Source organism: Camelus dromedarius, chromosome 21 (genome assembly GCF_036321535.1).
Source record: "Camelus dromedarius isolate mCamDro1 chromosome 21, mCamDro1.pat, whole genome shotgun sequence".
In the NCBI taxonomy this organism is placed as follows: domain Eukaryota; kingdom Metazoa; phylum Chordata; class Mammalia; order Artiodactyla; family Camelidae; genus Camelus; species Camelus dromedarius.
This window is the reverse complement of record NC_087456.1, coordinates 12672826-12785501: the sequence shown is the minus strand read 5'-3', so window position 1 is coordinate 12785501 and position 112676 is coordinate 12672826. Positions and strand designations below refer to the sequence as shown.

The 112676-nt window shown below is 39.1% G+C and overlaps 4 protein-coding genes across 7 annotated transcripts; 3 read left to right on the top strand and 1 right to left on the bottom strand.

The window, feature by feature from the left end:
• Positions 1 to 6122: 6122 nt before the first annotated feature.
• Positions 6123 to 18787, top strand: SPATA45 (spermatogenesis associated 45). The gene is made up of 3 exons (XM_031438898.2): positions 6123 to 6180; positions 12820 to 13134; positions 18551 to 18787. Exons 2-3 carry the CDS (start codon positions 12858 to 12860, stop codon positions 18568 to 18570), a joined length of 297 nt encoding a protein of 98 aa, XP_031294758.1. The 5' UTR covers positions 6123 to 6180; positions 12820 to 12857; the 3' UTR covers positions 18571 to 18787.
• Positions 18788 to 24734: 5947 nt separating this feature from the next.
• Positions 24735 to 44045, bottom strand: TATDN3 (TatD DNase domain containing 3). Of its 4 annotated transcripts, none has more exons than XM_010992118.3 (10): positions 43836 to 44014; positions 41942 to 41974; positions 40952 to 41025; positions 40665 to 40749; positions 37097 to 37159; positions 36058 to 36167; positions 35837 to 35892; positions 34437 to 34549; positions 28979 to 29077; positions 24735 to 25469 (listed from the first exon to the last, which is right to left on the bottom strand). In XM_010992118.3, the coding sequence occupies exons 1-10, from the start codon at positions 43899 to 43901 to the stop codon at positions 25326 to 25328; spliced, it is 843 nt and encodes a 280-aa protein (XP_010990420.1). In that variant the 5' UTR covers positions 43902 to 44014; the 3' UTR covers positions 24735 to 25325. The 4 variants fall into 4 exon arrangements, with proteins under 4 accessions (XP_010990420.1, XP_010990421.1, XP_010990422.1 ...); XM_010992119.3 differs by having other exon boundaries at positions 28979 to 29059; positions 43836 to 44012; XM_010992120.3 differs by having other exon boundaries at positions 28979 to 29056; positions 43836 to 44011.
• A 12-nt stretch (positions 44046 to 44057) lies between these two features.
• Positions 44058 to 69352, top strand: NSL1 (NSL1 component of MIS12 kinetochore complex). Its single transcript, XM_010992121.3, has 6 exons — positions 44058 to 44291; positions 46919 to 46997; positions 51938 to 52068; positions 53610 to 53664; positions 66074 to 66141; positions 67814 to 69352. The coding sequence occupies exons 1-6, from the start codon at positions 44058 to 44060 to the stop codon at positions 68090 to 68092; spliced, it is 846 nt and encodes a 281-aa protein (XP_010990423.1). The 3' UTR covers positions 68093 to 69352.
• Positions 69353 to 97587: 28235 nt separating this feature from the next.
• On the top strand, positions 97588 to 109201 carry BATF3 (basic leucine zipper ATF-like transcription factor 3). The gene is made up of 3 exons (XM_031438605.2): positions 97588 to 97779; positions 100472 to 100576; positions 108701 to 109201. Exons 1-3 carry the CDS (start codon positions 97702 to 97704, stop codon positions 108884 to 108886), a joined length of 369 nt encoding a protein of 122 aa, XP_031294465.1. The 5' UTR covers positions 97588 to 97701; the 3' UTR covers positions 108887 to 109201.
• The last annotated feature ends 3475 nt before the right edge of the window (positions 109202 to 112676 follow it).

Sequence of the window (112676 nt, the reverse complement as noted above, 5' to 3'; positions counted from 1 at the left end):
AAAGGAAAATATGATATTTCCAATGAAAGGACTTAACGAAAGTCGTATACCTATTTCAACAAAGTTCCATAAAGTAACAAATGGAGTACAGAAAGGCAAAAACTCAACAGTATCTCTTTGTGGTAACCTTGCCTCCTTTCTCTTGAAGCTTCAGTGGTAGATACTTATTAACCAGTTTAGGCACGAGTCATACTTTATATCGTATGTTTGTATGTATAATGTAACATGAACCTTAATCTCTGCCAGAGAGGACAGGGCTGAGAACATCACCTGGCTGGGAGTCAAGCTGAGATTGAGCTACATTGTGGATGTGGAATGTGAAGCCTGAGAGAGACTGGAATAAGTAACAGTTCAGCTATATGAAATCTGAACCACACCCGGAGCCAAGTTCCAACATTCTATTAGGAGTGATGTGGCTGTTCCTGAGCAAAGGTTTCCTGAAGTCTAAGAGGGCACGATACAAACCGGAAAGAGGCCACTAGATGTAAAATCCATGTTTCATGATTGGGGGTGGGGGTAGATATTAGCACCCTTGTTTTCAGTTGGCACTATTATTACCATGTTTGTTCACCTGAGTGGCCAAAGCCATGATTTTCTACACTGTGGAAAGGTTTAAGTTGGGCATAGAGGGGTGGAGGTGGCTGGAAATCAGAATCCTCCCATGTGTACTTTCCCCTCATTGAAGTGATGTCTTTGTATGTATATATTACATTCCTAGAAAATGAATCCTAGGATTTTCCCTTCTGTGTGTTTTTGTTTGCTTCCTCTTGGTCCAGGATGCCAGTTGAGTTCATCAGTACAGTGAAATTTCTTTCCTGCACGAAGCCAAGGACCCACACTTGGTGGAGCACATCCCAGGGACTCAACCGAGACCTGGATCATGGCCCTCCTCTTACTCCACACTCGTTTTTCCTGAATCATTCACACATTTACCCCTGACTGCCCCTTTACCCCCAGTCATGGTCATTTGAGCTTATTTTGTTTGTTTTTTAATGTTGAGGAGGGATTTTGTGCTCAGAAAAATAAAACAAAATAAGGTTACTTGTGTTAAAATCAATATTTAATTTATTAAAGTTGGTAATTTAAAATCTTTTACTTTAACAGTCCTTAAGCTTAATATATCCATTTAGTTATTTTGATATCTATAGATTTTTTTTATTTACAAACATAAATTTTGATGTAAAATTATCTATTACTTCATTAATATTCAATTAATTTACAACTCTCACGTGTCAAATAATTTAACATTTTAATGCTATTTAAATTTAAATACATCTATTCACAGTCTCTTAGCCATTCTGAAATATAATAGCTGATTTTCTCAAGCTCTCCAAACACCTAACAAGGCTGCCTTAAAGCAGTGGTGTGCTGAAACCAGTGTGCACAAGCTTGGGAGAGTTGAGTGTATCTCTTCCTAGCTCAGCTTCATTGACATCACATTGGTAGCTTGAAATTGGCCATAATGGGGGTGTTTATATGATGAAATTGGCAAGTGCTACATCTACCAAGTCACCATTGCTAAAAAGCTAACAAAACAAATCATACAAAGCATGTAAAGCACTACTTACAAATTTAGTAAGTCCAAACTTTTTGACTAAAATGAATTTTCTGAAACAGTGAAATACTGTTTGCAAAGAAACTGTTTTATAGCTGTGAGAAAATAGAAAAAAATATATATATAGGTCTCTGCTCCCCCCCACTTCCCCTATTCCCCCTACTTTCCCACTTCCCCCCAACAGATCTCCTAAATTTCCTGTAATTTCCTAAGTGATAAGAGCACTAGGAGCATCTTTTGTTTTCATGTTTGGTTTTTGATCCTGGTTCCTGACAGACACAGAGTTCATAAATCCCTTGGAGTTTCCTGGGTGATAATAATCTTTTGTTCTAATGAGGTGACTCCTGGTGGGCTCCCGGATGGAGGCTGGTCATCAGAAAGATCAAACCATGATAAGAAGCCTGGAATTTCCAGTGAAATGTGAAATAAAATGAAGTCACTGATGCTGAGGGATTTTTAAAATAGAGTCAGGAGGCCATTAAGGAGGTGGGCCTTACACACATCCTCACTGGATGGAACCATGAACTTCTGAACTGGGCCAGCCACGAATATTCCAAGGACTCTGCAAGAACACCTGAAACCTGTCATCATTTGCCTCCCTTTACTGATGGCCTTAGCACTCAAACCTGTTTAGCCACGACTGGTTTCTGCCTCCAATTACAGCTAAAATTCTTTGTAATACAAACCTCCTTTTTTTGCCTTTAAAAGCTCTGGACTTTTACTCCCCAGCAGGACACTGTTTAGGTTGCTACCCAAATTTGTATGCCCCAAACTACAATTCTTTGATCCCCAAATTGCTTCCCTCCAAGACACAAATTCTAGACTTTATGAAAAGATTTCTTAATTACAAAAGACTCATAACTCTTCTCTATCACCCACTCCAGCTCCTCAAGTCTGTCCTCCACCCCACCCCTCTTTCTTCTCCCCTTCCCTTTGCTGAACTCTCTTTTTATCCCCAAGACCCAGAGGCCCTCCTTGATCCCCCAGCCCCAGCCTCTTTCATTCAGCCAATTCAAACTGATCCATTTAAATATAAACCCAACAATGAGGACACCCTTTTAAATGTAATGTACACATTTTGGACTGAGCAGAATTGCTAGCTATAGCTAAAGAATTTCCCAAGGTTACTGAGGATCCTTCCCATTTTGCAGAGGCATTTAACATTGTCATTCAAATCTATGAGCCTGTCTTTCCTGATCTTTATTAATTAGTCCAGCTGCTCCTAGGAGAAGGTCAGGCCCAACATTGTATGGCTAAAGCTGGCTGGAATCATCCTTTAGAGGATCTCCAATGGATTATGCCAGCTGATAGATGGATCCAAAGCTCAAGAAATGGCAAAAACTTTATATGAAGCCATCCCCCAGGCCTTCCCAAAACCTGTTGATTGGAATAAATCCAAGAATGCACTCAAAGGACTGATGAACCTGTGTATGACTATTACAGCCAACTTGAAATTGTTTTTAAGGAAAACTCTGGACACCCTTTAGAAGCAGAGTCAACAAAGGTGGCCTTCCACTCCATGTTCGTAAGTGGCCCAGACGACAATCTCACAATTCTAGTAAAGCAAGCCTAATTTGACTGGGAAATTATGGCAACTCCTGATTTGGTTAATCTGGCAAACCAATTGGCCCAGACAATTCAAAATTCAAATAAGCAAAAGGCCACTAAAGTGAATTTACAGCTTCAAAAGCTGTCATACTCCTTCCAGAGGCTTCAACAAACTAAATTAAAGCCTCTAAAAATGTCTGCCATTTTTGTAAGAAACCTGGTCATTGGAAAAAAGCATTGCCTTAGTCTAAAACACTTTAAGCAATCCTCCCATGTTAAGCCTTTAGCTCCTCTTATGGACTGAGCCTGTTCTAAGGACGAACAAGGGGTTTTTCCAATCCTTCCCCTTAATCTTCTGGGGACACTTCCCTTATGATTGGAAATGAGGTCATTCCTGTCACAACTGACACTGGAGTTGGAGAGCACACATCTGTGCTCAACTCCACCAACCTCAAACAACCACTTCCTCAGAGCACTGAGGAAATTCAAATGGTGAGAATATCTAATAACCCCTCTAGAGTTTATAAGCCCTTCCTTTCCCTTTCCAATCGGGCTTCCTCCAGGACAACTATTCCTTCCTATTGGTCAGTTCTGCTCCTGTCAACTTCCTAGAATGAGACTTTTAAGAGAAACATCATGCTGTCATCTCTTTTTCTCAAAAAGGGGACATTATCCTTGAGACTGATTCAATCCCCTCAACAACTAATGGCATTCCAAGCTCCTCAACCCTACTAGCGGTTTTTGCCCTTAAGACAAGCTTGGAAGATAATATAAACTTAAAATTCCTCGAAGAAGTCCCTGAAAAATTAAGGGCAAAATTCACAGCCAATATTAAGTGGATTCATTTAGCTCCCCCAATGCAAATTCAAATTGACCCTGATAAGCCTCTTCCAAGCATTAAATAGTATCCTTTAAATTCTGAGGCCTTAGCAGGAATTAAACCAATCATAGAGGAATGTAAGCCACAAGGCCTCATAGTCCCTTGTACCAGTCCCTGTACTACACCCAGTCTCCCTATTAGGAAGCCCTGAGGAAGAGGATGGAAATTTGTCCAAGATTTGAGGGCTATTAGTAACATTATTATCCTGCTTCATCTTGTCATCCCTAACCCTTATACCCTTTTAATGGCAATACCTACAGAGGGTAAAATTTTCACTGTAATAGAGCTCTATAGTGCCTTTTTCAGCATCCCAGAGGATCCTGAAAGTCAAGTTTTATTTGCTTTCACATGGGAAGGACAACAATACACCTGGCTATACTGAAAGTCCTTCCTACTTTTCATAGATCTTAAAAGCAGATTTAGCAGACGTCATTTTTTCCACAAGGGTCTACCCTATTACAGTATGTTGATGAGCTTTTTCTGTGTTCCTCTTCTAAGGAAGCAAGTGGGCAAGATAGCATCTGTCTCCTCAAACTGTTAGCAACTAAAATTCATTAAGTCTCTAAAGAGCAATTGCGACTTGTTCCAAATGCAAGTCAGATATCTAGAACACATGATCTCAGATCAAGGATGCCTTTTAGATCCTGATAGGATAAAATGTATTAAATTTTTGATAGCCACAGACCAAAAGATAACTTCAAGGATTTGGGGGGCTGGCTAGGCACTGTGAGAACTAGATACCGAATTTTTCCTAAACTGCCCACTCTCTTTATACATTGCTCAAAGCTGAACAATCAGATCCCTTAGAGTGGGAAGAAAACACCTTTCAGTCTTTCCAGGACCTGAAAAGCAGACTTCTCAGATCACCTGCTTTAGGATGTCCTCATTACCAGCTTCCATTTTTCCCTGTTTGTTTACAAAAGGGAGGAATAATGCCTTAGGAGTGCTCACTCAAGGCACAGAGATCAACACTGACCCTTTGGCTAATGCTATCAACAATTAGACCCTGTGGCCAGAGGCCTTCCTCCATGCAAGAGAGCTATTTCAGCAGCAGCAGCAGCTCTTACAAAATCAACTGAGGAAATACTTATGAGTTCTCCACTCGTCATCTGTTCCCCATGCAGTAGAAAGCTTGTTCAATTTTCATCACGCTCAACGCCTTTCTGTAAGCTGTCTTAATTCACTTGCAGTATTGTTCCTGTCTTCTCCTCACACAACCCTTTCCTGCTGCAACAGCCTTAACCCTGTAAGCCTTCTCCCTTTACCTACTGATGAAACTCCTCATGACTATCTGACCCTGACTGATCAGTTATTAATCCCTAAAGCTGACTTACAAGAAATCCTTAGTGCTAATGCTGAAATTTCACAGTTTACTGATAGTTCTTATTTGAAAAATGGCAAAGGAAAATATTGTGCCGAGTATGCAATCACTTCCTCCTTTGAAGTTACTGAGATAGCTCGGCTGCCAACTGCTACTTTAGCCCAGCACACAGAAGTCCAGGTTTTCTTTAGAACTTGCATCCGAGCAGAAGGTAAACATGCAAACATCTAAACAGATAGTTACTTTGTGGTAGTCCCTGACTTTTGCACTTTGGAAACAAAGAAGATTCTTGACTTTAGGCAGGAAACCAGATTAAGAACAGAAATTGGGATAATCCAACTTCCATCTGTTGTTGCCATTGTTAAGGTGCCTGAGCATTCAAAATTAAATTCAGATAAAACCAATGGAAATAATTTGGCTGATATGGCTGCAAGAACAGCTGCCTTATGAGCCACCCAACCTGAAATGGTTATATTAAATTTTGACTACATTCTGAAAGAGAATCTAATGAAAATGATCAAAGAAGCCAAGTGTAAGGCACTGCATAAAGGCTTCACTGGGCTGGGGCGCAGGGTATAGCTCAGCGGTAGAGTGCATGCCTAGCATGCATGAGGTCCTGGGTTCAATTCCCATAATAAATAAATAAACCTAAATACCTCCCCCCACCAAAAAAAAAAAAAAAAGAGAGAGAGTCAAGGACACATGGCTGATAACTAAATGATCTCTCTGATCCAAAACTCCTCTTAACCAGGATTCTATGAATAGAACAAAGTTGGAATGGCACAGATCAGAATATTCCATCGCTGGGGTAACGTCTCAGTAGGCTGATCCACACCAGTGGACTTCAAATAGGCTTTGGGTTGCTGTATTCTAAAGGTAATTTATTCTAATATACCTGTAGAAATAGTAATATATATTATTACTGAACTGAATTATTACCAAAATCTATATATATGTATATACACACACACACATTTGAGTCTTGTCATTTCAGTAGTTATGTTATATAAAGTGGCACCGAAAACTGGATTAACAAATACTGAGCTATTGCCCTTAGGGGGAAATACAGGATTAGATTCTTGCGAGCCTCTGGTCACATTTTTGTCATTCAATATATAACCTTGTTTTATCTGTGTTTCTGTTTAAAGACACATATGTAACACACATCATTGATTCAGTAACATCGAGCTCACAGCCGACAGCACTATAACTCAGCCCTGAGCAAGGCTTATCTAACACACGCTTGGCACATCACAGCCTTCTTACTGCCTACGAACACAGCACAGCAATTCAGCACTATGTAGGGGGGCATTCTAACAGCGAAGTCAACAAAAAGCACCAAAATGGAGGAAGGGTATAGCTCAGTGCTAGAGTGTGTGCTTAGCATGCACAAGGTCATGGGTTTGATCCCCCGTACCTCCAGTTGAATTAAAAAATAATAATAAATAAATAAACCTAAATACGTCCCCCCTGAAAAACAAAACAAAACAAGCCCAAAGCCATTAAAAAAAAGCACCAAAATGAAAAAAAAAAAAAAAAAGATGCTAAAAAGACCAGAAAAAGGACACGTTTGTGGTCCAAGAGCTGAAAGCAAAAGGTAGACAGCTGCCTTGTTCTACCTCAGCTGGGGACATGCATCTCAGGGAGACTCAGATTTTCCACTAATCTGTGCATGTTTTAGGAATGACAGTGAAAGTACCACAGTACTGATTATGGGATAACAAGTACATTTTGGTGACTAGGTGAATTTGCCAATACAAAATCCATGACTAATGAGAATCTGTTGTATATATGTGCTTAATATTTTCAAAGCCCTTTAAAAAGCCATAGATTCGGAACATTACTTATCTCCGTTCAAGAGACTGTAAAACTGAATTTTTATGATGAATTAACCACAGGAATCAACCTGTTCCTATGTCACATGTACAGCCAGTTTTACAGGCATGTGACCTTTACAACACACAAGCACCATCCTGCCCCACTTAGTTTAATACTCTGCTGTCACCATTGTGAAATTCTCAATGATTTTTCAGCAAGGGGTCCTGCCATTTCATTTTTCACTGGGCCCCACAAATTATGAAGCTTATCCTGATTACATGCCAAGTAAACAGATTTAATAACTAGGGGGACAAAAATACTATATATTTATGCACTTAAATAAATCTTTTTTTTACAGTGACTAATTAATATTTGTTGAGGTTTGATTGTATTAAGTTCTCGATAACATATTAGCTCACTGAATCCTTATGACTCTCTGTGATTTGGGTATTATTTACCAAGGTCATCCAGTTAGCATAGCTTGAATAGGAATCAAGTCTTTTTGACTCCAAATTCCATGCTTTTACCACTAGATTATTGCTCTGTCTAATTTTAGTTGGCTCCAGTTTTCACATAATCTGTAGTAAGAGTTTGAATTCTGTGATCTTCTTAGTGAATTTTTAACCAAGACATCTACATTTCGCTTGCAGTAAATCTATACAAATGGGCTTTTAACAAAATATAAATTAGCTCAAAAGTACATAAGAGGCAATTATCTTTTCTTTTTTCGTTCCTTTAGTCATGTCCCCATTTGTTTTCCAATTGTACATCCTCTAGAGAAGATAAACAGTAAAAGTATTGAAGGAGACAGAACTTTAAAAACTTTAATTTCTGACAAGTTAGTATCTCTAGCAAAAGCAAATTGAAATTAATGACAAAAATAAGGTATTGGAACTATTTGTAGATTTAGTTCACCCATATTTTCTTGTTTTCACTACACTGGATAATTAATTGGTGATTGGAATAGTTAGCAAGATTAAGGCCAATTTAATTATTTAGTGTTAATTGAGTGTGTAAAATATTTTGCTTTCTTTCAATTTAAACTTGCTAGTCCAATGTTGAAAAGATGTCTTCTCTTTTCTCTTTTCATTTCTGCAATTGACGTCTTGCCTAAAGAACTGTTTACTTAAATCACTTGAAAACCAAGGGATCATTTCCTGGTGAGTTGTACATTATCTTTTATATATGTGAGCAAATATTATTGGATTTATACCTTTAAGGAGGCCAGTTTCTCAACTGCTTTTTATTGGGCGCCTATATTACACAGAACTGAAACTCCAAAAGTTAATGTAAAAGATATGACGTCTAAAGTCAAGGATTTTCCAAGTGAGATAGGAGGGAAGGGGACAGGGCACAGCCATTCAAGGAATGACACAGCAATTAATACTGAAATGACAGAAGATTCAACTCCCATTTGGCCTTGAGGCTCAAGATGGTGGAAGATTTGACTTCTAATAGACCTTGAGCTTCATTATAAGCTCATTGTAATATATTAGCATGATCAATAACATGCCCACAGGCACCATGACAGTTCCAAGGCTAACCATAAAAGGTCAAAGAGTGGGCAATGGCCAAATTCCTGGGAATCCCAGCCCCTTCCCCAGGGTAGTTAGAATGGTCCTCCCACTTATTAGCACTGAAGCCAATGAGGCCATTAAAACCGGCAACACTGCCCCTCACAGCTCTTTTTGCTCCCTTATCTTCAGAAATGGCCCACAATTTGTCTGTGGAGTGTGTATCTACTTTTACTTTAACCTGAGCACCCAACCCCCACACCTCGTGGCCTTTCTCTCTTTTTCTGAAACAGCCTACACTCTATGCAGTATGTATCTCTTTAAATAAATATACTTTTCCTCAAGTGTGGCTTGCTCTTGAATTCTTTCCTGCAGGAAGCCCAGGACCCACACTTGGCATGGCACATCCCAATGACTCAACCGAGATCTGGGACACGGCCCTCCTCTCACCCCACATCCATTTTTACTGTATCACAAGGGAGACAGGAAAGAGAAAGCTAAAACAGAAAGGCTGTATATGCCAGAGATGGAAAAATTAAATTGCAGCTCAGTAAAAAACTTTGTTTTCTTCTCATATCCTTTATCTTAAAGAGTTTATTTTATGCTCTTAAAATTCCCAGGAATAAAATAAGCATAGGAGAATTAGATCCTGTCTGTGATAATGGATTAGAGAAAAATAGGTTTTTTTTGTTTCTCTTAGTCCTAACGTCTTAACATTAGTCCTCAACTCAGCCCTCAGCTAGGAGTCAGTCCCACCCAGATTCTCAAGCCTGAAGCCCATCAATCCACTATTGAGCATGAGAATAAATGTTTATTTTTGCATGCTGCTGAGTTTTACATCATTATTGTGGCAATAAAGGCCTGAGACAGTTCTTAAGAATCATTCAGGAGCTCCTAGTCTTTCTCTTGGCTCTGGGCAGAGGGAGGAGAAAAAAAGTCAGGAATTCCATTCTCCCTTAAAGCATTTCCGTCTGTGCAGGGCAATTATTTTCTTCAAGTAACTTCCTCTTCATAAGATTTGTTGGTTAGCCCAGGAAACTTTGAAAATATACCTCTTCTCCTTTTGTGTATTTAGGAATGGAAAACTGATGACTCTGGTGGGTTTCCTAAAACAACGTGTGTGATTTTTTGTCACTTCAAAGTGTTCAAAGTGTAAACAACCTCAAAGTCTAACAAGAAATTATTGTAAGTCGGTATGATAGACTACTGTCATCAAATATTACATTTTTTATTACTAATGACACATATAATGGCATGAAAAAGTCTCACAATGTTAATATTAAGTGAAAAGAAATTGTCTGATAAGTAAAATACTTTTCATTCATTCAGCAAGTATTTATTAACCACCTGATATGTAGCATGCAATGTGCTAGATGCTAATCCCAATTTTATTTAACAGCTTTACTGAAATATAATTGACACACAGTAAATTGCACATGTTTAAAGTACAGATGGTCCCTGACTTAACAACGGTTTGTTGTATGATTTTTTGACTTTATGATGGTGCAAAAGCAATATGTACTCAGTTGAAACTGTACTTCAAATTTTGAATGTTTGTATGTCTAGCTTTTTAAGAAGCTGCCAAACTGTTTTCCAAAGTGGTTGTACCATTTTACACTCTCCCTAGCAGAGTATGAGAGTTTCAGTTCCTCCACATCTTCACCGACACTTGATTTGGTCAATCTTTTTAATTTTAGCCATTCTAGTGGTTTGTAGTAGTATCTAATTGTAGTATTGATTGATCCCTAATGATTGATAATTAGGGATAACTGCTGAGCATCTTTTTATGTACTAACTTAGCATTCATATAACTTCTTCATATAGTACATTGAAAATACAATTTCTTTGTCTACAGCTTCTGTTGTCACTTGATGAGGAGTCAGCTGTTAGTCCAACTGCCCCTACTTTTATTCTCTGTTGGCTTTAAAGATTTTCTTTTAGTTTTTTATTTTTTTCAAATCTCACTGTAATCTAAGTGTGGGTTGTTTTTTTTTAATTCTGATTTTCCCCCCCCTTTTTTGAGCTTCTTGAGTCTGTGGACTGGTATCATCCATCAGTTCTGGATATTTCTCAACTATGTAAATCTTGTGTCAGTCTCATTCTTGTCCTCTTCACGTCCCATTCCACATAGGTTTGACCTCTCACTGTGTCCTCCACATATTTAACTTTTTCATAGTTTCTTTTTGTCCTGTGCTGCATTTAGGATAATTACTTCCGATCTATCTCTAGTCCTCTAATTCTCTCTTCATCTGAATCCACGTCTGCTGCTAAACCCATACACTGAATTTAAAATTATTTCATAATTTTTTTTCATCTCTATAAATTCTTTTTTGGTTTCTTGCTTCCCAAAGACAGTTGCAAACCTGTTTAATATTTCTTTAAAATATGTGTAATTGTTGTATAATCTGCCTGGTGCTTCTAATGTATGTAGATTTCATGGGCTTGTTTTTGCTGTTCTCACTTCATGATGCCTTATTTACTTGTGTGTTAGACTGATTATTCTTGGCTGTTTGTCACCTTTGAAAAAGTAGTGTTGGGGGTTTCCAGAGGCCTAGGATGAAGTTCTTGCAGAAATTATTTGAGTTTGTTTTTGTCAAGTACTTGGATGTCTTCCCAGCCCAGAACCCCTCCAGCTAAATTCTGAGCTTGTTGTTTCTTATACCAACCACTCTTGTTTCTCAACTTGCCATTTCCTGTAACCACGCTGGTTATGAATTTGGGCTGAAAATGTATACAAGAATGAACTAGTGCTTATAGCTTTTCATGGAGGGATTTCGACCCTCCTCCACCCCAAAGCTGTGGTTAGTAATAAGGCAACACTCTCCCTGTGAGTTGATGACAAGTGTGAATTTATTTCTGGTTCACTCTTACCCTGAGGGGGTAACCCTTTGGTTCCCAACCTAATGTGGACAAGGTCTACTTTAGACTGTCCATTGTGTGTACACTTTGGGCTTTGATTTTTGTGTCCCTTGTTCTAGAGGTTAGCAAAGCTACTTCTCTAACCCTCTGGGATCAGAAAATGTCCTCAGGGCAAGCACAGGTTCTGTCTACCTCACTGGGTCCTTGTTCTTGCTTTCCCTTCATCTGAGGCCTGATCATTTCTTATTCTCTTGTCATTTCGTTATTAACAAATTAAAAAAAAATTTTCCCCCAGCATTTAAAATATTTTCACCAGATGGTTTGTCTGAGTAACCTAGTCCATCACAGTCATGTAAATGGAAGTTCTGTTCATTTGTATAAAATGTTAATGTGAGGTTGTTTTTTAATATCTGAGAGTAGCCTCTGTGTGTTGAAAGGAATGTTTATAGTGACTTAGATTTCAAGTTAATACTGATTTTCTAAAATTAAAACATTAAAAACCTTTCTGCCAACTTTTGATTTCAACATGAGCCTTGAATTCTATTTATAAATCAAATTATTATTATATAAGGAATGATCACCCTTATTTTTTCTGAAATTAATGTTCAGTTCACCTAAGTTGAGACTAAACACCTCTAATCAGCCCATTTAAAAACGTAGTTAATACAAGTCCTTTAAATATTTTACATTCCCTTTGCAGCATATCTGATTTTTAAGTACTTCAAATGCCTAGAAATACAAACTTATATCTCTGACAAGCAAAATTTCCTGAATAGTTAATAACACTCATATATTTTAAAATGTATGTTTTATCATACCCAGTTTGATGTCTTTTTTTTTTTTTTTTTTTGCACTTTTTATAATGAATTACCTTTGGATATTTATTGGGAAAGCATCCAAAATGTTAACTGGGTTGTCTCTGGATCACAAGTGATTTTAGTTTTTTACCTTATACTTTTCTATATTTTCTTAATTTCCTACGATGCATACATATTTTTATAAACAGAAGAAGCAGTAAAAATTCCTAAAAGCAAGAATCAATGCATAGTATTACTTTCAAAACTAGTATGTATTTTCTTATAATATCCCCTCTTTTTGAATTTTTTTTCCCTTGAAGAAATATTAAGACCTTAGAAAGCAATAAAAAAAAGTGGATGAAGATTGGGGTGCTCAGTGGTGGTGATATTTTGCAGAAGGAGAAAATACCTGATTGTGAGGTAGTTACCTGATAAAGGTAACTGGAGGCACTGGTAAATACCTGCTTACAAATACTGGCTTCTAGGTCAAGCAGGCGACTGACAGTATTTTTTTCATTTGTTTGCAGGACAGCGAGAATCACTTGATGATTAGTTTGTCAGCATAATGGCATCTGTAAACAGAACCAGTAAATTAATTGAAAAATTTAAAGCAGACAAACAACATCTGCTGGAGAAGATAAATGAAAAGCGTGAATCTAACTGCTTGGTGGAAAGAAGCAACCAAATCAGCTTACTGCGAGTTCAAAAGAGGCATTTCAGTGGTGCCTACAAGTCCCTTCCCCACGCCCAAATCAAAGAACCTGTTCCTGACAGCGGCAGGAGCTCCTGGGTCAAACTGAGTCTCCTTGTTCACAGGGAGAAAAGGCACTTTCCACTAAAAAGTAAGATGTTACAGTAGGATTCTCACCCAGGTAACAGGAGGGATTTATAAGTTAGGAGTTATTTCTGAGGTTGAAAGAGGTTCATATGTATTGCTGAAAGGCAATCTGTCTGAAGTTTTTTAAATTCATTGGTAAATTAGACTAGTTGGTGAAAAATCTACCATAGACCAGCGATTCTCATTTTCTTGGGCTTACAGGATCCCAGGGTCCACCTCCAGGCTGGGTCATTCAATACGCTCTAGTTTGGGTCCTGGAATCTGCATTCTCAGCAGCATCTGATTCTGATGCTGATAGCCTGAGAACTACATCTTGAAAAAAAGTTGTTATAAATAATTATAATAGAATATAAAAACTTCAGAGCCTCTCTATCTCATCAATTTCTGTTGCCTCTGCGAAATTTCACGTGCAAAATTGAGATACAGTAGATACGACTTTGATAATAAATATCAAAAAGCGCTGAGGAACAATAATAAAATGTGGAGGGAGGTGGGGGTGGGGGTGGGGTGTAGCGGCAGCAGTGGTGGTGGCGGTGGTGGTGGTGGTGGTATTATTTTGCAGGAGGAGGAGGAAGAGAAACTGATAAATACCTTAATTGTGAATACTTCTTTCTTAAGACAAGAAACTGATCGTATTTTTTTCATTTATTTGGGGAAAAAAGGGGAGAATAATTATATTGAATACAACCAACAAATGATTAAGTTAGATCAGAAACAACAGAACTGCCATATAGGAGATTTAACTTCTTCGATGAGGAGGCTGTGACTTTACGCTTGCCCGGTGTTCTTAGTGAGTGGGCTAGAGAGGGCAATGCAGCATAGTGTGGAAAACTGAGATTTCTCCAGTGTGTTTAAAGTTAGTATGTAACAGTCATTTGTTTATTTTACTGAAAAAGTAACTCTTTTACAAGGAGGAATGCCTTTAGTGTTTCTAATTCTAAGCAGATCTGCACAATCTTTTATTCGGCTTGAATTACTTGGAATTAGATGAGTTAAGCCACAGCTTGTAGGTTAGTTCTCACAAGTTTTTAGCGAAAGGTAAAATCTACCTCCTATGACAAACATAGTTTACCACTTTACATAAATACACAGGGTTTTCTACAAAACAGAGTCTAGCAACTATAATTTCCATAGCCAACATTCATGATATCAAGACTATAAACCAACAATTCTGGAACATAAAAATAAACCTTTAAATATTGCAGAAAAGCTCTTTGTTTCTTTTAAGAAAACAGACCAACAGAATCTCAACTTTATGACGACAAAACACAGAATAAGTACCCACCTAATTTAAATTTTATGGTAATTGGTACATAAATATATGCTTCCTTTTTTAGCCTCAATTAGCAATTCTCAGTGGGTGATCCTGGGTCCACTGGATATTGAAGTCTATTTCAGGGGTCCATAAGAACAAAGCTACTTTCATAATGATACTGAGATATTATTTGCCGTTTTATCCTCATGCTTTCATGGGAGTACAATAGAATCTTCCAGGAGCAATGTAATGTGCAGTGACATCATTACTCTGACCATTAATGGAATGTGAACTTGTATTCTTGAGTTTTACATTTTTTTCTCAGTTTAAATTTCTAATGTGGTAACATGAACAAAAGCTTAATAAAGTCCTCAATAATTTTTAAGAGTATAATGGATCCTGAGACCAAGAATTTTGAGAACCACTTATCTAAACAAATGGTAGGTAGTTGTTGATGACCCAGTACTGTGTATTCTCAAAAGTTTATTAAATTTTTTCCCCATGGTTTTGTAATTAATCTCTGCTTGAAACTCTACAGTTTCAACTTTAATTCTAATCAAGGATAAATAAGCTATTAGGGGCTTATTTTCTTTTTATTTCCACAAGTGGAAAGTACCTGGGTATGGAGAAAGATGCTGACATTTTTTTTGGGGGGGGTGCCTGCTTTATTCTGAATACTGTGAAGTTTTGGAAAGGTCAACAATAATACCCTTCTGTTCCTAATCTGAGTTTATATTAATTGAGAGATAGATGGAGGTAAGAATGTTGGCTCTGTTACTGGAAAACAAATCCATATTGGAGGAATCAGCTTAAAAGCAGCCAAAGGTGAACTTACCCCAAAAGAGAACATATCCTACTCCAAACCAAAAGTTTGGGTGTGCCACAGTAGACTGAGAATGGATGAGACGACCGCTAGCCCAGGAGGCCAGCAGATAGATACAGACAGAAAGTCCTCATTTGTAAAATAAGGAGGTGGGACATGAACTCTACACCTTGATGCACTAGTAGAACCTTGACAAGTTCGTGTTGAATCAAATGATAAACATCATTAACTAGAAAATAACATCCTCTTTATATAAGGTGGCCCTCTCCCATCCTCTGAATGTTGAAGAACACCAAAGCTCAATACTGGGCCCTCTTCTCATCATCTACACTTAGTTTTCAGGTGGTCTCAACCTAGACAGATGGGAGGTCTTTAACCTGTTACAAGGCTGTTACATACTATTACACCTCTAGTCTGATGACACTGATATTTCTATTTTTGGCCCCGACCTTTCTCCTGAGTACTGGGCACAGCTATCAGACTGCCACCTCTACTTACTGTTATATCAGATTTACCACTGCCAAAAAAGAATTCCTATCCTTCACCCGCAAACACACATACTCATCCCTGCCCTCCCCTCATCTCAGGAAATGGCCAGTGATCTAAGGGTATCTTTGACTCTCTTCTTTGTTTCAGGTCCCACATTCAATCTGTCAGGAAGTCCTGTCAACTCCTCCTTCACAATCAGTCCTGAATCTGACCACTGCTACAATCATGATCATCTTTCTCCCAAAGTATAGCAGGGGCCTCCCAACTGTCCCCCAGCCTCCACTCTTGCTACCTCCCACATTTACTTCTTCATACAACAGCCAAGTGATCTTTTTAAAACATACATTAGATACATCATTTACTGCTCAAAACTGGCCTATGGTTTCAATCACACTTAGGATAAAATCCACACTCCTTACCCTGTGTTTACAGGCTCTCCATGAACAAGTCCCTGCTCTTCTTTTCAGCCTCATTTCCTCTACTCTCCCTGGCCTCATTTCACTAGCCATCATGGCTTTTCTTTCTGTTCCTAGGACATACCATTCCGGTTCCCACTTCAGGGACTTAGCATATGTTGTTCCCTGTACCTGGAACTAACTCTCTTTCCCTTGCTTTATTCAGATCTTCATTCAAAAGTCAATTAATCAGAAACCACTCTATATAAAAAGAACTTCCCAGCACCCATAACACCATACCCAGGTTTTTTTTCCTCCAGAGTATTTGTCACTCCATATTGCTAACCTTGAAAGCAGAGAGAGTATCTATTTTTTTCACTGTTTTTTCTTCAGTTCCTAGAATAGTGTCTGACACTCAGGAAATTTTTTTTTTTTCTGGCTGAATAAAACTTAGGACATGGAATATATTTTTGCAGAAATAATGGTGGACCTTACCTCATTCCTCTTGGTACCATGTCCTTGGGTGATGGCTCACAAACCTAGTTTCCCATGGCACCTTAGTTGCTGCTGTAGAATAATCTTTAGAAATTGAAGAGGATAAGAAGAAGGTGTACTTTGTTGGCCATAGACAATAAAAATTAGAAGGCACTTTACTCTTTTCCTTTGTACACACCTGTATTAGAGGAAGAAGCATATTTCATTCATTCCTTGTTTAATTATTAATCCATTCAACAAATATTTATGAGTGTCTGCTTTCTGCCAGGAGCTGTTCTCTGTGCTTGGCAATACAACAATGAATACAATCCCTGCCTCATTAATCTCAGGGTATTTTAGTGGGTGGTGGCAAATAGCAGTAGGTAGGTAAATGCCATGGGGAAACACAAAGCAGCACGATGGGGGCCGGTAGGAAGTCCTGGGTGGGGGATGTATGGCAGCCCTTTGAGCTATATGAAGATTACTCTCCAGGGCATGTGACATGACCCAGAACTCCCAGACTCTTTGAGGTAGCCAGTGTCAACAGGGATAAGGGACAGAATGAAATCAGTCCTAATGGTCTCAAGTGGCGGCAAGACCATGAGTGCTAAGGGTGAGGGAGGCTGGGGATTTTACTGAGAAAACTTGGAATTCTGGGGACACCTCTTTCCTTCTATCCATAATGATATGAAGACCTGGGAAGGAGTTTTCTTAGCTAGATATCTCCAAGCTCTCTCTTCAGTCTTCCACTTGGAGGCGTGAGGCCAAAAGAGGGACAGTGTTACTTAAACATACTAGCCTTAAAAGCAGAAGACTCGGTGTCTTAGTCAGCTTAGGCCGCCATAACAAGATATCCATCAATTGTGTGGCTTAAACAACAAACATTTATTTCTCACAGGTCTGGAGGCTGGAAATCTGAGATCAGGGTGCCAGCATGGTTGGGTTCTTGGGGTGCCCTTTTCCTGGTTTTCTTGCTGTGTTCTCACATGGCAGAAATAGCTAGCTGGCTTTCTGGCCTCTTCCTTCCTACAAGGGCATTTATAATCCCATTCATGAGGACTCCACTCTCATGACTTAATTCCCTCCCAGAGGCCCCACCTCCAAATACCATCACATTGGGATTAGGTTTCAGCATAAGAATTTGGAGGGGAACACAAACATTCAATCCACTGAACTCGGGTTCAAGTTCTGCTTCTGCCACTGAGTAGTCTGATGCTTTTAGTCGTTTAGTGTCTCTAAACTTTACTTTTTTAGTTTTTTTAATTGTAGTCAGTTATAATGTGTCAATTTCTGGTATACAGCACAATGTCCCAGTCATGCATATACACACATATATTCATTTCATTAAAGGTTATTACAAGATATTGAACATAGTTCCCTGTGCTATACTAAAGAAACTTTTTTAAAAGTCTATTTTTATATTGTGGCTAACATTTGAAAATCTCAGATTCTCAAATTTATCCCTTCCCACCCCCTTTCTCTGGTAATCATAAGATTGTTTACTATGTTTGCGAGTCTGTTTCTGTTTTGTAGATGAGTTTATAGTGTCCTTTTTTTTTCAGATTCCACATATGAGTGATATCATACAGTATTTTTCTTTATCTTTCTGCCTTACTTCACTTAGAATGATCCATCCATGTTGCTGCAAATGGCATTATTTTATTCTTTTTATGGCTAAGTAGTATTCCATTGTATAAATATACCACAGCTTCTTCATCCAGTCATCTGTCGATGGACATTTAAGTTGCTTCCATGTTTTGGCTATTGTATATAGTGCTGTTATGAACACTGGGGTGCATGTATCTTTTTGAATTAAGAGTTCCCTCCAGATAAATACCCAGGAGTGGGATTGCTGGATCATATGCAAACCTTACTTTCTGTATCTGTGAAACAGTACTTGTCCACTCTACCTTCATGGTTATTTTGGAACTATGAAATGTATTATAAGTTATATAACAAATACTTCTTATTTTTTATTTTTCAGATAATGCCATATTTGGATAAAGTGCATCTCCAGAGACACAGAAAAAACAATCTCTTTGATCCTACTTCAATGTCTGTCTAAATTATTTACAAATATTAATTATAAAAGAAGCCAAGGAAAACTATTCACTAGATCACCAAGAAAATACTGAATCACGTAAAACATATTTCATCTTCATTCCATCATTTAGACTTAGATGTTTTGAGGAGAGAATTTGAGTTATTAAAGATACTTTCAAAAATAGATGACCTAAAAGTTCACTTTACAGCGATCTTCTCTTTACTAATCTAAAACATTTAAATAGTTAACATTGTTTCTATAAATCAGTGGAATAAGTTGATCAACTCCACTAACCAAGTTGAAGATTAAAGTTTCTCAAAATTAACACTTGCTTCTATTGCTTAATTACATTAATGTACTCTGATTAGAGCTATGATTTTGATAATTTAAATAAGTACATACTTGAGAAGGTAACATAAGGTGCCTGTAGAGCACGTTGTATGTCACTGCCCACCCCCAAACTGGGCATTGCTAGACTCAGCTTGTGGCCAAATCCTTTTTGGCTACTATCACCTCTGTGTCACCACTGCTTGGATAGCAGGCTAGTTTTCAAATTTTAACCTGGCTTGTGTTCCTGTTTTGCAGTTCAGGTTACTTGCTATTCCATTCCTATTAACAGCCTATTCCATACGGCAAGCTGAGCACTGCTTGGCATGGAACCCAGCTGTTTATTGACATTTGTTTTTACATCAGTGAAATATTCACCTTTTATTTGGTTCCCCTTTGCCTCCATAGAAAACTGAGATTCATAAGCCAAAGCATTTTAATACTGGAAGGGATATGAATCAGTCACCTGGCCTAAAATCCTACCTCGGCTAGACTGAGCCAGGGCACAGTATCCTTCAAGTTTGAGGGTATGTAAAAAAAGCCGGATGCAAAACTAACTTTTTGCTTCTCAAAAAGGCAATCACCAAAAGACAAAAAAAAAAGGGCAAAACACTTAGTGTCAAGTTCACCTGTTTCACGGGCGTTGATAGAAGACAAGACTGCTGGTTCCAAGGCACAGGACTTATTACTCAGAGCACAGCAAGCAGCACAAACCTTGCATTTTGGTTGGTTCCTCTTGCCCTTCCCCACTTCCCTAAAATCCACGGGACAATATGGAGGTGTGCAGATACATGCCACCCACACAGAGGTTCTGCCTCACAGCTGTACACCATTGAGTTTCAGAAACCTAACCTTTGCCTGGTGGAAGACATTCGCTTTATTATTCTAGACAGTAAATAAACCTCCCCTTTGACCCAGTGGGGACATTATCTCTGTCTTCCAAGGCCCTTGGTGATACAGACACCCTTGAAGAGATAGCCTGGAACAGAAGCTGTCAGCGCCTCTGGTACAAGCCTGCAGAAATGTGAGAGATCTATGGGAATTATCTCCCAACACCTAGCAGTCCAAATATAGGTTACAAATACAGCATCAATCTTTCTTTGGCACAATCTGAGATGAATCACGGGAGATAAACGCATAGTAAATGAGTGGCAGGTTATGAACAATACAATTAACAACCCTTCTAACCTCATTTCTGTATGATCCCCTCCTCCCTCCTCCCTCCACCCCGACCCTTCTGGTTTATGGAACTACTTGTGGTTTTCTGCCTTATTCTGTCACCCTTCCCCTTCTTATTCTGTGTATCTGGGTAACATTAGTTTAAATTAACTTTACAGTAGCTCCCCACTTATCCATGGTTTCACTTTCCACTATTCATTTACTTGCACTCAACCACAGTCTGAAAATGTTAAGTAGAAAATTCCAGAAATAAACAATTCATAAGTTTTAAATTTCATATGGTTTGAGTAGCGCAATGCGACATCATGCTGTCCTGGGATGTGAATCATCCCTTCGTCCAGTCTGTCCCACCAATTAGTCTCTTAGGGGCCGGCTTGCTTTTCAGACCAATTGTCAGAGTATCACACTGCTTGTGTTCAAGTAATCCTTATTTTATTTAATAATGGACCCAAAGCACAAAAAAATGCTTGCTTTAAATGAAAAGGTGAAATTTCTCAATAAGGAAAGGGAAAAAATCATTTGCTGGGATTGTTAACATCTGTGGTAAGAACAAATCGTCTATCTGTGACATTTTGAAGAAGGAAAAATAAATTTGTGTTACTTTTGCTGTGGCACCTCAAACTGCAAGAGTTAAGGCCATGGTATGCAGTAAGTGCTTAGTTAAGTTGAAACAGGCATTAAGTTTGTACAAGAAGATATTTTGAGAGAGAGAGACCATATTCACATAACTTTTATTACAGTATATTGTTTTAATTGTTCTATTTTTTTTCTCTTACCATGCCTAATTTATAAATTAAACTTTATCATGGGTATGTATGTGTCAGAGAGGAAGAAATTTTCTTTTACCCTCCCAGGCTCTTCTGGCTGATCTAAGAATTAAATTGACACGAGACAGAGTAATAGGAGAAAAGAAGTTTAATAATGTGTATACGTGGGAGAGACCCAGGAAAATGAGAAACTTGCCAGAATGGCTGAAGCCCTCACTATAAATTCCATCTTCAGCTAAAGACTAAAGAGGATGTTTGGGGTAGCGGTTTTGAAGGAGTATAAAGCAAATGAACAAACTGACTTCTCTGATGCAAACTGTTTGCTGATTCATTCTTTACTGAGAAATAACTTTAACCCACAGGCTATGCCCCAGGAAGGAGATAACAGGCTGCTAATTTCAGAAGAATGGGCAGACCCTCCAGAGTTCCTCCTGAAGATTCACTGAGGTTAAGAGGAATGTAGCACCCTGTAAAATGCTGATTGTTATCACCTTTCCTGTTCCATCCAGGGAGATTATTTAGTCCCTCTTTGGAATGGGAGGGGGCCTGCCCTAGGCCTGACCAGGAACTTGGTGCTCTCAAGTGCATCTTAATTCCATTGTCTTCTCTGACTTCCAACCCCTGCCCCAGGAAGGGCTCCCTCTGGGAGCTCCAGGGAGAAATCTATAGCTTTTGTCTCTTGCTTTCAGCGTACTTTTCTCATCAGAACTTTTTTCCCCAGATGAAAAATGAATTCTTTTGGCTCATTGATTCTGCATATCATTAAAAAAAAAAAGAAAACTCATTTGCTCTCCTCCTCTACTTATTGTTGGTCATTATTTTTAAGATTAGAATGAACAAAACCCCCAATACATATATCTAATCTCTTGGTTAAGGCAGCAAAGATAGGACCAGTCATGATGCGGAAATATAAACAGAAATCTTGCAGCCTAATTACTTTTCAGATTTCTAGATAACCAAGACTCCTCATTAGGATAAAGTAAATCTCTCCTTTTACCAATTGTTTATATTCTTTAAATACTGTCCTTTTATAAGCTTTAGGAAGAGATCATTCATTACCCATGATATGGGTAACAAAACGCATTGGTTGGTTTTATAAGGTTGCTCATTTGTTTCGGAAGTCATTGAGAACATTATTCTGGGAAGATTTTTTCAGTTAGGGCAGGTATGTCAGAACAGATAGAATATTTTTGATCTTATTTTCCTAGAGGCATTATGGCCTACTCTAAAAGAAATATCGAAGGGTCTTCTCTAAATAGAAGTGAGAATCTATAGGAAAGAGAAAAATCACAATAGGAAAGGCAAATATATAGTAAGCATCGAAGATCACTTAAATAAACCAGTATGCAGATTAAAAAATAATGAAAGATTGCAAGATTATCCATTCTCCATAACACAGAAGTGAAATCATGAGTATTTGTCTTTCTTCCCTGTGATTTGATGACTATCTTTAGTGTTATGTTTGGATTCTTCTTTTTTTTGTGCATGTATCTATTACAGAGTTTTGGGTTTGTGGTTACCATGTTTATATATGGCAATGTTTATGTGTGACTAGTTTAAGTTGCTGATCTCTTAAGTTCAAATGCATTTTAACAACACTGCATTTTCACTCCACTCCCCCATGTTTACTTTTTTTGATACCATGTTTCATATCTTTTTGTTTTGTGTATTTATTGCACATACAGATGGTTTTACTACCTTTTTGACCTTCTTTTATATGTAGTTGATTTACTACCTTTACTGTATATTTGCTTTTACCAACGAGCTTTTTCCTCTCGTAGCTTCCATGTTTCTAGTGGTGGCCTTTTCTTTTTCACTTAAGGAAGTCCCTTTAGCATTTCTTATAAAGCTGGCTTGGTGGTGCTGAACTTTTCTAGCTTTTCCTTGTCTGTAAAACTTTTGATCTCTCCATCAAATCTGAATCAAATCCTTGCCAGCCTCAGTACTCTTGGCTGTAGATTTTTAATATATCATGCCAGTCTCTTCTGGCCTGCACAGTCTGTGCTGAAAGTCAGCTGATAGCCTTAAGGGAGTTTCTGTGTACATAACTTGATTTTTCCATGCTGCTTTTCATATTCTCTTTATCTTTAATTTTTGCCATTTTAATTACAATGTGTCTTGGTGTCCTCTTTGGGTTGATCCTGCTTGGGACTCTGTCTAGACCTACATGTCTGTTTCCATTCTCAGGTTAGGGAAGTTTTCAGCTATTATGTCTTCAGATATGATTTCTCCCTCTCTCTTCTCCTTCTGGGAACACTGGAGTGTGCCTGATGTTGTCCTAGAGGTCTCTTAAACTGTCTTCATTGATTTTTATTCTATTTTCTTTTTTCTGTTCATCTTCAGTGATTCCTACCACTCTGACTTTGGCTGGCTGATTCATTCCTCTGTATCATTTAATCTGCTGATTCTTTCCAGTGTCTTTTTCATTTCATCTGTTTGAGTTCTTCTTTATATTTTCTAACTTTGTTAACAACTTCTAACTTCTCATTCTGTTCATCCAATCTTCTCCTGAGTTCTCTGGATATCTTGATTATTACCTGGAACTCTTTACTAGGTAGATGGCCTATCTTCCCTTCACTTAGTTCTTCTGGGGTTTTATCTTGTTCCCTTTTTTTGGAATATATTCCTCTGTCATCTTATTTTGCCTAATTTTCTGTTTTTATTTCTATGTATTTGGTAGATTGGTTACACTTCCTGACCATGGAGAAGATGTCCTATGTGCCCTGATAGCTCACTCCTCTCTGGTCGTCAGACCTATATCCTCCAGGAGAACCCCCATGTGGGCTGTGTGGGTCCTCCTGTTGTGGCCGGCTGAGTACTGTGGGAGGTCTGGTAGGTGTGGCTGCCTTTGCTCTGGCTGGTTGCCAGGCCCTGCCTTGTGCAGAAGCTGCCAGGTACTAGTTAGCAAGGCCAAATCATGAGGTGCTGGCTGCAGAGTCCCTGGGGTCCCAGGGCTGGTGCTGGCCCACTGGTGGGCAGAGCCAGGCTCTGGGATGGGTGGTTGGGGGGCTGGGGTTACTGAGTCTAGTGTTAGACTGCTGGTAGGTGGAGCTGTGTCTCTTCCCAGCTAGTGTTTTGGCCTGAGGCATCCCAGTACTGGTGGGCAGGGCCAGGTCCCAATGCTAATAAACTTGAGGAAAGATTCCAAAATGGCACTTGCCAGCGCCATTGTCCACATGGTAGAATGAGTTTCCCCAGATTTTCTGCTGCTCGTGTCTATGTCCCCAGGGTGAGTTCCAGTTGCCTCCTGCCTCTCTGGGAGGCTCTCCAAGATCCATTGGTGGGACTGATCCAGGCTTCTTTCAAATGACTGCTTCTGCCCTGGGTCCTAGAGTGTGTGAGATTTTGTGTGTGCTCTTTAAGAGTGGAGTTTCTATTTCCCATAGCCCTCTGGGTCTCCAGAAAGTAAGCCCCCTGGTCTTCAAAGCCAAATGTTCTGGGGGCTCATCTTCTTGGTGTAGGACCCCCAGGCTGGGGAGATCAATGTGGGGCTCAGATCCCTCACTTCTTGAGAAGAACCTCTACAATTGTAATTATCCTCCTGTTTATCAATCACTTGCTTGGGGCGGGTATGGGTCTTGCCTCTACCATGTCTCTGCCCCTCCTACTCACCTCATTTCGTTGTTGTTCCTTCCTCGTAACTTCAGTTGTAGACGACCTTCTCTGTGAGTCTTCCCATCTTTCTCACCAATAATGCTCTGTAAACAGTTGTAATTTTGTGTGCTTGTGCGAGGAGGCAAGCTCAGAGTCCACCTGCTCTGCCATCTTGGCCACTCCTCTGTGACCTTCACCATGCACTTTACATTTTAAATGAAGCTATTTACGTTTTAAACATGTGGAAAAACTCAGACTGGAATGTAAAATCAATTTATTAACTAAACTTGGGGCTTGGTATTTAATGGTGATTGTACAAACCATTGGCTTCACAGATCAAAATATAAGATCAATACAAAAGCCTTGTACATTTTTTCTCTTAAAAATAAATAATTCAAAGTACTAAAAGTTGAATTTTTCAAACCCAGAAAAGAGAAGATTTATGGTAGTATAGGAAACTAGACACTCTCATTTTACTGGATAAATCCTGTGGAAAGTCAAACAGATGGTGAAGGATCAAACTTTAACCTATTCCAGGCCATCACAGTAGCACTTATTTCTTACCTGTGGAAGCCACACTTGCCAGAAGAAATGGTTTCAGTTCACATGATGGTTCTATTTAAAGGGGCAAGGTATGAAGCGGTGGTGTTTCACAATCTCCTGCAAGGGCTTCATTAATTAAGCAGCAGTGCAAGATGGAATCAGAGCCCACAATTTCAGGATCCAAGCCCAGATGTACTTCTAAGAGAAATACTTCTCTAAAATTATACTCTTCTATATCCCTATGCAATAGCTTGAACATTTATTTTTCTCAAATGCTGCCCCCTGCAGTTGATTTTGTTTTCAAGCTATTTCGGGAGCAGGTGCCGAAGCTTGGGAAACAGTTTCAGTGCATTCTGTGTTGTCACTTCTATGACTTCTTCCACTGAGATCCCTTTCACCTGGGCAATATATTCTGCTGAGATGGAAATGTTTTGGGGCTCATTCCGTACCTGAAACAGAACAATGCATATGCTAAATCATACATGACACTCACGGAAAGCAATCCTTGGAGACTGTAGATAAAATAGAAGAAAATGAATTGCTAAAAACAACTGATGAGCTCTTCTTTTTTTCAAATGGGGGGAGGTGAAGCTGAGAAGGCCCTGAACTTCAGCTCGTAAGCTACGGCCACAATGTTGATTGTAAGTCTGTGCTGCTCTTGAAAAGAGCCCTGGGGTATTAATAATTGAGATCCCAGCACCTGGCATATGAAGCAGTCTGCACATAGTGCACACTTGGCAACCTGCCTGACTGATGGATTAACTCTGCTTTGTTGCTCAAATGATTGCTTGTAATGGTCATGCTTTGCTGCTTGGCTATTTCACCTCACAGGCTACATTACAGTCTGATTCAAGTAATGCCATCGTGTGTCTGGAAGACTACACAGAGTACGTACCCCTATTTCACTGAATCAAAGATGCACTTCGCCCCTATCTTAACGTGTCTGAAATTGATATATATTTTATTGACATTCAATGGCATATCAAAGTATAATTGGTAGTGTTTTTTTTCCCTAATGGTCACAAAACAGTGGCACATCTACAATTAGTGGTATTTAGATTTGATGAAATATATTATTATTGTTATTATTAAGTTATCTACTCAGGATGATTATTATGTTCAGAGGAGTAAGATAACTGTTAAGTTTAAAAAAAAATTTTTTTTTTTTGAGTAAATGTAGATTTATTTAGAGAGATATATGCTGCATAGAGTATAGGCTGTTTCAAACGGCAAGAGAAAGGCCACAAGGTGTGGGGGTTGGGTGCTCAGGTTAAAGTAAAAGTAGGTACACACTCCACAGAGTGCAGGCTGTCTCCAAAGAGGAGGGAGCAAGAAAGGCGGCCAGGGGCAGTGTCGCCAGTTTTTATGGGCTCTGTAGCTTCCCACGCCTACAAGTGGCAGGACTATTCCAACTACCCTGGGGAAGGGGCTGGGATTCCCAGGAATTGGGCTACCATCCACTCTTTGACCTTTTGTGGTTAGCCTTGGGACAGTCATGGTGTCTGTGGGCATGTTATTTATCATGCTGATATGCTACAATGAGCATATAATGAAGCTCAAGGTCTACTAGAAGTCAAATCTTCAGCCATCTTAATCCTCAAGGCCTACTGGGAGTTGAATCTTCCACCATTTTGGTGTTAATTGCTGTCATTCCGGGCATGGCTGTGCCCTGCCCCCTTCCCTCCTGTCTCATTTCTCCCGTCAGAAATTTTATTCCCATAATCTTATAGGGGTGCAGAGGGGTGATGATTCATCTTTCGAAACTACTTCCAGGCTGAGTAGGGGTGTTGATCCTGCCTATCAAGGAACAAAAATCTCCGAATGCCTAATCTAGGGGCCCCAGGGGCAGGATAAAAAAATAATCTTGATAGTGTAGCCTAAGAAAACAAAGAAAAATGTGCACCAAGATTTAGGTTCAAGGACATTCAACATATTGTTTATAAAATAGTTGACCCTTGAACAATATGGGTTTGAACTGTGTGGGTCCACTTACATACAGATATTTTTCCAATAAATACTACAGTACCACAAGATTCAAGCTTTGTTGACTCTACCAATGCAGAACCACGAAGACAAGGGCTGAATTCACAGATGCAAAACTGCAGATACAAAGGGTGAATACATGTGGATTTTCCACGGTGTGGGGCGGGATGAGTGTTAGCACCTCTAACCCCTCCATTGTTCAAGGGTCAACTGTAAATAACAATATCAAGTTAACTATATTATGGTATATTAACACACTAAAATTTATGCATTTATTAAACCTGATGAGGAAAAGTATATTTATTGACATTTATATATGTTCATCACATAAAAGCACGTTATGAAATGATGTGTTCAGGCTAATCTTACTTTTATGAAAAATATATACGTGTACATATATGGATATAAAAAAATCTAGGACATAAGAACATGCATTTATTTAGTGCTTGCTGTAGGCAAGGTTTTGTTCTAAGCTTTTCATGGAATCTGTCATTTAATCCTCAAAATAACTCTGATATGGGTACTATTATTATTAGCATTCCTTTTTTATAAATAAGAAGATATCCTAAACAGCTAGTAGGTAGCCCAGTTGAGGTTTAGACTTGAGCAATCTGACATGAGAGTTTACACTTTAACCACTATATTATAGTGGTAACCTTTCAGTGGTAGATGGCTCTATTTTCTTGTTTATGATTTTCTATGTTTTCTAATTTTCTAGAACAATCATATTTTGCTTAAAAAGCATATGCAATTTAAAAATTCAATTATTCAATATATATTTTCAGTACCTGCTTAGTACCTGTTTAAATCTAGATGCCAGAGACTCACTATTTTTATCAAATCATCTAAATACAATTATAAAACTGAGTCACAACAGCATTTGAAATTCATTGCTGTTTAGGGAGAAAAAGCTAGATTCTTCTCCTTCTATTTCACACAGTAGTAAGAAGGTAATTCTGTACCATTCTGTCCTACACTCAAACAAAAAAATAACTGGAGTTATGGTCCTTTATTTTCTCATTCCTCTGTCTTCTATATTCTTTTAAGGGCTGATGTATAAAAATAAGTAACTAATTGGGTGTTAATTAGGAAAAATTCACATTGTAATCACAAATAATCATAATTTACTAAAAATTACATCACTACTGCTCCCAAACCTCTGACTCTTGAGTGCCAGTCCTCCAAATCTGGGAGGCATGGAGACACAGATCTGATGGGCAGTCAGGGAACTTAGTAAGCTATACATTGGGAGGTGATTATAACACACACTGTCTAAAGCAAATGAAGTAGATATTGTGGCTTCCTTTCAGAAAACTGCAATTTATAATAGTTCCAATATTTAAAATATGATTCTCTATATTCTTTGCCTACAATAACAAAAAGTACAGCAAAGATCACATAAATAAATCTATGACTATATCATATTGATATAGTACTTGAACTAAAAGAAACTGAGCCTCATTTTAACATGCTAATTAAAATAAAAATAAACATTTATTGAGCATCTACTATATACCAGACACTGGTAGGCACTTTCATATATATTACTTCATTTAATCCTCACTGTAATAATTCAAAGTATTTTATTATTATTTTGCCCACATTTTATAAAAGAAGAAACAGTTTCAGAGAGCTTAAGTAACTTGCCCAAAGTCACAGAGGTAGTGGGCAGCAGAGATGGAATTTGAATCCAGGTCTTTCTCACTCTAGACAATGAGCTTTTTACTATACTGGTCTAGATTTCAATATTACAAAAATTATGACATGGCATATATAAAATAATATTCTTTGGAGCATAATTAGCTATATTTAGAAAAGACCTGAAATTAAGTTAACATAACCTCTTAACCTAGCATTAAAACAGGATTCCTTCATATTTACACTGTAATGAGAAACACAGCTAAACCAAAAATAGTTCAAACAGTTCAAATGAAAGATACAATTTAAATAATGTAAATATCAGAAAATCATTTACCTGTTTTTCTGGTCCTAGTGCAGGTGAATCTGTTTCTAAGCAAATTGAAGTTAAAGGCAACTGTTTCACAAGTTTCTGCTTCTTAGAGGAAAGAGAAAGCTAGTAAGTTTAAAACATGAAAAATAAAGACCAAAAAAAAGGAGCATTAAACCAAGATGTGAATGCATTTTACTCTGCAAGAACCTATAATTCATGCTTTAATATTAAATCAATAAATGTTCGGTATGTTCTCATCATTCTACTATTAACAGATTTAAACAGAAACATTCTTTGCCAAAAATTATCCAAAGCTTCCAGGGACCGAAAAAGTAGTATAGCAAAAAATGAAGTACATCTAGCAAGAAATCAAACACCTGACATCACGTGTCCACTGAAAGATCCAGAGAAGAGATTTCTGTTGTTTCTCCACCACCATCACCACCACACTCAGTGTTTCTTTCCACTGCTCATTTTAAATCACTCATGGCTTTATAAAACCACAGTTCATATGCACATTTTAAATTTTAGATTGGGTGGTAGATGATTTTATTTTGTTCATGATTTTCTGTCTAAGGACTACAGTGAACACAATGAGTATTATACCAAAAACATAATTCTCTTGCAGCTACTGTACTTTTAAAGTAAAAAATGGGAAGGAGATACATTAGGCAAAGTGAACACTGTTAGAATAAACTGTTTTAAGGTTAAAATTTCAAAAGCACAGAAATAGGTATATTTATGCACTTTTGGTAGCATGAAAGTTAAATTAGTATAAACCTCCATGAAGGAAACATGACAACATAACCAAAAATTTAAGATGTATACCCTTTTTTTTTTTTCAGTGATTTCATTTATAGGCAATAACTACAAAAGTGAAAATGTGTATTTGTGGATGTACAAAGGTAATCACTGAGCACAGTTTACAACAGTGAAAAATGAGAAACAACCTAATCTTTACTTGAGGTAATGCTTAAATAAATTATGGTGTATTCATATTGTGAAATATGCAGTCATTTTAATGACAGTTCATAGTTACAAATACAAATAAATACCTGTGAAGTTGACTCAAAACAAAACAAAAAGAATAAGGTATCTTCTTATTTTATCTGAATCAATGTTAACAATGATTGTCTCTGAGTGGTAGGATTTGAGTTGTCTTGAAATCTGCTCTTTTCCATTTTCTACAATGTACAAATATTATCTTTAAAATTAGAATATATAGCATTTTAGTTCTGGCAAAGAAACAATACCACAGCTAAAGATTACTACTAGTTAAGAAATTTCTCTACAAATAATAAAAGTAGAAAAAATAAAAATAATCTTGGATTATCATTTAACTTGGCCTAACTGACATTTCAAGAACACACCACCCAACAATAGCAGAATACACATTCTTTTTCAAGTATATATGTTCTAGTCACCAAGACAGACCATGTACTGGGCCATTAAATTTCAACCAATTTAGAAGAATTAAAATCATACAATGTATGATTTTAGAATTAAACAGAATTAAAGTAGAAATCAGTAACAGAAAGATATCAGGAAAACCTGTAAGTATTTGGAAATTAAACAACACACTTTTAAACAATTGATATGGTCAAAGAGAAACTCACAAAGTAAATTATACAATGTTTTGAACCAAAAGAAAGTGAAAATACAGCATATATCAAAATTTGTGGATTGCAAGTATAAGAAGTGGGTAGTGCTAATGCAACTCTAGTATTACATGTATATATTAGAAAACAAATGAGATTTTGAATAAATAATTTAAGATTCTACCTTAAAAAACAATAAAATGAAACTATAAAAAGGAGAATATATTATGATCAAGTAGAATGTATCCTAGGAATGCAAGGTTGGTTCAACATCAGAAAATCAATCAATATAATATAATCAATGGCAAAATAAAGAAAATACACATAATCATCTCAGTAGATGCAGAAAAAGCATTTGACAAACTGAAAATGGAAATAAAATTGACAGAAAATAAACAGTTTCTTAAAAAAATAGAAAAGAAAGAACATTTGACAAAAATCCAACATCCATTTTTGATTTAACATTCTGCTGGTAGTTGTTTATAGTGAAATAAGACAAGAAAAAGAAATAAAAGAGTACAAATATTGGAAAAGCAAAGGTAAAGCTGTCTTCGTTTATAGATGACATGATTGTCTATATAAAAAATCCTGAAAAAACCTACAAAACTCTACTAAAACTAATAATTTAGCAAGGTCACTTGATGAAAGTTTAACATATAAAAATCAGCTGTATTTCCATATACTAACAATGAACAATTGATAACTTACTTTTAAAACAGTATCATTTAAAACAGAATGAAAAATATGAAATTTCTAGGGATAAATATAACTAAATATATGTAGGTTCTATATGCCAAAAATTATAAAACACTGATGAGAGAAATGAAAGATCCAAATAAGGAGATATACTGTGTTCATGTGAATTATCCCCAAATTGATCTATAGATTCAATACAATCCCAATAAAAATCCCAGTCAACTTTTTTGTAGTTTTATGAAGCTGATTCTAATACATACGGAAAAGTGAAGAACTTGGAGTAGTCTAAATGATTCTGAAAATAGATACATACTTGGAGGACTCATACTACCTGACTTTTAAACTTACCACAAATCTAATCACGATAGTGGGATACTGGCATAAGGACAGGCATGTACCAAGATAGATCAATGGTATAGAATTGAAAAATGAGAAACAGACCCTGGTATAAGGCCAATTAGTTTTTTTTTTTAAGTGCCAAAGTAATTTAAGGAAGAAAGAATGGTCTTTTCCACAAATTGTACCAAAACTAGACATCTACTGGCAAAAAATGAATCTTGACTCATACTTCACATCATATATAAAATAGATCACAAACCTAAATGTAAAATTAAATATAAATCTTCTAGAAGAAAATATAAGAAAAAATTTTCGTGACCTCGGGTTAGATAAATTTTTTTTAGATATGACAGTAAAAGTACAAATCCTAAAAGAAAAATACTAATCAACAGAAGTTCATCAAAATTAAGAACTTCTGCTCTTTGAAAGACACTTCAGAAAATGAAAAGACTGGGAGAAGAAATTTTCAAAACATACAGCATATAGGACTTGTGTCCCAAATATATAAAAACTCTGGCAACTCAATAATGAAAAACAGTATTGCTTTCCCCGCCCCTCCCTGCCAAAAGGTGCAAAATATTTGAAAGGAACTTCACCAAACAGAGACATATGGATGTATGAATGGAAATTAAGAATATGAAAAGATGTGCTTATTTTAAATGTCATTAGCCACTGAAGGAATGTAAATGAAAACCACAAAGAATGATGACTCTACCTGTCTCACAATAGCTAAGAAAATGACACCACCAAGTGCTGGTAAGGATGCAGAACCAAAACTTTGACGTATGACTGGCGGGATTTCAAAATGATTCAGCCACTTTGGAAATCAGTTTGACAGTTTCTTATTAAGGTAAACATATACTTACCTTATGACTCAGCAGTACCACTTCCAGGTATTAATGTGACAAAAATGAAAATATATGTCCAAACAAAGATCTATGTGTGAATGTTTACAGCAAGTCTATTCATAATAGTCCCAAACTGAAACAATTCAAATGATCATCAACTGGTAGGTGGATATGCATATTACTCAACCATGAAAATAAATGGACTACTTATACATGCAGTAACATCAATGAACCCAAAAGCATTAAATAAAAGAAGCCACATCCAAAAGACTACATAAATTATTTCATTTATATGACATGCTAGAAAAGGCAAAACTATAGGGACAGAAATCAGATCAGTGGTTGCCTGGGACGGGAGATAGAATGAGGGATTTACTAGAAAGGAACATGAAGCAATTTTTTGGGGATGATGGAAATATTCTCTATCTTGAATGTGGTGGTAGTTACATGCCAGTATATACTTGTCAAAACACACAAATTTATACACCTAAAAAGGGTGAATCACTATAGGCGTATTCCTCATTAAGCCTGAATTTAAAAATTGTAATTAAAAAAAAACAGATAAATGATCTCTATTGAAGACTTTTTAAAAAATTGGCTATACTTCAATTCTATACTCTTACACTAGTTTTTGAATATTAATAGACAACTTACTGTATTTCATAGAATTTAAGGTGCCATTGATTGTTACATGCATCTCAATTTCACATACAATAAAATATGAAAAAACAAGTATCTTAAAAATGGTGAAATAAGTTAGATTACCTAAATTGGTTTTTGTTACATTGTTCATTGGTATAATTTATATGCCATGATATTCACTCTTTAAAAGTATACAAGTCAGTAGTTTTTACTATATTCACAAGGTTGTACAACCATCATCACTGTTTAATTTCAGTATATTTTCATCACCCTAGAAAGAAACCCTTTACCCACTATTAGCAGTCACTCCTTGTTTTTCTTTTCCCTGGCAACCACTGATCTACTTTTCTGTCTCTATGGATTTGCCTAGTCTGGACATTGGACAAATGGAATGATACAGTATGTGGTCCTTTGTGTCTTGCTGCTTTTTTCTTAGCATAATGTTTTCAAGGTTCATCCATGTTTTAGCATGAATCAGTACTTCATTTCTTTTTATGGCTGAATAATATTCCATTGCATGGGTACAACACATTTTGTTCATCCATTCATCAGCTGATGGACATTTACATTTACACTTTTTGGCTATTATGAATAATGCTATAAACACTCCTGTTCAAGTTTTTGTGTAAGTATGTTTTCATTTCTCTTGGGTATCTACCTAAAAGTGGAATTGCTGGATCACACGGTAACTTTATATTTAATGTTCTGAGGAATGAAACTGAGTGGATGTAAAGTGATAACTCATTGTGCCTTTGATTTGTATTTTCATAATGGCTAATGATATTGAACATCGTTTTATGTGCTTATTGGTCATTTGTATGTCTTTTTTTGAGAAATATCTATTTAAACTCTTTGCCAATTTTTAAATCAAGTTATTTGTCTTTTTATTGTTGAGTTGTAATGGTTTTATATATTCTGGACACTAGACCCCTTATCAGATATATAATTGCAAATATGTTTCTCATTCTGTGGGTTATCTTTTCACTTTCTTGATAGTGCTTTTGAGGCATGAAGGTTCAAATTTTCTTTTTATTGTTGAAGTTTTAAATTTTGATGATATCCAATTTAATCTATTTTTTCTTTGGTTTGCTTGTTCTTTTAGCGTCGTATCTAAGAAACCACTGCCTAGTCCAAGATCATAAAGATTTATATCTGTTTTCTTCTAAGAGCTTTATAATTTTAGCTCTTACATTTAGTTCTTTGATCCATTGTTGAGTTACTTTTCATATAAGTGTGAAGTAGGGACCTAGGATTAATTTTTGTAATAAAACCAGAAAAGTATCACAAATATGTAATAAAAGTTCATATTTTAAAGTGTATTTCACAAAGTGTAAAATGAAGTTTAATGAGAGAATTTACCTGTCCACTTCTAACGATAGAAGGCGGAATTGAGAAGAAGTACCCAGCTCTTATTCCTTCCATGGCTACAGATGGCCGACCGTCAAATGCATGAAGCAACACTTTGTCAGCACCTCTCAAAAATTAAAGACAAATCAGAGTCCTATTTTATTTCCTTAATGAGAGATTTCCCATTAATCAAATTGAGCAAGACAGATTTTAAGTAAATGTTGGCCACTGCGATATAAAGATAAGGTTCTGTGACGTCTAAAACGTAGATAAATACAGTGTTCAAATAGTAGAATAAAAATATAGTATATTCTTAATCTTTAGAATAAAACAAATTAAATTGAAATACAAGTTTTTAAGTTATTATTTAAACTTCCTATACCATCATACCTTTTCTAAAAGTTTGTGACTTGTCAAATTACTGTTCTTAATAGGTTTTTAAGCAGTCAAATTGTCCTTAACAAGAACGCTAGTGGAAGAAGAAACAGGGAGATAAATGACCTATAAATTCAATAGTCAGAGTTGGCTTCTAAAAACTACCTCTAGTTCTCAAAGGATGGCTGCTCAGCCTGTATAAAAATCATGCTCTAGGTGATTCCAGAGTGGGTTAGTCCTCAACACTGAGAAATACAATACTTTCTTGTTGCAGGCAATTACATTTACTTCACTGTTTGGTGCTGTTTTTCAAATGGTAGGTGTGACATTTAGTGGGTTACAATCATAAGTAAGTTATGAAATCAATTTAATGGGTCAAGACTGGCCAGCATGTGCTTGTATGATACCTATTACAGATAGCTATACACACATACATATAGATGTACTGCTTCTTAAACTTTGGTCAGTTTTCTGTATGTGTATACACTGAGTCTCAAAGTCTTAGAACCAAAATGTGTACATACTGAGTTTCAAAATAAAATATACTTCTTAGTGTGAATGGCACATTAAACATTTTGAAAAGTAATCCAGTAAGAAGTATTTTTACTTCAGGAACAACTGGTGAAGATGACAGTGTATTTTACATACGATGGCCACAATCTGTATAGTACAAGCCAGAAAATATGCAAAACAGTAACCCAATTATATCACCATTCTTTGCTTTGTTTTTTCCTCTCTCACTAATCAGCTGGTTAAGCTGACTAAAATATAAGAACTGATAATTTTTAAATTAAGGAATATAATTACTTGATTCAGTTTTTCATTTGCTTTATCCTGGTCTCATAATCATAATCACACTGAAAACCTTGTAAATAGTAGGCTGATTTGCAAAACCATCTTAGTTGATTTCCATCTCTACCCTCAACCCATTCCCTTTCCTTTAATAAATCAAATAAAACATGGCTTGTTGTACAAGAACATGGACTAGAATTGTCAAACTGAAATGTTAAACATATTTTTTTCAGGAACCTAAATACCTTGCTCATTTAAGAGGCTGATGGTGGGTCTTCCAGCTGAGCGTGAGTGAACATTTCTGTTTAACAACAAAAAAATTCCTTTTAAGTACTTAATATAAAAGTATTATTTTTGTTATACTAAAGAAATTCAGAGAAAAAGAAATGCAGAGCTCCATTTCAGGAGAATCATTATTTAATTTGCTCTATAAATATTAATAAAGAAAGATGATTAATTAACTTACAAAGGCAAATTTAGTCTTTTGGCTAACTGGACCTGTCTGATTAGGACTTGTCTTTGCTCTTCCTTCTGTTCATCAGTGCCAGCAATTCTAGGGGAGAAATCTAGTCCAACCTGTAACAGAAAAATAAAACAGAATTACATGTTTATGGTTTAACAAACCCCAAAAGATGTACTATGGAGCAATACTGTCCAAGAGAAATACAATGGGAGCCCTAACAAGAGTCACATACACTTTACATTTTCTAGCAGCCACATTAAAAACACTAACAAGAAACAGGTGAAATTATTTTAATAATATACTTTAATCCACTGTACTAAAACACTACCATCATCATTATTAGACAGTAATATTATTATTTTAACACACAAATAAACATCATTGAGTTATTTTACGTTCTCTTTTGGGGGGATGGCACTCTGAAATCCTCTATGCTTTTTACCTTGCTAGCTCATCTCAGTTTGGACCAGTCACATTTCAAGTGCTCAGCAGTTGCATGTGGTCACCACATTGGACAGTGAAGATGATAAATGACTGCTTCCCTCGATACTACTTTGGCATGCATTGCTATAACCTATATTCTGAACGTGTTATTCTTATCATTTATCTTTAATTAGAAGTGGAGTTCATTACCAAGGGATACAATGATTCACAACTATAAATTATTTAATAAAAATGTTCTTTAATTATAAGCTACAACCTATTTAAAGTATCCTTGAACATAGTATTTTAACTAACCAGAGAGATAACTATATTTAAGCAAAAGTAAAAAACAAACAAACAAAAAAAAAAAACAAAAAGAGCAAAGTATATTGAAATGTTAATAAAGTAGTTTTCTTCCATTAACATAAGCCTATGGTGAGGCTTTCTATTGTTTTACCCCTAAGCGCTTTCAAGGAGGTACTCACAAATTCTTCTTCTGAACAGGGTGAACTTAATTATCCAAGTCTATTATAATCACCAATATTGAATTAAGGATTATCTTTCTATATCACATGAAAGTCTAAATTAGAAATGATCTGATCAGCTAGTAGGTATTTACCTCTCCAATTGCCAACAATCGATCCTTATAATTCTCAATAATGGGCAAAGCTACATCCAAATCCTGGGAGAAAAAAAGTAAATTTATTAAAATAGGAGAGGGGAATTGATATTTTATAAACACCTATTATATCCCAGACACGATGCTATACTGGGTCCTTTATGTACATTCAATATCTTGAGGAAGTAGAGGAATAATAATTCTTCCATAATGGTCAATACTTCTACCTGGAAATTTGAGTTACAAGAACATGACTTTTTATGAAGATTCCCACTTGAACACTTTCTTCTGTTTAGGAGGCATTTCCTGGCACTTAGGAGGACTGATTTAAATTTTCTGGAATAGCTGAGCAAGAGAGCAGAAAGCCACCAGGGGGTCACCTTTGTGAGTGAGTTTTGGGGAGTTACATTCTCTTCTTATGGTACTAATGGTTTGTGAGTTTTAACAGTGAAAATTCCACACATCATTTGCATTATTTTCACTGATTTCTTTTGTCTTTATAGTCCTGCTTAGCCTATTTTTATCTTAAAGGTTCAACAATGTAAATACTAAATATCACATACGTGCTTGCATGTCAACTACTGAAGTAATGGTATACCATTAGTTTCCGTGACATTACTACCTCTACTTAAAGAGAATTCCTCCACTTAAAAAGGCAAGGGAAAGACAAATACATGAAATATTTGCTTCTAGATATTTTAAACTACTTTAAGGATTTTAGTCTCAGTATATGTAAATTCAAGGTACTTCTACTAAGGATAATCAGAACAAGGGAGAATCAAGAAAAGGGAGGTAGAGTAGATGGGGGAAGAACAGGAGATTTTATAATTACATCTTGAGAAAGAGAAAAGAAGAGGAGGGAGGGTAAACTCAGGCCTTACACATTCCAGTAGATTCAATGATGGAGAATAATACTGTCAGGAGCTAAGAGTATATAACCCCAGGTATCAGAGATACCTGGGTGTCTGACGATAGCTGAGTAGGTCAAAATGTCAGGCAAAGATTTTCCTCATCAAACATCCAAACTACTCTGTGTCTCTGGAACCTCAGAGGGACTGGAGGAGTTAGAGAGATTACCCAGGAAATGTTTGACACTTAGAAAGTCTTAAGTCTGAAAGAAATTGCACATTTGGATGAAGACCAGATACGGGGAAAAAATGCTTCTTGGAAAATGTATTATCTATAAAAAGAAGCAAAACAAATTTACAATGAGACCATTACAATTCTTATGAAATATTTTGGAAGTTTCTGGCAAGCCAAGGATAGTAAGTAGAAATTAACATAATTCATATCACTAATTTAATATATATAAATGTATTTGTATGTGTGGTCTACCATTTTATTTTAATAGATGTAAAAATATTTATTAAGGACAATCATAAGTCTATTTCTAACTTCAGTTTTATTCCCACTTCCTCCATTAAGGTCTCAAGTTCCTTAACAGCTAATGGTTCTATTGTGGGTTTTTTAAATATCCTATACCTCTACATCCTATGATTGTGAACACTACCACTACATACTTATTCATGATTTACAAATAAGGAAATTGAGACTTGGCGAAGGTTAAGTGCCACAGATTGTAGAAGCCAGTAGGCCAAGTGTCTTTGACTTCAAAGTCCATGCTGTTTCCACTATGCTGCTGAAAGAAGAAAAGCGAGAGAAGGAAGGGAAGGAGGAAGAAAGGGAAGGAAGAAAGAAGGACAAAGGGGAGGGAGGAGGGGACACTTACTCTGAATGATTTAAAATATTTAGAATGGATTTTTTATTAAATAAAGTGTTTAGTCTTCAGAACCTTTAGAACAGGGGTCAGGTGTGTAACAGAAACTAGTGACGTGGGTTAAGCAGGGACAGGAACCGACTGGACAGCACATGCCCTGCCTGCAGGGGGCAGCAGATTGTGGCCAGTGAATTGTGATGCCCCAGGGTATGGCGGGGGCCTAAATCCTGCCTGGTAATAATAACTATAAATAAATTAATTCAGGAATATGCTGAAAGATTTGTGTGATGCTAGGCAATTTTCATTTTAAAAACCAAGGTAATTTAGTGAATATTTTCTACATACCTAACTTTGTACTACATATTGGGAGCTTATAATCTAATCAATACGTGAAAACTAAACCAAGGCATGAACTACAAGCACATTAGGAATAAAACTGCTTAACAGTGGTCCTTCCCAGAGGGCTTTCTTGAGATGTGATGAGTTCCCATCTGCTTTCAGAATCTAAAATTACCTGAATATTGCTGATATCTTAATTAGTTTTGTAGTTAAACCATCCTGTCAGTTCTACACTCATGCCAAAAATATGCCAAATCCACCCACTTCTCTTCCGCTCCACTGCTACCACTGGTCCAAACCACCACCGTTTCTCACACAGACTATTGTAATAGCCTCCTAACTATTCTCCCTTCTTCCTTTTTTGCCCTCTTCAAAATCAATTCTTCACACCATTGCCAAGGAGATCTTCTCAAAACAGAAACCACATCCTGTCACTCCTCACTTTAAATACCCCATTGATGTAAACTACAATCCAACAAGGCCCTGTATGAGGTGGTCGGTGATCCCTGCCCAATCCCCTGACCTCATCACCGTTACTTCCCCTTCCCTGTCGTCACATCAGTCCTCTTTCTAGACCACATCAAGCTTATTTCTACCTTAGGACCTTTGTGCTTGGTTGTTTCCTTTGCCTGTAACATCCTGACCCCTCCCTTTGCATGGTCAATTCCTTTGTAGCATTGAGGCTGCAGTTCAAGTGTCACCACCTCAGAGAGGCCTTCTTTGACCTCACGATCTAAAAACCAACATCCATAATCCCCAACACATAATCTTGGTTCATGGTCTTTAAAGCACTTACTATTACCTAAAGTTTTCCTGTGAATGTATCTAATTGCTGATCATCTGTCTGCCCCCACCTAGACTCCAGCTTCCATGAGAGGGATTTTACTCTAGTGCTTAGAGCAGTGCTTGGAATACAGTAGGTGCTCAGTAAACACTTGTCGACTGACTATCTAAATGAATGCCTATTAGTATAATCTCTACATAAATGAAAGAAATACTGTACCTTGTATCTTTATTTTTTCTGGATATTTTATCACTTTTTTGCCAAAGCAATGTGACAACATGATAAGAAAATGTGAAAGCAAGTTGCCTATAACTCGACCAGATCATCACCGCTAGTAGCATTTCTATATTTTTCTCTTTAGTCTTTTCCTTATAGAATATATTTTCACCTGGATGTGACTCATAGTGAATAAACCATTTGGTGTCCTGCTTTTCTCCCTACACTACACTGTAAACATTTCCCACACTGCTACATAAACATTACAATCTTCATTTTTTATAAATGCATTATATTTAACACTCTACAAGTTAACTAGTTATTCATTTATTTCTGAACCTCTAGGCTGTTTCTACTTTTTCTCTATTACAAATAATGCTGCAATGAACATCTTTGTAGAAGACAGAATTTTCTTTTGGATTATCGCCTTGGAATATAAATCAGAAAGAGGAGGATTACTAAGTCAAAAGGTGCTATCATTTTTTATGGTTCTTGTTTCATAGGACTGTTACCTTTAAAGTGACACTTCTTTGATCTTCTGGTGAAACTCCTTGAACTGGGTGAACACCCAAGCATGGCAGGACAAACCCATTATACCTAAAAATGCAGAAGAAATTAAGAAAGCAGGAATATTAGACTAGGAGACAATGTTACTCTAAAGAACAAATAGGAAGGAATTTTCTTAGTGCTATGTTTTTAAGATTTTTTTCTTCTTATTCTCTAAAAACATATTATCAATATGACATCATAACTGCATCCTTATTAACAACTCTTCCTAATTCTTAATGAGAAGTAGCACCTTTCTGAAAGCTTCATGATCTTTTCAAATTCTCCTGAATGTTCAGCAACCACCACAAGAACCATAACATTGGCCTGAAACAAAAATGAATAGAATAGTTAAGAGTTTCAAACAACATACATCCAAGATAATTAAATAAAAAGTTAAAGTCTTCTGTGTTTTCAGTTATCCTTGCTCACTCACACTCCACCAATATAATCAAAATGGCTATCACTGAGTAGTCACTATGTTTCAGGCACTATGTTCAGTGAATATAAATATTAGCTCATTTAATCTACCTACCCCTATGACATAGGCACTGCTATAATCCATTGCATGGCTCAAGAGACAGAGTTTTGGATGGAGCCAAATAACTTGCCCAAGATCATTAGGCCTGTGTAAAACTCTATGTAATCTCCCATAGTGAAAGATGGCTGTATAAAAAAGTGTACTGGCAACCATTTCTGACTGTCACATTCAGGGAAGACCACAAAATGCTAGTTACAATGAATTTCATAAACACTTCCAAAAATTAGTAATTTTTTTCCCAAACAAATCAGAATGCTTCAGAAAACTTTTATAATTTCTCCAAGAACTCCAGAATAATACTAATTTAAGAACTGACAGAATCTGTTCCATTTTGCTGGTGAGCGTGGTGGCTGCGGGAACGTGCCCTGGATTCAGACTATCTTCTATCGCTTTATTAATGGGCATCTTTGGACATGTATAATCTCTAGGCGTTAGTTTCATCATCTACAAAGTGGGTAATGGTTGGATATAAAATAGCAGCTTCCTCAGAGGGTTGTGGTGAAACATTAAATGAGATAATGCGGAGAACAGGCGTAGCTCACTGCCTGGCACATAGTAAATACTTAATAAATGCTACTTTTTATTAACTTTTTATCACTGAGGCAAACTCAACATAGTATCTCTAAATTTCAATCTGTTTTAGATCAAAATTAGCAAGAAAACAAAAGCAACAAAAAAGGGCAATTATAGATATTGACTTACTTTCTTGGCTTTCTCCAACACATCATCCAGATCCTAAAATAAGCATAAGTAATCACAGTTATTTTGGATAGATAAGAACCTGTTCCTTGGCTGTGTAGATCAATGTAGTTGAGGCACCATAAAGAGTGACAATGATAACGGGGGAGGGTATAACTCAGTGGCAGAGAGGGTGCTTAGCATGTATGAGGTCTTGGGGTCAATCCCCAGTATTTCCACTAAAAAAAGTTAAATAGATAAATAACCTAATTATTCCCCTCAAAAAAACCTAACTAAATAAATTTTAATTTTTTTTTTAAAAAAAGAATGACAATGATGGCAAGGAACAGGGTAGAGGGATGTGCAGAGCCTGTGCTGCTCCACCTTCTGTTTACTCTCAGTAAAATCTGGCTTCTGTTCCCACTCCACTATAACAGAAATTGTTATTCTCAAATATAAAGGACACTTCTTTGTCCTCCTACTCTCCTCCTCAGCAGCAATAGGAACCTCTCATTTGTCCACTCCTTTCCTGAAATATTTTCCACTCTTAGCTTCTACAAACACTACTCTGCAACTGGCTGCTACTTTTCATTCTGGCTGTCTCTCCTCTATCTGATTTCAGGACCTTATGCTTCTCTCTCTGTACTCACCTTAAGTGATCTCATGACTAGGCTCACTTTGCTAATGAGTCTCCAATTTTTATCTCTAGCCTATAATTCTCTCCTGAACCCAAGATTCACATTTTAAAATGCCCAGATGATATCTCCACTTGGATGGATACTGGGTTTCAACCTGTGCCAAATAGAACTCTTTTCTCCCCAACAAACCTATTCCTTCTGCCTGCCCTCTCCAGCCTGTTTTCCCCCATCTCATTAAACAGCACCACCATCTCTCCACAGCATCCTCAAGTTCTCCCTTTCTCTCCCCTTCTACGTCCAATTCCTCTCAGCTCGTACTATACATTCCATCTCTAAAATATGCCTTGAATCCATCTGCTGCTCTCAAACTCCCCTGCAACCACCATCTCTTATCTACAAACTGCAAAAGCCTCCAAACGGGGCATCTAACTTTCACTTCTGCTCTCTTCTATCTATGGGCCAGCATCAGCAAAACGGTTTTTAAATGGATATCAGGTCTCCTTACTCTCCTTAAAAACAAAAACAAAAACAAAAACAAAAACCTTTTACTGGATCCTCATTGTGCTTCTAATGAAATCCAAACTCCTTACTGATCTACCTCACCTATCCTCTGCAAACCTCTTCGGTCTGGTTTTATGCTCAAGCTCCATCCAGTAGCTTGGCAGTGCCAAGTTCTACCTTGTTTGGAGGCCTGCAACCTGCCTGCTTTCCTCACCGCCGTACTTCCACCCCCTTGCTTGGCTGGCTCTTTCTAGCCCCAACTTAAGTGTCACTTCTTGAGACGCGTCCGTCTAAAATAGACTCCACTCTTCCTTCTATATTATTAGTCTTTAGTTTTCAATGTAGTGGGTAAAACACTTTGAAACCCCGATTTTGTGTGTATGTGGTTCTTTCTGTTTGCTTCTCTCCCAATTAGAACTGGAGCATGCGGCGTGTCGGAGCGAGCCGGTGTTTTGAGGACCGCGTCCTGGGGAAAGTGGATTCTCAGCCAGGACCTGTGAGGCCAGTGGATAAACAGCCGGGCCAAAGCAGGCAGGACTCCAGTAGCAGGGAACAGCAAATAAAAGCCACGTGGAGATAGAAGTTTATCTTTATTCAGGATCAGAAAGAAAAATCAGTGCGACTAAGATTAAATAGGGAGTAAGGAGCAAATTGCACAGGGCCATAGACAGAGGCCTGGGAGGATTTGAGGCTTCGTCCTAAAGGAGGAGAGCAAGATAACCTGAAAGGAAGAACGGGGGCCTCCCCTCTCCCACGGGCCCGGCCTCGCCCTCACGTACGCGGTCAAAGTCCGGAGCGGAGAGGTGGCAGTGACAGTCCACCAGCCCTACGCCCGCCGCCCCCATGGCCGCAGCCACTGAAGCTCTCCTCTCGTCCGCGGAGTCCCAGCCGGAACGCTGCTGCCGCGGCGGGCCGAGTTTCCGGCCGGACGCTTGCTCCTTCCTCCCGGGACACCCGCTCTTCCGCTCCCAGAGTTCCCGCCCACAGTTCAAGCTGGAAAAATGGAGAGGGCTCTTGAGTTGGTGGATCTTTCCCCTCCGCGGGACGTGGGACGAGTGGCCGGGATAGACGACAGGGTCTCGGTCCCTGCCACCTCCCGAAAAGACTTCCGGGTGCGCTGCACCTCGAAGCGGGCCGTGACGGAAATGCTAGAGCTGTGCGGCCGCTTCGTGCAAAAGCTCGGGGACGCGCTGCCAGAGGAGATTCGGGAGCCCGTGCTGCGAGATGCGCAGTGGGTACGGGCCCAGTAGCCATCTCTTGTCTTATCACCCCTTTTCTCCACACCCCAGGTTTCAAGAGTCAGAAAAAGCGCCTACGCCAGGCTTTGACAGAGTGAACGGTGCCGCTTGCTCCGTTAGAAAGCAGCCCGAGAAACGCGAGGGAAGGAAATAGATGCTAGAGGCAGTGGGGTATTATTGTTAATTACCTAGACCGCTGCTGTCAGATAGAAAAATGCAAGGCGAGCCACGTATGTAATTTGACATAAAAATAAGAAACAATGGGTGAAATTAATTTTAAGAATGTATTTTGTTTAACCCACTATATCCAAGATACCGTTTTAACTTGTAATAGTTGGAAAATGAAGGAGATACTTTACATTCTTTTGTTCATATACTGAGCTTTTCATATGTGATGTCTTAAATTTACAGCTCATCTCCTTTGGGACTAGCCACATTTTAAGGCCTCAGCAGCCACAAAGTGGCTAGTCTAGAGACTCTTGAGAAATTCTCCAGGAAAGGGTAGTCCTGGAAGTCAGTCACCAGGCTTGCTTTTAGCCTTTCCTTTTGCTTATTTTAGAACATCTGGTAAAGACAACGAAAACATTTTCTCTATATGCCTGAAGTAGAGAAAGACGCTGTCTTGATTATAAACTTCACTAAGAATCACACATTGACCCTTGTAATATATTTCCCCTTCCTTTCTCAAATATTTTGCAGAGTCCCGAAGAAGATAGTTTTTTGGGAAGAGACATAACAAATTTGAGGGATTGGTGCCTGTGAAAAGAAAGCACACAATCTGTTTATATGTAGGAAAAAATTAAAATGTGGAACGCTTCTGAGTGTGAATGACCACAGTGTAAAGAAAGTAAAGGTTAAGTGGAAGAATGAAGGAACACTCCTTGGGTTGTGATTCTGTATTCCAGTTTTGTATGCACTGGCTCTTAAGTCATTCCCTCCTTGCAAGCAAGGGAAGAGTAAGAGGCATACTTGAGGACATTTTTCGTAGTTTTTTGGGAGAAGACTGTTTTGTTGTGTAATGATCTTAGAACTTACCCCTTTCTAGGAAGTGCTAAAGTACTTAGAACATTTAATTACCTTACAGAAAAAAAGGAGCTTAGCTTAATCTGTTATACCCTATTTAGTAGATGATAAAGTGAATTAGAAGATAAAAGGTGTATACACTTAAACTACCAAAAAATTCACTTGTTTTATTTTAATTAAAGCAGATAAAAGGCAGAGGCTTTAATTATGTTGAGACTTCTTTATCTAAAACCATATAGTATAGTAGCGTATTCTAAAAGAAGTAGTATTGGTACCACTGTGCAAAGAATATTACAAAGACAATTTATATTCTCAGATAATTCTTGAAAGTATATATATAAAGTCAGATTTTACCTTGTAAAACCTTTAAAGTGTAGAATATGTACTTTATCTCATAATTATTAGTTATCATTTGATTTAAGCTTATTTTTAATTATACAAAATGTACAAAATACATTCTCACTATAAAGAATAACATAAAGCAAAAGTATTTGAATTTCCCTCTCCTATCCCTCTTCCTTCCTGGAAATAACTTACTATTTTGAAGGGCTCTTGGAAGGTGTAATCCTTTTTTTTTCTTGGCTTCTCTCTCTGTTTTAAAAATTTTTTTTTATTTTGTTTTTTACATTAATAGTGTCATGCTACTGTATTGTTAGCAAGTTGCTTTTTTTAAAATGAAATATGGCTTTGACTATTTGTTTGTCAATATTATGTAGAGAAATGCTTCATTCTTTTTAAGTATTGTGTGATATGGATATATTGTATGTCTAACCATTCCTACCTAATTTTGAATTTAGATTTTGTTATTTTTCCCTCGATATTTCATAATTTCAAACTGCTGAAATAAACGTACCCAGCACATCCTCTATGTTTTTATGAGACTAGTCCTTTAGGATACATTGCTAGAAGTGAAATTACTAGGTTGTAGGGAATACACATTTAAAATTTGGATGATACTACCAAATTCCTTTAGTCTTTTATTTTTTAATGTATTATGAACATGTTTAACCTTACAAAAAGTAGACCAAAAAGTAGACTAGTTCAGTGGACACCCCATATCATCACAAAATTTAAGTTATCAAAAATTTATTATACTTCCTATTGTAAAGCAAATTGCATATCTTGTGTCATTTTGTTCCTACATACTTCAGTGTACAGCTCAAAAAAGTACAATCCTATGTAAAGTAGAAAGTAATTTCACTTTCTTTTAAGCATGTATATTTTCCCTCTTGTTAACACTGACACTCATTCAGTGTATTCGTAGTACTTAATACCCTTGAGATTCAACTGAGTCCAAATTTGTTAGCTTTTCTTTTTTTTCATTTAAGGAGTACTTTTTGTTGTTGTATACAATAATATTTTGAAATTTTGCGGCACATTTTCCCATAGGTAGCATGATGGCTGTCAGAGCTAGAGTGTAGGTAGAATCAGTGGTCGAAGTGAAACCTTCCTTTACTGAAAATAATAAATACACTAATAGGTTATTGTGTTACTTTTCTTTGTATTCTCTATCACAAATCTGAAATTGTTATTTTGCCAAAATGTTTAATTCAGTATTTAAAGTTATTTTTAGTGACTTGACTATTGTGAATGTGTTGCAGACTTTTGAATCAGCTGTGCAAGAGAATGTCAGCATTAATGGGCAAGCATGGCAGGAAGCTTCAGACAGTTGCTTTATGGGTATGATTTAACTTTTCCCGTCTGTCATTAATTTCTGTGTTATTTTGTAGTTAATATTATTTTGAATGCTAATTTTAAAAAATTTAATATAATTAATTAATTAAAATTTTATTTATTTAAAGTGGGGGTAATTAGGTTTATTTTATTTATTTTTAGAGGAGGTACTGAGGATTGAACCCAGGACCTCATGCATGTTAAGCATGCGCTCTACCACTTGAGCTATACCCTCCCTCTGAATGCTAATTCTTAATCCCCATTTTCAGTGTCACTTCTTTTTAAAGTCCTTTGCTTGAGGAGTTCCTTCACTGGAAAAAAGAGAAAACTAATCTAGAAGACTATTGAAGTCATAGGCTGAGTCAAGGTAACAGTGGTCACCTTGATCCTTTATATATGCTATCTGGTATTCCCAGCAGGACTTTCATCTGATTAGTTAATCAAAAGCACCGTTGTCAATAGTTTATTGGAAAATGCTGTAGAACTATCCCCAGATGAAGACACAGGCCCAGAGGATTCCTATGATTAATACTTTATAAATCAAGTTGTAGTTTTACTGGCAATCCTTAGAGTAGATAGTGAAGTACCCTTAGAAGTGTGAGGTTAAACTATAAAAGTACCGTGTAAAGGATGAGGTCCGTATTTGGAGAAACCTCCTTAGAAAGACAGAATATTTCTTTTTGGTCCAGAGAAGACTAGATTGTACCCTAACTAATAATGTTGACATATCTAAAGAAATCAAAGTTTTGATAGAAAGAAAATGGTCCATGTGGGAAGGAAAAAATTTAATAGAAAAAGAATGACCAGTGTGTAAAGAGAGGCAGAATTCTCCAGCAGTGTCCAGGAGAAAGGATACCCTGACAAGAGGACCAGAGTGTTTTGTCAGTCCCCATGGTGATATTACAGAGATCTGACCACTAAAGATGGATATCACTGCTAGCTGTTCAGGTTATCCAGTTATATCCTTGAGCTTATTCCAAGCCTATCAAGTAATTCTCTGTGGTTATAATTATTCTCTTCAACATTAAGATAGTTCTTTACTACCTAATCCTTGGGATTATTATAATTATCTCTTCAAAGCCACCAAATTTCACTTTCTGGTTTATATATTAAGATGGAAAAAAAAAATCGGATTTTCCAAAATATCAGAGTGATTGCCACTTAGTAGGAGAGACAGAGTGTATCTGCATCACCTAGGAGTATTTTCAAACTGCACAGCCTTTACTGTGTCTTTATCTGACTTTTTCTGTGAAGTCACTTTATTGTTTGGTTCAGACTGCCTTTAGCAATCTGATTCATCAATTTATAGATTAACATAAGTATTTTCTGACAGGTTGGCAGCCTGGGTGGATGGCTGAAGTGTGGCTATTCTCTGTCCCCTTTTCCCCTTATAACTCTGAGGGGAAATAGTTAAGAAAACTATACTTTTACCTTCTTTCCTGGGCACTTGATAAATGCCAGACACTAGGCCAAATTCCGGGAAATAGATGAAAAAACATGGCCCTTACCTTTTAGGAACTCTATGTTAATGGAAGGACATGGACAAGGAATCACTGTTTCTCTTTGGGAAGTGGGGAAAGACCTAATGGAGTAGGTTTAATAAATGAGAGTGTACTAGACAGAAAGGAGGTAAGAAGAACATTTGAAGCAACGAAGAGAGCGTGTGCAAAGGCACAGAGCAGTGGTATGTTTGGAAAATGTCAGAAGTGAATTGGGAAAACTAATGGCAGATGTGACCAGAGAGAGAAGCTGGGGCCAGATCACAAAAAGTCCTGTAGGATATGCTAAGGAGTTTTTACTTATCTTGTAGGTAAGGGGATACTGGTGAAGGTTTTTAAAGTGCAGTTACAGTTGTCTCCTCTTATCTGAGGGAGATTTTGTCCAGGACGTCCAGTGGTTCCCTGAAATCTCAGATAGCTCCAAGCCCTATGTACACTATGTTTTTTCTTAAACATACGTACCCTTGATAAACTTTAGTTTAGAAATTAGGCATGGGAAGAGATTAATGACAATAACTAAAATAAAATAGAACAATTATAATAATATACTGTAATGAAAGTTACATGTATGTGATCTCTCTCCCTCACTCTCAAATTATTGTATAAATTTAATGCCTTTTCCATCTTAACTAAGCACTTATCACCCACTGCAGCTGTAACTTTTGCAGTTTGAGGTGTGACAGCAAAGCTAGCACAAGTTTCTTTTTTCCTTCTTCACAATTTCATGGATAGAAGATTTATTCTTATTGTAGATCTCTTCATACAATTTTTTTCCTTTCCTAATACGTTGAAAACTTTCATCTTTTCACTTAGTGGAAGCATTTTACAGCTTCTCTTTGCCATATTTGAATTGCCAGCATCGCTATTCTTGTGCTTTGGGGCTATTTTTAAGTAAAATAAAGGTTGCTTGAACACAAGCACTGTGATACTGTGACAGTGGATCTGTTAACCGAAGTGGCTGCCAAGTGATTAATGGGCAGGGTATGCTGGACAACAGGATGATTCGTGTCCCAAGTGGAACAGAGCAGGATGGCATGAGATTTCATCATGCTACTCAGAATGGCGCATAATTTAAAACTTACAAATTGTTTATCTCTGGAATTTTCCATTTAATATTTTCAGACTGTGGTTGACCACGGGTAACTGAAACTGTAGAAAGTGAAACCATAGATAAGGGTGCACTACTATAACAAAAAGTTTGTGTTTTAGAGAGCTACCTGCTAGCTGTGTGGTGGGGGATGGATTGGAGAAGGGAGAAGTTCAAGGCAGGCATACCTTAGGAGATTATTGCCATAATACAACGAAAGATGGTGAAGACCTACCCTAAGACAGTGGGAAAGGAGAGAAACAGATGGGCTCGAGAGATGTTCAGCTGGTAGAATTAATAAGATTTGTGTCTGATCTAATACAGAGAATCAATAAGTAAGCGTCACAAGGGGGGAGGTTTTTGTCTGTTTTGTTCACCAAGATCACTGTACAAGTGAGTGAACAAGTGAAAAAATGAATACACAAGTGAAACCAACTCCTTCCCTGCCCCTCTACCCTGAAAGGACTTGAATTCAGAAGGTTGGATCAGGCACATTTAAGAATTAAAAGATAATTTCCTTGAGAGCAGGGATTATATATTTTTTCCTCTTTGCTGTGTTTTTAATACTTGGCTTGGTGCACAGTACATATTTGTTAAATTAATGACTAATTGTTCCCTGCTCAAATTTATACATTTCAGTTTTGTAGCTTTATCATTAGGTGGCGCTAAGAAACCATTTTCCATGATACAAAGAAGCTTTTTAGCTGGGAGACTTTTTTTAAAAAAACTGATTGTGAAATAGTAACAATATTCCTTTCAGGCTAGGGATTGAACTTTTAAATAATAAATCAAAATATAGGGAGGGGGCTGCTTATTTAAATGAGTATTCAAAGTAAGACATGATTATATCTCATAATGCTTTCAGAAGAAGTAATTTAGTTGCACTTAGTAAATACTTGTTTCACGAATGAAAATCCATACATGATGTACCCCATCAGCCTTTACCTGGTATATATGTTTCTGCTGATGTATGTCAGCAGTGTCTCAAGATGTTTCCAAAATATATAACATGTTTCAGGCTTCTTCCTAGGAAGCTCTACTCAATAAAATAAGTAGATCCATTCTAGCATAGACTTTGACATAGCAGAACACGTATGATATAAGACCAGTTAAGCCGAGGATCTAGCTCTTTAGTATTTTTAATACTTAATATTTGCTACTCTTTAAAATGATTTTCAAAATAAAGTTGATATATCACCTGCATTCATTTCATCTGGGATGCTTAGTTTCTGGGCCCCATTCCAGAGACCTCTACTGAATCAAAATTTCTGCACTTCTGACAAGTTCCCCACTTGATTATTCTCCTAGAGTTTAAGAATCAGTACAGTTGACTGTTGAACAACACAGAGTTTAACTGCAAGGGTCCACTTATACGGGTTTTCTTTTTATTTCCTCTCACTAAACGCATGCTGCTGTACTACATCATCTATAGTTGGTTGGATCCACGGGTGCAGACTGTGGATAAAGAGGGCAGACTATGAAATTATATTTGGATTTTTGACAGCGTGGAGGGTCAACAGCCCTAACCCCCAAGTTGTTCAAGGGTCAACTGTGTTTCAAAACATAGGAAAGCAACTGGTAAGAAAGCTGTTGCTAAAGCAGAGAAACTGTAAAGTCACCACATCTTTTACGTTTTCCTGCCATTTATTCATTGTGCCTATTTCAAATCTAGCTACTCTCCTGACTGCTGCTGTCACGGCTTTGGTTCAGCACGTAATAAAGCCAAAACTTGTTAGCATCCCTGATGTTAAATGCTCTTTACAATGTGGTTCTTTTATATTTGTCACCCTTCTTTCCTTATACTTTATCCTGTAACCAGTTAGAACTTTTTCTGTTTTTCAAAGACTCTGTGATCTTACAGATACGTTTCCTCTGCATAAAATGCTTCTCGCTTTTATTTTTTTCCCTACTTTTTTTTTAATCCAGTGGCTCTATACTTATATTTCAAGGTCCCACTCAAGTATTACTTTCTCTTTAAAATCTTAAATTCCTAAGGCAGAGTTAGTGTTCCATTGTTTTTGTCCTGATAGCATTTTGTTCATACCTCTATTGCGTTTAAATTATTTTTCAGTTAATCTGTTTCTTCCACTGAACCATGAGCTCTTAGAGAGCAGGAATTATGTTATGTTCATTTTTGTATTTCTCTGATTTAGGCCTGGTTTCCCATAGGTGCTCAGTAACTGATTGTTCAATGAATAAATGAATCCATCACCAAAGTGGGGCATCTATTAACTTGTCATATTTGTTTCCCTTAGACTTTGTGTTTGCTAAATTTAGTTTATTTTATATTACATTTTCATATAGAATATAAACAATGTGTTTAAGGAATTTTTTGGTATTATTTTTTCCTCTTGAAATAGATTCTGATATCAAAGTACTTGAAGACCAGTTTGATGAAATCATAGTAGACATAGCCACAAAACGTAAGCAATATCCCAGAAAGATCCTTGAAAGTGTCATCAAAACCATAAAAGCAAAGCAAGAAATTCTGGTAAGACGATTTACCTTTAAAGTAGTAAATATTATGTAATGTCTATTTTACTACAATAAAAAAATTAAAGTATAAGATCCAAGTGGGGATAAATGACATTTTGTTTTCTTTGTCTTTCCTGCCTCAATTACTACTGTTCGTCTGTTGTAAAAATTTTTCCTCTTCTAAGTCACTGTAGGTTTTGAGTAAGCTGGTATTGAAATAGAATTTGAAGATGGAAGATGACTTAATAACCTAATTTTGAGACGAGGAAGGAAAAAGAAATTTATCTTTTAAGCGTTTTCCTCCTGTTTGTCACTTGTTTTTGGCACATTATTTATGTTAATATATTTTGGAAGAGCCTTTAGTTTAATCTATGATGAAGATTGAGTACCTGTTCATAACATCAAAATTTGCTGTATGGATTGTGAGTAATTTGTTTTGCTCCCCAAATCACGATAAGGTGGAAAAGTAGGTTTGCTAGCAATGGCATTGCCTCTGGAATGAGAAATCCATGCTGCTTTAGATTCGGCTATACTGTTGGTCCTTAGTTTATGAAATTAGCATACTTTCACATGTGAATCTTCCAGTTGCTTTCCTTCCAGGAATTGTTCTAGACAGTAAAGGTAGGTACTTTATCTAAAGCATTTTAGCCATCATTCCATGAGAAAAAATAATTATAAGCAGAATTTTTCATTTTTTTCTTCCATAGAAGCCAGTCCTCCCAGAAATAACCCACTCCATCACCCCCACCCTTGCCATTTTTAAAATTTCCTCAGGAAATACAATCAAAATGTATTCCTTTCAAGTGTCCCCCTCCCTATTACTACCTCTCCCTCCCCCAAAAAACCCCTAGTAATCTGTATTGCATAAAAGTAAGTTGGCAGGCCTAGGTGAAGTACTGCTGTGGAAATTTAAAAAGTGATACAAAATGGATGAGGTGAGGATACTAAAGACGACTTAAAAAAAAAACAGACTTTCTGGCTCCTGCTACTTTGGGCAAGAGAAAGGAGGGACATTTTCCTCTTTCTTTTTGCCTGAATTGTGGCTCCTGTTCTTATAGTTCTGCTGCTGTGGTCCCAATGTGTCACAGGGTATATAAGCCTCAGAACGCCAGCATGCTAGTGGTTGTGCCACTTTTTAAAATAGAGTTTCTAGGGGAGTATGAGTTCTGAGTTCCAAACACTTGTTTTAAAGTGAACTTTTAAAAAACAGTCTATTCATAATTTGGAAACTACCTTGTACTTTATAAATACAAGATTCAGTCTCTGTGTCTTTTATTTGCTTGATTGCTTTTCTTATGCTTTTTAGTGGTGCTCTTTCTTAGTGTATGCAGTAAGTGACAATACTGCAAAAGGCATAATTCAGGCTTAGTTTGGTCTTTTTTTCTTTTCTTCTCTCTTCCCTACAGATTTCGGGATCTAAGTTTTGTTTTTTGGGTTTTTTTTTTTGCAAAAGAATGCTAGTACTAATAGTATATTTGCTTATATTAGCTGAAGAAAATGTTTATATAAGGTATTAAGTGGTTACATTAAATCTGTTTTAATTTATATTATGTTTAGAAGCAGTACCACCCTGTTGTACATCCATTGGACCTAAAATATGACCCTGATCCAGGTGAGTCAGTGTTCATTTGCGGTAAAAATGAAGCATGAGCTTGTAATTTTTATGAGTTCCTGATACTCATTTGAAGGTCTCTTCCCTTTGGTGTTCTAATTCACTAAGAGTTATCAGTGTTTAGCTCCCTTTTCACTTAGGATTTTGAGAACTTGCTCTGAACCTACTGACTCAGAATCTCTAGGACTGGGACCCAGGAATCTGGACTTTTATAAAGCTCTCTCCTGACCTAAAACTATTATAACACCATCCCAATCTCTAATGTCTATTATTACACCTACCCATCTGTAACTGCTATTATGCTATCATTCTTTGCATTACAGCCAAAGTTATACTATTAAAGCACTCATGGTGTCACTCCTCAGCGTGATAACCTTCATTGGTTTCTCATCATTTACAGAATAAAATCCAGTAAAAATACAATGTTGAACTTAAGAGATATGCACACTTGTTATGCCTTTGAACTCAATTCTGTTTCCCTTGAGGTGCATCCTCTAAAACACAGAGAAGTAAAATTAATACAGACTTATGTAAATCCAGCAACAGAACTGGCATTGCTGAAAATGTGGGTCATATATATTTTTAAATGAGTCTATTCTCGCATTTAAAAATTTGTAACACTCTTCCTAAGAGAGCATTTGGAATTTGCCTTTGGTACTCAAGTGCCATTTCTGAACTATTAGAAAAACAGTTAAGACCTTGATTTATTTGTATTGGACATTTATACTTAAGGCTTTGAATACCTTACCTTTGTCGAATTCTGAACTGCTTTCTAACACGTCCCCTTGCCCTTTGCGAAATGTCCCAAGCCAGCAGGATAAACTGAGAGAAGGAAGTACAAGCATAAAGGTATTGTGAAATTCACAGCATTCACTGTGTTTGACGATAAAAATGGACCTAGGACCTCACACTTAATTGTCATGGTTCAGTAAAAAGGGATGGTTGCCAAAATGCAGTGATTGATACATGCTTGTTCTAATTTTGAACAACATAAAAATAATAACTGAAACTTATATCGTAGTATACTGAAGTATTACTCTTTAGGTATTGTTACTTATCTTCTAAAGAAACTTGGTAACCTTTTTATCTTAGGAGGGAAAACAGATTTACTTAAATGGGCCTTTGAAGGTCTACATGGTTTTAGTCCTTCCATTACAGTTTTATAGTATTAGTGGAAAATCTTTATCATATGATTCTGATTTCACAAGTACGCAAAGGAGTAACTGGAAATCTATCTTTTGGATAAATTTTGAGATTTTTGTCATTGTACATTTTTAGAATGTTTATAAGCTTAGAATAGCATCAGCTGTTTAAACATAACAAAATTAACTTACAGTTCTGTTAGCTGCATGTCCTTGGACAAGTCACTTGACTTCCTCAAGCCTGTTTCTTTATGGCAAATTCTAGATTTTGAGCCTGATGTTTTAGGTGTGAATTCCAGATTTGCCACTAAATTTTATAGAAATGTCCTGCCTACTTATCAAGATTGTGTTATGAATCACATGTGATAAGGGGCTTTATAAACTGTAACTAAAATACAAAGTAGTAGTTTATAAGTAGATGCTATGTAATAATAACCCTATTATAAATTCTATCTCATTTACAATGGTACACATTATAATACTGCATAACTTATAATACATTTAACTGATAAAATCATATGAAACTAAAATGGCTTAGGAGGAAAGTAGAAAGCATAAATTTGTATAGAAGCTGAAAATCTGAATAAGCTGCATGTAAAATTTTTGTGGGAATGTCTTGAGAAATTTTTTTCCTTTTATTATTAGAGTATTAAGTGATATCAAGTTTATTTGAAAGCTGACACTTTCAAATAAGAAGACAGTCTGGTTTTCAAAATGCATTACTTAGGCAATGTGTGTAACAATGATTTTGTATGGTTATGTTAAGAACTTTGCAGGGTATGGAGATAAAGAAGACAGATTCTCCACATAAAGAGCTTATGTCTGAGTAGAAGAAATCAGATGAACATAAAACAGGATTCTTGATGCCTCCAACTAGTTCCTTTCCCAGTTTTCCCCAGCTGAGTAACTGGCACCTTCACCTACATTTGCTTTAGCTGGAAGTCAACCTTTGTTCTTTCCTCTTCTGAACTCCTTACACACAATCCATTAGAAAATCCTACAAATTATTCCTTTGAAATACAAGCTCACATTCATCCACTCCTCTTCATCTTGCGATTATCACCTCTAATCCAGGTCACCCTCACTCTTGCCAGGACTTCTAGACATGCTTTATAGAAGGTCTTCTGTTTCACTCTTGTTCTCTTCCATTCCATTGCATATCCATCAGGCAGAGGTGAATTTTTAAAAATTCTTTGAAATATTTCAAACATATAGAAAGCATGGATTATAACATGATGAACATCTTTGTACCTACTCATTTTTAAGAGTTTTTCACATTTTGCCAAACTTGAATCAGACCTTTTTAGGAACTAAAGGTTATGGATACAGTTGAAACTTTGTACCCTCCACCATCCCGTTCCACTTCCTCTTATTTCAGAAATAACTACTGTCTTCAAGCTGAGTGTATCCTTCCTATCAATGTTTTTATGCTTTTACTTTACAGATATGTATACATAAACAATGAATGGCATTTGTTTAAAAATCTTTGCTGGGCAGGCTGGCGGGCTTGCTTTCCTTTCTTCCTTCCTTCCTTCCTTCCTTCCTTCCTTCCTTCCTTCCTTCCTCTCCTCCCCTCCCCTCCCCTCCCCTCTCCTTTCTTTCCTCTTTCTTTCTTTCTTTTTCTTTCTTTCTTTCTTTCTTTCTTTCTTTCTTTCTTTCTTTCTTTCTTTCTTTCTTTCTTTCTTTCTTTCTTTCTTCCTTTCTTCCTTTCTTTCTTTCTTTCTTTCTTTCTTTCTTTCTTTCTTTCTTTCTTTCTTTCTTTCTTTCTTTCTTTCTCTTTCTTTCTTTCTTTCTTTCTTTCTTTCTTTCTTTCTTTCTTTCTTTCTTCCTTCCTTCCTTCCTTCCTTCCTTCCTTCCTTCCTTCCTTTCCTTTCCTTTCCTTTCCTTTCCTTTCCTTTCCTTTCCTTTCCTTTCCTTTCTTTCTTTCTTTCTTTCTTTCTTTCTTTCTTTCTTTCTTTCTTTCTTTCTTTCTTTCTTTCTTTCTTTCTTTCTTTTCTCTTTCTTTGACTTACAATGTTGTGTTAGTTTCTGGTGTACAGCACAGTGATTCAGTGATACACATATATATATATATATATTCTTTTTCATTATAGGTTATTATAAGATATTGAATGTAGTTCCCTGTGTTATACATTAAGACATTGTTGTTTACCTATTTATATGCAGTACTTTGTATCTGCTGATCCCAGACTCCTAATTTATCCCTCCCTTCCTCCCTTTCCCCTTTGGTAACCGTAAGTTTGTTTTCCATGTCATGGATCTATCTGTTTTGTAAATAAGTTCATTTGTATCATTTTTTTTAGATTCTACATATAAGTGATATATGATATTTATCTTCCTGTGTCTGACTTACTTCACTTAGTATGATAATCACTAGGTCCATCCATCTTGCTGCAAGTGGCATTATTTCATTTTTTATGGCTGAGTAGTATTCCACTGCATATATATACCACATCTTCTTTATCCAGTCATCTGTTGGTGAACATTTAGGTTGCTTCCATGTCGTGGCTATGGTAAATAGTGCTGCTATGAATATTGGGGTGCAAGTATCTTTTTGAATTAGAGTTTTCTCCAGATATATGTCTGGGCTCTCTTTTTAATTTTGTTGGTTGACTTTGCTGTCTCTGCACCATTACCACACTTTTTAAGTTTCTCTAGTTTTATAAGAAGTCTTGATATCTTGCAATTTCTTTCGAATTTTGTTGCCTATTTTTGGCCCTTTATTCTTCCATATGAATTGTTAAAATCAACTTGTTAAATTGCTTGAATAATCTTACTGGGATTTGATTGGAATTTCATTTAATTTGTAGATAAATTTGGAAAGAAGTGTCACATTAACAATATATGTCTTCCCATTTATAAACATGTGTCATTTTGAGTTTTTCAAAATGTTTTCAGTTTTCAAAATGTCCCCCAATAGTTTCTATAAATACATGTAATAAAGATGGTTATAGTGCTGCCTGCTTGCTACATTGAGAACAGTATTATTTAAGGAAATGGATATGATAGATACTCTGTTATGCATCTAGAGAAGTATTTAAAAACATGTAATAAAGATGATTATAAGAAAAAAATAGTGTTTTGTAAATTTCTCTACATAGATTTTTACATATCTTTTTTTGTTGTTGTTGTTATTCCTAGATATCTTTTTGTAGCTATTATAAATGGTAACATTTTGGGGTTACATATTATAATTGAATATTCCTCATGTTTAGGAACACTATTGATTTTTGTTTTCTGGATTCTTATTAGTTTTAATGGTTTACCTAGTTTCAATTAGATCTTTTAAAATTGTCGATAATTACATCATTTACAAGTAATGCTAGGTTTTGTCTTTTTCCTAACTTTGTATATCCAGTATAATGTTGAATAATAGTGATGATAGTGGTCATGATACTTAAAAATTATGAATAAATGTTTAATTTTATTGAACACTTCTCTTGCATGAACTGAGATCATATACTTCTTTAACCAACTTTATTGAGGTATAATTTACATGTAATAAAATACATCCATTTTATGTGTACAGTTTGAGTTTTGACATATGTATATAACTATGTAACCATGACCACAGTTCAGATATAGAACATTTTTTCATCAATCATAAAGTTCCCTTGTGCTCTTAGATCATATGCTTTTTGTCTCTAACTCTGTTAGTATGGTGAATTAACGTTGACAGATTTTTTTTTTCTGTTTGTTATCTTTGCGTTCATAGAGAGAACCCCACTTTACTCAGTATATTTTTTTCTTTCATATATTTGAATTAAAGTTACCTATACTTTATATTTAGTATATTTACCTATAGTAAATTTGCATCTCTAGTCACAAAAAAAAAGAACGTGATATTTTAAAATATAAAATATGCTGTTCCTTTCCAGTTTTGTTATGAAGGTTATGCTGCCCTCATAAAATAGTTTCTAAACATTAGGGATTATTTGTTCTTTGAAAAGTTGTTAAGATTCTTCTTTACAACTGTCTGAGCTTAGTGTATTGGGGGGAAGTTTGATTTAACTGATTTAGTATACTTAATGGTTATTGATTTCTTCAGGTTTTTATTTTTTTCTTGAATAAATTTTGGTTCTACTTGTTTGGAAAATAGTCTTTTTCATCCATGTGTTCAATCCATTGGTATGAAACTATAGTAGTTGCTTATAATTTAAAAAATCTCTACTCCGCATATGCTTATTTCTTAATATTATTTTTGCTTTCTCTTTTTTCTTGATATTTTGTTCTAGGTTTCTGTGTTTTTATTGGTCTTTCCAAAGAGTCATTTTTTAGTTTTATTGAGTTTCTCTATTGTTTTTCAATTTTCTGGTTCCTTGAGTTCTGATCTTATCTTTAGTGTGGTCTTCCTGCTTTCTTGAGTTTTCTCTGTTATTTTTAGCTTCTTGAGTTTAATGCTTGATAGTTTACTTCAGTCTTATTTTTTAGTAAATGCATTTAAGGGTACAGATTTATCTCTTAGATTTATCTCTTTAGTCCTGCTTTAGCCACATCCTCAAGTCTTGACATGTAGAACTTTCATAGCTACTCTTAAAAACACAAACCAACTTTCATTCTGTTGCTTAAAATCCTAAAATCTTCCAATTAAAAATATATATAATAAACTTCAAACTTCTCATCATTCCCTTACATGATCTGGTCCCTCCAACTTCATTTCAGGCACTTTCCTTTCTGCTCTCACCCCATGTTCCATCTTTCAGTTCTTTGCAAGTACCTCACTTTCACACATGCTTTTCCCGAGTACTTCTGAAGTTGGCGTCTCTCAATTTTTCTTTCTCAGTTAAATGCTACCTCCTCAGAGAGATCTTCCCTAACCACCCTAGTTAAAATAGCCTTTCCCCAGTTTTCTACTATAAAACCTGTTTATTTCCTTAATGACATTTGTTACAGTATGTATTTGTGTATTTCTTTATGGTTTCTCACAGAACTGAAAGCTCCATGAGCTTTTTTTTTTACTTTGTGTTTGCATTGCATGTAGCCAGCATATAGCACCATGCTCACTAAATACTTACTGAGTGACCATTATTCACCCATGCATTCAGCATACTTACTGAATGTCTACTGTATGCCAGAACTGTTCTCAATGTGGAGGATTTAACGGTGAGCGACACAGACAAGGTCCTTGCTCTATGGAATTTACCTTCTAGTGGGAAAAGAAAAGTATGAACAATTATAAAAATAAATAAGTAACATCAGTGCTAGGGTGATGTGTTTAGGTGCTTGGAAACACTTTTCTGAGCAAGCAGCAAGAAGGAATTTGTCTTGTGACAATAAAGAGGAAGAGCTTTTTTTGACTGGAGAGAAGAGCTAGAACAAGGTTCCTAAGTTAAGAATGGGCTTGAGTATTTATAGAACAAAAGACCACTAAGGCTGTAGTGGAAGGAATAGAGGGAAAGAGCATTACAGGATGAGGTTAGAGACTTGGCTGAGGCCGGATAACACAAGCTAGGAGTTTGAAAGTATGTGGTACCTTAAGCGAGATGCAGCTCTCAGTACCGTAGGAGGTGGTGAGGTGCAGGTGGGATTGGATGCAGAGGATTATATACCTGCTACCTGGCAGGTGTGTTAAACAGACCCGTTTAAATTTGTAGCAAAGGTTATCTTCCAGAAAGTCATAAATCACTGCTTAGTTTTTTGTTTCATTTTCGACAAGGATGCTACTTTTCAATTTGTGGTTCTTATACATACCCTTAGCTACCCTTTTAGAAACTAGTACAAACCAGACATCCTATAGTACACCTGCTTGCTCCTTCATGCTCATAAAGTAGAGTGGAAATAGGAAGCACTCAGCTAATGCTTTTTTGCTGAATTTCTGATTTTGTGCAGGCTTTTGGAATTTCATGTTTCCTGGTTTAGTCAGTGCAGTGACCTGAAAGCAAAACAAGATTGATTACTCAATCTTTCATTTCCACTTTTTCATTTCCCTATGTTTTAGAAAGCAAGTAACTAGGGAAGGCAGTGTACTCAAGGGTGCCTAACTTCCACATTTTTAAGAGCAAACTTTATTTTTTTTTAATAACTTTGCAGCAATCTTCTGATTAACTGTCTACCAATAGGATGAATTTTCATTTGTCACCTTTTGTGATCCTATTAGTAAAACTAATCATTCTTCCATATGATCTTCTTTTTCAAAAAGCTTTTTGAAGTTAATTGAAGAGACTCCCTTTTTATTATTTTTTGTCCTTCACTAAATATGTAGTGATGACAAGGAGCTATTTTAAGTTTCTCTGTAGTAGACTTTATGATAATTCCAGTTCTTCTGCTGACCCTACAAACCGAAGACTGAGATCTAGTTCCTTTTTTTCCTAATAATGACGACTTGCTTAAGCCTCTGTCAGAATAGTTACAGGTAGTCACCCACTTACAAGTGGTTATGTTTCAAAAATTGATATTTAATCCAGGCTTTGGAACTTGAAATGCATTTCCCCCCTGAAAAAAATTTCCAAATGGTATTATAAATGGGTAAGTTTCTAGGCTGCCCTTTAGAGACCTGTGTAACCCATAATGTAGCTAAAATACTACACATTTATGATGAAAAATATTATAAAAGTAACATTTCAGATGCCCATTAAGTTCCACTACATGATGTTTAAATGGGATTTGGGGAGAATAGTTTGGGTTCCTAAACACCTTTGTGGTGAGAAGGTAAATAGCGCTGCCATGAAGATGTTTCCATCAAGGCTATGGAGAGCGCCATTGGGAACCCTTGTGGGGGAAGCCCATTCCCACCTCCTGGATGGCAGGGACAGGCCATCTTCTGGTGAGACCTTCTTAAGTCAAATGTTTCTATATCAGGAGAACCTGTATGCTCTTACTAGTTACAAAAAGTGAAAAATTCATTTAAAATAATCTTAAGTAAGGGATTGAAAAGTTTATATATTTTGAAATTTCCTAAGCAGATCCTAATGTTGGTAAATGCTTTTTTGATACATTCACAGACAGCATATTTACATATTTAGTGATTATTTTTAATTGTGTGTTTGTTTTCCCACCTTTGTGGATTTTTTTAAGTCTTTGTGTGTTTGGTTTTATTTCTAAAATTACTGATGCTCCTTAGTTTTCAAAGAAAGGAATTTAATTCACTTAACTAAAAAAAGAAGGTACTGTAATGTTAATAGTTGAAACAAATTTAACTCTAGACTTGTTCCATTTTTAATTCTTTACCAGGCATAATTTATTTCAAGAGATTTTCATTATATAGAAGCTAATTTTTACCATTCATTAACTTATATTCTTAGGAGTATAGTATAGAATATAGAAGAGCATGTGCTATGGGTTCTAATTATTTTCAATGTTTAATCAGTTATTCATTCAATTCAGATACATTTCTCAGCTCTCACAGCTTCTGTTTCTTTATAAAAGGAGGCTCTTCTGCATAGCACAGGGAACTATATTCAATATCTTGTAACCTATAATGAAAAAAAATGAAAACAAATATATGTTTGTATATGTATGACTGAAATATTATGCTGTACACAAGAAATTGACACATTGTAAACTGACTATACTTCAATTAAAAAAAAAAAAAAGGAGGGTGATGAAACCTGCTTCCCTCACAGGGTTGCTGAAGTTATTACATAGGATTGCTTGGCAATGTGTGACCACCCATAATACTACAGAAATGGGCTGTCAGAGTTTCAAGGAGGGAAAGCTTTCATGCATCATTTCTTTTCCCTGAACTCTTTTTTTTCATAGCCAGGTTTCTCAGAAGGATGATCTACACTCATCAGCTTTACTTTTAATCTCTCATTTTTATAAAAAAAATCAGTATTATTTAACATTTATATTGTTACGACTATGTAAATGTTCTTCAGTAGGAGACAGAAAGGACTTTCTTTCTTGAACATCTTCCCATCCCCCTTCAGAATGCTCTATTTTTCTGTTTGCTTTATTTGCTGTTGTGTCGATCACTAATTCTTTCCCAAACACTTCAACAGAACTATAAAATTCCTCTCACTATTGTAAACACTTCAGGTTGTCCAACAAACCATTTTTTAAAACCCTTTCCTTTTTCTTGGGTTATTCCTCTGGGAACCTTTTGTCTTCCTCTCCTAATCTGGACTGGGTTCTCTCTAGGCCTGCTGCAAAGCTTTCATCCTGTCTGTTCCTTTCCTCACCATCCTGGGAATTTCCTTTACTTCTTTTCTGTTTTGGATCATGTTTCTTGGTTCCTGTGTTTTCTCCTTTCTTGATTTATTCCCTTGTTTTGATAAAGCACATCCTCTACCACCCACCTCCTATTCCCCCTCACCCCCCTGCCATCCAGCACCAATTCCTCTTAAGGCAGCTCTCTTACAACATCTGTGAAGCTCTACTCTCCTTTCAGTTCACCTATTGGATTGACCTCACCCTCCTCTGCCTCCGTGGCACACTTTATCATAGCCTTGGTCCATCATGCTTATCAAGCACCTACTCTGCGTGTCAGGCACTGTGTTCAGCGCTAGAGAGTCCAAGATGAAGAGAATGAGGTTCTTCTTCCCAGGGAAGTTCTGAAAGATGCCTGAGAACACCAAGGTTCCCACTGGAGGCAGTGCTGCCCCCTAGCGGCCCTTTGAAAAAGCAGAGGGAAGTTTTTAGTTACCACAGTAATGGGAGGGTACAGCTGGTATTTTGTAGTCAGGGGCCAGGAATACTAACTGTAAGTCCAGCACAACTTTAGAATATTCCACCAAACATTCACGTGAGAAAATCTGTTCATAATTATCCAAGCCTGGGACCTAACTCCATTTTACACACAAACCCAAACTACTCAGCACTTTTTACATTGTCATTGCTTGTGCAACAGACAGAAAACAGCTATTGCCCATCAATGTGGGTTTACAGAAGAAAAAAATTTTTAAGTACCATGTGTTTATAAAAAAAATTAAGAATCCCTTGGATGATAGAGTCATACAATAGCAATGAAGAAGAAAATGATTGCCTTACTCTATACATAAAAGTAAGATAATGTTCTAGAGAAAATGTTAAAGATTTTGTTCACTGTTGTGTGTATGTGTGTCTATTAAAATATAACATACGGTGCGCAGCTTAATAAATTTGTACACACACATACACATAAAAGATATATACCTGCCACCTTGATCTAGATAGAGTGTCCGTGTAGTTGGGAAACATAGGATAAACTTATTTTTAAATAGTATGTTACATTTTCAAATAATGTGCCCATTATGCTTTCATATGTACAATAAATACAGTCCACAGTGTCCCCCAAATTTGGAAACATGAGGCAAATATTTACTACATTTTTTACATATTAGCACTTGGACCCATTGCTTAAAATTTTACTTGAGAATTTGAGGTTGAGCTGATTTTGAAAAAGTAGTTTGTTTCTGTGTGTTTCTGTGCATTTCTGTCATTTAAACTGAAAGTTCTTTAAGGGGCAGAGACCATTTTTCCTTACTCTGAGTACCTAATGCTGGTACTTGTTCGTGGAAGATACATAATAAATATTACAAGAATGGGCAACTCCACACAGGTGTGCAGGTTTGATGAGGAGAGCATAAGTGTGGGTCTGACTGGAAGCCAAAATACCACAAGGGTACCGAAGGTTGGATCATTTATTTGCCATACCCAGGAGAAAACTTAATAATTGCCTGAGTACTCTTGAGGGATCTCCCCAAATCTTAAAAGAAATTAAAATAGCATATTATTCTAAGGTAAGGGTCCTTATATAGGGGGCTATGAACTTGGATAGGGAAAAAAAAAACTACATTGTTGTTTTTCTTAACCTCAAACTGCAATTTAGCATTTCCTTCGATTTTGAATGCAGGTAATGGTGGTAGTAGCAATACCTGTAATTTTTTTTTTTTTTTTTTTTTTGCTACTGGAAGCCAGAGATATTTTCAGTTTCAGTTGTTGCAGATGCCTAACAATATTACTTATAATCATGATTTTCTTATGATGGTAATTAGACCTGATGCTTGATCTTGTTATTTAACTTAATGAAGAAGCACTTGTATTACCTATCAGAATTTTTAAGTAATTATATTTTAAAATATTGTTCTGGATGTTGAGAATAAGCAAAACTAATGTATAATGATAGAAATCAGACAAATGGTTGCTTCTTGTGTAGAAGATTGACTGGAAGTGGGCACAAGGACACTATGGGGTGATGGAAATGTCCCATGTCTTTGGTATACATTTGTCAGAGGTGATTGAATGCTACATGTAAGACCTACATTTCACTGTATGTAAATTATACCTCAATTTAAAAAATAAACATGTTAAAAAATAATTCTGAGAAGAGGTCCACAGGCTTAACCAAATTGCCAAAGGAATCTGTGGGAAGAGAAAAGGTGAAGAACCCTTTTGCTGAAGCCATCATGTTGCCTTTGCCTTTCTCCTTTGAGTGCCCACTTTCTCTCAGTTGCTTTTGCTGTGCATTTCCTTTTTTTTTTTTTTTTCCTAAATGTGTTCTCACTTTTTTGAGCTAAGTAGTCAGAAAAGAAAAATTGCAGCTGTAAAATTCTTCGCTTGGCTTATTTGCCAATCTCTTGAAGCCAGTAAAAGCTGTGGCCTTACTTGCTTAGGCTTTAAGAAATTTCTGGTGAGAACCACTCTTTGCAAAACTAATTTGTAGATTACTTCATAATAGAGTGATTTTTATTATCTCTAGTTTCACTTGGAGTTTTAGTAGGATTTTTATCCCCCTATATCATTAAATGTGCAGTTCTGTTATGAAGTAGCCATGAACATTTACAACAAAGATTGGCAGAAAATAAAATGTATTAGGAATCAGAATAGCATTGAGGATGTAAGGAAAGAAAAATGAGTATTACTGACAATTATTCCAGATTTCTTTTTCAGAAATTCCATCTAGGTATTCTCGATGTAGTGTGATTATATACTTTAAGTTCAAATATGTTTTAGTTTTAGAAAATTCAGAGTAATACAAATATTAATTTATTTGAAAACATGATGATAGTGCTTGAGGACAGTAAACAGTGGCAGATAATACATAGAACAAACATTTGCTTCTCTTTTAAGGGCACACAGTGTTAAGACTACTCATAGCACAACTTTTGTTGTCTGTTGCTTTATACATATAATTATTAGTTTTTCTCTTCTGTGCTAACATTTTCACAGTCTTTTTATTTAGATAAACTTAATAGGACACTTAATTTAATAGATTACAAAGTATTCCAAGAAAGACTGAGCTAAGGTGAATAGTCCTAATAGATTGTTGTCCAGATAGCATCTGCATACCTTTTATGATTTGGTGGTAGATAAAAAACCTAAAACACTGTTTGGTGGTTTCTTTGCAGCCGCTCGTATAGAAAACCTGATATACAGAGGAGAAACAATAGCTAAGGAGATGAGTGAAACCATGAAGGTAAAAGCTACCTGCTAAATTGTAAAGTGAACAACATGTGTAGCTTGGAATTTGTTTTCAACATTCCTATGTGTTTTAGTCTGTTATAACAGCAATTCTCAGTAGTCTTTTATATAGACCTTTAATGAATTTATTAAGTGACAGTAACATTCAGAATAACTACCATTTGTTCAGCACCAGTATTATAGCTGGCTTCTTTAAAGTCTGGCTATAATTTTTAATTCTGAGAGTTAGCAATCCATCAAGCAGTTTAATACCAGCTAACATTTAGTCAGCAGTTAGTATGGATGAGGCCCACCATCTAATGGCTCTATGTATTATATAACCTTATTTGATCCTTACAGTAACCCTGTGAGATAGTACTCTTATTTTCCTATTTTAAGGAAGGAAACTAAGGCAGAGAGGGTCTAAGTAGATTGCCCGAATAAATAACTGTGCCAGGATTTAAACCCTGGATATTTGGCTCCAAAGCCTATACTCTTAGCCATTATATTATACTGTATTGACACAAATAATCAATAGGGTTGTGACTTAACCCTTTGTGTAACTGGGTGATGAGCAACATTCTTTTTTTTAATGGTTAAAGCAGATGTACAGTGTATATTTGATAGGCCATGACAAGCTGTTTCAGTTAGCAGACAGTTTAAGCCAAATCATGGCTAAATCAGAGTGACTTCCCTCTTATCTCTGTTTGTAAAAATTTCTTCCATCAACCGCATATCCAACTTGGAGCTTTGATATTATAATAAAATTATTTATATTCTTGACATTTATTTTATCCAAACAGAAAACATTTGGATTGCTAGTATATGAAAATTATTTTTAAATTCCTCCAGAATTTCCCCTGTTTTGATCATATTCTATAACATTCTTTTGTACTTTGTATTGATCGCATGATTTTCTGGTATTTATACTTCTCTCATAGCAGGTTCTTAATCAGGAATCAGCAGACTGTGGTGGTCCAGGCTAAAATCCAACCTGCTGCCTGTTTTTGAAAATACAACTATATTGGAACCTAGCCATGTACATTCATTTACTTATTGTCTATGGCTTCTTTACATTACAGTGAATGTAAAGTTGAATAATTGTGACAGAGATGTAAGGCCCTTAGAGCCTAAAATATTTACTCTGTGGCCCTTTACTGGAAAATGTGCTGATCCCTGTTCTTGATGATTAAGATTTCTAAAATACTGTCCTAAAATGTGGACTTTCATACATTAAATTTTTAGGTCTGAGATTCTGTTACCTCCTGTTTTGCTAAAGTTTTATTTTATTACCAGGCATTGTAGGAATAGAATAGAATAGAAAAGAAAAGAAAAGAAAAGAAAAGAAAAGAAAAGAAAAGAAAAGAAAAGAAAAGAAAAGAAAAGAAAAGAAAAAGAAAGAGAGAGAAAGAAAGGAAGGAAGGAAGGAAGGAAGGAAGGAAGGAAGGAAGGAAGGAGGAAGGAAGGAAGGAAGGAAGGAAGGAAGGAAGGAAGAAAGTTTTAGCTTTTCATTAAAATTCCTCAGCTAAAATTGGTATTTTTAAGGCAAAGTCAAATATCCATGACTGAAAAACTTAGGTTTTAGAAAAAACCTTGACCTGAAGAATTGAAATACTCGAGTTTTGTGTCTGTCTCTGTTTGTGTTTCAACCTGAGATTAATGTTGAGTATTTCTGTTTGCTTTTTAAGTCCTTGCCTGCATTAATTGAACAAGGAGATGGGTTTTCCCAAGTTTTAAAGATGCAGCCTATTATTCAGCTTCAGAGAGTCCATCAAGAAGTCTTTTCCGGTTGTTGCATGAAACCAGATGTTAAACCTGAGAGCTTTATAACACAAATTGAAACCACACCAGCAGAGACTTCTACTGGGAAAACCACTGACTTGGTGCTGAGGAGAAAGCGAACTAAAGACTGCCCGCAGAGAGAATGGTATCCATTGAGGCCAAAGAGAATTAATCTTGATACATAAACTCTTTTTGTTTATCTTGGGAGTTAAAATTAGGCACTATTGACATTTAGATTATAGCCTAATACCTAGATGGGACTCCATTTAAAACACAAATAATTAGTGATTCCTTTATACAAATATTGTAGCTCTGTGCTTGGGTATGATGGAATATTATATTTCTTTCCTCACCTTTTCATCATCTATAGCCAATGAAAAGCATATTTTTTGCATATTGGCACAGAGCCCGTCAAAGGGCATTAAGAATGGAAACTTTTATTGTCTTTAAATACCATCAGCACTTGGCTGCCTAATAGCCTTTATGGTGTTTCATAAGTAACACGTTCTAGTGGGTTTCCTGGATATACATCTTTCTTTAAAAAAAAAAAAAAGCTCTGTAACATTTGTCTTTATTTAAGGGCTGGAAGTTGTCATCAGTTCTGCATAGGAGCAAATGAAGTTGATTTTTGTTTGGGGGGGTTTTTTTGGATGCAGTTTGATTTATCAAATTAATGTGCGGATGGCAAGAATGGCTTTGACTTGTTATGCTAAGTTCTGCTAATTTGGATTTGTGGGATTGATTTTAGGATATTTTGGTTTTGTTTTGTAAGATAAAGAAGATTATTATTTGTGTAAGAATTTCTCTTAGAAATAAAAATTGGCACGTAGCCAATGTTTTTTTAGCCACACTTTTGTTTTCAATAGACCTTTCAACTTTTAAACATAATTTGACTTGGAACTAATAGTTTCTTTTCAGGATTTCTCATTTTTTTGGTAGATGATTCCGGTTCAAAAATATATATCAGATTAATACATTAAACAAATTGTCATTCTGGAACAAATACAGATGCAATCATACTAAAGTATTTTACATTTAAGGATGTTTATATATCAAGTATAGAATCATTGGTAGAAGTCCGAGAAAGCTATGTTGCCTATACTTCTGACATTTAACTACAGTTTCTTATAGCTCTTATTGTGTCTCTTAGTTACATTAATACAACATAGGCAGGGCCATCTAATTTGCTAGCTGTTTCCCTTTTAATAACTGTATACTTTCATTCCTTTGCAGAAAATTTAATAATCATGAGGTTGGAAAATCTGTACTTCTTTTATTCACTATGTCTTAGTAATCATAAAAGTCTAAATGTGACAGAAAGTCTTTCAGTGAAGAAAACTTACAAAACTACTTTATGGCACTCTGTATTTTAATGTTACAACTTGGGATCTGTATATTTGTACACAGCAGTGTGTTTTTTATTAAAATAATATAAAAGACTGAAATCTTGATACTGTGTATTTTTAAGAGTTGTCTCAGGCATTCTTGAGCTCAGTTTTAGTTGGATGGTAGGTCAGCACCTCGCATTTCAGAACATATTCAATTTCACTTTAAAACTTTTGAGTTTACAGAATATTACTATTCTAATGCAGTACTAACTTTTTCATAGTATGAAATTTTGTATGAGTTGTTTCACTTCAAAAGCCTGCAAACAAAAGAATTATTGTTAATTCTAGATATAAGTGCATTATGATTACATAAGAAAATGTCTCCCTTTTTAAAGAGAAAAGAGTCTAATGACTTGATGTCTTAGATTTGCTCTGAAATATGTCAGCAAAGAAAAAAGAGGAAAAGGAATAAACTAAGCAGATGTAGCAAAAATCTTGATAATGTTGCATCTTTGTGAGGCTATAATCTCTCTACTCTTGTGTCTGTTTGGAAATTTTTATAGTTAAAAAAATTTTGTTTTATTTTAAAGCCCCCAGACAGCTGAAAATTGAAATCTTTCAGAGACCCCAAAGTTTCACTCCACAATTATAGCAGAGTTCCAAATGGGAAAGAAAATATAGTAGCATTATTAACTAAGATATACATGGCTGATACCAGTAATAATATTGATCAGTATACATTTTTAAGAAGAGAAATTGAATTTCTGCATAGGCTGAGAGCTAGCTAGCTAAGACGATGAAAGCTAAGAAAGTCTATATTTGCAGGGGATGTTGAAAGAAAAAATAGAAAGTAAAATGTTGACCTTTGCTTTCTGGTGAGATTTCTCTTCTTTCATGCTTGCCTTGGGGGTTTATGGGTAGGGATGTGCTGATGTTTTCTTATAAGGACATTAAGACATTAATACCAGGGCCCCACCCATATGAGCTCATTTAACCTTAATTACTTCCTTAGAGGCCCCATCTTCAAGTACAGCCACGCTGGGGGCAGAGGGGGTTTGGGTTAGGGCTTCAATATATGGATTTGAGGGGATACAAACATTCAGTCCATGACACTAGACAACAGACATACTTTCCTAGACCTCTTTCCTTGGGTCTTTATGGCTTGAGCTGCATAGAGAACAAAGACAATAAAATCAGTTAAATTTGCTTCAAAATGTAGCTACCTCTAAGAATGAGTTTGCTTGACTTCTGTTGAAAGCCTTAGTTTCAACTACCCACTGTCATTCATTTAATAACCCATTCAACAAGTAAATTCATGTTAGGTGCTACTTAGTTCAAAAGTCAGAGTGGCCCAGAGCAAAGTCTCTGAGCCAGATCATCTGGGTTCAGGTTTCTGCTCTACCACTATTAGTTAAACAGAATTGGGACAGTTTCTTAACCTCTCTGTGCTGCAGTTTTCTCATTATGTAACATGGGGTGATGTTATGTAATACCCACCTTATAGTGTTGCTGTGAGAAGTGAGTTCATAGGATAAAGTCATTAGACTAGTACTTGGCACATAGTACACATAGCAAGTGTTCCATAAGCACTATTGTTATCTGCTTAGTAAAGGAAATGAAAACAGGACAAAACTTGTCTTCAAGAATCTCATATTCTAGTGAGGAGAACAAGCATGTGGACAATGATTGTGCTTGCAGCAAATGCTGCACGGACATATGTGTGGGGAACTTTGGGGAAAGGTCATGGGAGTCTTTGTGGAAGAGATGACATTTGAACAGCCTTGACTATTTTAGGCAAATAATCAGGGAGGAAGATTCCTGGCAGTGTGAAGAGAATTTAACAAGGCAGGTGGTTGTGAGAGAGCATTGTGTACTGGAGGACCATCAAGTAAGTCTCTATGTGGGTCTTGTCTAAAGAGACTTGCTACAGGTGAATGTAAAGAGAGACAGGGTCAGCTCTTAAGAATTTTGTACCTCTTAGAATTCGTGTTGATGAGCCATTAACTTCAGCAAAGGAGGGGAAAGGAAGTGGAAATCCATCGAATCCACTTTCTTCCTATTGTAGCATTTACCCCCAAATAGCAGGAATAAAAGAAACACACTCATCTTTAAGTGAAACCGGAAGGTATATTGCCCCAAACCATAGCATATGAAGAAAGAAAGTATATGGAGGAAAGAGAAATGAATTATTAGCAGATCAGAGGGAGATCAAACCTAAGTGTCTTCGGAAAGATACATTGATAAGAAAAATCCAATTTTCCCCCAGAATCTCTGAACAGCTGAAGAATGGAGGACATGACAAAAGGCTGAGATAAGATGGAAGAGCCTGAAAATGAGATTGTGTTCTTCTCCCCTACACTCACTGTCAGTAATTATCCCGGCCAAAGGAGCTTGTTTTCTGGAAAAATTGAAATAAAGAGGCCCTGGAGAGAAGGGTGAAGCTCAGAACAAAAAATGGGCATATGAATTTCTACACTGCGATGGTAAGATTTGAAGTTCCAGAATACTGGCAGCCTGGCTCGCACATCTTTGATGATCCTTCTTTAGAGAAACTGAACAACCCCCAGAGAAAAAAGCTAGAGAGAGTGATATTTGGAGGTCCCAAACCACACATCCAAATGGCCAATCCAATTGCCCCACTCTGGAGCCATTTAGTCTCTAAGCCCCACTCACACAGAGCTTCCAGAAACATTTTTGTATGACATTCACTCTCAAAAATGAATAGACATAATAGGAAAGCAACGCAAATATCCATCAATAGTAGAATGAAAAAATAAATTGTGGCATATACACACAGAAAAATACTAAACAGGAATTAAAATAAACTAAACTACAGATAGATGTAACATGGATGAATCCCAAAGACATTATACAGAATGAAAGGAGCCAGGCTCAAAAGAGTAAATCACAGAATTGACAAAACTAATCTATGGTGGTTACCTATGGGGAGAGAGGAGACAGTAACTGGGAATGGGCACAGGGAATAGTTTTGGCTGACAGAAATGTTCTATATCTTAAGCTGAGTGGTGCTCCCACAGCTGTATACATATGTAAAATCTCATTGAGCTAGACACTTAAAATTTCTGCATTTTATTTTATGTAAGTTTTATTTTGAAAAATAAACACGTAAATAGAGATTCATCAGACATTTGAAGGGAGCCTCCCGATGCAGATACCAAAAGACTGTGTCTCACAAAGGCAGAAATCTTTGCTGTGATGCATCCCATGCACCTGAAACAGAGCCTGTAGGGCACATGATAGTTTCTCAATGCCTATTAGTTAACTGAATTCATGAAAACAATATTAAGCACACAAAACCCAAAGGGAAATTAGGACCTAGAAAACAAACAAACAAACAAAAAACAAACACCAGAGAGATAAATACAAAGCAAAGCTCCAGAATAATTACTGCCCTCCCAGAGATGAAATAAGATACTGCATCCATTAAAAAAATCTATTAAAGAATTTAATAAACAAGAAAGAGTTCTTGAAAATTAAAAAGTGAAAAAGTTGAAATAAATTCAGTAGGACAACTGGAAGATAATATGAATTTTGCCAAGAGTAAAACAAAAAGACTAGGAGATGGCAAATTAGAAAGAAAAGAGAAGAAAGAGAAAAAATTCAGAGGGCTAATATCTAACTGATATCCTTCCCAGAAAGAAAGTGCAGGAAAAAAACAAAGAGTCAAAATCACCAAAGAAAAAATACAGGTACCATATGTCCCAGCAATTCAGTTCTGAGGTCTAAACCTAAGAAAATTGAAGACATGTTTACACAATAATTTGGACCTAATGGAAGCAGCCCACGGGATCCAGGAAGGAGAGGCCCCAAGATAGCAGCAAATTCAAGTCTGCAGGTCACTGCTCCGGAGATCTGAAAGGTCCAGTAAGACAAGCTGGAATATGACTATATAAGGCTCCAAAAGAGACATATTCAGAAGGAGAAAATACAACTGACAACGTAAGTGATCGTCTTAACCACCTGGAAACTGTAACAAAGAAGACATTTTACAGTATTCAGATGTTCAACGAAACAAACCAGATAAAGTATCAGGCAATCATCTACTACAGTAAAAGCAGAAAGTTGTACAAGAAAAGGAGTGTGATCCTAGTTACAAACTGGCTCCACAGTGAACAACATTTATACAGACATAATCACGGACACCCAAAATCTGTATTCCATAGAAAAGTGGAATAGTGACACGGGAAAGGCAAGAGAACTGGGGATTAACAATGAGTACAGCACGAGTACGGGACAGTCCGGACAGACAGTGGTCAGAGGGCTGCAGCAGGGGGTCTGGAGGGCCCCTTTAGCTGCTGGGTCCTAAAGAAGTCCGGGGTTTTCCAGGACAGGAACTGGAGCAGCCCAGGGTGGCAGAGATGGGACACTGCGGAAGCTTCTGTACCAACCAGTACAGAAGTTCCTTTTGCAGTAATGAGACAACTCATATGTATGGCTGTACCTCTGACCATCTGAATATCAGCCATGAAGTAGGAATGTTGGAGAGTGAAATCTTCACCACAGTTGAAAGTCAGGGCAAAATATCTAAAATAGTTGAATCAGGAGATAGCACAATATGGATATTATTAAGTAAGTGCCAGAAAACCACAGCTAAGAGAGTGGAAAGTGGTTTATTTTGTGGATGACTCTAGGTGGGAGAAGTGGGCGAAGGGACAGATATTTCTTGTTGCAAGTCCTATAGATTTCATTCTTTAAATTATGTGCATGTAATACTTGCGTAAAAACAGATTTGATTTTTAATGATTTTAAAACTGTAACACAAACCCAAGTGAATGTGAATTTTCTTTGGCACTATCTTCTATTCTTCATATTATTGAGAATTAAGAAACAAATTATACCCCAGAGTCTCTCTCAGGGTTTCAGTTCCATTATCTCAGTATATTTCAGATAAGACTTGAAGCCTGTTTTCAGCTGAGAGTTTTAGTTTTGGTTTCTTTGGAGTTTTTTTTTTCCTCCCCTTGACTATTTTGCAAAAGGATTCTATTATTAAGCCTCTGTGTACAAAAATGAAGAAAAAAACTTTCAAGTGAACCACTAAAGGGTTACTGGGGATTTTATATGAAAGGATTTGGGGAAATTAATATTATATTCATTTGAAGCTTCAGGGTTGAAGAGTCCTCCTATAATTCGTTGCTGTATCTCTACATTGCTTGTACCCTGCAGGCCCTCCACTAACATTAGTTGAATGAATGAATGATTGCATATTGCAAATTTCTAACTTGTCAGTTTCCCTAGATCACAAATCTCAGGCATTAATGACTTGTAGCATTCATATTCTTTATTAATTGAGCTTAGAACATGGGGTTAGATCGCAGGAGGTGGGGGAGTAGGGTGGGGAGTAGGTAGCGAGGGAGTGGGACTTAAAGTACGGAGGGCAAATCACAGGGAAACTTCCCTGAATAAGAACTCTAGACTTCTGGCTACTAACATTGAAATCTAGACTCTGTATCTCTGAGGATATCAGAGCAGAGGAAGGCATTCTTGCCTCTCAGATTGCCTCCATGGTGCTAGCAAGTATATTTGTCTGCTGGCCCTCTTTTCCTTTGGCTACATTCCTTTGACTTCTAGGAGGCCTGGGAGAGCCAGATAAGAAAACCTGGCTCATCGGGGTCCTCCAACAGAGCTGATTCCTGTGACTGAAGGATCAGGCTGTTGGTATTACCACCTTGACTAGCTTCATTTCAGAGAATGGCTCCCAAGCCATTGAGCTCATAACTAGTCATGGATTTTAAGGCCTCCATTGCTGCCCATATGTCTGGCTCTGTGGCCCACATGGCACTGGAGTTCTCTGTCCATTTCTGCCCCTGATGTCACCTGGATGGGAATCACTCCATGCCCCACTTCACCAGTCTGTAAGTATCTGAGCCTTGAGCATGTCTTTCTTTCTTTCTTCCTTCCTTCCTTCCTTCCCTCCCTCCCTCCCTTTCTCCCTTCCTTCCTTCCTTCCTCCCTCCCTCCCTCCCTCCCTCCCTTCCTTCCTTCCTTCCTTCCTTCCTTCCTTCCTCCCTCCCTCCCTACCCTCCCTCCCTCCCTCCCTTCCTCCCTTCTTTCCTTCCCTCCCTCCCTCCCTCCCTTTCTCCCTCCCTCCCTTCCCTCCCTTCCTTCCTTCCTTCCTTCCCTCCCTCCCTCCCTCCCTCCCTTCCTTCCTTCCTTTCATTCCTTCAGACTCTTCCAAAGGTTAGTTCTTCCATGAAGTAGCCACTGGTCACCCTGGCTCTTCAGGGCCCTTGCTGCCTGCGCCACCCCAACAGCCCCTGGGCCCTCCCACCCCTGCCCTTCGCAGCACCAGCTACTTCAGCGGCTTTTCCTGGGCTAGAGTTCCCTTGTTCCTTCATTCCTACATTTGAAGCGCCTTTTCCTTTGAACCACTTTACACCTGAGTCTCTCCACCAGACACGTAAGTGGGAAAAAGGAGAAGAGGAGGTTTGACCTGTGTGTCTTGCTTCATTTCCTTCCTTGTGGAAAAACTGTTGGGAAGCAGGCTAAAATACCCGTCGGTGTGAATTCTTTCTGATTTGTCATATTCTGTGTGTGCCACGTATGCCCACCTCTGACCCTGAGAGTGTGTGGAAATTAGGGGATGATGGGAGTAGAATAATAACATTTGGCCACCTTGTAGGATACCTCTGTGCCAGGTCCCACACATCCCAGCTCCAGAGCCTTAAGATCTTTCATAATCACATTCCAAACAATGTTTTAAAATCACTTTTCATAATCACTCCTTCTGTTATTTTACAAACACTCAGTGAATCCAAACAATGTGCTAGGGTGTGTGGATATACATGTGTAAGGCACAGACACTGTGCACAAGCAATCTGCCATTGGTCACAAGAGATGTCAGTGGCAGCTGGGACCCCAATAGGGTGACAAAAGAGGAGCAGAAAGAAGGGGCCAGCAATGGGGGCAAGCTTGTACTGCTGTCAGGTTTCCAGGCTCCTGGAGGGAAGATGAAAGTAAAACTCTTGGGTTTTGAGACTTCTGTGGAATTAGCTGCTTGCAAGAAATTGTTTTGTTTGGTTTCGGAAACTATGGTGGAGCCCTAAGAAATTCCTATAATTTACTGGCAAATCTTCATAATTGCTGCAATTGCTCTTTGTTATAAGCACAACCCAAGAATTCTTTTAAAGGAACTTTTCAGATATGACAAATGATTGCTTCTCTAGAAATCCTTACTAAAACGAATCCTCATTTGTTTTGTCTTTCACAATCAAAAGGAACAAAAGCTAAAAATATAAATTTATGTTGTGTTCTCTCTGCCTGGGTAGCCCCCCCAACCCCTCAATGTCCAACACTCTCAAGCTCGCCCTCCCTGAAACATAGGACTTAATCTGCTAGGGACACTGCCCAGGACCCACCGCCCCCCCCCCCCCTCAGCTGTTATTAGAGTCAGAGAGAGAAGACACAGAGGAGGCACAAGCTGAGATGTGGCAACAACGGGACCATGATCAATTTGTTGTCTGTGAAGGTATTACACTCTCCGGAGATCTCGTTGAATGGCGTATGCGATGTGCAGATAAGCCTGTGGTTCCCTTCACTATTTAATACATCAGGTCGGAGTCTCAGAATTCTCAGAAACCAGTTTTTTTTTTTTTTTTCCCCAACCCAACTATTTCTCTCTTTCATATCTCCCCTTAAATCTGATTTGAAAAAATTTAAACAAACCCATGATGTCAGATTTATTCTAGCCACGTAAGGTCACAATTTATTCCCCTCTTGGTAGTTCAAGATAAAAGATTACTCAAAGTAAAGGAAGAGATTAAATGAAGCCACAATGGTAACAGTGCAGCAAAATTGGGTGAAAGGCCATGAATAGAGAGAATTATAAAATTTTTGGAAGCAACATGTTTTCAAAACAAGCATATAAAGAATCTACTATATTCCCAGAATTGTACAAAAATACTTCCCTGTAAATGTTTAAATATAATCTTAATCAACTTATTTGCTGAAGGTAAGAGTAATAAAATACTAACAGTCACTACGTATTGAGTGCTTCATACATGCCAAGAACATGCATTGTCGCATTTAATCCTCAAGGCAATGCATGAGGTTGGAGATGTTATCATCTCCATTCTCATGTTGCAGAGCTAGAAGTGAGGGAGCTACCTGCCCAGCCACTGTCCTAAGGGTCTGCAGGCTATGCGGACTGTAGCGAGGTGGTGTGACTCCGAGCTCCACCTCCAGTCCCTCCCCATGGTACACATCAAAGGCCCCTTGCCCTGGGTCACAGATGTCCTCACCGCTACACCACTGCTCCCTCACTGGCTCTCTCTCTTTCTCTCTTTTTTTTTTTTCCAATGACTGGCTTTCTCTCTCTCTCTTCTTTTTTTTTTCGATGACATATAGTAACATGTGGTAACAACAAATATTTAATTTCCCAAGAGTTAATGAATAGCTAATATTCCTAGGTAAGATCAGCATCTAAGAAATTACTCAAAGCAGTTTAAAGCAGTTGATTATCTTAAGGAGATTCAGTATGTACTTTTGCTGTTAATTGCTTAGGAAATACAAATCATCATAGCCAGCATCTCTTCCTGGTGGGACCTTACCAGCCCTGCCTCTTCAGGATTACAGTTATAAAAACTTCTGAATTGGCAAGCTGTGAATTAGAAAGGTTTCAAAGCAACTTTCAGACAACTGAGTCATCAAGTTTTTCAGAGAATTATGTGGCACACATTTAATTCGTTGTTCTCTTTGCTGGCATGTTTATACATTAATCTAAATTATAAAAGAAATCATTTTAGTTGACTGCTGCTCAAAATTGTATCCATTTTCCAAGTGTATGTATTGTCTGTTACAAGGATAATGTTTTGAAAACATTAAACTGACTTTTATTTCCCTAGTTAAACCTTGTTTCCTCCCAGCTTTCCATGTCTAAGGCTGAGGGCTGAGGCTTCCTGCCCACCAGTCATGAGGAGGGGAGCACTGGCCCCACCTGCATCAGCTATCAGTCTCTGAATACCACAGTTTGTTTGTAGAAAAAAGGATTTTCCAAATTTCATTAGCCTCCATGTAACATATGAAGAGTCAAGTCTTGGGGACTGGTTATCAGCACAGTCTAGAAGAGAAGGGAGACAAGGAAACTGCCCATCCCGTCCCCAGTGAGCTGTGGGAAGGTGAGAAGGAAGCTGGTAGGCTCAGAGCCTGACTTCCCCTCTCTGGGCAGTGGTCTCAGACTAGAGTAGATTGAAGGGACTCCAAGTGGACACAGCCTTGAAGCCCGCTGTCCCTGTGCTCCTCACTCCCCATGATAAGACAGAAGTGTAAAATCAGTGCGGGGGAGGCGCTCCACAATCCAGCCCCTGAGCATGTCCTAGCTCTGCTCTTTCGCAGAAGGCCTGCCACGTGGGGGGTTGTGGGAGGAGTAGATGGAGGTGGCTGACAGCCTATCGGGGGATACCAGGGAGTGATTCGATCATCCTACATTGGTCTTCACATTGGAGAGGAGTCATAGTCACCCTGGGGATAATGCAGTGCCACTGGGAGCGGAGGTGAGCCAAGTGACCTGAGATGGAGTGGGGGAGGGTGTGGCACAAGCCTGGACCAAATCCCATAAACCATAATATCAGATGTGCCCAGAGACCAGGTGGAGGGGAGCATTACCATGGAAACCAGGGGGGTCACAGATTGTACAACAACCCGTACAGATGGCCCTAGGGTGCAAGAAGCAATCTTGGTAAGGAACAAGGAAATCTGAAAGATACCAACTCATCCAAAGGAGCCAGACTTAGTTTCTAAAATCTGTTTAAATAATTGGAATGAACAGGATTTTCTGAGCTGGACTAACGTTAGTGTTTATTTTTTTCTCCTACTATCCCATAGAGCAATAGTTCAGGGGGGAGAATTTGATTTCTTTGTTTTCTTCCAGATGACTAACTACATGCCGCAATAATATTTATTTAAGAATACCTCTTTTCCCCTACTGATTTGAGATGTCATGTTTTTCATTTAATAAAATCTGATATATATTTATGTCTATTTCTATACTGTTCTATTCTCATGGCCATATCAAGCCACTTTAATATTTATAGTTTTATAATATATTTATTTTCTGTTAAGACTATTCCTTTGCCACTTATTATTGTTATTTTCCCAGAAAGTTCCTGGCTATTTTAGCATCAGACGACATGAGCTTTAGCATCAAATGCCAAAAACAAACAAACAAACAAACAAAAAACTGTTGATAATTTTTGAGGATTGCATCAATTTTATAGCTTATTTTTAAGGAAGAGGGACAGGTTAATTCTTATCTAAGAACTTGATATGGTATAGTTTTTTTAAAAAAGCCTTTTGCTACTATAACTCTGCTTGAGTATTAAATTTCTAAGCATTTGGTCTATTAAAGTATCTTAAAGCCACTTTGGAAGGTCATATACTCCTCTCTTGTTTTCAGAAATTATGGGATGTTATGGTGTGTGTGGTATTTTGTTATTGTTGTTGTGTTGTTATCAATTGCTGTATAACAGATCATCCCCCAAATAGTGGCTTTAAGTCACAGCCAAATGGTTACTTGCTCACAGTTCTGCAATCTGAGCTGGACTCAGCTGGATGGTTCTTCTGCCATTCTTGCTGGTGGTTACTTGTGTGGCTGCATCCAGCTGGCAGGTTGGCTGGAGGATAGGTTCAGCTGGCACTTGGGATGGCTGAGTTTCTCTCTCTTACCCTGTAGTCTCAGTGCCTCTCCCTTTCCAAGTGGCCTTTCCACATGATTTATCCAGCAGGGTAGCTGGATTCCTTACACATAGCTCAGGGCTCTCCAAACCACAAAAGCAAAAGTTTCCAGGTCTTCTTGGGCTTAAGTCTTGGTCTGGCACATCACCTGTACTCTATCCTATTAATTAAAGCAGGTCCCAGGCCAACTTAGATTCAAGAATGGGTGCCGGCAGGGGCTATACAAGGGCATGAATGCTGAGAGGCGTGGTTCACTGTGGGCCACCAAACTGATGGGCCTCCATAGCAGTCTTGAAAGTTTTCAATGGACACTATATCCCAGTATCTGACACAGTGCTTGGCCCATAGCAGGTTCTCAGTAAACATCTGTTGAATGAATACTCCTGAAGCATCTGGCTAATGCTGCACATATAAGCAGCACCACTGAGATGCAGAAGTTCAGGTTCTGAAGGCAAAGTCTGAGCAGCTACCTGCAAAGTCACATGTATAGCAGCAACACTTGTTTGCTGCTCTGATGTGTTGAAGTCATTTGCATATCAGTGAAACATCATCCTGCTTCTCAAAAGACATCACTATTATTACATCCTTCCTGAGAATCTATTCAAAACACACATCAGACAATAAATAAATTGCAGCATTTACATTCTGTGGAAACAAAGGGGAAGTTCATCAGGGGTTCATGTGGATGGAGGCCACAAGTTTCATTGTTCTAGTTAATCAAGGAAGACTTCCTGGAAGAGGTGGTTTCAGGAACTCTATGAATAATGGGAAAAGATAGAGGCTGACTGGGGGATGTTCTGGGAAAGTGGTTGGCATAGCCTTTAAAAAATGTCTAAGATACAAGAGTAAGATGGATGAAAGAAGTGATGAATAACTGTTTGCAAAGAATGAAGGGCCAATTTGGGAAGGAATCTGACAGAATAGTCCAGGCGCTGCCTGCAAAAGTTTGGCAGCGCCTGGAATACTCCTGCAAAGGCTGAGCATTTGCTGGGTATGAGACTCACTGTCACCCTACTGCTCAAGCCCCCACCCACTCTGTCTTCCCAGTTACTTCTAGAGAAGTTCAGATCAAGGCACAGAGAAGGACATGGCTGGATCTCTCAGGTTCATGGCTAACAGGATGCAGCAACGCACAACCTCATAGCCACCCTGTTTAATAGTGGCTTCCTTGGAAACCAGGAGGAGGCAACCCGGGAGAGCCCCATTTACGTAGAGCTGCATGCCATGTTGAGTAACATCACCCCTGTGAAGCCAGAGTTCCTGGAAGAACATAATCCCCAGAGCTTGCCCCCTGCCAGGGAGCACACTGCAAGGGGCAAAGTGAGGTCCCTCAGCCGTGTTCTTCGTGGCGGTTCCTTTCATGATGAATGTGAGGAGAAGTGACCAGGAAGTAGGCAAGAGGCCTGCGTTATTCTCCCTGCCTGATCCACCACCCCTGAGTAACCAGCAAATTACTGGAACTGCCTTTGCTGTTTGTGGCTCTTATTAGCAACCACACTCTTGAGTCAGACAGCCAGTAATGCTTACCAAATATTTGCCATATGTAGAATCCTAAGCCAGTCTCCATGAGGAGGCACAGAAAGTCAGAAGTGAGAGGAAGCTCCAAAGTCATCTGATCAAGCCCCCTGTTACCAGGAAGGAGAATAACCAAGTCAACTACTTGTTGGGAAAAATATGCCTTGCTCACAGCCTCTTAGAAGGTTCTAGGGGTACCTCAAAGTAGTTGGAAGATGAGACGCAGAGAGAAAGACCCTTGACTGATTCATCCCAGAGAAGAGCAGGTTGAAGGTACAGTGGTTCGGTTAGTTCTATGGAAGATTGTCAGGCAGGAGAGAGAGGCCAATGCTTCTCTGCCTCTGCTGGGGAGAGAACAAGAGGAAATGAGTTTGAAAGAATAGCATGTGGAACCGAAAATAAACATGAAGAACTGCTGACCATCAGCGTTATTAAGCCCTGAACACTGAGGGTGGATACAGACTCTTCATAAAAAAACCTATCAGGTATAGTTTGCCTAAACAAGATTAAAAAAGATCAGAACAATCTCTTCAGGGTCTTTCTGTGTTGTCACTGAGTAAAAGGATTATGATGGTAACAATAAATTAATTATTTTAATTACTTATTAATTAAATATGTAATAGTTTATTATTAATTATCAATAATAAGTATTACTGTTATCTTCTAATGTCCTATTATATTTGTTTCATTTTTATAGTAAGATAAGGATCTTTATTTTAAAATCTTTCTTCTGGTCTTCTGTGACTTAAACATTTGTTTCTCAATTTGTTTTTAATAAAAACTGGAGTTTTTAATAAAAACTGGAGTTGCTTGGTATATGAAATTACACTCATATGAGATATAAAAATTCACAACTACTTTTACATAGGTAAGTATATGAAACTTGCTTGGAACTTCCTACTTTAAAAATAATATAGACTATTTTCTAGAGTCTTTTTTAAAAAGTTCTTTTATATTTTTTACAGTCTACTGAAACTTTCACCTTGCTTGAAGAAACTCGGAGGAGAGTCATCCACTTCCATGCACAATAAAACAAGTCAGAATTTGAAAATACATTTTTCAGTTGTTTTGCTATCGAGAGAATAGTTTCATCTGACATGTATGTATAAATCACTTCATAGCATGAGTTTATTAGTATTCTGAATAATTCATTCTTGCAATCCATTGTATAACTGATGTTTCTGCTCAACAATTTGGCAGTTTGCCTAATATACTGCTTTTGGTGAACTTGGTCATTTGAGATGGAATTTTAACAATGTTTACTATGTGAGCTAGAATATTAATAAAGGAGAGGCACTTTGCCCACAAGCCAAGAAATAGATGTAAAGAAACGGCAAGATAGTCCCGGTCTGAATAACTGAGGGCCACCCAGTAGTTTCCCAGACGTGAGCATTTTGATATCAAGCCACTTATCCTATGACAGGGACAATGGAAGAGGGCAATCACTTTCAGTTGGAATGATCAAGAACGTCCCTGTAGAGGAAGTATTTGAGCCACATTTTAAACATAAGTAGGATTTGGTTGACAAAGAGCGCTCTGGGCAGAGGGAATGCTGTGGGCAAAAGTGTGCAGGCAGGGAGAGCTTGGCTGGGGCATAATGAGGCATTGACATAGCTGGATTAGTTAAATCCGAAGTGTGCTGTAGGCTTTAAATGTTAGGTAAAGGTTCAGGACATCATTTGTCGCAAAGTGGGGAGGCACTGGAGGATTTTGATCTAAGTGTGTGTGTAACTGCTTGTGGCACAGTGCCAGGTGCAGCTACACAAGGAAACTTACCCAGAGACATAGTCCTAGCTTCTCTATTCAGGTGCATCAACAGGGTTTACTACATATGTAAAAGCAAAGACAAACAAACAAACAAAAACAGAAATAAGAGGAAAAAGCAACAGGTTTGAATAATTGGTAAAGTCCTAACTACATGTTTTAAAAAGTGCAATTTCGGAGGAAGGAAAATATTTAATTCGATTCTCAATTTTACCAGAACTCAGGGAAATGCAGATCAAAGCCATTATAAGAGAGTGTTTTCCACCTGCAGGCAAAGATTAAGATATCTGACTATTGATAGAACTAAACAAAAATCAATGAGGATACAGAACTCAACAACACCATCAATAACCATGGTCAAAGTGATATTTATAGAACACTTCCCCCAACAACAGCAGAATGCACGTTCATTTCAAGTGCCAATGAAACACATACCGAGATAGACTATATCCTGAGCCATAAAACAAACCTCAACAAATGAAAAAGAATCAGAATTACATAGAGTATATTCTCTGACCATACGGGAAAGCGATAAGAGAAAGATAACGGAAAAATCTTCAAACACTTGCACTAAACACTATTCTAAATAATTCATGAGTCAAATAGGAAATTGCAAGGGAAATTTTAAAAATATCTTGAACTGAATGGAAGTGAAAATACAACATAACAAAATCTGCATGACACAGCTAAAGCAATGCTAAGAGGTATATCAACAGAACTAAATGTCTCAAGCTGTCACCTCAAGAATCTAGAAAAGAGCAAAATCAGTCCCAAGCAAGCAGAAAGAAGGAAATAATAAATATCAATGGAATTAAAAACAGTAGAGAAAACCACTAAAACAAAGAGTTGATTCTTTGAAAAGATCAACAAAATTGACAAACCTCTAGCAAGAGTAACTAAGAAAAAAAGAGAGAGAGAGAAAACACAGATGATTAATATCAGGAATGAAACAGAGGATATCACCTTAGAACCTTCAGGTTCAAAAGAGAAATAAAGGAATACTACAATTTATACGCATAGATTTGCCAACTTGGATGAAATGGACTGATTCCTGGAAAAACATGAGCTACCACAACTCACCCAATAGGAAATAGATAATTTTAATAGCCTTATAACTACTAAAGGCATTAACTTCAAATTTTAAAACTTTCAAAAAAGAAACCACCAGATCCAGATGGTTTCACTGGAGAATTCTACTGAATACTTAAGGCAGAATTAATACCAATTCTGTATACAATCTCTTCCAGAAAACAGAAGAGGGAACATTTTCTATTTTATTTTATGAAGCCAGTATTACTTTGAATCCAAACCAGACAGTCAGTACAAAGTAAAGGAAAATACAGACCAATATGCTTCATGAATATAGAAAAAAGACAACAAACTATTAGCAAGTAGAAATCAGCAATATATTAAAATAAATTATACACCATGACCAAATAGAAGGATACAAGGCAGTTTCAATATTTGAAAGTCAATCAATATAATCCATCATATTAATAGACTAAAAAAGAAAAATCACATGATCATATCAGTTGATGCAGAAAAAGTTTTGACAAAATTCAACAATTCATGATAAAAACTCCCAGAAGAATTAGGAATAAAAGGGAACTTCCTCAATTTGATAAAGAGCATCTATTAAAAAACTACAGCTAACAATATACTTAATGGTCAAAGACCTAAAGCTTTCCCCTCTAGAATCTAGAACAAAGCAAGAAGGTTTGCTCTCACAGCTCTTGCTCAACATAGTGCTGACATTTCTAGTCAGCAGAGTAAGGCAAGAAAAAAAAAGGTATACAGATCAGAAAGGAAGAAATGAAACTGTCCCTATTTTCAGATGACATGATTGTTTACATAGAAAATCCTAAGGAATATACAAAAAATTCCTAAACCTAATAGGTGAGTTCAGCAAGTTCACAGGACTCAAGATAAACCTACAAAAATCAAACGAACACGTGGACACTGAAATTAAAAATATAATACCATTTACAATCACTGAAAAAAAAAAAAAAGAAATCAGTGTTAATCAAAGAAAGCATGTACAGGACTTGTAAGCTATGAGCTACAAAATGCTGATGAAAGAAATTTAGAAATCTAAATAAATGAGGGACATACCATGCTCATGGATTGGAAGACTCAACCTAGTAATGATGTCAATTCTCCCCAAATTTATATCTAAGTTTAATGCAATTCCTGTCAAAATATCAGATTTTTTTTTTGTAGCTATACACAAGACTATTCTAAAATTTGTATGGAAAGACAAAGAACCTAGAACAGCTAAAACAATCTTGAAAAGGAAGAAGGAAATAGGAGGAATGAATCTATCAAATTTCAAGATGTATTATATGGTTATGGTAATCAAGACTGTAGAACTGGCAGAGAGCTAGATACATATGTACATGGAACAGAACTGAGAACCCAGAAGTATGCCCAGCTGATTTTTGATAGTGATATAAAAATAATTTTGTGGAAGACAGTCTTCCCAATAAATGGTTCAGGAGAAACTGGACATTGATAGATATTAAAGAAAAGGAACATCAACCTAAGATTCACACCTTACAGAGAAATTAACATGTATCACACACTTAAATATAAAATGTAAAACTATGCAACATTTAGGAACAATAAGAATCTTTAGGATCTAGGGCTAGTCAAAGAGTTCTTAGACTTAATACCAAAAGCATGATCCACAAAAGGAAAAACTGGTAAATTTGACTTTATTAAAATTAAAAATTGTGCTCTGCAAAAGACCTTGTTAAAAAAATGAAAAAACAAGCTTCAGAGTGAGAGAAAATATTTATAAGCCACATATCTGACAAAGGACTAGAATCTAGAATATATGCAGATCTCTCAAAACTCAATAGCAAAACAAAAACAACCCAATTACAAAATGGACAGAAGACATAAAGAGACATTTCACTGAAGAGCATATATAGATGGCAAATAAACACAGAAAAAGGTGTTCACCATCATTAGCCATTAAAGAAATGCAAATTAAAACTACAATGAGATATTACTACACATCTATCAGAATAGCTAAAATAAAAAATAGTGACAACAGCAAATGCTGGAGCACATGACAAGAAATGGTATCACTCATACATTGCTGGTGGGAATTTAAAATCGTCAGTCACTCTGGAAAACATTTTGCCAGTTTCTTTAAAGACTAAACATTCAACTATTACATGACCCAGCAATTGCACTCCTGGGCATTTTCCCAGAGAAATAAAGACTTACATTTACACAAAGTCTATACACAAATGTTTATAGCAGACTTATCTGTAATAGCCAAGAACTGGAAACAACCCAGATGCCTGTCAATGAGTGAATGGTTAAATCAACTGTGGCGTATCCATACCATGGAATACTACTCAGCCACAACAGCAAAAATGAACTATTATTGATTCAGACAACAACCTGCATGATTCTCCAGAGAATCAGGCTGAGTGAAAAAAAAAAAGTGAATCTCAAAAGATTATACACTACATTTAGAAAAGGCCCTAGAAATGAAAAAAAAAAATTATAGGAATGGAGACTTGTATACCAAAAGGTATTAGAAAGATGAGTGGTCCTTGTGGTGATGGAAATGTCTGTATCTGGACTGTATCAAAGTCAATATCTGGTTGCAATATTATACTATAGTTTGCAAGATTTTACCACTGGGAGAAACTGGTTAAAGGGCACATGGGATCTCGTCACAAGCAATCTACAAATATCTCAAGATAAAAAAGCTTAATAAAAAAGCAACAAAATGATAAACACAAAATTTAGGATAGTTGGGGCAGGGAAGGAGAGGGAATAGGGAAGAACATGGAAGTAAATGAAAGGGGGGTAGGATATAGCTCTGTGGTGGAGTGCATGCCTAGCATGCACAAGCTTCTGGGTTCAATCCCCAGTACATCTGTAAACAAACAAACAAACAAACAAACAAACAAAAACAAACAAACCTAATTACCTTACCACTCCACCCCTAAAAGAGAATCACAAACAAAAAGAGAAATAAATGAAAGGGATTGGCAATGTTCTAGTTCTTGTATTAGGTGGTAGGTTTAGAGATTTGTTTTATAATTGATGAGTAAATAAGTAATAAATAATTTTTAAAAGTCTATTCATGTTTTATAATTGATGAGTAAATAAGTAATAAATAATTTTTAAAAGTCTATAACCGATGATGACAGAGTATAAGGAACCAAGAATGAAGTTTAAGCCAATTTTGTGTACCTGAGGTCTACTGGAGGGAGATAAACTAGCTCAGCTCCTTTTGAGAAGCAGACCTTGGGCAGCTTTCTTACACAAACCTTAGGCTCTTTCTGCCCTAAACCAGGCAAGAGCACAGGCAACCGTTAGGAGAGAAAATAGATTTCTTGAAAGAACCCCAGGCACCCATCTTGAGTGTCTAGGGGAATACCAAAGGTGTTATTCACCTTCTAACGAGGTCTACACAGTGCTAGTGGAAGTTATTCATAATTTATTCATTCAGTGGATGTGTGACCAGTGTGTACTAGATAGAACAAGAAGTTGGAGATGCCTCTGAGGAAATTACAAATTAGTTGTAGAAAGTGGCAGGTTCTATAGGAAATGAGTGAAATTATTTTTTAAAGTGAGCCACAACTGTCTTATTCATTGTTTTAAAGAGAATAATGAGCAACCTTTTCAGATACTGTAGTTAGTTCCTATTATTAAGCAAAAGTCTTTAGGGAGGGAGAGATGCTTAAGCTACTTTTTGAAAGAGGAGTAGATGTTCATCAAGCCAGCTGAGTTAGGGGTGGGAAGGGGATATGTGTGGGAAGAAGAAGAGGGAAGCAGAAGACAAAAGCCATAGAGAGTGGAGACATCTTGGTGTGTTCTGGAGGACCCCAAACAACCCTACTGCCTGAGTATGAAGGGTGACGTGGGTCAAGGGGGAAGAGAAGGCTGGAGAGGTGGAGAGAGCCACGGAGGCCAAGCAGGTTGCTGTACTTCATCCTGGTGACAAAGGGGAGCCAAGGAAAGGGTTTAAATAAAGAAGGCACGTGAAAATTTGTATTTTTGATGGACTAGGGGCCATGATGGATGAGAGAAAGAGGAGAGCCTATCTTCTATGATCCAGATGAAAGAGGATGCAGGGGAAGGAGAAATGGAAGAAGGGAGGGATTCCAGAGATGTTTGAGATGGAAGCAGGCAGGGAATTTTCTGTGAAGCTAGTGAAGTGTAAGCTTGAGCCCATCTCTTAGACCCTTCCAAGGCCCTGGGAGGGCGAGGGGTCATAGCACTGGGTTCATGTGATCATGCTTTTGTAGAATTTGCAAAAGAAAGATATTTTAACTACAATTAGTTAAGACTTAAATGATCTTTCTATTCACTCCATAAAAATGTTTCAAAAGCATTGTTATATGAAGAGGCAACCAAAGAATATGCAGCCAAAAATTACATGAGATAAAAACATATGGAGATTGTTAGCCATTACGGAAAAAAAGTATGCTATTTTCTGAATTTTGGTCATATGGGTGGTGTTTCGTTAAGATTTATTTTCTTATTATAATTACATCTTAATTTTAAAATCCAAATTTGAATAATTTTTCTTAAAGAGAGTGACGCAAGTGGTATCAGTCTTTAGGGCTCACAAACTTGGATCAGCCCTGGCCTTAGAGACTGACTGGGCGTGGGTTCCATGGCTAATGCCTCCTGCTCTCTGCTGGGGTGGCGGGGCAGCTGTTGGCACGAGACCGTGGGACAGGGCACACAGAGGAGCATGTTTGGGTGGATGATAAACTCCGTATGGATCCTGTGAGGCTGAGGTGTCTATGGGACATCCCAGAAGAGAGGCCCAGGAGGGATGTCTCAGCGGAGGAAGGCTCATTGGGAAGACTCAGGATGAGAGGGGCAGGGCCAAGGACGGAGGATGGAGCTCAGGGCAGCGACCACCCGGAGGCAGGCAGAGCTAGAGATGAGAGAGACAGAGACAGGGAAAGGCAGATACACAGAAGAACATAACAAGGACATAAAACCCAGTTCCTTAAATTTTCCAACCTCTATTCCAGAATGTTCTAAACGCCCAGATAGTCACTTACTGGTGGGATCACCATAAGCAACTTCTGTTCTTTTTCTGTCTCCTTTCCCCACTTTTTCTCCATTGGCCTTTTTCTTTTTCCCTCTTTTCTTTGTCAGGGTCAGTTCTACCCAAAGAACAAGAAGGTAACAAGCTAACATAATGTTACTGAGTATTCTTCCCAAATCTCTTCCCCACTCTTAAGATCATAAAGCCTAAAATTCTGCCATTTGATATATGTCCTTCATGTATCTTCTGTACTTTCCTCTCTTAAAATGCAAGTATCTTTAGTAGAGGTCATACGAACTTCCAGATTTGACCTGCTGTCTTTGTCTGCTTCCTCTCTGAGAGCTGGAGGGGAGAAAAGCCTGAGGGGTGGAAAGGCTGGATGGAGAAAGTGTGGTGCTGGGTTTTGGACTGGGCTACAGAGCCCAGAACATTAACCTGCAGCCTGTATAACTTGCCCCTCGGGGAATCCTGGACATTGAGGAGTAGATATACAGGGGGTAACGGAAGGAAAGTTGCTAAAAACAACCCTTAACATGTTGTTTCGGGCAGGTCCTCATCTTAAATTTATCTCTTTCTGTTTTTTTTTTTTTCTCCTTTCTTCTTTATTAGGAGTCCAACAAGTGACCTCAGAAACAAGTTCAATTCTCCTGACCCTGAACTGTAATCCATTTTAAAATGTTACCTAATTAACTAGTAGAATTTTCATACACTCCTGACAGGACTATTAATTTCAAGGCCATTTTCCAATATGTGTCTTGAAAATACGTATATTTCTTTTGATTAGCAATTCTATTCCTAGGAATTAAACCTATGGCCATAATCAGACAAGTGCAGAAATATGTGGATACCATGATTGCTAGGACTGAAATGTGTCCCCTCCCCAAATTCATGTGTTGAAGCCCCAGTGGGACTATAACTGGAGATAGGGGCTTTATGAGGTTAAATGAGTTCATAAGGGTGGGATCCTAGTGGGACTGTGGCCTTATAAGAAGAGGAAGAGAGGGACATGTCTTTTTCTCCCTCTCTCCCCACCATGTGAAGACACAGTGAGAAGGTGGTTGCCTATAAACCAAGAAGAGTCTTCACCAGAAACCTAATTGGCCAGCACCTTGATCTTGGACTTTCCAGCCTCTAGAACTGTGGGGAATAAATTTTTGTTATTTAAGCCATCTAGTCTGTGGTATTTTGTTGTGGCAGCCAGAGTTGACTAATGCAATGCTATTTTCAACAATGGTTATACATATGGAAAAACTGAAAGCAGAGTAACAGACACTCGCTTAGATGAGCTACAGAATATCACTACAATGGAATACTGTGGTGTATTTTAAATGATGACATCTGTTGCCATGGAAAGTTATCTATGATGTTCTTAAGAGGAAAAGTAGGCTAGAGTATGATTTCATGCATTTACATACATATATGTGTATATACTTGCATTAAAAACTGTGGAAAAGCAGTATGTGTGTGTCAGTCAGTGTTCTCCAGAGAAACAGAACCTGCAGGATATACATAGAGAGAGATGTAAGAATTTTATCATAGGAATCGGCTCACATGGTTATGGAGGCCAAGAAGTCCCACTATGTGCTGTCTGTAAGCTGGAGAGCCAGGAAAACTGCTGGTGAAATTCAGCCAGGGTCCCCAGGCCTGAGGGCCAGAGGGAGGCCTGAGCCCTGGAGTCTGAAGGCCCCAAAACAGAAGCTCCAATGTCCACGAGTAGGAGAAGATAGATGTCCCAGCTCAAGAAGGGAGAGGGAATTTGCCCTTCCTTTGTCTTTTTGTTCCATTGGACCCTCAACAGGGTGAATGATGCCTGACCACATTGTGAAGGTGGATTTTCTTTACTCAGTCTACTGAACACAACACTAGTCTCTTCCAGAAACACCCTCCCAGACACACCCAGAAACCTTCCCCCAGTCATGGTGATACATAAAATTAACCACCATGATATGCCAAAATATCAAGAGTTATCTCTGGTGGGTGATTGGATATTGGTTTCTTTTTTTTCTATGTGCTTTCCAATTGATTCTAGATTTTACTATCATGTATGACCAGAATAAAGAAAAATATTAAAGGCTATAAACTTAGCCATCTGACCATTAGGTGCAAACTAACCCCCACCTCTTTCATGATGTCACTGACTGTTGAACAATAGGGCTGGATTTAGGAGAGTAATCCTCTTATTCTTAAAAATAATAATAATAATAATAAAAATTTTAAAAACTGACAAATACCAAAAACATTAGAAAAGTTAAGAAAACACTACATTTTTATTAATTACCTTCCTGACATACCTCTATAACACTTTTTTCTTACACTTTTAAGATGCACATTTTTTTGTTCTCCTTTTCATAAGACATTGATTCTGTAATATCGTTTTCTATAGAGAGACCAGAAAGATAATTCAGTCTTTCCATGTGATCAATAGAAATTTGATTTAAAAATATTCCATTTCTTTCAATCTCACAACAAATTATTGATAATGTTAGAATTGCTACCAGATTTAGAAAAACCTCTAAATTTTTTAATGTGAGTTGTAATATTTCAGGTCATTTCATGTTTTATTTTCCAATGATTCATCTTAAATATTCTTAGAATTGATAACATTCATTAACCAACTTGTTGCTGATGTCCTCATTGTACTGTATATTTCCTTCATCAATGTCAATATTTGCAGCAAGAGCTGTGAATGTTTTTTGGTTGTGTTTATAAGATGCACTCCACTTCATTATTGAATCATCAGATAATCCAAGGGCCTGTTCATTGATTCCATTTGACATTTATCTTTTCCTCTGAATGAATTATTGCTTCTAGTACAATCTGAAATGTGTTATAATTTGCTTACTGATATCAGAAAAATTTCTATTGATTTTAATTGCTTATCTTTATTTCTTATATTTCGTGAACTTAATGTATCTTTTTCTCTCAGTCCTTTAATACGTAAGTGAATTGATTTAATTGATTTATTTTGAAGTGCAGTTGATGTACAATATTATGTGAGTTTTGGTGTACAAATGGTGATTTGGCATTTAAAAACATTATGAAATGGTCACCATGATAAGTCTAGTAACCATCTGACACCACACAGTATTGCTGAATACATTCCCTATGCTGTAAGTTACTTCCCCCTGACTTACTTATTTTATAATTGGAAGTTTGTACCTCTTATTCCCTTCACCTATTTCATCTAATCCCCTACCCTCTATGTAAATGAATTTAGAGATGAGAAAGAATTGTGCCCTTCATATATGAATAAACAGAAGACTTGCTAACTTTCACTGAAAATGTTCCCGGATGTATTTCCAAATAGCAGTTAAAATGTCACATTCAAGCTGTATCAAATATATCACTCCCATCAATAAAGAAAACAAGCCCTTATGGTATATTTGTTATTGTATAAACTATATGGTTGATTTCATTCCTGGCAGGAGAGAATGCTATTTTGACTAGACATAAACAAGAACTGAATCTTCCGCTTACTATTTCATATGTGTGATGATCTGAAGAATTTTCAGAGATTACCTATGGGGGCTATACATTTCAAACCTTGTTTCTCTAGCACCACTCATGTAAGTTTGGTGCCTGGCAGTGGAGTAATGTTCATGTCTCAGTAAATGTACTTGTCAGGTGAATTAGCACCATGGGCAGTAGGAATATTCCTGGAAGCCATACAGCTAGCGATAATATGACTTGACAGAAGTGACTGCAAACCACCTCCACATATCCCAATAAATAAATATATCTCTGATTAAACCTTCCCCCAAGTACTCATGGCCACTTCAACACCACCAGGCTTGAAGGGACTGAGAGGAAACTAGAGAGAAAAGAGACAGTGGTCTTAACCATTTGTGGCTGAAATATCCCAATTCTGCAATTTTTTTTACAACTTATCACCATGCGAACACACTGCTAAGGCTCCTTCTGGTCCTTGAAAGGGGCCTGTCCAAAGTGAGGGGCTTTGAAGTTTACGCTCATTGACTTCTTGGCAAATCTGCCTCAGCTTCCACTGCTCTCAACATCTTCCAAGCCCTTATCCCCTTCTCCGGGATTATTGCCATCACCTCCTCTTTTCTTCCTTGCTCCTTTCAGTCTGTTCTTAACATAGTGCCCAAAGTGATCCTGTAAAACCTTAAGTCAAATTACGTCACACCTCTGCTCAAAAACCTCCAACGTTTTCCCATCTCACCTTGAGTAAAAGCCAATAAATAGTGCAGGTAGCCCTGGATTATTTGGTCCTTTGCCTTTCTGACCTCACCTCCTGGGATCCAGCCCTTCCTTGCTCCACTCTGGTCTCCTACAGTTTCTGGAATGGCCAGGCATGCTCCTATGGGGCTCTTGCATTTGCTGTTCATATAGCCTAGACCATTCCTCCCAGATATTCACAGGGCTTCCTCTCCTATCTCCTTCAGGGAAACCTTGCTTAACCTCAACTCACTACTCCTTATTCTTGTCTCTGCTTTATATTTCTTTATAGAATGTTTCACCATCTAAATGCTATGTTTTGCTTATTGTCTGCCTCTTTACTCTGGAATGTGAACTCCTTGAGGTGTGGATCTTTGTTTTGTCCACTGCTGTATCCAGTGCCTAGAACAGTTCCTGATATAATGACTGCCTTCTGGTAAACACGGGGGGCTCTGCCTTAACCTTCCTTACTCTGGCCCCATCAGCAGCCCACAGGACCATCTTCTGAGAAAGAGCAGTGAAAGCATAGTTACTGGAAGTCCAGTTTCCCTAAAAGGGAAGACCAAAGGTGAAATAGAAGCAGGGTTTTCTAGCATTTGAGCAACTTGTTTTTATAAAGAACTGTTTTCTTGTGAAGTGAATCACCAGAGGATTTGATCACTAAGCTATAAACCTCCTGCATCTCCTCCTCTTGTCCCCAAAATGTAATCCAGAATCACTGGAATAGTAATAGGAAATTGCCAAATCATATAGTATAATTTCTCTTCCCAGCTCAAAGGAAAAATACAAATTTAAAAAAAGGGAAGAAAAAGAAAAGGAGACACTTGAAATGTTTGTTCTTGTTTATCTTTTCTTTTCATTTTTCTTTCTCCTTCTGACTTTGAATAAAATGAACCAGAAAATATTACAGAAAAGCAAGAAAACAGGCTGCTATAGAGCATCCCACTTGATCAGAGAGGTGTGGCATTCTGGTGTGACAACTGAGCTGAGGACCAGGGAAGACGATCTCACTTGTAAATATAAAATGTCTTAAGTTGTTAACATAACAAGACATTATCCAAAAAGTTAAAAATACAAGTAAAAGTAATTATTCGTAATCTCACCACCATGACAGAAAAGCTGGCATTTTGGTATATTCTCTCCTAATTTTCTTCTCATATGCATACAATTTTTCATTGTGGTAAAAAACATAAAATTGACCATCTTTATCATTTTTAAGTGTACAGTACAGTACTGTTATGCATAGATTTTATATACATGTTGTATTTTTCATAAGCTGATTTTTTCCCTCACTTTACCTCACATCAAATAAATTTTCCATGCAGCAAATTTGTCTACATGCTTATAATTTTAAAGATGCATAACATCCTGTCCCATGGTTATAATATACTTTACTTAGCTGTTTACCTATAATCGGGCAGTTATGCTGTTTACAATTTTTCACTCTTAAAAATTTTATTATAACTTTTAGTTCACATAGTATCTTTCTCTTTAATATTTTTAGTGATCTTCTTATGATGATTTTCTACAAATTTTCTAGGGAAAACAAAGTCAAAAGTGATGTCTTGCATGGTTCTTGGAAGTTACAGTAAATTTGCTTTCCAATGGTTTGTACCAGTTTACAATGATCCCAGTGAAATATGAGAGTACCAATTTCACCACACTTTCACAACTTTTCCTTTTGCTAATTTAATATTTTAAAAGATTTCTTATTTTAGTATGTATTTTTCCTATATCTATTTTCCTTGATTACTTTCTCTTTGGGGAAACACTAGTTTGTGTCTCCTGTTCAGTTTACTTTTGGGAGAATTGTCTCAACATTTTTCTTATTCCTGTTCATGGGTTGTATACATAATAGAGATTTTAACCCTTTGTCATATTTACTGTGAACATTTTTACCCATCTGTTTTTTAAAATTTCTGGTTAAATTGTCATTTAAAGCAATTTAAAATTGTTATATGGTTCAGCTCTTTTGCATGTGATTTCTTCTATCATCTGTCATCTTAGAAAATTCTCTCTACTTTGCCTTATCCTTAGGGCTTTAATAAAGGATTTAATTCTGTTTTAGCTCCCTGATTTTATTTTTCTACATCTAATTAGTTCATTCATTTTGATGTATGATATGTAGGTCAAATTGATCTGTTCCTTAACTATTAACTAGTTAACCAAGATTCATCCTTTAAATATATTTGAAGAAACCTGTGAATAACTGAGGTAGGTCTAGCCTGTAAGAAGAGTTCTTGTGTGCTGGGGCAGGGTTCCAGGCTCCCTGGGGCAGGAGGAGGTAGGTGCAGCCCCAAAGGACTTAGAGGGTGGTGTGGCTCAGTGAGAACAGAAAAGGAGCAATAACCAGAATGAAGTGTGGGAGTGCACCTAAATGTTCTTGCGTTTTCACCTTGTCTTTTCCCTTCAAAAACAACATTGAGAAAGGAATGCACTTCTGAAAACTTAAGACCACTCAACCCAGAGGTTTTCCGATCTTGTTAGAGTCCCATTAAGTTTCGAAAATGAGGGCTCTCAGTTGACCTTCCGCAACAAATTTACTGACCACTTGTGTATGGAGCCTGTGTGAGAGGCAGAACAGCGCCAGGGCAACCATGAGTTATGTTGAGTGAAGAAAAGGATAAAAGGGTGATGAGAAGAGAAATGCGGGTAGATGTAGCAATGGCTTCGCTGTGCAGCATTACTGGTATGGGGTGCGGCACTGTCACTATAAAGGGCAGCCCCCACCCTCTATCCTCCGCCGCACCTCCACCCTCTCAGGTGGTCGAAGCCCCGGTTAACACAGAAAAGAATCTCCATTTGCTTCCCTGCCCTCGGCCAGGCAGCCAAGTTCACGCAAGCTGCATCTCAAAGCTTTTGCAAGAATCTTAATCCTGGAAGAGAGCCACGTGCACTAGACTGGGAGTCAGAAGTGCCCACCCCCCATCCCCACTGCTGCTCACGAGCCTGGAGCCCGAAAGCTTAAGCGACCACACTCGGAACACACGTCTGACCTCTTGGTTCTGGTTCTCACCCGCCTACCCAGGTTCGCAGTTATCTTTCCTTGCCGGTGCTCAGAGTATGCAGACCACAAACCCATAATCACTTGTTTTTTCTTTGCTGGAACCATGTATAACACTGCTTGACTTTCCGTCTTTTAACTGGCAGGCAGGTGGAGGGAACGCGCTGTACCTCTACCTTGTCCCCAGTTTGTCGTGAAGAAGTCACACATGTTAACCTGTAGGCAGAGCATCTTCCACTTTAATCTTGAAAAAGAAAAAATATCTGATCTATTTAACGTTAGCGCGTTGAGTCCTGATACCTGAACCTGTTAAGAGTGACGACCACCGTCCACTGTGCCAGACTGGCTCTCAGGGAAGCCCAGCCACTGCTTCTCTCCAGGACAACCTCCTCCTCGCCACCCTCCACTGAGGGAATTCACCCTCGGGGCAGCCCCGCCTCGCTCCCTCCCACAGCCCCGCGGGACCGGCAAAAAGAGGAGTAGTTGCTTCCCGCAGAAAGGCCCTGGGGCGCTCCGTGGCTCTCAGGATGCGCAGTGGGACTCCGTAGAGCCGCTGTCCCCTCCCCTGGCCTGAGCCCCCAGGGCGGGGGAGCCAGGGGCCGCGGAAGAGTGAGAGTGACGCCCGCGTGACTGATCGCCGAGGCGAAAGTCCCCCGAGATTGAGACCCCTGCGCTGGGGGGAGGCAGCCGATGCGCAGGAAGATGCCGTGATGGGTCTAGGGAAAAAACCAACAACCCCAAACCACCCACTTGTGTTTCTCAACCTGATTTCTCCGAGAGCCGTCCAAAGACCCCAAAAGCTGCGCCGCGCCTCCCCGACCCCCCCACCTGCCCTAGCGTCGCCTGTTGTGGGTGGGCTATGCGTTCCCTCCCGGGTTTCGGAGCCACCACGTGACTTCCACGAAGAGTGGGGCCCCAGGGGAAAGTCGCGACAGGGGTGGGATTTGGGACCCCGAAGTGCGGCGAGAGGGCGGGGAGAGGAGGAAACGAGGCGGGGGTGGGAGAAGGAGGGGCGGGGCGGACTTGGGGACGGGAAGGACTGCAGGCTGGGACTGGGGGGTGGGGAAACCCGGGCGACGCGCAGTGGGCGCCGGAGCCAGGAGAGCAGGAAGCCCGAGGGGGCGGGGCAGAGGCGGCGGCCGGCAGGTGCGGGGGCGCGAGGATGCCGGTGGCTGGAGAGAGCCGGTAGGCAGCGCCCCGCGTGCAGGGCGCGCCTGGCGGCGCGGCCGCTCCTTCGCGAGGCTGCGCGGCGGGGCGGGCCGGGCCGGAGCAGCGCCCGGCATGTCGCAAGGGCTCCTGGCCGCCGGCAGCGTCCTGCAGAGGAGCGTCGCGGCTCCGGGGAACCAGGCGCAGCCTCAGGTAGTTAACTAGAGGCTCACGGAGGACCGCGGAGGATGCGGGGGTTGGGGCGCCGGGGGCAGCGAGGAGGCGGGTGCCGGGGCTCCCGATGGTGACCGCTGAGTGCAGGGGTCGAAGGTGCTGCGGGAGCCAGACGCGAGCCGGAGTTGGGGCCTTTGCCCGCGGGTCTGCGGCGCACACACGGTGCCGGGACGTCCGGGACCATGACTGGGCTTCGGTGCCTGGGAGGAGGAAAGGCCAGAGGGCGCCCACGCCTGGCTGGGGAGGGCATGGCTCACGCTCCCCCGCACGTGGGGTCCGCGCTGCCCTGGGTGTCGCCATCCATGCGCCGCCGTCGGCTGCCATTTCACTGCCGGAGCGCGTGGCCTTTCCCAGCTGCTCTGAGCCGGGGCCAAGGTGCGGAGAGGGGAAATTCCGCGCCAGGGGGCAGCTTGTGCCCAGGCACTCCCAACATCTACTCTAATCCGGCTGCCTCCTGAATGGGGAACTCGGGACCCATGAGCCTGGGGGTTCGAGGTGGGTACCCAAAGTGGGCCGACTCCACCCTCAGCGCTAGTGGAAAGCCCTCGGCCCGCACCCAGTCTTCTGCGCTGTCCATAACTTTTACAACCGCGTACTCAGGAAACAGACAAGGTTGGCCACAGGAACTGCAGTATGAGAACTTCCCACTCAGCGGCCTTAAGACTGAGGCATTTCATGGTTATACCCTTCTTCTCAATTCGGTGCCTGGCACAGAATGTCATCGGGTGACGCTAGAGAGTCACACATCTGAGTTTGGGCCTCGGCTTTGCCACACGCAAGCTGAGTAGCCTTGGGCAATTTGCTTAACCTCTGTGAGAGCCTCTTTCCCCACATGTAAAATGAACATGCTAATATCAACTTCTCGTGATTTTTACAAGAACTGACTGAGATGTGGTTCATAACATATGAATATCTCAACAGTTTGCTCCCCTCTTTCTGTCTTGCTTAAATGTTTCTGTCAGGTTGTGAGATATGATCATAAAATAGGTGATAAATCCAGTTTAGAGAGCAGCTCCTACAGGGCAGGGTGAAGGCTGCTTCCATGTGCTCTATGACTTTCTGATAATGGGCATGATTTGGTGACAAGCACAATGAGGGATTCAATAAAAAGTAGCATCAACCTTAACAGAGGTTTTTGAGGGCAAACCATGTGCCGGGAGCTTTGGGATAAAAATCTCATTTTATCTTGTGCAGCCCCAAGCATTGGGCTGTTAGCATGATCATAGCAGAGATTACTGACCACTTGTTCAGGGCATGTGTTTCTAGTGCCCAAGACAGTAGCTGGCACATGGCAGGTACTAAATTAATTCTTATGGAAAAAATGAATGAATCACACAACAACGAGAAAACGGAAAATTCAGAGAATTTAAGCTATTTACTCAAGTCCATAGTGATAGTAAGAGAGAAAACCAGGAGCCGTGTATTTTTAAAGCTGAAGTTCTGTCCGTTACACTACATGTGGTATTCTGGTTATGTTTACCGAGACTTCTTTGCCTCTAAAAGACTACATTTTAACGTCTTGTGCCTGTCCCTTAAGCACTGCCTTCAGGCCACTTTTATTTGTTATTTTATTTATGTATGTATTATTTATTCTTTTCCCTTTTATAGCTTTATATTCTTACATATGCTGAAGATTCTTTACCCACTATAACCTGGGGGAGATATGGCTTTCTTATTTGGAATATTAGACTAAATAAAATGATAACTGAAAATATTCTTTATTTTATGTTATCAGTATTTGCTTTCCATTAAAAGTACTAATTGAATAGCTTTCCTGTGTTTGTATCCCTCTAACCTCTTGGCTTTTAAACTCTTTAAAGTTAGTATTTATCTACCTCCACTCTCTGGTATCTTCTTTTAGGGTTCTGGAAAGCAAATATTGCTTGACTTTTCTATAACTGGCTGAAGTGTTTTTTACCATGGTAGGTGCATTTTTCTGCTTGCCTTTCAGGATAACTCTTGAAGGATTTGACTAGGTTTGGTAAAATCATATATCGCTAAGAGCTTCTAAGACATCATAAATTTTCTTTCTGATTCACTCATGCCTGTGAAGCAAAAAGCGTAGTTCAAAGGAGTGTATTGTCTGTGGTGCTGAGGATCATTTGGTCTATTGGGAGAGTTCTGTGGTTGCAATTAGTTATCAGTCTAATTGTGATTTGCACACATTATCAAAAGTACCTGTTTGTGTGTGGTGGGGGAAGCCTGGCCCATGGCAAGTCCCAGATAGCAGCCGCCTTCTGCCTTTCCCGTCCACACAGGAACAACACCAACGCCACACCTCTTCCAGGCACACACCCTGCGGGGGAGAGGTTTGTGAACATTGGTTTGGAGTCCAGCAGACCTGAGTTCCACTTCCCGTTCACCCCCTTACAAGCTGTGATACCTGGAGCAAGTTCCTCAACCTCCCTCAGTTTCTTATTCCTCATCTTTTAAATGGCGGTCCCACCCCACATTTCTAGGGGTGGTGGTGGGGGTTAACAGCTAGCACAGACTTAGCATGTGGTGAGTGCTCCTTAGCACCGAGCCGCTGTTATCCCACTGATGTAGCAACAAGCATTGCTGTGGCTACAAATAAAATGGTGACACTCCACAAGCAATGCTGGGCAAAGAGACTGGGCAGAGGTGAGGCGAGGGGCCTCAGTGTCACAGCTGATCAAACTTTTTCCCCCAGAGCCCTGAGGATGATGACAGGAAGGTCCGAAGGAGAGAAAAAAACCGAGTTGCTGCTCAGAGAAGTCGGAAGAAGCAGACCCAGAAGGCTGACAAACTCCACGAGGTGAGAGTGTGGTTAGGGCAGAGCCACGTTAGGGCTGCAGCGAGGAGTCATCCTCTGCGCTGGCACTGTGCTGGCCCTGAGGTCATGCCCTGGCCATCACCAGTTTGGCCACAGGCACATCTAATCCCGTCGTGTCTTTCCAGCCCAGGGTTCTGATTCTTCGCTTCCTGGTGTCTTCATTTCTCCCTCACCCGTTGGTTGCATCTCACTCATGTTTCCTTTTCTTCCTTTTTTTAAATAAAACAAACCAACCCCAAACCGCCTTTTGATCCTGATTCCCTTTCAAGCTAGTGTCCCATTTCTTTTCTTTGCTTCCTTTACTTCCCTGCTCCTTAAAAAAAGACCTGTTGTCTCCATGTCTTCAGTTCCCATTTATTCCCTGTCCTATGTGATAGTTTCTGCTCCCCCAACACACACACACACACGCACATACGTGTGTGCACACACATACACACACAAGCATGCACGCTTCCTACAGAGGCTGCCTGCTGAGGCCACTAGTGCCCTGGCACTGCCTGGTCCAGGGGCCTCTTTCTAGTCTCCTCATCCTTGACCTTGCTGGGACCTCTGACACCATTGACCCTCCCCTTTTTGAAACCTTCTTTCAAAGTCTTTAGCTTCTAAAAGACCACATTTCCTATTTCTTCTGACCCTCTTAACCACTTTTTTTTTTCTCGGTTTCTTTGTTCGCTTTTCTACCTCTGTGTGTTTTCTTAAATGTTGGTGTCAAGCAGGCTTTCAGACTCTGCCCTTTTCTCTTCTCAGCCTGGAAGATTTAATCTATTAATCAGTTCTCCCAACATCAGTTCCCAACATTGATTACTCCCAGGTAGGCACCAATGACTCCAATAAGACCTCTGTCCTGGCCCTAAGCCTGTATCTACGAGGTCTGATTATGTGCCACCAAATGGGTTACTGCAGGCTCCTTGGTATCTGCCCAGTCATAATAGAGTGTCTGTTCACCCTGAGACTTTCTCTTCTCACTGTCTTCAGGTTGTAGTCAGTGGAACTAACTAACCAGCTATCTCATAACCCAAATCAGGAAACTGGAATTTATTCTAAATTCTTCCATTCTCCTCCACCTCTGCGTAATCCCACATAATCTCACAGCTGGGACAAGGGAACCGTCCCATATCAGAACTGATATCGAAGGCATCCCAGGATCTGTCCAAGGAAGTGATGGCAGTTCCATGCTTTTGTCCTTGCACAGAGTTGGTGGGAATATTAAGAGTTTTAGTTCAGCTATCTCCTGCCACACTTTCTGGCCATAGATCAGGTCATAGATCGTCTTAGTAAGGCCAGTCTAGGAAGGGGGTGGTATTGACAGCATAGGAGACTCTGAGGCTTTATGAGAGGAAATGACAGTCTCTAAAAACCCTTGCATGATGAGCAGAGAATAGATTTAGAATGCACATACTCCAGGCAGAGTGGACCCACTGATATAAATTCACAGAGGTGCATACATTATAAATGTCACATTCTTTCATGAAAGTAGGAAGTCTGGGTGGTGGAAAGAGATGAGGGTCTCCAGACTAGGGTTGGGAAGGTGTGTCTCAGTCTGGATTAGTTCTGTAAAATTTCCACAGGAGAAATGGGATGCCCTTTGCCTCCTTTTTTCCTTCCACCTTGCTCCTGAAGCAATCCTGGTTCTAGCTTTGTGCTACCAAATAACCACCCGAGGGCACTTGTGGCTCAGTTAGCACAGGCCTCGTGCATGAGGACCCTTCCTCTCAAGGAGCTTCTGGTCCGAGCCAGGTGCATGAATATCCAAACACACTAGAGGACACTCAGCTTTAAGTCCCAAGTGATGATGTAGGTAGAGGTGACTACATGACTTGGACAAGATCCTTCATGGAGCAAGGTTGAGTAGGTTCAATCCAACACATTTATTAAGAACCACTGTGGGCAAGGCATGAGAGAGAGGCATGAGATCTCATTCCTGTCCTCAGGAAGCATAGAAATTCCCGAGGAAAGTATATTCATTTCCTATGGCTGCTGTAACAAATTATGACAAATTTGGTGGCTTAATACAGCACAGATTTATTATCTCACGGTTTTGGAAGTCAGGTGTATGGAATGTGTGAAATGGGTCTCAGCGGGCTAAAATCAAGGTGTCAACAGGGCTGCATTCCTTTAAAGGCTCTGGAGAGGAATCCATTTCCTTGCCTTTTCCAGCTTCTAGAGGCTTCTGTGTGCCTTGGCTTGTGGTCCCTTTCCATTTTTGAAGACAGTACTGGCCAGTTGAGTCTTTCTCATCCTGCGATACTCTGACACTGTTTCCCTCGTCACGTGTCCTTCTCTGACTCTTTCACTTACAAAGACCCTCATGGTTACAGGGGCCCCCCTGCCTAATCCAGGATAATCTCCCCAAGAGTCTTAACGTAATCACATCTGCAAAGTCCCTTTTGCCATGTAAGGTAGCATATTTACGGGTTCCAGAGGCTGGATTTTACATCTTTGGAGGGGCATTATTCTGCCTACCACAGAAGGTTACTTAAGTACTTCAGTTTCAAAAAAAAAAGATGGGTCTCTCTCAATTTCTGTCATCACTCGATTTGATAACCAAATGAACCGATGCCTGGGAAAGGTAGGGGTAGTTCGCCACATTTACTCCTGCAGTGGCTGGAGCGCCCTTCCCTGGGGTTTCCAGCTTGTTCTGCTGTCCATAAACATGACTGTGCCAGTTGCCCCCTTTCCAGAATGCGGCTGATTGATCTGAAACCCAGTCCCTCCATGGAAGAACACACCCTTCCCCTCTTTGTGGAGCTAGAAGAATGGATCTGGATTATGCAGCACTGGCAGGTCACTTCAGCAAGGCCATTTTGTTGAGAAACACAGTGTCAAGGAGGCCAGGACAGTGGTTCCATCCATACCCAGATCCCAGCCATAGTCTACACCTTTACTGTCAGTAGCCACACACAAGTGTCATCGGTCACTGGTGTCAGTAGTCACCTTGGTAACTACATTTTAAACTTTGAAAAGCAGCTACATGTTGAGAGTGGGAAGTCTGGTTTAAAAATGTGGTGAAGAATCATTTTACTGTGCTCCAGTGAGTGGGGCAGAGGACCTAGCACACTGCTGTGGATCACAGCTGAAAGCGCCTCACGGCTTACTACCAAAAAGTGACACAGAGATAGGAAGTCACAAATTTGGAAAAATGAAACCTATAGATTTGCTCAATGCAAGATTACCACAAACCTTTGATTTGAAAAACAAAAACAAAAACAAAAACCCACAATATCTGCAAAGCCCAATAAAGCAAAGTGCAATAAAATGAGGTACGCTTGTAAACCATCTAAGCTGGGACAAGTGAGACCCAGACACAGCGCATGCATACCTTCTCCTCAAATATGGAATGAAGCCAGCTCCTTGGGAGACACCGGCTACTCCCTGGGGAGATGAGCCCATTATAATGGCTTTGAGTAAAGCTTTTATCCCATAAATTCCTCTCTCCCGTACTGTGGGCTAGTATTGCTAAATTATCTCCAGGTGACTTGAGATCTTCATTTGCCTTTCCTGAATACCATGAGGGAAATATTTAGAGCAAGACGTGTTTAAAATTCCCACCATTCTTTCCTGCCCACTCAATTCTTGCACATCTCTCACCTCCAACACCCGGGAAAAAATCCTCCAGTCCCGGCTCTTACAAGTCTTTTGGCCGCCTTCCTCCTTCCCCAGTTCTCCATCCCCAAAGCCGGGGACTGTCCATCAGGGCAGGACCTCCTTGGAGGGCAGGGCGGGAGGAGGGCCTGAGAGGGTCAAGCCAGAGGGAGGCTGGGGTCACTCTTCAGAGCTATCTGAGTTTCCCCCCAAGGTGGCGGTTGCTGGAAGTCACACTATAGTGATAAGAAGCTGTTCCTAGTATGTATCTTGCACCTCACTGTTCACTGTGGCTTTTCAAGTCATCCCTTCAAGGCATTTACCCCTCTTATGGGGATTTTGACCCCTATTCATCTCTGAACCTTAGGCACATGCCTGAGTCCAGATTCACAAATGGGAACCCAAGAGAACAGTCCAGGTCTCTTAGACAAGTTGAAAGTGGCTCAGAAGTGGGTCACACTGGTCCAAGCCAGGCACCCAAAGGTGTAAGAATGAAAAAGAATTTTGAGTCAGAAAAGGAAGGCAGCGATGCCATCCTCAGGAGCCCCAAATGTCACAAACTGACAACTTTCTTGGGCAATATGTTTGTGGTATGTGTTGCCCTGGTGTTTTCAGAGATTGCATATTCTAATAGAATGCTTCATGGTAGTCCTCACGGCTTTAGAAACTGATGATGACACTAATTTGTACAGCCCTTGCTGGTGACACAATTTTTCTGCTGGGAAGCGTATGAGCTTAATAGGGAATAGACTTATTGTAAAATCCTGAGCTCTCAGTGGCCTTCACTGCTGGTAACCACCCTGGGGGGAATTTGGGCCCAGGCACTGCTGAACAGAAGCAGAATTGCTATCACTGCATGAGAGCTGCAGTTGACCTGGAAGTCACGGATCAGGTCCCAAGTCTGCATGACCTCGGAGAAGTCACTGTAGCTCTGAGTTTCAGTCGTCTCGCTTGTGTAATGGGGTCTGTGTCCTCCTGATAGCCTCTTCCTGCCCCTCATTTCCTTCCCACCTTAGTTATCATCTCTGGTCCCTGGTACGTTCGCTTCCTTACCAGTCTTTGCCTTAAAGGCATCCTGGACCTTGAATCGCCCCTAGACAGCCCCCATTCTCCAATCAACCTCTCTTAGATGCCCAAACCAGGGTTTCTCAACCTCAGCACTGTTGACATTTGGGATCAGCCTTTTCTCATTGAGGGGTGGGGAGGGGGTCTTGTGCTCATAAGACATTGAGCAGCGTCCTTGGGTTTGACCCACTGGAGGCAGTGGTGCCCCTTCCCCAGCTCTTTCAACCCAGACTGTCTCCAGATGCCCCAGATGTCCCCTGGGGACTGCCCAAATTACCCCAGCTGAGAATCACTGCCCTGGACAGCTTCACATCTGAGGCAGAACTAGGATTTGCTGTGAATTCACCACCTCCAATTTCTAGTCTCTGCTTTGTGACCGTGTCCTGCAAATACCCAGGGAAGGCAGCATAATGACCTCGAACCCTCCCTGGGTGAGAGATTCCAAACTCAGCAAGATTTGGGCTAAACAGATCATCTCTTTGAAATTACAAAAGGTGTCATGTTCTTGGTGTATTTCTCATGCATGTGAAGTCCGGGAAATTTCTCCTCTGGGTGAAGTGGGCCGTACTCATTCCCCCCACTTTGTCCCCACTCTGTGTTCTCATCTCCCCTTCCTCCACTCCCCCCAGCTCCCTCTTTTATTTTTGTGGAACTGGTCTGAAGAAGAATTTGAGTTCTTCTCTCATTTTATTCCCTCAGCTCAATGAAAGTCCCTCTGCAGATTTATGAGTAAAAGTTAAATCCCAGAAGAGAAAGTCCCCGTGGAGAAGGCAGCGAGGGGCCTGCTGGGTGCCTGTGACAGGCAGCTCTGTGGCCTGTCGGAGCTGGGGTTCAGGGAGAGCAGTGGCACCTCGGGAAGGCTTTAGGCAGCGTGGCCCTCATGGTTTCCAGAGAGAAAGCTCCTATGCTCACAGCGTCTTGCCACGAAGTTTAGTAAATACACAAATGCAGTTTGGAACGGCCATAGGAAGAGACTTTCCTGTCCTTTGAATCTGGTTAAAATCGCAGCACACTGGAACCATTCAGATGTATCCTCATTTTACTTGGAGGTGAAGAGGATTTCTGGTTGCTGCGCAGAGCCCTCTGCGCGGGCAGGCTCCCCCCGCGATGCCTAGCCTCCATCCTCCCTCACTTCCAGACCCTCCCCTGCCCCTGCAGGGTCTCTTGCTGTGTTGGTAGACTGAATTCTGACTCCAGGACTAGAGTTCGTCAGAGGCCCAAGGAGAGCGTGGGGAGTCAGGGGTGTTGGCCTGGAGGAGAGCTGAAGGCAGCTTGGAGCCAAGGCGCTGGTGAAGCCAAACTGACCCAGGACAGACTGCGGGGAGGAGGGTGAGGCCTGCTGCCGTGGAGCATATTCCAGGCCACCCTGAGAGGAGAGCCTGCCTGGGAAAAGCAGGAGGCAGAGGGATAACTCTGATGGCCTCAGCATGCAGCCCCTCTGGGGCCCTCATTGTGAGAGAGAGGAAGGTGCGGGAGGGAGGGGAGGAAGGGGGTAAGAGAAGGAAACTGAAGGTAAAGGCTGAGGAGTCATTGAGCACACAGATACTAGCACTGGGGCCTGTGAGGCAGGAGTACAGAGGGGAGCAGAGGCCCCTAGTTGCTATACACTTCTGATCTTTAAGGAGAGACCTTGTTTAATATAAGTAAGATTGAATAGGATGCAAGACTGAATAGAACACGTAATGAGAGATTTGGTTCCATTAGGTGCTGTGATCAGGGAAGCCTTCCTGGAGGTGGTGGGCTTGAGCTGGGCCCACACACAAAAGGAGGAGGGCAGCTCAGTTGAGGAGAACAGCTTTAGCAATGGGCAGAGTTGAGAATTTGCTTGTGTCTTTGTGGCTTGTGAGAAAACTTTTTTTTAGTAATATTTTAAAAAATTACTGGTAAGAGAAAAGATATGATGGATAATAAGTTTGGATCCTTAGCTCAGGAAATGCCTAGTGTGTAGTACAACACAGCCTCTCCACATGAATCAACCTAGAAATGATTGAAAACAACATTTAAACAAGGTGCAAATAAGACTGTCAGCCTTAAGAAGGACTCTGTTGGCATGCCACAGGGCTCTGCAATTGCCTGAGTATTGTAGGACTTATTAATGAGTTGGATGAAGAAAAAGAAGACCTTCTTAAGTTAGTGGGCAGCTGTGTGATATCACTAATCAGGAGGTGACACAATGAAGATTCAGAAAGATTTCGCTAGCCTGGAAGATGCTCAAGCAAAGAGGTGAAATTCAGTAGAAGCAGGTGTAAAGCCCACCCTTAAGCCAAAATAACAATTGTCACCCAAGTTCAGACAGAGAAGCGGCCTATGCAGATGAAGCTTGCGGTTCTCTGCAAGCTCGGGGAGTATCCTCAGAGCAAGGTGGCTACACACTTGGGTCTTGCTGAGAGCAGACTACTTCCACGCACCTGCCCTCTGCATGGTTGGACCACTCCCAGAAACATGCACTGTGTTTTGAGAACAACTTCTCAGAGCTTCTGGCAAATTAGAGTGTGTGTCAGGGGTGACCGCCAAAAAGAGAGGGACCAGAAGTCCTGAAACTCAAGGAACTCAGAGGACCTGAGACGGTTGGGCTCAGAGAATACCTAAGGGGAAGTGGTATGGGGCTGTCCCATAACATTTTAAGAACCGCGATGTTGAAAACGTATTGCATATACTCTGTGTGGTTCCATAGGTGGAACCAAGCTCAGTAGGTGGGTTTGAAGGAGAAAGCGATTTTGGATCAGTACAAAGAGGAGCTTTTTGACAGAGCAGCTCAGAAGTGGCAAACACTGGCCTTTGAAGGGAAGAATGCCAGCACACGTTGGGTGTTGGAGTTAGAATTACATAGGGAAGGTTTCTGTACCGTGTGGATTGGGCCAAGGGGTCTCTCCCCCAGTTCTAAGCCCTTGTAAACTCTGATATAGTGGAAACTTAACAGGTGAGCATTGGAGCAAAGCCAAGGCAAGGGGTATTTTCATTCATTTATTCAGCTTTCAACAAACGTTTGTTATGTTCCAGGTACTGTTCCTGGTGCTGGGGCTAAAGCAGTGACCCCAGCAGAGACCTTCAGAAAGCTCAGCAGCTGCTGGGGGTTGGGGGCGTCTGACTGCAAAGGTGCAGGAGAGAACTTTCCAGGGTGGTGGAAATGGTCTATGTCTTGATCAACATAGTTGTTTACATTTGTCAAAACTCATTGAATGATATACTTAAAGTAGGTGTCCTTTATTTTACATAAATTATAGCTCAATAAAGATGACTCAAAAAAAGAAGGCCTGCTCTCAGGAACCTTTCATCCTGGTGGGAGGGGAGAGACATTAAGCGAATGAGTAAACAAATCTGAGTGGTGGAGGCAGGCATGGTTGATGAGAAAGCTTTCAGGGAAAGGGGTCAGCATCGGTGGTGAGAGTTAGATCTTTGGGGAGGACAGAGGAAGGATATATGGCCTCAGAACCCATTGTGGGTATTCTGTCTTCCCAGGAATACGAGTGCTTGGAGCAAGAAAACACAGTGCTGCGGAGGGAGATTGGGAAGCTGACGGAGGAGCTGAAGCACCTGAGCGAGGCGCTGAAGGAGCATGAGAAGATGTGCCCGCTGCTGCTGTGCCCCATGAACTTTGTGCCGGTGCCACGGCCGGACCCCGTGGCTGGCTGCCTGCCCCGGTGAAGCCCAAGGACGATCCTCCTCTGCCCAGCAAGGAGCGTTGGTCTTTTTCACACCTGGGAGGAGGGTTCCCTCTGCATCTGCATACCTGGGGACCTGTGGCCAGGTCACCTCCTTGGACCTCCTGGCCATGTCCCCAGCAGCCTGGGCTCGGCGTGATGCTCCTGCAGGCCCCTGACTTAGAGTCTCCCGTGGATCCAGGCAGGGAGACCACCTTCAGGAGTCCCTGCACATCCACTTCGGCAGCTAGTAGGTTCTGCTGTTATGCAGAATCATTTCCTTTAGAATCTGAATAATAAAGATGGTTATCCTCTCTCCTTTCACCAAGTTCTTGGAATTTAGAGACACAATACCTTTCCTCTTCCTGAAGAGGTCACCTCCAGTCTCCTCAGGTTGTTTTGCAGCTCCTGGGTCTCCCTTCCCCTCCTGGTCATCTCCCCCATGGACACACTCAGCTAGATGAGGGAGACACCCCAGCGGGGTCATGCAGGGGCGAGCTGGACGTGACTTGCTTATTTTATGATCTGTGTACCCTCTATCTTGATCAACTCTCCCACCCAGCCTGGACCATCATGGAAGATTTTCTGTTCCAGGCTGGTTTTCCCAACTGCTCTGTGCACTCTTGGGCCATCTACCATTCCATAAGTAGTCATCGGGTCAGGGGACAAATTTATAACCATCTGAATCACACTTGAATGGGGGAGGTCTGCCCCCTATGTAAACAAGTATTTGGGGAGATGAAGAGAAGAGAGCTATTTCCTTTCAAAAGTCCCATCCAACTCTATTCTTTCAGGAGCAGCAGAACCAGGCCAAGTTGAAGGTGGCCCCAGTGAGAAAAGCAAAATAGTAGAGCACGTCCCATCCCTTTCCAATTCTTTTTCCGTGGAACAAGGGAGTTGTGGAAGGTAGGGCCAGCCCATCATAAAGGGAAATGGGAACAGAAAAGAAAGTGCTTTGTTGGAAATGTCAATGATTTAAACAAAAAAATGAAAGAAAGGAAAGATACAGAAAGCAGCTCTTCCCGGGGTGATGGACTTGCTGACTTCATGCCTGGATTCACATTGGCTACTCCCCACAAGCCTCCCCTTTCCCGGGGAAGGCTCCCCCTGCCTGCCAGAGGCTGGCCTGCTGTCTTCTAACTCACACAGGCTGATGGCAGCAAGATTTCCATTGTCAGAGGCACTGGAAGCCTGCCATTAGATAACGGGGCCCATGCCTGCTGGCAGGACTGGACCAAAGCATCCCAAATGCAGCCATTTCAGGGAGGTGGTGGAATTATTTAGCACAAACGACTTTTAAATCACCCAGCCTCATCTTTTTACTTTGCAGGTGAGGGGTGCAGCGAGGGGAAGGGGATTGTTCACGGTCACCTGTGGGTGAGAAGCAGAACCAGGTTGTGACCCACCGTAGTTGCTAGAGTCAGGCAGCAGCTGTGCCACAAGACGGCGAGTCGGGGCAGGGTCCCGCTCAGCTGGTGCCTAAATGTGGTGTGACCTTCCTTCAGCGCCTCACCAGGCTGCCGGGGTTGCAGGGTCCAGGCCAGCAGCCCACCTGTGAAGGATGGACTCAGAGCCAGAGGCCCAGGGGCCTGTGTGACTGAGAGCATGAACACGTGAAGTGTGTGTCTTGTGCCCGCAGGCATTTTGCAGCTGCTCTCTTTCAACTGCAGCGCTCTCCTGAAGGGAGCATTTTACATTCTGGCTGGAGCTCACTTGACCCTGCGGAACTTCCATGCTCTGACTTGCAGGCCCCTCTAGCTGTCCTGGCTGCTGATCCCAGACTCTGACAGTCATTGCTGTCCAGCTGGCTGTTCACCCACTCCACCGCTGACCCCGGGGGGTCGGTGCCTGCCGGCCCCGCTAGCCTGAGTCCCCTGGCTCCACATAACAATCCAGGGGCCAATATCCTTCCATGTAGTTACTCTGGGACCCCAAGGCCTTGGAGTCTCCCTAGGTCCTCTACTCTGCCTGGGAGACTTGGAGGAAGGGTCCTGGAGGATGGTGAGAGGGGCTGTATCTTGGGGGCAATACTGCATCATTTCCCATCCACAGTCGGTGGGCCAGACCTCAAACACATGGCCTGACCCAGCCACAAGGAAGGTCGGGAAATGAAATTCAGCCATGTGCTTAGCAGGTGGAAGGATGGGCTTTGGTGAGTATCTGTCAGTCTCTGCCATAAGACGACCTAGCTTTCGCTCCCACCACCTCACAGAAACTCCACCCTTGGAGGTCCTCAGTAAGCTCTTTTTAACTAAACCTAATGGGCACGTCTCAGTCTTTATCTTCCTTTATTTCCCAACAGCCTGTGATGCTGGCCTCTATGTTACTTTGACTCTCTCTACCTACTTGTCAGGTTAAAGGGGCTCCTCTTCTTGGGGCCTCAGTCACACCTATCCCTGTACTGATGCCTCCCACATCTATACTCGGAGCCCAGCTCTCTCTCCTGTGTATTCAGCTGCCCACCATGTGTCTCTGAAAGGACACCTCACAAGCGTTTCCCGCTTGACATGTTCAAAGCTGTGCTCATAACCTCATCGTCTTCCCTTCAGACGTGTTTCTCAATCTGTTTTTACCTGTTTGATAAAGGGCTCCATCATCCACCTGGTCAGAAACCTACACATCACATTTAATTCCTCCAAGTTCTAAATATCCCCTAATCTAGCCACTTGGTTCCAACGTGCCAGCTGCCTTATCCGCTATCAAGAAATTAATTCAAATTCGCTGCTAAACACAGGTTTCCTCCCTAAACTGTGGGCTCACTTAGGTTGAGCTCACATTTAGGGTGGGTTAGGACTTTTGATGTCGACGGTAAATTTGGAGTTAGGGAACCAAAGCTGGGGTAGCTCAGGGTAGTGAGTCACAGTGCTGAGGCCAAGTCCCCTCCAAGATAACTGGAGATGTGATGAGAGTTCTGAAAACCAAATGTTCACTGAGCTTGGCTGCTAAGAACATCCTGATCAAGATTCCAGTGACATTAGGGTCTGTCTCAGCTCCCCAACCCCTACTCTGAAAAAGCAGAAATTCTGTATATATCTGAGAAACTATTCTGTTATTCCAGGAGGGACAAGGTAAGTAGACCGTTCTAGAACCTGGATTTGATTGGTTGTATTCACACTGCTGCTGTGTGCCAGGCGTTGGGCCCGGCAGCTGAATGAAGTCTGAGAGGGGCTGTTTGTTGGGCTGAGAGGGAGGGAGGCAGGCTGAGAAAGGCCCTTTCAGAATAGAAAGTGTCAGAGAGGGAGGAAGTCCTTCCTTCACACCCATGCAGCCACACCACTTCCTGTCCGCAATCCTGCCCTGTATTGCACCACCTCAGCCTTGAAGCCCGGGGTTTCCATCACTGAATCAGGCCCCAATTTTGGCCTCAAACCTTGGTTGAAAATGATGACTCTAACGGACAGGAAAGCAAGAGACCCAAAAGCCCCTCTCATCTTTCCCATCAATGCTAGGGTTTCCACAGTCTGGGTGTACTCACCGGGGCTGTGGGCTCTGCCCCAGCAGGAGCTAGAAGAAAAGGGGTAGCCCCTAATCTCACTGATGCGTCTTCCCTCCCAGATATCCAGGAAGGCCTGGCAGAGTCATCCATGCCACAGCAGGGAGGCTTGTAACAGAAAGCCAGGGAAGCAGGAAGAAGAGAGAATGGGGAGGAGGAAGGAGAGAGGAAGGAAGGGAAGGAGAGGGAAAGAAGGAAGTGGGAAGCAAGGAGGGAAGAGGGTGATGGGATCTTTGAGCTCTGAACCTAAACCATCCCTGCTCCTGGGGAAGCTATGCTGAATCCCCTGGAGGGTATGCTG

Coding starts and splice junctions, on each gene's coding strand:
- BATF3 (XM_031438605.2), top strand. CDS start 97,702: ATGTCGCAAGGGCTCCTGGCCGCCGGCAGCGTCCTGCAGAGGAGCGTC. Junction 97,780..100,471: donor GGAACCAGGCGCAGCCTCAG/GTAGTTAACTAG, acceptor TTTTTCCCCCAG/AGCCCTGAGGATGATGACAG. Junction 100,577..108,700: donor AGGCTGACAAACTCCACGAG/GTGAGAGTGTGG, acceptor CTGTCTTCCCAG/GAATACGAGTGCTTGGAGCA.
- SPATA45 (XM_031438898.2), top strand. CDS start 12,858: ATGGCATCTGTAAACAGAACCAGTAAATTAATTGAAAAATTTAAAGCA. Junction 13,135..18,550: donor AAGGCACTTTCCACTAAAAA/GTAAGATGTTAC, acceptor TTTATTTTTCAG/ATAATGCCATATTTGGATAA.
- TATDN3 (XM_010992118.3), bottom strand. CDS start 43,901: ATGGGGGCGGCGGGCGTAGGGCTGGTGGACTGTCACTGCCACCTCTCC. Junction 41,975..43,835: donor CCGCTCCGGACTTTGACCGC/GTACGTGAGGGC, acceptor TGCTTATTTTAG/GATCTGGATGATGTGTTGGA. Junction 29,078..34,436: donor CTATCGTTAGAAGTGGACAG/GTAAATTCTCTC, acceptor TAAACTTACTAG/CTTTCTCTTTCCTCTAAGAA.
- NSL1 (XM_010992121.3), top strand. CDS start 44,058: ATGGAGAGGGCTCTTGAGTTGGTGGATCTTTCCCCTCCGCGGGACGTG. Junction 52,069..53,609: donor AAGCAAAGCAAGAAATTCTG/GTAAGACGATTT, acceptor TATTATGTTTAG/AAGCAGTACCACCCTGTTGT. Junction 53,665..66,073: donor AAAATATGACCCTGATCCAG/GTGAGTCAGTGT, acceptor GTTTCTTTGCAG/CCGCTCGTATAGAAAACCTG.